At 43.1% G+C, this 144,179-nt stretch overlaps 1 protein-coding gene, 1 long non-coding RNA gene and 1 pseudogene across 4 annotated transcripts; 2 read left to right on the forward strand and 1 right to left on the reverse strand.

Moving 5' to 3' along the window:
- Positions 1–14,080: 14,080 nt before the first annotated feature.
- On the forward strand, positions 14,081–14,588 carry LOC101131627 (large ribosomal subunit protein eL21-like; annotated as a pseudogene).
- Positions 14,589–40,727: 26,139 nt separating this feature from the next.
- TMEM17 (transmembrane protein 17) lies at positions 40,728–98,632 on the forward strand. 3 transcript variants are annotated; one of them, XM_063696167.1, is made up of 5 exons: positions 40,728–41,240; positions 44,473–44,576; positions 44,722–44,835; positions 88,774–88,864; positions 94,650–98,632. In XM_063696167.1, exons 1-5 carry the CDS (start codon positions 41,141–41,143, stop codon positions 94,652–94,654), a joined length of 414 nt encoding a protein of 137 aa, XP_063552237.1. In that variant the 5' UTR covers positions 40,728–41,140; the 3' UTR covers positions 94,655–98,632. The 3 variants fall into 3 exon arrangements, 2 of the variants coding, with proteins under 2 accessions (XP_063552237.1, XP_030862334.1); XR_010130120.1 differs by lacking the exons at positions 88,774–88,864; positions 94,650–98,632 and adding exons at positions 45,781–46,566; positions 46,707–47,188 and having other exon boundaries at positions 40,734–41,240; XM_031006474.3 differs by lacking the exons at positions 88,774–88,864; positions 94,650–98,632 and adding an exon at positions 45,781–47,188 and having other exon boundaries at positions 40,734–41,240.
- Positions 95,698–117,338, reverse strand: LOC129531619 (uncharacterized). Its single transcript, XR_010130121.1, has 7 exons — positions 117,232–117,338; positions 108,168–108,311; positions 106,440–106,507; positions 105,599–106,028; positions 98,567–100,350; positions 98,225–98,376; positions 95,698–95,878 (listed from the first exon to the last, which is right to left on the reverse strand). It is a non-coding gene; the product is annotated as an uncharacterized lncRNA (long non-coding RNA).
- Between the last annotated feature and the right edge of the window lie 26,841 nt (positions 117,339–144,179).

Here is a 144,179-nt window from a genome sequence, read left to right on the forward strand (position 1 = left end):
CTTTGCATTTTAAGAAAAGATGAGTAGGGTTAGTAATCTACTGAAGAGAGAAAATAATCAGAATTATTCATTAAGTATATCCATAAGCAGACAATTTAACAGTCAACCACAAAAGTGAAATAGCTAAGTAAAGGAAGCAATATTATATAGACATCATTTTTTTTTGTTTTTATGATGTCACTTAAATTAGGACAAAAATTTCAAAAGAAAAGCCATTAAGGTAAATGCAAATGTATATAGTTCCTAAATGATGGAGATGTCATGGAACAGGGTCCCCCTAGACTTCTTCATTACCCTACATTTAATAAGCTCTTTATTTTACACAGAAATTCACTTTTAAAACAGATTATAGAACATTATAGTTTGGAATATAACACCTTGGATTGGTATTATAGATGGTGTTAGATGCTTTGGGTCCAAGCGGGCAGGATTTTCTAAATGAGTTCAGATTTCATATTGTGCATAACCAATATGACATGCTTTGACAAATTGAGCTACAAATATGGCCACATCTCTTGCCCAAAACTTCTCTCAACTTTCTCCTGGTTCATGAATCCATTATTAATTTAGAAACATTTATTATATTCCTCTAGGTACCACAGTTCCCTTCTGATCTCTCTAACTACTCATTCTGTGCCTTCTTTGCTAGCTCCACTTCCTCTACTTGTGTCTCTTATTTTAGAAAGAAGTTTTTATTAAATATTGAGTAGATATAAAACAACATTTCTAAGATACAGATAATGAATGAAGAATGCAAAAACATCCGAGTATCCACTGCTGCCCCTAGGGTGTGTGGGGCCACAAGTAAATATTTTTTTGTGAGGTCCCTGTCTACATGAACAATTTGATTTTAAAATTGCCCTACAAAATTTATGGGCCAATGTGAGGAATGGTGATTTATGCATGAAGATTTAAAGTAACTAATAGAAAAGACATTCTTTGTTTATTGTTCAATCAGCACAGATGAAGATTCTTCCTAGAGTCCAGGCACCATCTCTTCTTACTCAGATTCAGGAACAATCTCTTCAAGTTCCTTATTGAAAGAACTGTTCCTGGTTAATTTCATATCTTTCATATCAGAAAAAAAGTTGCACTGCTCTTAATTCTCACAATGTCATGGGTCTTTAAACCTGCTTGTATTTAAACAATGTAGATCTTCTTACCTCTGAAGTTCCCTGATTATAATTTATTTAATACCGATGATATCATTACTCATGACTCTGTCTCACGCATTATGCTGCAGGGCTGCCAAACACTCAAAGATTGTTCTGGGCTACAGTTCACATACAGGAAAATGTGAACTGTAATTTGTTTTCCAATCATGTTAAATTTACTGATAGGAAATGTATGGCGAAAACTTAGAAAATATCTTCCAATTTAATCTCTCATTTTCTGTGATTCCTGCATTCCTACAATGTGATCTCTTTCTATCTTGACCACACCTCTGCCTTCCAAACCCCACCACCAGCAGGGAGGATAAGTCAAGGGTCAGGGCAGAGACCGAAAATCGGTCCCATTTGTACAAAAAGATCAGACCCTTGTCCCGAAAGGCTTAAGATAGACCTGAGAGACCATGATGTTATTGATAGGAAAGGCCCATTGGCATTGAGGAGCAACAGCCTCTAAATCCCTCAAGGAGTCAGGCAAGGCGACCCACAGGGATGGTCTGACATGTGGCCTAGAGCCTGCGGACCATCCTGGGTGCCAGTGAGGGGTGGGGATGTGCATAGGGTACAGGATGCCCACTGCCATCCCTGCTGCCCTCGGGTGCTGTTTGCTGGAAGTGACACTGCAGTGGGAACACCGGTGAACATGGGTACTCCAAAGGCCTAACTTTGTCTTTAGTCCAGCACGAATGAGAATCACTCCAAATCAGCGTGTCTTCACCTTTCTGGTGGCTCAGCAATCCTGCAAAAGAAATATCTCACTGGCCAGTAGGAGTGACCTACTCACCAGGCCACCCTCCAGAACCCAGGAACCATCTCATAGGGGAGAGTCTCAAAGCTCCTCTGGGCATCTGGTTGACCTCGTGGTGGTGAAGAGGTGGGTTGGTAGAGAGTCGGAGAATGCCCCAAAGGAGAAATGTGCCCTGGGGAGAAATGGAGGTCCAGGACCATGAGTCCCGTTCTGAGTATTGGGTACATTGCCCAGATAGCACGCCCAGTCCACAATGGTCCTAGTCACTGGAGTACTCACCAACTTTTGAGAAAAGCGCTTCTGAGGACTGGGACCCAGGTGAGATCAGGTTTGGGCTCAGGTGCAGGACTGATCTGCACTCCCTAGCTGATCTCATGCACCGGAGAGAGACTTAGAACATTCCAAGGAAGGCACTCCAAAGCCTGGGGCCCAGGGCAGAGGCCCAGAATGTCCAGCACAAGAGGGGTATAGCAAGAACTATCTAGTTTAAGAAAATAAACATTTCTAAGTTCTCTGTAAGCCCTTTCCTGATCCGAGCCCTAGGCCTTCACACTCAGAGATAAATGGATTTATCTCTGAGACAAATAAAAGGAAATAAAAATGTTCCTTATTTTTCTTTTTTTACCACATATATTTGTGTCCTTTTTTAAAAAAATATTGCTGGGCATCGTGGGGCATGCCTATAATTCCAGCTATTGGGAGGTTGAGGCGGGAGAATCACCTGAACCCAGGAGTTTGAGTCCAGCCTGGGCAACATAGTGAGACCTTGTCTCATTAAAAAAATAAAATAAAATAAAATAAGACTTTTTTTGTTAACTTCATATAAGTAAAATTGTATATATGCTTGCTTCTTCATTAAATCCATGGATCAATTAGGAGAGAATCAAAATCTTTATGATTAATTGTACTATGGGTATGTAAAGTGTTAACAACAGGGGAAACTGGATGAATGATATATGTGAATGCTTGGTACTATTTATTGAACTTTTCTGTAAGATTAAAATTATTTCAAAGCAAACAATTTTTTTAAAATGAGGGTGGAGATTGAATAAAAAGGAAAGGCAAGTGCTGACAATCATTGAAGCCGAATGGTGGGTACATAGTTCATTTTACAATTTTCTCTACTTTTGTGCATGATTAAAATTTCTATAATTAAAAAAATTTTAAAGGAAAACAAAAAACTACCTGGTTTTGGTATTTACTTTGTGGGTCAATTTTAAACCAATTCATTTTCTTGACTATGTTTTGGAATATTATTTTCTATTTCCTCTTGAGGAAGTTTTAGTAAATTCTATTTTTTCTATGAACTTATCCATTTTCCTAAGTTCTCCAACTTATAGCCCTGCCGTACATTATCCTTCTAATTAACCATTTAATGTGTCCATCAACTGTAATTATAACCTCTCTTTTGTTCTAATATTTACCTATAAAAGGCTTTCCAAAGAAATAATTTTTGGCCTTGTGAATCCTTTATGTTGTATTTTTATTTTCCATATTATTAATTTCTACTATCTTTATTATTTCTACTCTCTTACTTATTTTTATTTCATTATTATTTTTCTAACTTCTTAACTTATTGTTAGTCTTTCATCTCTTCTAATAAAAGCATGTAAGGCTGTAATTTCTCACTAGATCTTACTTTATCTACATTAAATACATTTTTATTATAGAGTCTTTGTGTTCACACATTGTATTTTCTAATTTCCATCATAATTTCTTCTTTTGCCCACATGTTATTTAGAAGAGGATATCTTAATTTCTCAAATATGGACTTTCCTAGTTATCCCTTTGTTATTGATTTCTAACTTAATTGCATTAGGTTCAGAAACTGTGGTCTGTATGATTCCAATTTTAAATTGTTGAGATTTGTATTCTAACCTAGCAATGTGGTCAGTTTTCAAAAATACTCCATGTTGGTTGAAAAGAATCTATACTGTGTAGCTGTTAGGTGCGGTGTTCTATGTACTGTACTTAATTAGCACCAGCTTGTTAATTATGTTGTTCTAATCTTTCTCCTTACTGATTTGGTCAACTTGATCTAGGTATTTAACAGCTTAGAATTCTTACATCTTCTTGGAAGACCGAACCTTTTTTATTTTTTTATTTTTTTCTTATTATTTTTATTATTTTTTGAGACAAGGTCTCGCTCTGTCACCCAGGCTGGAGTGCAGGGGCGGAATCTCTGCTCACTGAACCTTCCACCTCCTGGGTTCAAGCAATCCTCCCACCTCAGCCTCTCGAGTAGCTGGGATTACAGTGGCACACCACCATGCCTGGCTATCTTTTGCATTTTTAGTAGAGACAGGGTTTCACCACGTTGGCCAGGCTGATCTCCAACTCCTGACCTCAGGTGATCCACCCACCTTGGCTTCCCAAAGTGCGGGGATTACAGGCATGAGCCACCACGCCCGGCCTGAACATTTTTTATTTATGAAACTCTTTATGAAATGTTCTCTTTATCTTTCGTGAAGGTTTTTGCCTTAAGGGTTATTTTGTCTGATACTAATATAGCAACACCAACATCCTCTTGGTTAGTGTCTGCATGATATAATTTTTTTTTACACTCTTATTCTTAACATTTTTGAATCCTTATGTTTTAAATGTGACTTAAGAGAATATACCTGCATTCTTTAAAACACAATATATACCACCTGTCAGTCTTTGCTTATAAATTGAGTAGTCTATTTTACTTATTGATACATTTGGATTTATTTTCGCCATCTTATATTGTGCTTTTTATGTATCTTGAACCTTCAATATTTTGTTTTTTCCTCTATTCTCATCTACTTTGTATTATTTTTCTCTTTCCACTTTTTCCCTTTATAGTTAAAAAGTTATACATTCTTGGTAGTTATGCTAGAAATTTTAACTTGGAAACTTAATATCTTTACCATCCTACCACACAATAAACACTTTAATTCTGATCCTCCCCTCCCAGTTACATGCTATTGACAGCTGTGTATTTCATTTCTATCTTGTTTTTTTAGCCCCTTAAGATATTATTTTTTAAAAAGATATTATTTTTTAAAAATTATTGATCTTTGTAGCCAATATTTATTTACAATTAAGCACATATTCAGCACTCTCCTTGCTCCTCATTCTTTTATTCATCTCTGACCTTCCTTGTTCCCTTTCTTCCTGCCTAAATAGCAGCCTTTAGAATTTCCTTTAGTGAGGGTCTATTGATGGCAAACTCTGTTTTTGTTTGTTTGAAGGTGTCTGATTTTGTCATTGTTTTTGAAAGATAATATTCAAATTCTGGTTGACAGTAATTTTCTTTCAACACATTGAAAATGTTAAACTTTTTCTGGCTTCTATAATTGTTAAGAAGTCTAATTGCCCTGTTGAAAGTACGCTAATCTGTCTTATCTTTCTTTGGCTGCTTTTCAATTTTTTTTCTTTGTTTATGGTATTCTGTAGTTCAACTACATGATGTCTAAGTGTGAATGTCCTTTTATTTATCCTTATTGGGATTGTTGGGCTTTTAAAAACTGTGGTTTGTCATTTCTAAAAAATCCTTAGCCATTACCTCTTCAGTTATTACCTTTGCCCCTCTCCTTCTCTCCTGTCTGTCTGGAACTCCAATTAGATAATTGTTATATTTTTCACAAGACTGTCTTCATGTTTTATAACCTTTCATTCATATTTTCTGTCTCTTAGGGCTACATTCTGGAAATTTTCTTGGATCTATCCATCTGAATCTATTCTCCAGTTGTGGTTATTCTGCTGTTAAACCTGTCTATTGTATTTTTAATTTGACATATTACCTGATAAACTTCTAGTAGTTCTTTTGGGTCTTCTTCAAATCTTCTGGTCATGTTTTATGCATATTTTCATTTTGTTCTCTTATTTCTTTTAATATATTTAATAGGCTTATTTTATGTTCTGTGTTTAGTAATTTCAATAGCTAAAGCTTTGCAGTCTGATTCTGTTATTCATGTTTATGCTGGCCTTTGCTCATGCTACATTATTGCTATGGTTTGGTTTGTCCCTGCCAAAACTCATGTTGAAATTTGATTCCCAATGTGGCAGTGTTGGGAGTGGGAGCCTAGTGGGAGGTGTTTGGGTCCTCATTAATAGATTATGGGGGTGGATTCTTCATTCATAGATTAATGCCCTCCTGCTGGGGTGAATTTTTGCTTTTGTGAGAATGAATTATTTCGGAGAGACCAGGTTGTTAATGTCTGGCTTCTTCTCTTGCCATGGGATCTCTTTGCAGGTATCCCCTCCCCTTCTGCTGTCTGCCATAGTGGAAACAGCCTGAGGCCCTTGCCAGATATAGATGTTCAAACCTGGACTTTCCAGCCACCAGAATTGTCAGCCAAATAAACTTCTTTTCTTTCTAAATCACCCAGTTTCAGGTATTCTGTTACAGCAATACAAAACTGACTAGAGCAATTATTTCCTTTTGCATTTTGTGATTTTGACCATGAGCTTGTATTTTTTTTAGAATTCATTGATGAGAAGCCATCGAGGCCTGTGTTGAAGATGGGTACTTCTAGAATAGATTTGCATTTGTTTTTGTCAGTTGCCTGGAAACTACAAATTAAGGTTTACTGTGAACTTAATTCTTGACTTGAATTTTTTGGACTCTAAAGAACAGCGTGAATTTGAGCTGCAAGACTGTGTGAGTGCTGGCTATGTTATGAGTTCTCAGCGGAGATGTTTTTTTCTCCCTCCATTTAGAATCAAGTCTCAAGGCAGGCAATTTTCCTTGCAATACTCTGGGGCTGGGGGAAAGGCAGTAAGTTAATTTGTAACCCATCCTTACACAAACAGTGTAATCTTTTGTGGACCCAGCTCTAAGCAGAGGTGGAAGGGACTACAATTAGACTCACTCTGTGTACACGTTGACCACTGTATTCGCTTATTCACTCATGTGAATTTGGCAGATACTCTCAAGGCAAAAACCTCTCCAGGTTTCTGCTTATACTCAGGAGTAAGGAATACTCAGAGGTCAAGTATTAGATGCAAGTGGAAACCCAAGAAACCTCTCCAAGTGGAAACTTCTCCTGTGGAAAGCTCTCCTATGGAAACCTCTCCTATGGAAACCTCTCCTGTGGAAACCTCTCCTGGGTTTCCACTTGCATCTAATACTTGACCTCTGAGTATTCCTTACTTCTGCCAGCATAAACATGCACTTCAAAAGATTAAAAAATACTTTGTTAATTATTTGTAGTTGTTTTCAGTGAGCTATCATTCAAGGTATGTAGTCTGTCATACTGCCAGACATGGAAGTCCCTCTGCTGCTGCCTGAGGCTTAAAAGTCAATTTCAAGGGTTTCTTCTTTGGTCCTCCCCTCTTCTCATTCTACAGGCCCTCTCCCTCTAGACAGTTTTATTCATTCCCGCTACTTTGGTGCTCCTTACCAATCAGTCCCTGACCTATACCTCTGTGTGTTTTCTATAGCTGCTGAAACAACTTTATCACAAATCTGGTGGTTAAAAAATACCATGTACTATCTTATAGTTCTAAAGGCCAGAAGTCTGAAGTCAGTTCCAACAGGCTAAAGTCAATGTATCAGCAGGGCTGGTTTCTCCTGGAGGCTCTAGAAGAGAATCCCTTCTCTGCCTCTTCCAGCTTCTGGGAGATTATTGCTTTCCTTGGATTGTGATTCTTTCTCACATCATTCCTTCCTCTTGCTTCCATTGTTACATCTACTACTCCCTCTTCTGTAGTCAAATCTCCCTGTCTCTCTTTTATGAGGACACTCGAGATTATATTTAGGGTCTACCTGGATCTCCAGGATCATCTCCCTATCTCAAGATGCCTTACTTGGCTGGGTGTGGTAGCTCATCCCTGTAATGCCAGCACCTTGGGAGGCCTAGGTGGGAGAACTGCTTGAGCTCAGGAGTTTGAGACCAGCCTGGACAACATAATGAGATCCTGTCTCTACAAAAAATAAAAAATTAGCCAGGCGTGGTGGTGCACGCCTGTAGTCCAAGCTACTCAGGAGGCTGAAGCAGAGGATTGCTTGAGCTCAGGAAGTTGAGGCTGCATTGAGCTGTGTTTGCACCACTGCACTCCCATCTCAAAAAAAAAAAAAATTCTCTAACTTAATCACATGTGTAAAGTTTCTTTTGCCATGTAAGGTAACATCCACAGGTCCCAGGGATTAGAATCTGGGTATGTTTGGGGGCCATTATTCAGCCTACTACAACCTCCAATCCTTAGCTGCAGACTCAAACTTTCAGTTTCTTTCTCAACTTTTCTCATTACCCAGGCGCTTTAAACTCACTTTTATCTAAAACTGAACTATATTCACCAGCTGTTAGTGACATCACCATCTTCCCAAGCATCCAAATGCAAAGTCAGTATATACTGCTTCTTTTTTCACCCTTTGTCTCCAACCAGTCACTGAGTCCTTACCTAATCTACCTCTAAAAGGTCTCAAATCCAGTCCTCTTCCTTATTCCCACTGCTACTGCTTTCCAGATCTTGTTATCTACTATAATTGTGACCTAACTGAATTTCTTACCTCTGTTTTTCTATGGCCATTAACCTGTTGCCTTATCTTTTTTTTTTTTTTTTTTTTTTTTGAGACAGGGTCTCACTTTGTCACCCAGGCTGGAGTGCAGTGGGGCAATCTCAGGTCACTGCAGCCTCGACTTCCTGGGCTCAAGCCATCCTCCCACCTCAGCCCACTGAGTAGCTGGGACTACAGGCATGCACCACCACACCCAGCTAAAGTTTTTTTTCTTATTTTTTGTAGTGACAAGGTTTTTCCATATTGCCCAGGCTGGTCTTGAACTCCTGAGCTCAAGTGATCTGCCTGCCTTGGCCTCCCAAAGTGCTCAGATTACAGGTATGAGCCACCACACCCAGCTATCTTTCTACAACCCAAATGACTAAGTACTGTCTTCTAAAACTTCCTCAATGGTTCTACCGCTGTCTACTCCATAAAATCCAAGATCATTCAAGGCCCTTTGCAATCTGGCCATAAAGTGAGAGACCAGTCTCATCTTTGCCATGCTCTACTGAGTACTGTGTGTTCTAGGCGACCAAACTTTATCATATCCTGAACAATCCAGCCTCAGCGCTTTTACATCTCTTCAAGATGCAGCTGAATGCTTAAGTTTTCTGAGATGTGTTGGGAGACCCTGCCACACAGTTAGAATTAATGCTCTATTAACACTCAAGATATTGATTCAATCATTTACTGAGGGTCAGCTATGTCTAGGACTCTATGGTAAGCATTGGGCATGAAATGCTGAACAGGATGCAGACAGATCTTTTCCTCACAGGGCTCTTAGTCTAGAGAGGGCTCCAGACAAGTGAACAGGCTGTTATAATATCATGCAAGTGTTCTGACAGGAAAGCGTAAGATGGTATAGGAAGAGACAGAGGGGCACCTAATCTAGATATGGACGATCATCAAGAAGTGGCAGCTAATCTGAAAACAGGTGGCAAATAAGAATTAAGGGAAAAGAGGGCTGGAGAGAGAATGTTCCAGGATGAGGGACAATGTGTGTAAAAACCTAGATATGAGAGAAAGCACAATGTACCCACAGAACTGAATGATCAGCAAGGCTGGAATGGAGACAGTGGGGTGGGGAATGTTGAGAGATGAGGATGGTGAGGTAAGCAGGGGGTAGAAGTGATACAGTATTTTTTGCTCCTTAGTTCAGCTAAAACCAGGTTCTTGTAACATGACCAGGAAATATCAGGAACGCAGATAAACTGAAAGGTGAGGAGAGGGAAATTTATTAAAAGAAAGCTCTCAGTGAAAAAAGAAGGGGGTATGCTAACTGTCTCCCACCTCACTGATTGAATACCAGGCCACCACACATGAGCTGAGGCGGCCAGGCTCCTCCCCACTGCACAAGGTACGAAATTCCTGTGGCTCCACCCCAGTCTCTCAGTGCACAGGTGGGTCACCAGTCTGTTGCGGGCATGCACAGACAAAACTCTGGACAGGTTCCCTTATCTGCACAAAAGCATCTGATGTAAACACTTGTGGGGTGGGTTGGAGATTGTCCGGGGACCACCTTCCCCCGCCAACTGACCAATCCCTACCCTTATCTGCCTCCTGCAACTATCAGAAGGCCACAGTCAGAAGCTGGCCATTCTAAGTACAAAGGAGGGCCACTGAAGGGTTTTGAGGGGACATGCCAGCCCTTGAGATAGGGTGACAAAAAGAGAACCAGATGCTGGGGAGCTGGTTCCGTTTTGGAATGTTGTATAGCAATGCACTTTGTGCCCTGCTTTCTACCCTGTTGGCTCACCTCTGATGCCAGTGCAGCTGTGGGGAACATGTCCCTGCACTCTGACACCATCACTTTTGCTTTTCTCCTCACAGCTTTCTCCAGAATTGGGAAATCCCTCAACCTGGCAAAAGTATAGTTCAAATGTGCCTCAGCTACCATTTCCTGGTGGCAATCCTCAACCAATGGGTGCTGGGAATTGATGAACAACGCCCCAGCCCCCCAGCCTCCAGAGAAACAATTCTGAGTGACATGGATGATGATAACCAGTCTGTGCCCACAGTGATTATCAGCTCAGCAATGTACCCTTTACTGGCTTTTCCTCCTTCAATATGTCACTATTCCTGCTCCCTCACTCCTGCTTCCTGGAATTACCTTCCCAGAAAAACTTCATTCAGGTAAGCCGTAGTCCTAGGCTCTACTTGAGGGTAGGGGAACCCAAACTAAAGTAAGTGTCTGTAGGACTTCAAAGTAAAGATCCAAGTTAGACTTTCAGGAGAAGAGATTTGGGGTAGAAGTATAAACTTATGTTTTCTTCCTAATGGGTGCTGACAACATAGAAGTAGATGAAATTTTCCAGTAATAGGAGAAAGGGGTCTATGAGGAAACATGAGGAACAACAACATTTCTGGCACAGGCAGAAGAAGAGTCAAGGAGACAGAAACGACAAGAGAGGTAGAATAACAAAGAAAGTTTGCAACATGGAAAGCCAGGGAGGAGGAAGTTTCAAGAAAGAGCGGGTGAATCTATCCCAGCAGCAGCCAGGGTGGGCCTCTGTCCTCGAGCAGCACTGGAGCCAGAGCCAGTTCCCGGATCTTGCAGCCGAGAAGCCTCTCAAGCATCCACAGCCCCCACCAGTGTGGGGACGGTGGATCCTGTGGTGGACATGCCCGGGGATGTGACTGCCTGATGGTGGCAGCAACAGCAGCAACATCTGAGACCACGGAGTGGGGGTCTTTGGCAGAGACCCCAGGGCAGCTGAGGCAGCTGGGATTCCTCCCAGCTCCATCAGCCTTTGGGTCCATGAGAATCCCTTATCCTTTACAGCCCTGCCCTGGCTCTGGGAAACTGGGGATGGCCTCTGTGACCCCCCTTTGAGAGGTGAAGCCAGCTGGACTTCTGGGTCGGGTGGGGACTTGGAGAACTTTTCTGTCTTACAAGAGGATTATAAAATGCACCAATCAGCACTCTGTAGCTAGGATTGTAAAATGCACCAGTCAGTGTTCTGTGGCTAGCTAGAGGTTTGTAAAATGGACCAATCAGTGCTCTGTAAAATGGACCAATCAGCACTCTGTAAAATGGACCAATCTGCACTCTGTAAAATGGACCAATCAGCAGGATGTGGGCGGGGACAAATAAAAGAATAAAACCTGGCCACCCCAGCCAGCAGCAGCAACCCACTTGGGTTCCCTTCCATGGTGTGGAAGTGTTGTTCTTTAGCTCTTCACAATAAATCTTGCTGGTGCTAACTCTCTGGGTCCGTGACATCTTTAAGAGCTGTAACACTCATCACAAAAGTCCGCAGCTCCATTCTTGAAGTCAGCGAGACCAAGAACCCACCAGAAGGAACCAACTCCAGACACACCCTGACGTGGGATACCCCATTTCCTGAGGCATGGAGAGGCATCACCCCAGTAAGTTGCCCATGCCCTGTGCTGGCAGCCTCCCTTTTACCCCCAACCATCCTTTGCTCTAGCTTCTGGCCCCAAATTTGTCCAAGGAGTCCCCCATTCAAATCCTTTCCCTGCTGCCACGTGGCCTTCCCCATCCCACAGCTTGCTCTGCAAGCCTCCAATGTCTGAACATCTTCCAGTGTCACTCATGGCCCCTTTAGTGTCAGCCCAGCCATAAACTTCAATGCAAAGGATAAGTCTAGATTGATTTCACAGTTCTTTTAACAAGTGGACTTAAAAGCTAGTGGCAATACATTCCTTCTCCTCAGAGTTGAAGGCAAGTTCTCCCTGAAGCCTGGGTGACACATGTCCTTTTCCTAAGACTGGGGAAGAGAAGTGGGAGTGGCAGCCAGTTCGGCAGGAAATTTGTTAGCAGGGGAAGAAACTCAGATGGGAGTGAGGAACTTCACAGGAAAAGTCTGGAGGAGCATCCAAGGATGATCAACATTTATTTTATGTGTGGGAAGCAATGCGACTTTACTGTTATTGACCCTTTACAATATCCCCTGTAAATGTATGTTTAGGGTTTTCTTCTGAAAAAGAAAGAAATTGTTACTCAGCCAGTAAATGATACTTAAAGAGAGAAAGAGGGGGAAAAAGGGAAGGAAGGGAGAGAGAAAGTGGGAGTAGATGAAAGTGAGGGAGAGAAAAAGCAAAAGAAAGGAATTGTTATTCAGCCAGTAAAAGATACTTAAAAAGAGAGAAAGAAGGGGGGAAAAGAGGGAGGGTGGGTGAGTGTTGCAGGAAGACAGGGACCCCAAATGGAGGGACCAGTTGAAGCCATGGCAGAAGAACGTAGATTGTGAAGATTTCATGGACATTTATTAGTTCCTCAAATTAATACTTTTATAATTTCTTATGCCTGTGTTTACTGCAATTTCTAAACATAAATTGTACAGATTTCATGGACACTTATGACTTCCCCAATCAATACCCTTGTGATTTCCTATGCCTGTCTTTACTTTAATCTCCTAATCCTGTCAGCTGAGGAGGATGTATGTCGCCTCAGGACCCTGTAATAATTGCATTAATGCACAAATTGTACAGCATGTATGTTTGAGCAATATGAAATCTGGGCACCTTGAAAAAAGAACAGGATAATAGCAATTGTTCAGGGAATAAGAGAGATAACCTTAAACTCTGACTGCCGGTGAGCCGGGTGGAACAGAGCCATATTTCTCTTCTTTCAAAGGCAAATGGGAGAAATATCACTGAATTATTTTTCTCAGCATGGAACATCCCTGGGAAAGAGAATACGCGCCTGGGGGTGGGTCTCTAAACTGGCTCCCCTGGGCGTGGCCGTCTTTTATGGTCGAGGCTGTAGGGGTGAAATAGACCCCAGTCTCCCATAGTGCTCCCAGGCTTATTAGGAAGAGGAAATTCCCGCCTAATAATTTTGGTCAGACCGGTTGCTCTCAAAATCCTGTTTCCTGATAAGATGTTATCAATGACAATGGTGCCCGAAACTTCATTAGCAATTTTAATTTCGCCCTGGTCCTGTGGTCCTGTAATCTCACCCTGCCTCCACTTGCCTTGTGATATTCTATTACCTTGTAAAGTACTTGATGTCTGTGACCCACATCTATTCGCACACTCCCTCCCCTTTTGAAAATCCCTAATAAAAACTTGCTGGTTTTGTGGCTTGGAGGGCATCACAGAACCTACCGACATGTGATGTCTCCCCAAGACACCCAGCTTTAAAATTTGTCTCTTTTGTACTCTTTCCCTTTATTTATCAAACCAGCCGATGCTTAAGGAAAATAGAAAAGAACCTGTGTGACTATCGGGGCAGGTTCCCCGATAGGTGAGAAGGAGGAAGGCAGGAAAAAAAGAGAAAGAAGCTGGGAATGGTTGCTCAAGCCTGTAATCCCAGCATTAAAGGCAGATTGCTTGAGTTCAGGAGTTCTAGACCAGCCTGGGCAACATCGTGAGACCCTGTCTCTATTAAAAATACAAAAGTTAGCCGTGCATGATGGTGCACACCTGTAGTCCCAGCTACTTGGGGACTGAGGCCGAGGTGGGAGGATCACTTGAGCCCAGGAAGCAGAGGTTGACATCGTACCACTGCACTCCAGCCTGGGTGACAGAGTGAGACCCCCTGTCTCAAAAAAAAAAAGAGAGAGAAAGAAAGGAAGGGAGGGAATGATTGATAGTGTCAAATGTTACTGAAAAGTAAAAGAAAGTGTAAAGAAGTAGGCATCAGATGTAGCAAATAAAGGTAGTTTATGACTTGGAGAAAAGGACTGTAAAAGAATGAAGTACCTTTCGGCCAGAACCGCCATCTTCCAGTAATTCGCCAAAATGACAAACACAAAGGGAAAGAGGAGAGGCACCCAATATATGTTCTCTAGGCCTTTTAGAAAACATGGAGTTGTTCTTTGGCCACGTATATGCGAATCTATAAGAAAGGTGATATTGTAGACATCAAGGGAATGGGTACTGTTCAAAAAGGAATGCCCCACAAGTGTTACCATGGCAAAACTGGAAGAGTCTACAATGTTACCCAGCATGCTGTTGGCATTGTTGTAAACAAACAAGTTAAGGGCAAGATTCTTGCCAAGAGAATTAATGTACGTATTGAGTATATTAAGCACTCTAAGAGCCGAGATAGCTTCCTGAAACGCATGAAGGAAAATGATCAGAAAAAGAAGCCAAAGAGAAAGGTACCTGGGTTCAACTAAAGCACCAGCCTGCTCCACCCAGAGAAGCACACTTTGTGAGAACCAATGGGAAGGAGCCTGAGCTGCTGGAACCTATTCCCTATGAATTCATGGCATAATAGGTGTTAAAAAGGAAAATAAAGGACCTCTGGGCTGTAAAAAAAAAAAAAAAAAATGAAGTAGCAAAAACTAGGTTACAGTGAGTTGAGTGTTTAGTGGGAAAAGAGATATAAAGAGAGTGAGTGACTATGGGAAACACTTTTAGGAAGCTTGGTTTTAAGAGGTAAAAGAAAGATAAAGAGATAGCTGGTTGAATGAGAGGTGTGTGTGTGTGTGTGTGTGTGTGTGTGTGTGTAAAAGTGGGAGAGGCTTGAGCCTGTTCTGACCATTTAGGCTCATAAACACCAGTAGACAGAGAAAGAGGTTGAAGGTAGGGGAGAGTGAGGAACAATAACGATTTCCTGGAAAAGGCAGGAAAGGATGGATTCCAGGTAGATTAGATTGAGTCTGAAGAAGGGACATGCCTTCCACTGAAACAATAAAGTGGTTACTTACTTATTTTCAAGATGAGTAGGTGGTTAATTCCAAAGCATTACTGTGATACATGAAAGGAAATGCTGGGAAAGGAAGTGTGGTCCCTTTAAATGATACGGAAGGGAGGAGTGCGTGATCCCTGGCTAGGGCTTTACCCCAGGGTCTGTGCCCATGGACCTAGGTGAGGACAGGCATTTTTGTTTTCCTGCCCAAATGTTGCATTTCCCAAGACCACCCTGGCCTGCCACGCTCCCATCCTGTGCCTATAAAAACCCCAGACCCTAGCAGGCAGACATCCAGGCAGCTGGACATCAAGAGGAGTGCATCAGCGGAAGAACACATGGGCAGCTGGACGTCGAGAGGAATGCACCGACAAGTACCAGCACGCCGGCAGGCCACCAACCACTGCAGCAGGCCACAGACCACCCCTGCAGAATGACATGGAGTTTGGCTGGGGCAGTCTGAGGAGAGCCCAGGCTGCTGAGCTCCAGGGGAAAACCATCTCCCTTCTGGCTCCCCCATCTGCTGAGAGCTACTTCAACGCAATAAAACCTTGCACTCGTTCTCTGAGCCTATGTGTGATCCGATTCTTCCGGTACACCAACCCAAGAACCCCAGGATACAGAAAGCCCTCTGCCCTTGTGATAAGGCAGGGGTTTAATTAAGCTAACACAAGCGGCCTATGGATGGCTAAACTAAAAGAGCACCGTGTAACACACGCCCACTGGGGCTTCAGGAGCTGTAAACATTCACCCCTAGACACTGCCATGGGGCTCCCTGCCCGTCTGCAGACTCCTCTACAGGCTTGTGCAGCGGGGCACTGAAGAAGCAAGTCACACCCTCATCTCATGCCCTGCGAGGGGGACAAGGGAACTTTTCCCGCTTCAACTGTATGCTTATACTTACCTTGCTCTAAATTGTCTTTATCTGTTAGAATTTAATGGTATTTAAACATTGGTAATAGTTGATAACAAGTATAATATGTTCATCAACTAATGTACTTGATGTTGCCAACATATGAAAATTGGAGTCCTTCAAATGTCATATGAGTATTTGCTTCGTGGTCTGAAAAACATGTTTCTCAGGTAGGGAGATAAAGGGAAACATTATTACATTTCAGCGTGGTAGTGTGGCATTACATGACCTCGTCTGCCTTTTTAAGGGAAGTCAGCAAATTGTTTTACTTCTTCGTGATCTGTTTCTCATTTATAAACTGGGGCTAATATGATGGGTACCTAAGCTCTAATTTATTCCTAGATATTGGTCACAAGCTAAGCTTCCATAAGTTAAACCTTTATTATCTCTAAGGTTAATAAGTGAAGATAGTATTCCTGGAGACCCGTTTTACACTATAAAATACCAAAATCAATCATGCAAAAACAAAGATATGCTTTTACAATGATTTTCTAAGTTTAAAAAGAAAAAGTCAACGTTGTACATGATCTTTTGGAAGATACTTCTTTATCAACTAACTGGCTGACGCTTTCAAAAACACAAATCCAAAGAAATTCCAACTAAAGATATTTTATTTTTCGGATAAATCTCCCCAGAGCAAGTAAATGCTTCAGTGCTCTAAGGACTTTCAAACTGTGATCAAAATTAGGGCCATCTGTCCAAAATTTCTATCCATAAATTCAGTGGGTAGACATTTCTTTGAATGTTCAAGTTGTCCATGTTGCTGTGTCCTCTTCCTTTTCTCCTTCTGTCACTACTACTCATCCTCTTCCCATCTCTGCACCCAATTTTATTATTACTGAATACTCATAGCATACAATAGCCTTCATCTTTAGCAGACTTTGTGGGCAAATTATTTGATGCCACTCTGTTGGTTCTTATGGCTTCTTCCCTGAACAGCTAATGTTTTGCCATCTTCCAGAAGTGCTCTAAAAAGCTTTTGCTTGCAGTAAAAATTTCCGCCTTTGATGTCTTGGGGCAGCTCTTTGAAAGATAGGATACAGATAGACAATGGCTTTGCAAGAGTGTTGCCTAATTCAAGTGCATATAGGTTTGCTTCATCTACAGCTGCATCCATAAAATCAAGTTTTTCCACTTTACTCCTAGAGCCAATCAACATAAGAGCAGCTTTATTTTTCCTATCACCTATAGTGAGAGTCATAAGCAAGCACCATGGTGAGATTTAGCCAAAACTGGGAGGATCATATTTGCAATAAAAAAGGTCATAAAAGTAGGGGTCTAAAATGGAGCCATTGTGAGTGAAGAGCCATCTGTACCCTCCTATCAGTGTTTATGGTAATGATTTGGAGCATGAAGTGCTTTAAAAACTGCAAAACATTATACAAAAGGGAGGAATCATTGTAATCCAAACCCATATAATACATACAAACCAAACAGCACTAATGCTTTCCTCATACAAATCTGTGTGGTTAAAATTGGAAGCACTTCTTTTCCCTAAAAATCATAGGCTTCTTGCTGAGTTAAAGAAGCATTTTGGTCATCACAGAAGAGTAACACAAAGTGAACAATCCACCCCATGACTAGGAATGAAGCCACTCTTTCTCCAGCCTCCTCTTTTGCCCCCTCCATCCTTATACATTATGTACTGCCGGCCTCCCCGGCATCTTGCAGGGATCACTGCCTGCCACTCGGGATGACATCTCTCGCCTTGGAGTTTTCAGACTGGAAAAATCCTGACAGCACTGTACCATTCAAACCTGAACCCGTCTCTCACCCCAGTGGCAGACTGTTAAATAAAAAACTCTGTCCTTCCCCAAAGCTTTTAAAGGATCAATGTTTCCTTTATTTAAGTACAAAACAAAGTAAGGAATACCCAACTAACTTGCTATAAGCAAAGAAATTTGAAATTCTAGTCACATCCTGAAAAAAGTTAAGAGATCTTTTTTCCACAGGAGCCTCCTACTAATGCCTTGTGTGACTTTCCAAAACGCTCAGGCAGAAGAATGCTTCAGAAATTCAATCTGGGATTTGCTGCCCCACCTACTCCTATAGGGCCAAAATGCCAAATAAGCTCTGAGAAATGAAGCCTCAGAACAATTGCCAAGCCATTTTTCATTCCGTTAAATTTCCAAAGATTAACATAAGATGGAAATGTTGGGTACATTTGCATGTGTTAACTAAATAATGTTTATTAAATGCCAACCACACCTACACAGGTTGTCCCCTTCTCCTCTTAGCTGACTACAATTTGCTTCTATTATAGTATTTCTTATAACAGTAGAAAAATGACTACAATAAAAACTACAGGAACTTTTACTACAATAACAGTAACCAGTAGCCTTCATAGTTCACCATGACAGCTAAAATAAGGATAAATAGAAAAGAGTTCAGTGAAATATTTCCATTGTGCTGTACCATGATTCATATCCATGCTTATTTCCATCATTAGCTACTTAAAAGATGGTTTATAGATCTTTTGAGTTTCCACCAAAGACAAAAAACTAGAGGAAATGGACCTTTGGACCTGACTTTGGTGTGATACTTTCTTCATAGCTTACAGAACATCTTTGTGTTCATAATTTCCTTTCATCTGCTCAGTAGGTATTATTTTCGATTGAGAAATTGAGTCTGAATTCAAGTAACTCAGCTAGGAAGTAGTGATGTTTAAAATCAGGCTGTCCAACTCTTTTCACTATCCCATGTTTGCCTAGGTAGATGAATATAAAGACAATATGACATAAGGAATGTTAATATGAGAAACATTCAAATATAAAGAATATAGAAAGATTAAAAAGGATTAGAATACATTAAAAGTCTTGATTTTTTAGAATACACACACACTCAAATATATATGTGTGTAATATACATCACTATAATTTTTCAAACTCATAATCTATAGATTTTTCTTCTATTTCTCTTCTAACAAGGCTGATAGTGTTCATAAATTAAAAACTAAACAAAACCCATTGAAACGAATGTGTGTGTCTGTTGATTCATTTATGGTGGTGTTGACACTGGAGCTGCTTGTCGGCTATCTTCTCACACATAATAATTATTATTTACTGATGGCAAAGCTCTGTGGATGTGACCAAAGTGCCAGTGACATAAAGAAAAGCCTGTTTAAATGATCTGCAAAGCAGGGCCACAGCTGTAACTTTGCCCTGGCAGAGCCTGTCAAGTAAATAGCATGATCTTTTCAAACACAGCCATATTATTTTCTTCCTGGCATTTGTAATTTGTTAAAACTCTCAGTGTGCATGCCTTTCTTCCTAATAACAATGGCAAATGGCCAATCTCTGTACTTATCTCTTGCACACACATTACTTCTATGTATATTTATCTAGTTTTTATATTTGAAGGAGTTGCATATGTATACAGAAGAATGCACCTAACTACAAATTTTAAATGACATTCTGTGACGGTGATGGTATGATATAATCTATAGCTCAGTGATAAAACATTCAAAAATGCCAAATAAAACAACTTTGTTTAGAGATGATATAAAAGTAGCCTAACATCAACTGCTGGCTTTAGAAGAAAAACCCAGTACCATGATGCTTCAAAACTGCTGATATTTGGTTTTGTAAGACATACTACATCTGGTATTTATAGGCTTAGTCTTATTGCCAGAGCCCCAAGAGCATCTACTGGGATCCCAGCCATTGTCTACCAACTTATTTGTGCCTTGGTAGACGTGTGAATATCCAATAGTTTTTTTTTTAATTTAGATTAATTGGATTTTCAGTAACTTTTATTTTATTCATAACTTAAAGCTTAGATACTAAAACAAGAACTGACATCACTGCCAACAAAATTTATCTTTAATGCAAACCCCTTTAGGCATGACTTTTTCCCCCATACAATTATACAGTCTCAGGGTTTAAAGAAAGCTTGAAGATTATTGAAACCAGCCACTCCTTCCAGACAATTTAGTGCACTAAATTCTGTTAAGAGTCAAAGCTCTGGAAACAGACTGCACGGGCCTGAACTCAGGTTTTCATACTTATCCGCGATGTTATACCAGACAACTCTTTTTGTCAAACATTCTGTTTCATTTGATCAATGGGATGAAATAATGTCCCTCATTGGATTGCCATGATTAAATGAGACAGTGCATGGTTCAGAAATATGAGCTCGTGGCTGGGCATGGTGGCTCACATCTGTAATCCTAATGCTTTGGGAGGAAGAGGTGGGAGGATTATTTGAGGCCAGGAGTTTGAAACCAGCCTGGACAACATAGCAAGACTCGTCTCTACAAAAAAAACTTAAAAAAAATAGCCAGGCATGGAGGTGCATGCCTGTAATCCTAGTTACACGAGGGTGAGGCAGGAAGATTGCTTGAGCCCAGAAGGTCAAGGCTGCAGTGAGCCATGATCACACCACTATACTCCAGCCTGGGTGACAGAGCAAGACCCTGTCTCAAAACAAACAAACAAAGAACAATGAGCTCTTTAGTTCCTAAAGCCTTAGAGGATTCTACAGCATTCCCACCACATGGTTACTTAGCCTTTAGCTGAAAACCTCTAGTGACAAAGAACTGTCCACCTCTTAAGGCACCCCATCACAGTTCTGAATTACTCTGACTCTTAAAGTTCTGCCAGAGTTTATATCTCTCTTCCTGTTGCCTGTCTGTTGACACTGGTTCCCGGGGACCTTGGGGTTGGCAGGTTGGGGTGGGGGTGGGGGGGGTGGGGGAGGGTGTAGATAATCCCTGTTTCAAATAACAATTCTTCTTTTAAATAGTTGAAGGCAAACTAATTCGACTCTTTTTTTCCCTCCTGTGAGTCTTTTTTCCCCAAGTGAAATATTCCCAAATCTTTTCTTCATGTACCATGGTTTTTAAAGTCCCCTCATTGCCACCACAGTTATTTTCCTGCAAATCTCTTTTAGTTATTTCCTCACAACATGTGGAATAAGTGTGATACATGTAGCTGTGAAACAGCCTAGGAAGCTACTGAAAAGTTAAAAGCACATGAAATTCAACTCTGGATAATGAGTTTTTATATCTTCATTTCCAATCTTTATACCTTTTATTTTTCTTTTCTTGCCTGGTTCAGTACTGAGTAAAAGAAAGGAGCAGTAGTAGACAGCCTTGTCTTCTTGATTTGCAGCGCACCAGCATGGCACATGTATACATATGTAACTAACCTGCACAATGTGCACATGTACCCTAAAACTTAAAGTATAATAATAAAAAAAAAAAAGAATGCTTCTAACATTGAATTTTGTGTCAGCAAGCTCTACTTTATGTCAAGCAAATTCTAGCTAAACTTGGACTATGTCCATTGGAAATGGAGGTGTGGTTTTAAGAAGCACAAAAGTTTCCTGAGAAATGTTTAACTTTAATGCCTGTGATATTTGTATCAGACAACCTCAAGCAAATTTAGGAGTCTAAATAAAAATGAACAGTTGAAGCTGTACTTTTTATCTGCCTTGATCACTATGAAAATTTGTCTCAGCCATATCTTGAGGATGAGGGAGTATTTTTATTACACAGACTCTCTGCCCAACAATTGTTCAAATATTAACCAATAAAATAAATAATCTCAAGCATATCTAAATCAAACATACTGTGAAGCCTGGTCCCTTTGACAGTAGTGTAGGACTGTAGCCTCTCTGGTTCTGGAACTTAACCTTTATTAATGTTGGCCAAAATCCCAGTAGTTTTTCAGCAGCCAAAGCACACTGAAGCTGGCAACCTCAAAACTCTTCCATCCAGAGGTTATCTAATTGGAGTATCCTGAACCTAAGAGCTGGTCTTTAATCTATTTGTATTAAATATTATATTATAGAAGATATAGAATTTGAGGATGTCTGAGTATGACATAAAAACAATTTTCTCAATTTTATCAATATTTGGCAATAAAAATATGTTATTTTTATAATCAAAATTGTTTTTTAAATGTGTTCTTGTTAGAAGTAGCCATTGTTCAGCTGGGCACGGTGGCTCACGCCTGTAATCCCAGCACTTTGGGAGGCCGAGGCAGGCGGATCACAAGGTCAGGAGATCAAGACCATCCTGGTTAACATGGTGAACCCCATCTCTACCAAAAATACAAAAAATTAGCCAGGCGAGGTGGCGGGTGCCTGTAGTTCCAGCTACTGGGGAGGCTGAGGCAGGAGAATTGCATGAACCCGGCAGGCGGAGCTTGCAGTGAGCCGAGATCTTGCCACTGCACTCCAGCCTGGGCCAAAGAGTGAGACTCCTTCTCAAAAAAAAAAAAAAAAAAAAAAAGAAGTAGCCATTGCTCCAGCTTGTAAGCGCCTGTTAAATAATATGCTTTCCATTAGTGAATTTGATAAGTGCCTGTTTTCAACAAAGGTGATAACAGTGTTTAATAGAACAGGGTCAAGGCAAGAACCTTATATTTAAAACAACAACAACAAAATCCTCCCTACAGGCTGAAGCAATTCATTAATTAGTATCCTTTGGGTATGTTCACTTAAGAAGTTTCTAATTAACTGATTTATTAAATATATTCACGTTTAATGAAAATGTTTGAATTTTGTCCATAAGATATTGCACGTCTTAGTGAAATACTTTGCTGAAGCCCAGATACACATTTTTTTTCACATTTCCTGGATAGATTAGTCCCTTCCGATTGCAAGGAAGAGAGGTTCATTCAGGTCACCTCAAGAAATGGGCTTTCTTCATAAGATTACACGTACTATACCTAGAATTAAATAGCTCCCAGGAGCCAAGGCGGTTCTGGACAAAATCTACTCTGCATCTCTGTTTTATTGCCTACATGGTACCTCCTTCAAGTATCTGCTTCTGTTTTAGGATCTTATTTTGTTATTTTGTTCTTTTTGTTACTGACTCACCAGTCCCTCCTACACTGCCCTATTCCAAATCACAGAGAGAGCTAATCTGACTGGCCACTGCTGTGCAGGGAATATCCCAACTCTACTTCCATGAACAGAGGGCTGTGGATGAGGCATTTTCATCCGGAAAGAAACACTGGGTATGATAGGCATTATCTGGTAATTCTAGCAAAGAAAAAAGTGAGGTTAGAATGATATAATTTGCTCGTAGTAAACACAGTCTGCCTAATAATGACCAATTTTGCTTCTAAATATACTCATGAATCAAAGCATGGGGAGAAAAAAGGAAATAGATTTTAAAGGCTGGGTGCAGTGGCTCACGCCTGTAATCCCAACACTTTGGGACGTCAAGGTGGGCAGATCTCTTTTGAGGCCAGCCAGGAGTTTGAGCCTGGGCAACATGGTGAAACACCATCTCTCCAAAAAAAAAAAACTTAGCCAGGTGTGGTACCATGTGCCTGTAGTCCCAGCTATTTGGGGGGCTGAGGTGGGAGGATGGCTTGAGCCCAGGAAGTGGAGGTTGCAGTGAGCCAAGATTGCACCACTACACTCCAACCTAGGCAACAGAGCCAGACTCTGTCTCAAAAAGGAAAAGAAAAAATACATTTTAAAACCATAAGAGACATACATAATACAAATGTAAAGAAGTCTACTTTTAGATGTAACTGGAGTTTCAGAAATGAAGAGAGAGAAAAAGAGAAAATGGGAGAAGAAGCAATATTTGAATAGACAATGGCCAAGATTTTCCAAAATTCCAAAATATATGAAGCCACAAGAAGTGCTATGTACCTCAAGAAATTTGCATTTAAAAAAAATTAAAATTCACATCTTAGGCATATCACAGTCAAACACTTTAAACCAAAGACAAAGTAAAATCTTCAAAGTAGCCAGAGGGAAGGACACATTACCTTCAAAGAAAAAAGAATAAGACTGACGACTGACTTTTCATATATGTCATCTTTAAAGAGGTGAAAGGAAATAATTGTCCTCCTAGGATTCGATACCCAGTGAAACAGCTTTCAAAAATAAACAGCTTTCAAAAACAAAAGCAAAATAAAGATATTTCAGACCAATAACAACAACAGTAAAACCCCAAACAAACCCAAGAGGGTCTATTGTTAGTAGACTGATACTGAAACAAAGAGATATAATCCCAGAGAGAAGCACAGAGGTGCAGGAAGGAATAAAGAACAACAGAAAGTATAAAGATCTGGATAAATCTAATGAATACTAACTATGTAAAACAATAATAATAACAACATACTGTGGGGTTTCAACTGCCTGCAGAATTAAAATATGTGACAACATTAACACTAACAGGCAGAACAGGGGCAAGCAGAGTCCTTACATTGTCTTGGAAGTAGTATAAGATTAGTCTGTATTAGATTCAAGGAGGCATTTTATCTCCAGAATACCTACAAAAAGAATACCACAATAATGCATAATTCACAAGCCAATAGAATGGGGTATAAGATAATTAAAAATAAATCCTAAGAAAGCAAGAAAGGGGAGCCAAGAAAGGAGAGCAAAGGGAATATAGAAAAAGTAGGACAGATAGAAAACTAGTAGCAAAATAATAGACTTAAACCCTGCAATTTCAATAATTATTAAAAATATAAATGGACTAAAATATCCAATTAAAAGACAAAGATTTTTCAGAATAATTGGAAAAAAAGCTATTTGACACTTATAAGATACACATCTTAAGAACACACAGAATTTGAAAGTAAAAAGATGGGAATATATATATACTATCAATATTTATTAAAAGAAAGCTAAAAATCAGAGCACACTTTAAAGTATTTCTAGAGATAAAGCAGTGTATTTCATAATTATAAAAGGGTCAATTCACTAGGAAGATATGACAATTCTAAATTTCCGAGCTCCTAATAACATAATTTCAAAATATCATAAAGAACTAAAACTAAAAAAAGAAATGAACAAATTAACAATCAGAATGGAAGATTTTAACACATCTCTGACATCTTTGACAACAAGTAGACAAAAAAAAAATCAGGCCATAGAAGATTTGAACAACATAACATGCATGGCCCATTGAACTTACATAGAAATTACACCCAAAAAATGAAGAAAACACATTCTTTTCAAGTGTACCTGGACATTTATCAAAATTGATCAAATGCTGGGCCAACAAAAAGTTTCAACAAATATCAAAGGATTGAAATAATGCAGAGTATGTTATCCAACCATAATGGAGTTAAGTTAGAAATCAATTACAAAAAAGATAACTAGAAATGTCCTAGTGTTTGGAAATAAAAACAATACATTTCCAAATAATCTGTGAGTCAAAGAAGATATCTCAATAGAAATTGAAACATATTTTAAACAAAATGATAATGAAAATACTACATATTAAAATGTATGGAGTGTAAGAACAAGGCAAACTTAAAGGAAAATTTATAATCTTTAATGCATATATTTAGAAAAGAAAATCTAAAAACTAATGATTCATAATATCTACCTAAAAAGCCATATCCAGCCAGGCACAGTGGCTCACTCCTGTAATCCCAGCACTTTGGGAGGCCAAAGCAGGCAGATCGCTTGAGCTCAGGAGTTTGAGATTAGCCTGGCTAACATGGTGAAACACTGTCTCTACAGGAAATAGAAAAATTAGGCAAGCATAGAAGCACATGGTTGTAGCCCCAGCTACTTAGGGGGCTGAGGCAGGAGGATCACTTGAACCTGGGAGATCAAGGTTGTGGTTAGCTGAGATTGAGCAACTGCACTCCAGCCCAGATGACAAAGTGAGACCCCGTCTCAAAAATAAAATAAAATAAAATATAAAAAGTCATATCCAAAGGTGGGGGGGGACAGAAAATTAAACCCACAGAAGGCAAGAATAAGGAAATAATAAAGATTAGAAAAGAAAATAGATGTTCCAAGATGGCTGAATAGGAACAGCTCCAGTCTATAGCTCCCAGAGTGAGCGATGCAGAAGATGGTGATTTCTGCATTTCCAACTGAGGTACCAGGTTCATCTCACTGGGGCTTATTGGACAATGGGTACAGCCCACGGAGTGTGAGCGGAAGCAGGGCAGGGCATCGCCTCACCCGGGAAGCACAAGGGGTCGCAGAATTCCCTTTCCTAGCGAAGGGAAGCCATGACAGACAGTACCTGGAAAATCGGGTAACTCCCACCATAATACTGCACTTTTCCAACGGTCTTAGCAAATGGCACACCAGGAGATTATATCCCATGCTTGGCTCCGAGGGTCCAATGCCCATGGAGCCTCACTCACTGCTAGCACAGCAGTCTGAAATCCAACCGAAGGTGGCAGCAAGGCTGAGGAGGGGCGTCCGCCATAGCTGAGGCTTGAGTAGGTAAACAAAGCAGCCAGGAAGCTCGAACTGGGTGGAGCCCACCACAGCTCAAGGAGGCCTGCCTGCCTCTGCAGACTCCACCTCTGGGGGCAGGGCATAGCTGAACAAAAGGCAGCAGAAACTTCTGCAGACTTAAACATCCCTGTCTGATGGCTTTGAAAAGAGTAGTGGTTCTCCCAGCACGGAGTTTGAAATCTTAGAACAGACAGATTGCCTCCTCAAATGGGTCCCTGACCCTCGAGTAGCCGAACTGGGAGACACCTCCCAGTAGGGGCTGACTGACACCTCATACAGCTGGGTGCCCCTCTGAGACAAAGCTTCCAGAGGAAGGATCAGGCAGCAACATTTGCCATTCTGCAATATTTGCTGTTCTGCAGCCTCCGCTGCTGATACCCAGGCAAACAGGGTCTGGAGTGGACCTCCAGCAAACTCCAACACACCTGCAGCTGAGGGTCCTGACTGTTAGAAGGAAAACTAACAAACAGAAAGGACATCCACACCAAAACCCCATCTGTACATCACCATCATCAAAGACCAAAGGTAGATAAAACCACAAAGATGGGGAGAAACCAGAGCAGAAAAGCTGAAAATTCTAAAAACCAGAGCACCTCTTCTCCTCCAAAGGAATGCAGCTCCTCACCAGCAATGGAACAAAGCTGGATGGCAAATAACTTTGACGAGTTGACAGAAGAAGGCTTCAGACGATCAGTAATAACAAACTTCTCCGAGCTAAAGGAGGATGTTCGAACCCATCACAAAGAAGCTAAAAACCTTAAAAAAGATTAGACGAATGGCTAACTAGAATAAACAGCCTAGAGAAGACCTTAAGTGACCTGATGGAGCTGAAAACCATGGCACAAGAACTACATGACGAATGCACAAGCTTCAGTAGCTGATTTCATCAAGTGGAAGAAAGGGTATCAGTGATTGAAGATCAAATGAATGAAATACAGAGAGAAGAGAAGTTTAGAGAAAAAAGAGTAAAAAGAAACAAACAAAGCCTTCAAGAAATATGGGACTATGTGAAAAGACCAAATCTACGTCTGATTGGTGTACCTGAAAGGGACGGGGAGAATGGAACCAAGTTGGAAAACATTCTGCAAGATATTATCCAGGAGAACTTCCCCAACCTAGCAAGGCAGGCCAACATTCAAATTCAGGAAATACATAGAATGCCACAAAGATACTCCTCGAGAAGAGCAACTCCAAGACACATAATTATCAGATTCACCAAAGTTGAAATGAAGGAAAAAATGTTAAGGGCAGCCAGAGAGAAAGGTCAGGTTACCCACAAAGGGAAGCCCATCAGACTAACAGCGGATCTCTCAGCACAAACTCTACAAGCCATAAGAGAGTGGGGGCCAATATTCAACATCCTTAAAGAAAAGAATGTTCAACCCAGAATTTCATATCCAGCCAAACTAAGCTTCATAAGTGAAGGAGAAATAAAATACTTTACAGACAAGCAAATGCTGAGAGATTTTTGTCACCACCAGGCCTGCCTTACAAGAGCTCCTGAAGGAAGCACTAAGCATGGAAAGGAACAACTGGTACCAGCTACTGCAAAAACATGCCAAATTGTAAAGACCATTGATGCTAGGAAGAAATTGCATCAACTAACAAGCAAAATAACCAGCTAACATCATAATGACAGGATCAAATTCACACATAACAATATTAACCTTAAGTGTAAATGGGCTAAATGCTCCAATTAAAAGACACAGACTGGCAAATTAGATAAAGAGTCAAGACTCATCAGTGTGCTGTATTCAGGAGACCCATCTCACTTTCAGACACACAGATAGGCTCAAAATAAAGGGATGGAGGAAGATCTACCAAGCAAATGGAAAACAAAAAAAAGCAGGGGTTGCAATCCTAGTCTCTGATAAAACAGACTTTAAACCAACAACGACCAAAAGAGTCAAAGAAGGCCATTACATAATGGTAAAGGCATCAATTCAACAAGAAGAGCTAACTATCCTAAATATATATGCACCCAATACAGGAGCACCCAGATTCATAAAACAAGTCCTTAGAGGCCTACAAAGAGACTGAGACTCCCACCCAATAATAATGGGAGACTTCAACACCCCACTGTCAACATTAGACAGATCAACAAGACAGAAAGTTAACAAGGATATCCAGGACCTGAACACAGCTCTACACCAAGTGAACCTAACAGACATCTACAGAACTCTCCACCCCAAATCAACAGAATATACATTCTTCTCAGCACCAATTGCACTTATTCCAAAACTGACCACATAGTTGGAAGTAAAGCACTACTCAGCAAATGCAAAAGAACAGAAATTATAACAAACTGTCTCTCAGACCACAGTGCAATCAAACTAGAACTCAGGATTAAGAAACTCACTCAAAACCGCTCAACTACATGGAAACTGGAACAACCTGCTCCTGAATGACTACTAGGTACATAATGAAATGAAGGCAGAGATAAAGATGTTCTATGAAACCGATGAGAACAAAGACACAACATACCAGAATCTCTGGGACACATTCAAAGCAGTGTGTAGAGGGAAATTTACAGCACTGAATGCCCACAAGAGAAAGCAGGAAAGATCTAAAATTGACACCCTAACATCACAATTAAAAGAACTAGAGAAGCAAGAGCAAACACATTCAAAAGCTAGCAGAAGGCAAGAAATAACAAAGATCAGAGCAGAACTGAAGGAGATAGAGACGCAAAAAACCCTTCAAAAAATCAGTAAATCCAGGAGCTGGTTTTTTGAAAAGATCAACAAAATTGATAGACTGCTAGCAAGACCAATAAAGAAGAAAAGAGAGAAGAATCAAATAGATGCAATAAAAAATGATAAAGGGGATATCACTACTGATCCCACAGAAATACAAACTACCATCACAGAATACTATAAACACCTCTACACAAATAAACTAGAAAATCCAGAAGAAATGGATGAATTCCTGGACACGTACACCATCCCAAGACTAAACCAGGAAGAAGTTGAATCCCTGAATAGACTAATAACAGGCTCTAAAATTGAGGCAATAATTCAGAGCCTACCAACCAAAAAAAGTCCAGGACTGGATGGATTCACAGCCAAATTCTACCGGAGGTACAAAGAGGAGCTGGCACCATTCCTTCTGAAACTATTCCAATCAATAGAAAAAGAGGGAATCTCTCCTAACTCATTTTATGAGGCCAGTATCATCCTGATACCAAAGCCTGGCAGAGACACAACAAAAAAAGAGAATTTTAGACCAATATCCCTGATGAACACTGATGCAAAAATCCTCAATAAAATACTGGCAAACCAAATCCAGCAGCACATCAAAAAGCTTATCCACCATGATCAAGTGGGCTTCATCCCTGGGATGCAAGGCTGGTTCAACATATGCAAATCAATAAACGTAATCCATCATATAAACAGAACCAAAGACAAAAACCACATGATTATCTCAATAGATGCAGAAAAGGCCTTCGACAAAATTCAACAGCACTTCATGTTAAAAACACTAAATAAACTAGGTATTGATGGGACGTATCTCAAAATAATAAGAGCTATTTATGACAAACCCACAGCTAATATCATACTAAATGGGCAAAAACTGGAAGCATTCCCTTTAAAAACTGGCACAAGACAGGGATGCCCTCTCTCACCACTCCTATTCAACATAGTGTTGGAAGTTCTGGCCAGGGCAATCAGGCAGGAGAAAGAAAGAAAGTGTATTCAATTAGGAAAAGAAGAAGTCAAGTTGTCCCTGTTTGCAGATGACATGATTGCATATTTAGAAAATCCCATCATCTCAGCCCAAAATCTCCTTAAGCTCATAAGCAACTTCAGCAAAATCTCAGGATACAAAATCAATGTGCAAAAATCACAAGCATTCCTATACACCAATAACAGACAAACAGAGAGCCAAAACATGAGTGAACTCCCATTCACAATTGCTTCAAAGAGAATAAAATACCTAGGAATCCAACTTACAAAGGATGTGAAGGACCTCTTCAAGGAGAACTAGAAACCACTGCTCAGTGAAATAAAAGAGGGCACAAACAAATGGAAGAACATTCCACGCTCATGGATAGGAAGAATGAATATCATGAAAATGGCCATACTGCCCAAGGTAATTTATAGATTCAATGCCATCCCCATCAAGCTACCAATGACTTTCTTCACAGAATTGGAAAAAACTACTTTAAAGTTCATATGGAACCAAAAAAGAGCCAGCATTGCCAAGACAACCCTAAGCCAAAAGAACAAAGATGGAGGCATCATGCTACCTGACTTCAAACTATACTACAAGGCTACAGTAACCAAAACAGCATGGTACTGATACCAAAACAGAGATACAGACCAATGGAACAGAACAGAGCCCTCAGAAATAATATCACACATCTACAACCATCTGATCTTTGACAAACCTGAGAAAAACAAGCAATGGGGAAAGGATTCCCTATTTAATAAATGGTGCTGGGGAAACTGACTAGCTATATGTAGAAAGCTCAAACTGGATCCCTTCCTTACACTTTATACAAAAATTAATTCAAGATGGATTAAAGACTTAAATGTTAGACCTAAAACCATAAAAACCCTAGAAGAAAACCTAAGCCATACCATTCAGGACATAGGCATGTGCAAGGACTTCATGACTAAAACACCAAAAGCAATGGCAACAAAGCCAAAATTGACAAATGGGATCTAATTAAACTAAAGAGCTTCTGCACAGCAAATGAAACTACCATCAGAGTGAACAGGCAACCTACAAAATGGGAGAAAACTTTTCAATCTACCCATCTGACAAAGGACTAATATCCAGAATCTACAAAGAACTTAAACAAATTTACAAGAAAAAAACAAACAACCCCATCAAAAAGTGGGCGAAGGATATGAACAGACACTTCTCAAAAGAAGACATTTATGCAGCCAACAGACACATGAAAAAATGCTCATTATCACTGGCCATCAGAGAAATGCAAATCAAAACCACAATGAGATACCATCTCACACCAGTTAGAATGGCAATCATTAAAAAGTCAGGAAACAACAGGTGCTGGAGAGGATGTGGAGAAATAGAAACACTTTTACACTGTTGGTGGGACTGTAAACTAGTTCAACCATTGTGGAAGACAGTGTGGCGATTCCTCAAGGATCTAGAACAAGAAATACCATTTGACCCAGCCATCCCATTACTGGGTATATACCCAAAGGATTATAAATCATGCTGCTATGAAGACACATGCACACGTATGTTTATTGTGGCACTATTCACAATAGCAAAGACTTGGAACCAACCCAAATGTCCATCAATGATAGACTGGATTAAGAAAATGTAGCACATACACACCATGGAATACTATGCAGCCATAAAAAAGGATGAGTTCATGTCCTTTCTGGGACCTGGATGAAGCTGGAAACCATCATTCTCAGCAAACTATTTCAAGGACAGAAAACCAAACACTGCATGTTCTCACTCACAGGTGGGAACTGAACAATGAGAACACTTGGACACAGGGTGGGGAACATCACACACCGGGGCCTGTCATGGGGTGGGGGCACGGGGGAGGGATAGCATTAGGAGATATACCTAATGTAAATGACGAGTTAATGGGTGCAGCACACCAACATGGCACATGCATACATATGTAACAAACCTACATATTGTGCACATGTACCCTAGAACTTAAAGTATAATTTTAAAAAAAGAAATTAATGAAATGGAAAGCAAATATACAATAGAGAAAACCAAGAAGCCTAATATTGGTTTTTTGAAAAAACTAATACAATTGATAAACTGTTGTCAACACTGACCAAGGGAAAAAAAAAAAAAGAGAGAGAAGGTACAAATAACCAATTTCAGGAAGGAAAGGGGAGCCCTCAATATAGAGCCTATCAGCATTAAGAATATAACAATAAGAAATTACAAGCAAGTGCATGCCAGTGAAATGAATAATTTTTTTTTTTTTTTTTTTTTTTGAGACACGGTCTCACTCTGTCACCCAGGCTGGAGTGCAATGGCACGATCTCAGCTCACTACAACCTCCACCTCCCGGATTCAAGCAATTCTCCTGCCTCAGCCTCCTGAGTAGCTGGGACTACAGGCACCTGCCACCACACCCAGCTAATTTTTGTATTTTAGTAGAAACGGGGTTTCACCATATTGGCCAGGCTGGTCTCATACTCCTGACCTCAAGTGATCTGCCCACCTTGGCCTCCCAAGGTGCTGGGATTACAGGCGTGAGCCACCACACCTGGCCGAAATGGATGAATTCTTAGAAACATACAACTTATCAGATTGGGGGAAAAAAGGTAAAAAAAATCTGAAGAGCTACATACCTATAAACAAAAATTAAATTCATAACCTTCCCACAAAGAAAGCTCCAGACACTGATGGCTTCTCTGGTGAATTCTTCCAGACACATTACAAAGAAAAACATCAACCTTACCACAAACTCTTCCAGAGAACAGAAAAAGAGGGATCATTTCCAACAATTTTATGAGATCAGTACAACCCTGATGCCCAAAGCTGGCAAGAATATCACAAGGAAGAAAAATTACAGGTCAATCTCTCTCATGAATGTAACCTGACAGTCCTAAGTAAAATATAAGCAAGCAAGTCCAGTAGCACTCTCTGCAGTAGCCCAAACTGGATACAATTTTTTTTCCATTACCATTTGTATAAATAAAATTCATGGTATATTCAAACAGAATATTGTGCTGCAATGGAACAAACAGGCTACTGCAACACATAACAGCATGGATGAATCTCACAAATGTAATGTTGAGTGAGAGAAACAAACGCGAAAGGCAAATAATGTAGGACTTCATTTACAGAAAAATAAAATCAGGCAAAATTAATCTACAGGTATAGAAATCAAGATAGTATGACTTTGGGAGTGTGAGAGGGCTGATGACTAAGAGGCAACATAAGCAGGGGGTTTGGAGGCGTTGGTAGTGTTCTATTTCCTGATCTGGGTGCTGGTTACACAGGTGGGTTCGCTTGAGCAAAATTCATGGACCTCTACAGTTCTGATCTGTGCACTTTTTTGTATGCATGTCTTACTTCAATTAAAGGAAAAAAAAGTTTTCTTAAAAAATAAAACCATTCTATTTCCTTGCTTGAATTGATATCCATCTCATCTGTCTGTTATTCAGAATTGATCATGCCATCCCCCTCTAAAAATCAGAACTCTGATGGATTATGTAACTATTTTCTTGAGGATTCTCAATTCATTGGGGGCATAAATATGAAATAGCTTTATTTTCTTAAAACCCACCCACCATGGGTCGGGTGCGGTGGCTCACGCCTGTAGTCCCAGCACTTTGGGAGACCGAGGCGGGCGGATCATGAGGTCAGGAGATGGAGACCATCCTGGCTAACACGGTGAAACCCTGTCTCTACCGAAAATACAAAAATTTAGCCGGGCGTGGTGGTGGGCACCTGTAGTCCCAGCTACTCCAGAGGCTGAGGCAGGAGAGCATGAACCCGGGAGGCAGAGCTTGCAGTGAGCCGAGATCGCGCCACTGCACTCCAGCCTGGGCAACAGAGTGAGACTCCATCTCAAAAAAAAAAAAAAAAAATCCACCCACTATATGCCACCCTCTTTTTTTTTTTTTTTCTGGGTGTCAACTCTTTTAATCACACCCTGGCTTGATTCCATTTATTAACCTCTTCAAGTTATTAGGATCATCTCATTCCAGCATGTAAAGCTCCGTTTTGTTCAAGTTAAGCTTCAAATAGGATTTAAAACTGTTTTTTCCTCCCTTCCTTTTCCTCCTTTACCTCCAGACTTGTCCAAAAGTCGACGTCTACTGCTAGTGGCTTGGAGTGCATGTGTGTGTGAAGGTGGAGTGGCAGGTGCTCTGCTCTTTATATCCTTCCCTCTCTTTCTTTCGGTTGCTTCCCTTCTGATATTAGGGCAAGAATAGGGAAGTAGATATTTCATACGGCTTCCTAGAAAGGTTGCAATTTCTTCTATGTAGGATGTTGCTGCTTCTTTAGTTAATCCTGTCAGACTTTCAATGTCTTCTATACTGGAGAGAATCCAAGTACTGGCTCCCTCATTGGCAAAGGTCATTGGGGGTCCTCTCCTCTGTCCAGTTCCTTGAGATATATACCTTGCACCTACTTGACCTCTCCCATGAGGGGACCAGCTAGCAGCCTCTCTTGGAGGTAGGAATATGGGCTATTGTGGTGCCTCCTCTCTTAGCTAGGCTGTCTCTCTCTGTCCCCTCTCCTTGCTCTGCAAGCACGGAGCAGTCAGCTGGTCCAGAAGAAGTCAGAGATGAGATGATCACCAATCTCCCACCTTGTAGAGGGGGGATGGTTGGGCATTTCTAAATGTTATAGGTAATTTTCCTGAGGGCTCCTTGCTAGACTTTGAGGGGAAAAAGTGCTTCCATCTTCTCCCTTACAGTGAGAATGGGGTGAAGGAAGCGAAGAGATTATCCTTATGAACATTGTACTTCACAAAAGGCTAACCTCCTCTCTACCCACCCTTTCCTTATACTTCCATGAATACAAACGGGGCAGTTTGGGAAACGTTTGTGGTAGGACTGTTTCCCTGTATCAACATTTCTTAGTAGGCTGGCCTAACTATAGGTGGTTTCTCAACTTAGAATATGTGAACTTACCCCATTCTGTGCACAGCTTTGAACCTTAGTCAGGGATCAGAGAACATCCCTGTTGACATCTTATTACACTTGTCTCCAATCACCTTGAACGTCTATTAATCTTCACACCATGTGTTGGAAAAAAAAATAAGAACAATTCTGTAGTAACTAAAAATGCAGTGGGAAAGGAAATGGGATACAAGAATAATGGCAATGATTTTCTGTTTTGCAAAGCAAACACCTTCAAGAAAATTCGGAGAATTTTATTATTCAGCTACCTAAATATAATAAATAATTCAAATGTATTTGAACTCTTTACCTGTGTGTACACCTTTCATTTTAGTACTAACTTGTCTATTTATAACATTTATACTCTTACAATCTTGATGTGATTGAGGATCAAAATTGAACATAGCTAAGCAATGCAAAGTATACTGTTGAAAACAAAGCATATTATTTGTTAAAAGCACAGAACCACAATTTAAAGTAAGCCAGAGGGAACAGTGAACAACATATCAATATTTAGTGTGGGGAGAGCAATATTTTATTACAGTCAATAACAGGTCAATTTTCTTCCAGAAAGGGGAACATAATTTATACTTTACACAGTGTAATATATAAAATATTTTTAGTTTAGTAAGACGTCACTACTAAAAATGGAACATGTTACTTATTCAGTAAAATGACCACCTGCTTCTAATCAGTATCATAATTCACTTGACAGATCTGAGGTTTCCTTAAGCGGGTTTTTGCTTTACTGATTTTCTTCCCTCGGCTTGACGTTCCCATCTCCCACATGGTTGACGCATGGAGCAGCTGCTTGATATAGCAGGTGAGCAGTGTGGTAGACCAACACAAAGAAATGCCACCGAACAAAAAAACTATTATATAAACAGTATTTTAAAGGGGAAAGAATTTTCTAATAAAAATTCTCAATGGAGATGTCTCTGAAGACAAAATATTAAAGTCAGCCTTGAAATATCACTTAATATAGTATAAAAATTCCTTTCATGAGATTTTGCTTTCTGTATAATTCACAGCCTGATTCTTTCTTATAAACCTTTGAGAAGTGCTGTGAATAGAATATATTGTACCAGGGACTTGTATCAAAAAATCTTTCATTATCCATTAACAATTTGAGGATTCTAAGATTACATTTCAGGTAATTTAGAGTAAGATTTTTTTTTAATGTGGATGCTGATGTGGAATCATATCATCATCATAAATATATATTATACCCAAATATATAATTTATCTTTTAAATTTATCTAGATACTGAGAAATGTCTCTCAGTTCATTTTAAAGCAACAAACTGAATGACATATTTACTTAAAAATATTTCTAAACTCTTTATTAGTATCAAGTGGAAAGAATTTTTTTTATGCCAAGGAGTAATTTAAATAACTGAGGTCAGGTGTGGTGGCTCATGCCTGTAATCCTGGCACTTTGGGAGGCCAAAGTGGGAGGATCATTTGAGCCCAGGAGTTGGAGACCAGCCTAGGCAACATAGGGAGACCTTGTCACTACAAAATAAAAAAAAGTTAGCTGGGTGCAGTGGTATACCCCGGTAGTCCCAGCTATTAGAGAGACTGAAGTGGATGGATCACTTGAGCCCAGGAGATTGAGGCTACAGTGAGCTATGATTGCATCACTACACTCCAGCCTGGGCAGCAGAGTGAGACCCTATCTCAAATAAATAAATAACTCCCCAAATCAGTTTCTTGTCATATAAGATAATACATTATTACCAGACAACATGGTCCCTTATCAAAGGGAAGCTAATCATTGCATCAGTCTCAAAATGTTTGTGAAAACAAATAAGCAAACAATAAATGTAATTAAACCCCAAGAAATACATTAAACAACTATTGTAGAAACAGCTATACTCTGAACATCAACACTGGTATAAGAACTAAGCAGTTTAAACTTTATGGGACTATTCATTAACCTAAAATGATTCCCGTGATTTTAAGTACAGAGATTCCGTACTTCTTTTTTTTTTTTCTTGAGACGGAGTCTCACTCTGTCGCCCAGGCTGGAGTACAGTGGCGCGATCTCAGCTCACTGCAACCTCTGCCTCCCAGGTTCAAGCAATTCTCCTGCCTCAGCCTCCCGAGTAGCTGGGACTGCAGGGGCCCGCCACCACACCCAGCTAATTTTTGTATTTTTAGTATACACGGGGTTTCACCATATTGGGCAGGTTGGTTTCGAACTCCTGACCTTGTGATCAGCCCGCCCTGGCCTCCCAAAGTGTTGGGATTACAGGTGTGAGCCACCGTGCCTGGCCCAGACTTCTTTCTTTAGATCCTAAGTAAGTAGTAGGTCTAGAAGATGGGAAACCCAAATCATACAATTCTTCATTTTTCATGAATGTGGATCCCCTCCTGTATAGGCAATCACATTAGTGAAACACTGAAGGATCTCCTTTAGTATTTCTAATGTAATTGCCTATAAATATTGGGAGTATCAACTAATAAGATAACATTTGGAAAGTTTTTTTGAGCCCCTTGGACCATTTATGATACATCAATAATGGCAGGACTCATTCCAAACCACATTTTTTTCCTCTCAAATTATCTTCTCTAATGTTTTTGCATCATCATTGCCTCTTCCTCTCAATTTATTTTTAACAAGATTTTTTTCTAACTAGAAAATGTACACTCATATAGGAAATTTGAATAACAAAATTAGAAGGAAAAATACCCATAATTCTATCACTTTTTTTCCTCCAGGATTTTGATAACATAATTACAATCTGAAGAAGGTATCTTGCATCTTTTTTCAATGCCGGGGGAAAATATCTTTAAAATAATTCACTTAGGTTTTTGATAAGAATTCACATAGGTTTTTGGTTAACATAATGGAGTGCTTTAATGCTTAACTGCCTCCACTGTCTTTATTAGGAAAGCAACAGAGGTATTACCTAGCAGGTCCAGTTGAATTTACAAAATTAAATACCAACATTATTTGACTCCACTCTAGGTGTTGTTTCTTCATAAACTTCATTTTAATTGATGTGTAAATGGTAGCTATCATGTATAGAGAGCCTTAATGATATAATATTCACATCAACCACAACAGTAAGATATCATTATTTTTACTTTACAAAACAAGTATCTGAAATCAGTCACACAGCTCTTAAGTGGTACATCGAGAATTTTAGGGTATCTGAACCCTGCCCTCTCAGCTTCCAAGGACATTCTTTCTACTGCAGCCCAACACCTTGCCATAAATATCGTAATCTGCTTAATGAGGCCCTGTGGTTGGGCACTTCAAATGCCCACTCCCCTCTTTTCTAAACAATTATCAATAATGTTGGAGAAGCATTTGGTGTATAAAACTTTGTTTCTATGATAATTTTCCTCAAATAGGGTCTTAAGATTTAAATTATTGTGTTAAAGGAGGCAGGAACTTTTTAAAGGCTATTTCTATACATTGCCGATTGCTTGTCTCAATGCGGTTGGCCAAATTATAATTCAACAGCTGAGCCTGAGGCCTCCTGCTTCACTGTTCCGTTTATAAAAAATCTCGGTTCATTTGATAAATGAAAAGTGATTCTCTGTTGCTAAGGTTTTTTAAATTGTTATGATTCACTATGTTTTAATACACCAATTCACCATTTTACAAAGTGAACCTTTTAAAGGGCTAGCTAAGTCCTTGAACTAGAAAGGGAAGACAAGAGAGTGGTCATTAGGCTTTTTCTTCCTTTTACTCACTCAATAGTCATCCAGCTCCTACTCTTGGCCAGGTACCACACTGTGCTAGTGTTGGGGATATAAAGATGAAAGTCCATTCTTGACCTCTAAGAACTTAAGGACTAGCAAGAGACACAGACACATAAACAGACAATTTTAGTATAGAGTGACCAGCACTGTGACCAAAGAAACAAGAGGAAGATGCTTTGGGAAACACAGAAGAGAGCACCTAAGCTATTTCAGGAAGGTCCTAGAAGCCTTTTTAGAATTCTCAGGTCTGAATTCCATCTTGAAATGAAGCAGAAATTAACCAGCTTTTCCCTGACATCCTCAACCCGAATTAATTGCTTCTTCATCAGTGGTCCTTTAATAGAGCACTTAATAATAACAGTGTTTGCAATTACTTGTTTCCATGTCTCTCACTCTTTCACTGAGCTGTGCTTCTTGATGAGGAGGGACCATATCCCTAATTAGCCTAGCACGATATCCAAAAAAGCAGTAGGAATGCAATAAACGTTTGTGTAATTATTTTAAAATTCTAGTCATGAACTTATTTCCACCCATATCTTCTTCTTGCATTTATATAAATGTGTAATTTTCCTTTTGATTGTAAAAATAATACTTTTACCACACACCCATCAGAAGGGCTAAAAGGAAAGGATAAGAAATAACAAGTGTTGGTGAAGTATATGGAGTAATGGAAATATTCACACATTGCTGGAGGCAGCAGAAATTGGTTTGATCACTTTCGAAAACTGTTGGCAGCCTCTACTAAAGCTGGGTCTTTCGTATCCTATGACATGGCAATTCCACTCTCGATATACACTCAACAAAAATGCATGCATATGTTCACCAAGAGGCATCTTTTCACCAAAGCAGCACTATACACAACAGCTCCAAACTAGAAAATACAGACACTCATCAACAGTAGAATGAGTAAGCTTATTGTGGTATGATCACAAAGAGCAAGGCAAAAGAACCTACACTCAATGATATGAAGGAATTTCATGAAAGTAATGTTGAAGACAAAGCCAGTTTTTTAAAAAAGTACTTACAGTATGATTGCTTTTATATAAATATGCAAAACTGAGAAGCAAGATGACAAAGGGAGTGTCATCATCTAGAAAGTGGTGCGATAAGATGCACAGCTAGTGCTGCCCTGTGACTCTAACTCCTTCAAAAGTTCGCCTGTGGCAAACGCGGCTACCCTCCCAAGCCAAGATAAAGTATAATTGGAGTGCCGAGGCTAAAAAACAATATACCAGTGGGACTGGTCGAATGAGGCACTTAAAAATTGTGTACAGCAGGTTAAGGCATGGATTTTGTGAAGGAACGCCACCTAAACCCAAGAGGACAGCTGCTGTGGCATCCAGTTCATCTTAAGAATTTCAGGCCACGTACGGTGGCTCACACCTGTAATCCCAGCACTTTGGGAGGCCGAGGCCGGTGGATCACTTGAGGTCAGGAGTTCGAGACCAGCCTGGCCAACATGGCGAAACCCTGTCTCTACTAAAAATACCATAATTAGCCGAGTGTGGTGGCGGGCGCCTGTAATCCCAGCCACTCGGTAGGCTGAGGCAGGAGAATCACTTGAACCCAGGAGGCGGAGGTTGCAGTGAGCCGAGATTGTGCCATTGCACTCCAGCCTGGGTGATAGAGCAAGATTCCGTCTAAAAAAAAAAAATTTAGATTAGTCACACAATAAATGTTCTGATTTAAAAAAAAAAGGCAAAACTCTCCTTTGCTGTTAGAATTCAGGAAAGGTCAGTTATGAGTGAGGAGGGGGTTTAGTGACTGAAAGGAAATAGGAAGGGGGAGTTTCTGGGAATATTGTAAAGTTTCTTGAACAGGGTGCTGATTACACATGCAGATTTCAGTCTATGTATATATATTACACTTATTTTTTAAGTAATATATATTACTTACAAAAGGTGTACAATTTTTCTGTATGTGTATTACACTTAGTTTTTTTTTAAGTAATATATCTTGAGAGAAAGCTAGAAAATAAGACGTTTAAAAATTTTTGAATCACCTACAATCCCACTATCCAGTGATAACGACTGTTAACATTTTGGACTTTTTTCCAGTTCTTTTTTTCAAGCCAGTGTGCACACGCTCTCTCCTCCCCTCCACTCATACACATAAATTTTGCTACATTAGGTTCATTCTCATTTAGTTTTATTTCTGCTGTATTTTTACATAAAGTTAAACTATACCATTCAATATTCTTTGCATTTTATAAGCAGCTGAAACATACTCCATTGAATGTATGTGCTCCAGTACATTTAATCAGTTGCCCATTGCTGTGTTTTCTTATTAAAAAATAATCAGTCACATGATCTCTCTCTCTCTCACACACACTCCTACACCTCTAGACATTCTTTAAGCTCTGCATTCGTTCTCTATTTCTCTCCAGAAAGGTTGTACCGATTTACAGTTCCACTGGCAAATGTGAGGGCTCCTTGTATCGCAGTACAACCCCAGCTCATTTCTTAGTATAGGTTTGTTTTTAGGATGGTCGAGCTCAAAGCAGAACTAAGGGATCTGCCGTTTTGTACACGGCCGAGGCGCGTGGTTCCCTGGGCCTGGAACGCGCTCTGAGCGCGCCGGTCCCTTCCAGGTTGCGCGGGCTCCGGACGAGACCCAGCCCAGCCGGGCAGCCCCGCGCGCTCCCGGGTCCCGCCGGCCTCGCGCCGCCCGGTTGCCGTGGGAACCACGGAGCCTCGGAGCGCCCGCAGAGTAGCCCGTGTCTGAAGGGGTGAGGGATACTGAGGCCCAGGCATGGAGCTGCCGGATCCGGTGCGCCAGCGGCTGGGAAACTTCAGCCGGGCCGTGTTCAGTGATTCCAATCGGACCGGTCCAGAGTCCAATGAGGGTCCGGGTGAGTGACCGAGGCCCGGTGCAGGGGGTGTGGCCTGCCGAGGGCTTGGCGTGTATTTTGGAGCGTCCAGAATTTGCCCGTACCTAAAATGGCGATGTCGCCTTCAGCTAGTTCTCCGCAGTGCCGGAGAGCGCCTTGGAGGAGGGGCCGGGCCGGGCAGGGAGCTGAGGCGCTGGCGGCCTCCGGCCCCGGGCCGGTCCTGGTCTGCGCGTGGTGCTGCCTGGCCAGCTTGTTGCAAGCGCGGCAGCTGACGTGGGGCCGATCTCTGTGCCGCGCAAGGCCCATCATTGCCCCGGAGAAACCCCAAAAATAAAAAGATAAAAGCCGCCCTTGCTGCACAGGCTGGTCCCCCGCGCGCCTCGAGAGCGAAGGCCCAAGTTGCATTTCCTCTGCGGCGCCCGCCCCGGCTTTTCTGTCCAGGATGGCGAGGAATAGCCCAAGCAATCCCACCTCCCCCGTCCCCACCCCCACCTCAGGGAACAAATTTGCCTTTTCCCTTTTCCTAGCAGAACAAGTGTGTTCCTAAGCAAGGCCATTTTCTCGTAGAAAAGATTTAAAAAAAAAAAGTTAATGAGTCCTTTCAAACCACCATCCACTCCCACTGGCATGTGCCATACTAGCCGGGCGTTCAACAAAACTCACCCCTTCCCTGCCTTCTCCTCCTCCCCTATATGTAATTCTTATCATAAGGTAACAAAATACCATGATGCTTCTGCGTCCTTTAACTTGATGTCAAGTGATAACACAGTTTCCTCCAGAACAGTTTCCTCCTCCTACATCATGATGGCAGACAACACACTGTCAACCAAACCCATGTGTTCATCATTCAACTCTGCTGGGAAATATCAATCTTTTCCTCTGCTTGGTTTTAGAGAATTTTTAAAAGGGACAGAGAAAAGTAAAGGCAGTTCCCAAAGCTGCATTTTGTCACCTTGATCACTTGCCTATTTCCCAAATGTAGGCCTTTATGATTTAGGATGTACAGAGAAAAATGTGAAAAAATTAGGTTTTCACGTTTCTGGTTCCAAGGATGAGGCTTAATGAGCACTAACGTCTGATAATACAAGGTAAAAAGACGTTTTCTGAAAAGGACCAGATAGTAAATATTTTAGACTTTGTAGGCCATATGGTCTCCACGGCAGCCATTGACAATAGTTACTGAATAGGCATGGCTGTGTTCCAATAAAACTTTATGGACACTGAAATTTGTATTTCATATGGATTTCACGTGTGGAAAAAATATTACTTTTTTAACCATTTAAACGTGAAAAAACATTTTTAGCTCATTGACTGTACAAAAACAGGCAGCTGGCCAGTTGTTTACCTATCCCTGATTTATATTGTATGTTTTAATTTAAATTCCATTTACAGAACTCAACTTGAACTTTTGCAAAATTTAGTAAGTTTATATCTTACGCTTTTAAGGTTCATTTACATATTAACTTGATTTTCATTTCCATGATTATAAGTTTGATCTGCTGAAATATGGACATAGCATAACCTTTAAGATGTTAACACACAATACTTCTAACATGAAAACCATTCTTTGCAAAATTTGACTACAGTTTCTTCTCAAAGGTACTGAAATGTTCAGCTTGCCCAATTTATTATTCTTTCCCAGATTTTCTTCTTTGTGGATCGGAAGTAGGTTTGATTATTTGTACTGTAATAACAAGTTTATGTCATTACCATGTCCGCAGTTTTGTACTGTTGCTATCGAAAAGATCCTAGGCTGGTGAGTTGTCTTCAGATTTAACAGATTTTAAGAATTCATTCCTTTATCACTGGTAATTTAATAAACAGTTGCAAGCAACAGTAGATCATAATAATCAGGCATATTCTTGGAGCTAAAAGAAACTATTTTGCTGTGAGAGACCATGACTATTTCTTATATTTTAAAATTATTAAGTGACAGATAAAAACACTCAGCTATGGAGAAAAGGAGAAAATAATGTTTTTAAGACATTTATTTTAGAGCCTTTAAAATCTTACGTGTACAGCAACTGATTTCAATATATGTGTCTGCTCTTAAGAATTTAGTCAAATTTAGGATGTATTTTGTAGAGCTCACTTTTAAAAATCAAATTCTTAATTTAGGACCCTGCTCTCTTACATAAAAGCAAAAAGTGTTATGGAATCAACCTTAGGTAAATGGAACTCATGTATCACAAATGGCTATGTTAGTAATGTCCTTATGACAGTATGCTTTCATTAATTCATTCTTATGTGTATTTGATATTCACTGCGTGGAAAGCAAGATGCTAGATTCTATGAGGGTCTCAAATTAGGGTAGGACATGGTGTGTGCTTGCAATGAGCCTGTAGATAAGTAGAAGAGAAGAAGGAAAGAGGACTAATATTTGTTGAGTGCCTACTAAGTGTGCCAGGCACAGTGCTAGGATGAAATAATTTATATTGGCTCTAATTCTCACAAGCAGCCTGTGAGGAAGTTTTAATTTCACTATTTTACAGATGAAGAAATAGAAGCTCAAAGAGTTTAAATAATTTATGTCAAGTCTGACATCCAGAGTCACAGAGGTTTGGGGAGCTCGGATTTGCTTGAACTCTGAAGCCCATGATCTGTTCAGTACACCAGACTGTTTTTTGGGGAGGGGAGTGTGGTTCTTTGCTAGCGCTTCTTATTGACAGTTTAGAGTGATAAGTACCTAAAGGGGAAAGGTATTTCTGCTGGGGTGGGGGAACTGATGAAGGAAGTATTGATGGAAAACACGACACTGAATTGGACTTTATAGAATGGCTAAGATTAGGGTATGCTGAAAAGAGAGATGTGTCTAATTATAACCTTGGTAATCCGTTTTTGTATAAGATTAGTTTATCTGTGACAGATTCATTTTTATTTATTTTATGCATTAATTTTATATGCTATTTACATAGAATTCTACAAAAGAGGCAATGATAATTATCTGTTGAATAGGATTTATATTGATATTCTACATTAAATCTATACCAGTAGTATATGCCAAAAAGTCAGAAGACTAATGGCAAAATGGTAAAATAATTGAAAAATATGAAACGTACCCCCAAATAGCCAATATTTGACCTAACTGATATTAGGATGAATATTCCTTTTACTGTCAATGATTATAAATTGGCTTAAAATTTGGTGTTTTACTGAGCCAATATTATAGTTGTTAATTCTAGGGAATAGGATATATATATATAGGGCATAAACCCAAGATTCATCATTTGTTCCTTTTCTGTTCCTTCTGTAGAAAATGAAATGGTCTCCAGTTTGGCATTGCAGATGTCACTTTATTTTAATACCTACTATTTCCCACTGTGGTGGGTGAGCAGCGTTATGATGCTTCACATGAAGGTAAATAAATCTAAGCTTTAATACTTTTGCTGCCCTGACATTGTTAGAGTGTCAATAAAATTAAAGTTCTTAATAATTTTTTTCTATCTTAAATCAATGTTACTATACATGAGATTTTACAAACATGTTTTGGCTTTTCTTTTAGTATTCAATCTTGCCTGACTACTACAAATTCATTGTGATCACTGTTATCATCCTAATAACCTTAATTGAAGCCATCCGGTTGTATCTGGGCTACGTGGGTAACCTACAGGAGAAGGTAAGCTCTTTTTTCCTTTCTCTCAGTGATAGATATAAATGAAATCAGTTTTCGTAACAAGTACAAGGCAGTGAGGTGTGGCAGAAAGAGCACAGGCCTGAATTTAAAGCCTGACTCCAGCTTTACCACTTCTGTCACTGTGGTCTGTTTACTTAATCTCTTGAGCCCTGGTTTCCTCATATATAAAATGAGGAAAATAATATTTACTTCACAGGTTTCTTGTGATTAAGTGAAATGATTTATGTAAAGTATATGAATGTAGTAAACACTTAAAATTGATATTTTCCCTGTTATCAGTCTTGAAAATACATGGTTACTTAAACATGTGTATTTGGATCCTAAATAAGAAAATCGGGGAAAATTATGAATTCATTTCCTATGCCAGGCCCATGTTTTCTGCATCATCATGCTGCCTAAGCATTTGTGGTTATCAGAGTATAGGGATAATGCCTAAAGATTCCTGTGGTTTTCTAGGCCCTTCATAATAAGGCCCCACCCAGCCTGTCTTACTGTAGGTTTTGCTGTTTTCTCACTCAGCCATCCATTCCAGGCTGATGTGCTGATTCCCAATCATGCTAATTTCACGTGTTTGCTTACTTACCTTTTTGCCTTTTCCTCCTTCTCCACAACTTAAAAAGCCTACCTCCTTGAGGTCTTTCTTTCACCTACCCTAATCACTCTCTTATTTCTTGTAGCATTTAGTCTGTACTTCTAAATATTGCACTTAATTGTTCACTGAAGTGTAGTATTCTAGGATTGTTTTACATAAATTAGTTTTCTCATCTAGACTGTAAGTTCTCTGAGGACAAGGACCATGTCATCCTCCTTCGGAATCACTCACAGAGCCCATAATGTAGGTTCACGGTAGTGATAAGTACTTGTTTATCTGTATAAACAGAAACTGTATTTTACTGATTTTATTACTCTTGATATGTGTCATTGCAGGTTCCTGAGTTGGCTGGCTTTTGGCTTTTGAGCCTTCTATTGCAGTTACCTTTAATTCTTTTCTTGCTCTTTAATGAAGGCCTAACAAATCTGCCCTTGGAAAAAGCGATACATATCATCTTCACTCTCTTCCTTGCTTTCCAAGTTGTTGCAGCATTTCTTACCTTAAGGAAAATGGTTAATCAGTTGGCAGTTCGTTTCCACTTCCAAGACTTTGACCGGCTCTCTGCAAACAGAGGAGACATGAGAAGGATGAGGTCATGTATAGAAGAGATCTGATCCAGTGTTGTTGAGTGAAAATCTGACAGATCATTCTAGAGACTGTAAGAGTTAGGAAAATATTAGAGCTCTGAGAAAAGGGACAAAGCAAGTGTTTTGAATTGTATATGCTCTCACTCTGAAATTCCAAGGTTGGGGGCAATGATGAAACTTTGTACGGTATATGAAACAGTATATTAACCCTAAAACCTAGATGTTGTCCACCTGATGCCAAATTTCTTAATTTTTTTTGATGCTGTTGTCTTTTTCAGGAGTGTAGAAATCTATGTATTGGTGGTTGTCATTTGCCAGGTCTCTTGTAGCATTTCTGGTTAGAATCTGTAACTAGAGATGTATACATTTCTTTAAAACTTGTTGGTTATCCATGTCTTGTCTGTACATATGACCATGTTTCTTGACATGGAAATGCCAGTCAGTGTTCCTATGTATTTGTCTATATTTATAAACCAAGAGACCGGCTGGGTGTGGTGGCTCACGCCTGTAATCCCAGCACTTTGGGAGGCCGAGGTGGGCAGATCATGAGGTCAGAAGATTGAGACCATCCTGGCTAACACGGTGAAACCCAGCCTCTACTAAAAATACAAAAAAAAAAAATTAGCTAGGCGTGGTTGCAGGCACCTGTAGTCCCAGCACTTTGGGAGGCCGAGGTGGGCAGATCATGAGGTCAGAAGATTGAGACCATCCTGGCTAACACGGTGAAACCCAGCCTCTACTAAAAATACAAAAAAAAAAAATTAGCTAGGCGTGGTTGCAGGCACCTGTAGTCCCAGCTACTTGGGAGGCTGAGGCAGGAGAATAGTGTGAACCCAGGAGGCAGAGCTTGCAGCAAGCCGAGATCAAGCCACTGTACTCCATCCTGGGTGACAGAGCAAGACTCCATCTCAAAAAAATAAATAAATAAAAAATAAAAGAAGAGACCAAATTTTCATGTCTGCTAGGGTTAAATTCTAACCCTAATATTAGCTGTTATACTGAGACGAAGAAGAAAACAGGTGGATTGCCTTGGTATTTAGGAAATATTTTTGTTATAAAATTATAACTTTGATAAAACCATATTCAGTATTTGTAATGGTGGTATACAAAATGCTTTTACAATAAATTATTAAATATTTAAGGTAACAGCAACTAATCATCCTTGTCTTGTGCAATTCTTTTGGGCTATAGATTTGTGTTTTTTATTACAGAGTTGCAAGAGAAGGAAGGAAAACAAATCCTAGAGAGCTTTCTATGTAGTGGGCACTGTAGTAGGCATTTTAAATTAGCACTTGTGATTGCATCTGCTAGGTTCTTGTTCACCAAAGAACTGCTTCATACCCATTAAATTCACGTGAGGCTTGATTTGGAAACCAGAGCGCCTCTTAATACATATGAGAGCTAGTTTTCAAAGGGAATGCTTCCAGTTTTTGCCCATTCAGTATGATATTGGCTATGGGTTTGTCATAGATAGCTCTTATTATTTTGAAATATGTCCCATCAATACCTAATTTATTGAGAGTTTTTAGCATGAAGGGTTGTTGAATTTTGTCGAAGGCCTTTTCTGCATCTATTGAGATAATCATGTGGTTTTTGTCTTTGGCTCTGTTTATATGCTGGATTACATTTATTGATTTGCGTATATTGAACCAGCCTTGCATCCCAGGGATGAAGCCCACTTGATCATGGTGGATAAGCTTTTTGATGTGCTGCTGGATTCGGTTTGCCAGTATTTTATTGAGGATTTTTACATCAATGTTCATCAAGGATATTGGTCTAAAATTCTCTTTTTTGGTTGTGTCTCTGCCCGGCTTTGCCCTCTCTCACCACTCCTATTCAACATAGTGTTGGAAGTTCTGGCCAGGGCAATTAGGCAGGAGAAGGAAATAAAGGGTATTCAATTAGGAAAAGAGGAAGTCAAATTGTCCCTGTTTGCAGATGACATGATTGTATATCTAGAAAACTCCATTGTCTCAGCCCAAAATCTCCTTAAGCTGATAAGCAACTTCAGCAAAGTCTCAGGATACAAAATCACTGTGCAAAAATCACAAGCATTCCTATACACCAACAACAGACAAACAGAGAGCCAAATCATGAGTGAACTCCCATTCACAATTGCTTCAAAGAGAATAAAATACCTAGGAATCCAACTTACAAGGGATGTGAAGGACCTCTTCAAGGAGAACTACAAACCACTGCTCAAGGAAATAAAAGAGGATACAAACAAATGGAAGAACATTCCATGCTCATGGGTAGGAAGAATCAGTATCGTGAAAATGGCCATACTCCCCAAGGTAATTTACAGATTCAATGCCATCCCCATCAAGCTACCAATGCCTTTCTTCACAGAATTGGAAAAAACTACTTTAAAGTTCATATGGAACCAAAAAATAGCCTGCATCGCCAAGTCAATCCTAAGCCAAAAGAACAAAGCTGGAGGCATCATACTACCTGACTTCAAACTATACTACAAGGCTACAGTAACCAAAACAGCATGGTACTGGTACCAAAACAGAGATATAGATCAATGGAACAGAACAGAGCCCTCAGAAATAATGCCGCATATCTACAACTATCTGATCTTTGACAAACCTGAGAAAAACAAGCAACGGGGAAAGGATTCCCTATTTAATAAATGGTGCTGGGAAAACTGGCTAGCCATATGTAGAAAGCTGAAACTGGATCCCTTCCTTACACCTTATACAAAAATCAATTCAAGATGGATTAAAGACTTAAACATTAGACGTAAAACCATAAAAACCCTAGAAGAAAACCTAGGCATTACCATTCAGGACATAGGCATGGGCAAGGACTTCATGTCTAAAACACCAAAAGCAATGGCAACAAAAGACAAAATTGACAAATGGGATCTAATTAAACTAAAGAGCTTCTGCACAGCAAAAGAAACTACCATCAGAGTGAACAGGCAACCTACAAAATGGGAGAAAATTTTCGCAACCTACTCATCTGACAAAGGGCTAATATCCAGAATCTACAATGAACTCAAACAAATTTACAAGAAAAAAACAAACAACCCCATCAAAAAGTGGGCGAAGGACATGAACAGACACTTCTCAAAAGAAGACATTTATGCAGCCAAAAACCACATGAAAAAATGCTCACCATCACTGGCCATCAGAGAAATGCAAATCAAAACCACAATGAGATACCATCTCACACCAGTTAGAATGGCAATCATTAAAAAGTCAGGAAACAACAGGTGCTGGAGAGGATGTGGAGAAATAGGAACACTTTTACACTGTTGGTGGGACTGTAAACTAGTTCCACCATTGTGGAAATCAGTGTGGCGATTCCTCAGGGATCTAGAACAACAAATACCATTTGACCCAGCCATCCCATTACTGGGTATATACCCAAAGGACTATAAATGATGCTGCTACAAAGACACATGCACATGTATGTTTATTGCGGCATTATTCACAATAGCAAAGACTTGGAACCAACCCAAATGTCCAACAATGATAGACTGGATTAAGAAAATGTGGCACATATATATACACCATGGGATACTATGCAGCCATAAAAAATGATGAGTTCATGTCCTTTGTAGGGACATGGATGAAATTGGAAATCATCATTCTCAGTAAACTATCGCAAGAACAAGAAACCAAACACCGCATATTCTCACTCATAGGTGGGAATTGAACAATGAGATCACATGGACACAGGAAGGGGAACATCACACTCTGGGGACTGTTGTGGGGTGGGGGGAGGGGGGAGGGATAGCATTAGGAGATATACCTAATGCTGGATGACGAGTTAGTGGGTGCAGCACACCAGCATGGCACATGTATACATACGTAACTAACCTGCACAATGTGCACATGTACCCTAAAACTTAAAGTATAATAATAAATAAATAAATAAATAAATAAAAAGTGAAAAAAAAATACATATGAGAGCTAAGATGGCCAAAGGGACTATACTCATGATCCTAAATGAGCATGCTCCCTTGCTAATAGAAGAAATCTATTTTAGGAGATTTGGTTAAGAACAAAGTTGCTTGGGTGTATCTGAACATTATATTTAAGTGACTGTTGGATTGTCTTAAAGGATATGATATGTTCATTACAGGTTTTCTTTTTTTCTATAGGGAAATGGGCCTTCATAATGTATTTTACTGAGGGACAGTTGTAGCTGCATTAAAAACTGCTCTTTTCAATTTTCTTTTTCTACAATTCATGCTTATCTTAGGATTCCCAGGTTTTGCCTTATTCATTGTTGTTTGGCTGAACTTCAAAAAATGTCTTTACTTCCCACTCATTCTTGATTCTTCCTGACCAAACTATGCTAATTTTATTATTTCTGCTCTTTATGATTATATATAAAGTTCAGCCAAATATTTCTCCCTCCATGCAGTGGCTGATTAATCTTTCTCATGCCAAAGTAGTCACTAGTTTTACTCTTAATAATTTGGCATTTAAAATAGAATTCTGTTTGAATAGTTGTCTAAAACATATTTGTTTGCATTTGTTTCCCAGATAGGACTAGGTAGGTGATTCTATAAGAAAATATAAAATAAAATTAAATCTACAAAGCAGATAAATTAGGGGATGATGGAGACTTTTCTATTTCAAGATTGTTTCCAGAGTTTTATTTTAAATAGCAGAACTTCTGGTACATTTAAACTTTAAAATTAAGAGATTAATAACAAAATGTCAGTCATAATCATAAAAAAATTTTTAAACTGTAAAAAGTTTGAGAAAATTGATTTATCAAAAATTTCAAGTAATTTTGCTGTAATAAACATATTGCTTAAAATGCAGATATAGTAACAGTGGGGGAAAAAAGATAGTAAATTGAGACCATGACCAAGTCATTTGTTTGTTTTTCATCTGAACAATAAAACCATGGTTTTTTGTGTTAGGCTGAACCAATATTTTCTATTGGAGTATACCTGGTTCCCTATATAAGTATATGAAAATCAAGGTAGAGAAGATATTTACATGTCAGCACATTTGGGGGTTAGGCAGTCTTTCATTTTATTTGAATATATTTATCCATCCTTAATTTATATTATATCCTTCTAAGGATTTACAACACTGTACTGAAAATTTTTTAATTAAAATGTTGAACTTCACAAACATTTTGTCCTTTACATATTTTTTCTATAAATCAAAATTATTTTATTTTTATTTATTTCTGTTTTTTTTTTTTTTATTTTTTCTTGAGACGGAGTTTTGCTCTGTTGCCCAGGCTGGAGTGCAGTGGCATGATCTCGGCTCACTGCAGCCTCTGCCTCCTGGGTTCAAGTGATTCTCCTGCGTCAGCCTCCAGAGTAGCTGGGATTACAGGCACCTGCCACCATTCCTGGCTAATTTTTTTGTATTTTTCGTAGAGGCAGGGTTTCACCATGTTGGCCAGGCTGGTTTTGAATTCCTGACCTGAAGTGATCCACCCGCCTCAGCCTCCCAAACTGCTGGGATTACAGGCGTGAGCCACCAAGTCTGACCTAAATCAAAATTATTTTAAAACATTGAAACTTATTACTTTAACATACACTTGAATGACTAGTATATGTAAGGAGTAGTCAAAGGTTCATAGACAAGACATGCTCCTAGTTCTCAGGGATATGATGTGGGAGGTAAAACATTTGTACAACCTTAAGACAAAGTAAAAAAGCGTAACTTTATGAGGGAAGTGTGTTGAATGAGTTTGAGTTTCTACCTGCTAAGTACCTGACAGGTAACAGGCCCTTGGCTTCCAGCGCATCTTCCCTCTTTGTTCCTAGCACTTAGTATCCCAGGATTAGCGCATTAACCCTACGTCAACACCATTTAGCATTCACCGTGCTCCACATTGTCTGAGGGGGGTAGGCGGTATTCAGGTTAAATGAATATGCTTCAATCCCACTTGCCTGTGCAAACAAGAAGTTCACTGTCTGGTAGAAAAGGCAGATAAGCAAATCAGTGATAGCAGTGTGGTGGGGCCCTGTAGGATTACAGAGAAGAGACATCTAAATGAATGACGAATCTGGAAAGCCTTCCCAAAGAAAGTGACACTTGAGATTTAAAGAATGAGTGGGTATTAAGTTCAGTGTTAAGAACAAAAAATAGTGACTGTGAGTTCTGTTTCAACTACTACAACTAGTTTGTTGAGGCTAGTGGAAAGGGTACATGAGAAGAAATGGTGCAGAATAAGGCAGAGAAGCTTGGAAGGTGCTAGCAAGCCTGGCTAAAGCTTTGAATATATTCTGTCTTTAATTTTTCACAACTCTATTCTGAATCCCTGAACCGTTTAAACAGTGGAGTATCACAATCAGAATTAGGTTTCAGAAAGGTCTCTTTGAAGACAATGTGAAAAATGGATTGAAAGGTTTGGACCAGAGGCAGAGATACCAGGAGGAATGTGATTAAGTAAGTTAGGCGAGAACAAGCTGGCCTGGATAAAGTCAGTGGCAATAAAATAAACTTGAATAGAACCTACTATAGTGTTTTAAAGATAATTTGTATTTTAAAACAGATATTAGGAGGGTCTTTTTTCTAATTCATCTTTTCAGAGATGACCTATAAGAGTAAACAAAATGAAATACTCACTATCTTTCTTATCTCCCCCACACCCACAGTTATTAGATTATTATTTTTTTGTTGTCTTTTAGAGACTGGGTCTTGCTCTGTCACAAAGGCTGGAGTGCAGTGGCACAATCATACGTCTTGAACTCCTAGCCTCAAGTGATCATTCTGCCTCAGCCTCCTAAGGTGCTGGGATTACAGGCGTGAGCCACCACACCCAGCCATTAGATTATTAGACTTAAATAGAGCTCTATCTGAAATAATCTAAGTTTTATTTGACATAACTTACCTAATGATTCTTTACTTGAATTAAGATTATAGTTTTTAAAAACTCTAAAGGAATGGGATCACAAGATTTGAGAGTAAAGAAAAATCTACAATTCCACCATCTTAAAATAACAACTATTAGCAAATGTCACGTTTCTTTGATGTTTTTACTTTGCAAATAGTTTTTTAAAAACACAGTTGTGATCATAAGCACTTATAATTGTGCGCCCTGCTTTTCTGAAAACATTAAAAGTATTTACCTATGTTTCTACATAGTTACACAATCATCATCTTAAATGATTGTGTGTTATTTCATCCAGTAGATGGGCCATAATTTATTTAACTTCTCTCCTATCATTAGATATTTGTGTTATTTCCTTTTTCTTTTATACATAACATTGTAATGAACATCTCATGCATATAGCTTTTTCCATATCTTAGATGATTCCTTTTAATTAATAAGCCAGATTCCTGGAAGTGAAATTGCTGGGTCCTAGAGTATGGACATTTTTAAGGGCATACTGCCAAATTATAACATCCACTTTCTACTATTCACCACGCACAATTCTAAAAATAGTAAAATGAATATTTTGACAAGGACAGATTTGTGGACTTTAGTTACCCATTTGTCTTTGTATTTCTGAGTAGTTACCACAGGAATACTGAGTCTCAAGAGAAAGAAAAAAAGTCTAAAAGCTGTGAAAGGAGAACTGGAAAGAATAAAAAAAAGATTTTTGAATTAAGGGAAAACTGATAAGGGACGGGAAAAGGATTAGGCAAGCTGGTCGCAGTCAGCAACAGACAGTGAGATGTGACACAATAAAAACTGGGTCATTGAGTTGGGACAGCCCTAGGACATAAAAAGACTGAAATGAAGTAAAGCTCTGGATTACTTTGTTCTTGAATATTGAATTTTTTCAGAAGCATGGAGCATGAAATATTATAGTGATAAGCCAAGATTGGAAACATAGCCAAGAAAAAGAGGTCTTTAAGGGATTGCTTAAAATGTGCTGAAGGAATAATTTGGTTTGGTCTTAAACGGCTCAAAAAGTAAATTGACATAAAGCTTTTGCATAGCAAAGTAGGCATGGAGGCAGAAAACAAAGCGGCAAACAGAAGAGTTTACCATGTAAATTGGTTAGCATGTAATATGTTAGATTTTGGTCATAGAAAAAATTTATCAGCAGACTGAACTACTGTATTTTATAAGTGTAATTAACACTAACTTGTTATGTGTATATATCTTTATTCTAGTTTTAAGAGACTGTTAATTTGGGGGTTTTAAATCAAAAAGCAAAACTAAATAGTTATGAGGCCATTCTAAGAATCATTCTAAAAATCTTTTTTCCCCAGTGTTTACGCACTTAAAAATATTCAAGCCCTAGAAAAATGTGTTTAAATATAAGTTTAACCTCAACATTTAAATGTATTCTGACAGATTTACATCTTTCTGAAAGTGAGGCTAGGCATCAGTGTGTCATCATCTTAACCCAAGTCAAGACAGGCTGGAACTCCTGAAAACAAGATACAAATCGTAGGACAGCATGGAACATATATTCTATGAAAAGCCAAACACATTTGGAAATTTATCTTATCAACATGCATTATCTAAACATATTCCACAGCTGAACATTCTTGTCTGAAAAGAGCTTTTTAATCTAGTAAGGTGTACAATCACAATGTATATATTGTTCCACAGACCTAAGTGTTTAGCACTCAGCTACATTAAAAATGTAGACTTTTTTTTTTTTTTTTTGAGACGGAGTCTCGCTCTGTCACCCAGGCTGGAGTGCAGTGGCGCGATCTCGGCTCACTGCAAGCTCTGCCCCCCAGGTTCACACCATTCTCTTGCCTCAGCCTCCCGGTAGCTGGAACTACAGGTGCCCGCCACCATGCCCGGTTAATTTTTCTTTTTGTGTGTGTGTGTGTTTAGTAGAGACGGGGTTTCACTGTGTTAGCCAGGATGGTCTCGATCTCCTGACCTCGTGATCTGCCTGCCTCGGCCTCCCAAAGTGCTGGGATTACAGGCATGAGCCACTGCGCCCGGCCAAAAATGTAGACTTTTAAAAACAATAATCAACCAAGAATGGCTTTGTCTTTAATTTTTCAGAACTCTAATAGCATTATATTTGGCTGGCAGAAAAGTATTATTGATTCATTTTTAAAGGTTTTTAGTTCCTGATCTTGAGTTATTTATATTCTAATTCAAAGCACATTAGAGACACTGCTCAATATTATAGCCTAAAAGAGAAGAATATTTGATATTAAAGTTATATGCACATTTAAAAATTATTTTTAAATGCTAGATTCATTAATACCTAGAAATACTAAAATGACCACTCGAGAAAGTAGAAGTTTTAGGACTTTGCTTCAATAGTTTTCCTAAAAAGAATGAGAGCTTATTAAGAGTCAAAATTTTTGCTATCCTAAAAACTATTGCTCCCAGTGGTCAATAAGCCCTTGCTAAAGAAGGCTGGAGATTTAACCATTGATTGTTCAGTACTTTACAAAGCAGAGCAGCAGAAGATACGCTCTGTATTTTTAGTACGCTATGATTTTGTTCTGCAAAGTCAACAATTTAATTAGCTACAACAATATGTCATCCACTATGCTTTGACACTCCAGGATGAAAAAGATAAATAAGATTAAGTCCTTGCCCTTCCAGCCATCTAGCAGAGGAGACAAATTTAAGGTAACCGCAATTCCTTATGATAATACTGTAATACAGCTATGTAAAAGATGAAAATAGGTGATGAATCCTGCCTAGAGGGTAGGATAGGCTTTCAACAGATGGAACAGCATAGGTAAAGACATAGACATTTAAAAATATAAGGCCTGAACAGAACCAAAAGTAGTTTTGTGTCATTAAAATATAAGGTGTGTAGAGGAGAAGGGGTTGAGATGAGCTGAAAAGACTGGCGTCGAAGTTATCAGTCTTTTAAATAATAGATTATTATAAAGAGTTTGAACTTCATGCTGTAGGCGATGAATGGTCTATCTATATTTAAACAGCATTATAAGTCATTGTTGCCACATTTGAAAATGATAGAAAGCTGAGAGGGAGAGCTAATTTGATTGATGATACAATCACATTTCAAAAGAATCTCCTAACAAGCTGAAATGCCAGATCCAAATACATTTTACACACGCGCACACACACTCTTCTCCAACATGTACTTTTCAAAAAGTTCACTAGTATATAATTCTGTGCTATTTTTCAAGGAAAAACATCTGGGTGGTCCTAGGAGACAATAAGCACATATTAATAGAAATGTAATGACCAGATCAAGTAGGATAGCAATCTCACTGTGAGCTTTCTTGTTGTAGTAATGTCTCCTCAACTTTACCATACCAGCCCTATGATTGTATTTATCAGGAAATCTAAAACCAAATCTGATCATGACACTACTCTCCTTAAAATTTGTTAAGACTCTCATTTCCAGGCTGGGCATCGTGGCTCATGCCTGTAATCTTAGCCCTTTGCAAGGCCAAGGCAGGAGGATTGCTTGAGCCCAGGAGTTTGAGACCAGCCTGGGCAACATAGTGATGCCCTGTCTCTACAAAAAATAGAAAAAAATAGCTAGGCATGGTTTGTGCCCCTAGTCCCAGCCACTCAGGAGGCCGAGGTGGAAGGATTGCTTGAGCCCAGGAAGTTGAGACTACAGTGAGCTGTGATCACACCACTGCACTCCAGCCTGGGCAAGAGTAAGACCCTGTATCAAAAACAAAACAAACAAACGAAGGACTCTCATTTCCTGCAGGATAACACCCAAACTCCCTAGCCTGACATATAAGGCCTCTTTCCACCTGCCTGACTTCATCTTGCTCTTCCCCACTCCTTCAAGCTGCAGTTCTTCCCGTGCACCATTCTGGGTTTTACCTGCAGACTTTCCCTCCAAACTGCTCTGTCTGCCTGAAGTAGTAATCTTATCTATGTGGTGAAACTCTACTTATTTTTTAGTGCCTGGCTCAACTATCACATCTTCTATGGAATTCTGAATATTTGTTCCTCCCACAGTCCTACAGTCACTGAGCATGTTGGGGACAGGGACCACTCTTATTCATGATATCTCCAGTGCATATGACAGTGCTTATGCACTTAGTAATGTTGACTGAATGCACAGATGAAGGAATAAGCAAGTTGTTAGAACTCAGAGCTCCTGCCTCCTGTTCTTAATACATAGCAGCTTTTTTCATAAACTTTCTACAAAATAGAAATGCCACATTTACTCATATTTGAATCTTTGTGGCGTAAAAAAGAATCCTAATCTTAAAACCAATAACCACTTTTATGTTAAGATAAATGCTCAAATTTTGCTGGATCCCCAAAACTCATGCAAATAACAACCACCATTTAATTGGATGCCTGCAATGTGCCAGGCGGTGTGCTGGGACTTTATCAATATCTCATTCAATTCTCATGACAACTCTGTAAGGCAGATCTTATTCCCATTTTACAGAAGCTAAAACTAAAACTCAGGAGAAATTAAGGAACTTGCTCAGGGTCACACAGCAAGTAAACAGAAGACAGGATTTAGACCTAACCTTGTCTGGTTCCAAAGATCATGCTTTTTCACTCTGCAGTGCTCCCTCTCTCTAAACATATGCTCCAAAGATATATTAAGGTTGATTTAGACCTGTCCGATCTAGAAGCCAAAGCAGGAACATTGCTCAGCCTTGGACCCTCCGACTTCTAGGGGCCAAGGAAAGTGGCAAAAAAGGGTCCAGAAGCTACTCTCATTGTTTTTTAAAAATCTAATAATACGTTTACCTATAGAAAGGCTTAGCAAGCAAACTAAAAAGTCTGTTTTTTGTTTTTTGGGGTTTTTTTTTTTTTTTGGTTTTTTGCCTTTGGTTGGAATTTCACTAACTCAGAGCATTATCCTCAGTCATTTCATGTTGGTCAAAGCTGACTGAAAGTTAAAGAGATGTATATTTGATTAATTTTTTTAAATGGGAAAACCCTTTGGTAGAGTAATTTAAAAGATTGTCATTTGCTGAAGTAGGTCCTTGTGAAATGCTACGTGCTTTCATGTGCTATCTTATTTACTCCTCTAAGGTATTATAACACTTGTATATTATATTAACTTTATAATTATAATACCATTTCCCATTTTGAAAATGAGAAAAACAGAGTATTCTAATAAGTTAACCAAGATCACCTAGCTGGTAATTGGCAGAACTGGGATTCAAATTGAGGCATGTCTAATTCCAAAGCTTTCCTACACAGCTCAGTTCTACAAATTAATTGAGGGTTTTTTGTTGTTGTTGTTTGTTTGTTTGTTTTTTAAATAGAGACAGGGTCTCGCTATGTTGCCCGGGCTGGAGTGCATGCAGTGTGATCCCACTGCTGATCAGCATGGGAGTTTTTGACCTGCTCCATTTCCAACCTGGGCTGGTTCACCTCTCCTTAGGCAACCTGGTGGTCTCCCTCTCCCAGGTCAACATATTGATGCCGAACTTAGTGTGGACACCAGATTAGCATAGTGCACTACAGCCCCAGAACTCCCGGGCTCAAGTGATCCTCCTGCCTCAGCCTCCTGAGTGGCTGGGACTACAGGCACACTCCAGCACGCCCAGCTAATTGAGGTTCTACTGCGTGGCAGGCACAGGATTCTATGATGAGTAAGATACTGTTCCTGCACTGAAGAGGCTTTTTTTTTTTTTTTTTTTGAGATGGAGTCTGGCTCTGTTGCCCAGGCTGGAGTGCAGTGGTGCCATCTCAGCTCGCTGCAACCTCCGCCTCCTGGGTACAAGCAATTCTCCTGCCTCAGCCTCCCTAGTAGCTGGTATTATAGGTGCACACCACTGTGCCCAGCTAATTTTTTTGCATTTTTAGTAGAGACAGGGTCTCACCATGTGGGTCAGGCTGGTCTCAAACGCCTGGCCTCAGATGATCCGCCCATCTTGGCCTCCCAAAGTGCCAGGATTACAGGCGCGAGCCACCACGCCATTTGAATCTCTGCTCGCTCTATACCGGTTAAGGTACCCACATACTTTTCTGTTTCTCTAGTAAGGGGCCTGTTTATTAAAATTAAAAAGTAAGAAAACCATTGCCACAAACTCGTAACTTCTTGACTCCTTCACAGCCCTCTGAATCTATGATCCAAAGTGTTTTAAAATTTTAAGCTTCAAAATATGAGAAATTACCATATTTATACTTCAGTATTTATAATAAGGCTTTAAAAGATATCAGACTTGTTGCTCATGCCTGTAATCCCAGCACTTTGGGAGGCCAAAGTTAAAGGATCTCCTGACTTCAGGAGTTAGAGACCAGCCTGGCAACATAGTGAGACCCTGTGTCTACAAAAAATAAAAATATTAACCAGTCATGGTGGCTCATGCTGGTAGTTCTAGCTATTTGGGAGATTTAGGTGGGAGGATCTCTTGAGCCTGGGTGGTTGAGGCTGCGGTCAGCCAGGATTGTGCCACTGCACTCCAGCCTGGGTGACAAAACGAGACCTTGCAAAATAATCATAATAATAACACACACATGCATCAGACTTTAATTTTCTGAAATCAATTTTTGGTCCTACAGAAATAATAAGGAACTCATTGATTATTTTTCTTTCTTTTGAGACAGAATCTCGCTCTGTCACCCAGGCTGGAGTGCAGTGGCGCCATCTCAGCTCACTGCAACCTCTGCCTCCCAGGTTCAAGTGATTCTTGTGCCTTAGCCTCCTGAGTAGCTGAGATTACAGGCAAGTACTACCACACCCAGCTAATTTTTTGTATTTTTACTAGAGACAGGGTTTCACTGTGTTGGCTAGGCTAGTCTTGAACTTCTAACCTCAAGTGATCCACCCACCTTGACCTCCCAAAGTGCTGAGATTACAGGCCTGAGCCACCACGCCCAGCTGACTGATTCTTGATTTAATATGTGTAAAGACTGTGGAGCTCAAATGTACAGGCTTACATATTAACACTTGGATGCAAGGTTTTTGTTTTATTTTTGACTTTTAAAAAATTTTTTAACAGAGTTCAAAGTGGGGCACAAGTGCACTCCTTATCTCACAACATTTTAGTAACGCCTAAGGCTTGCCAAATTTATTTTGAAAACTTCAGTCTGCTAGGTCATGAAAACAGCGCCCTATGTTATAAAAACAGCTCCCAAGCCCCCAGTAAGCTCTTGCCTTTATTGCATAAAATGGAATGAACCAAATATTTCTTCCTTTTGCAAGCAAGCCCAAATAAGCATATGGATTGAAGAGTGAAAAAGACACAACAAAAATACAAGAATAATTAAGCCCCTTACTAAAATGCCTACTCCAATCGCAGGATACAGGCAGTCATGAGTCAACATGTGATCCTAACTAAAGACAAAAACAATTCACTCACAGCAAACCCAGCTGCAACTAACAACATGAGCAATACCAACAGCATATCTGAATGCACACATGCCAATAAAGAGACTTTTATGATTTCAGTAGAAAGAACTCCACCTTCGACTCCATTCAGGGCCAAGAGCAGTCAGGCAAATGGAAAAATGTGCTGGAAACAGCGTTGGGACTCTCCAACGAAAACATTCCTTCCCTTGTCATTTTGACTATTTGAGACAGCAGTGCTTTGGAGTTAGAAGATGAAGAGTCAAAGTCATCACTCATCCTCAGGAAAAACACATCCTAGGAATATTTTATTATAATTGCTTTCTGAGATGCTGGGCCACTCCAGGATACATTTACCATTTTCATACCTGAGGGGATATATGTGATGTGTTCTGCCAACCTTGAGTCACCTGGTAAGGGTGTCTATGGAAGGCACCATTGTTTTCAAGTTTAATTCCTGGCTTAAAAGCCTACGTCCCTGTGTTATTGACTAAAATAAAAGTCAATCAAGTACCCCAATAGGGTGTTCCTGTGTGTGTCTTGTTTTGCTTTTTTTTAAAATCTGACCCCTAAGCAGAGAAGTTGTGCTAAGGTTGGAGAAGTTTTTAATTCTACTCCAAAAAAAAAAAAATAGAATAAAACAGAGAGGAAGTGCTAGCAAACAGCAGCTCAGTGTAAACCTTTTAAATCCAGCCTCTTTGTAGGTTGGAGATTTTTGTTTCTTTATTCCTTTATTTCCGTAGATTCAAGATCCAATTCCTAAGCTTCCTAGTCGAGTTGCAGAGGGAATTAAGCTTATTGGGAGAACCACATAGTTGGGTCCTATATGTTTGGATGGCAGTCATAATGGCTGTCAGAATTCCTCTTTATTAGTTGCTTTTAGGATTGTCCTAAGTATCATAGGTTCTCTAAGTTTTTTTTTTTTCAAAACTCATCCTTTATTTTAAAAAAAAGTTTGTCCCTATATTGCTTGCTTGTTACAAATTGTCTACTCCTCCTTCATGGAAAATTCAACAATGTCAGTATCAGGGCCATGGTTTTTATTCTCCATTCAGCATCTTTCTATGACATTCATTTTAATAAATATAAGTAACTTTGCATTTGGGTCATACCTATCTACAGTAGCTATCTGTGTTAAAATTATCATATTGATCACTTTCAAAGCCACCCAGGAAGGCAAAAACAAGGACTCACAGACTCAAGAAGAGGAAATGACAAAGCTTGAGAGGAATTCCAAAGGTAGATCAAGTTTGTGTGAACGTACAATCTGAATCCAGGTCTGACAGCTGGCCATACAAAGTCATATTTTCCCCACATCCCTCCTCTTTGATAGGCATTGTCATCTAGAGCAATAGCCTCGAAATAGACTGAACACCGTGGCCCATAGCTTAACTCCGTTCCACCCTCTATTTCAAAGTAAACTTGGGCTAGGAATGGTGGCTCACACCTGTAATCCCAGCACTTTGGGAGGCCGAGGCAGGCAGATCACCTCAGGTCAGGAGTTCGAGACCAGCCTGGCCAACATGGTGAAACCTCCGTCTCTACTAAAAATACAAAAATTAGCCAGGCATGGTGGCATGAGCCTGTAATCTCAGCTACTCAGAGGCTGAGGCAGAAGGATTGCTTGAACCTGGGAGGTGGAGGTTGCAGTGAGCCGAGATTGCACCACTGCACTCCAGCCTGGGCGACAGAGCGAGACTTCGTCTCAAACGAACAAACAAAGTAAACTTGGAGTGGGGCCTGTGCAAGTTTTATTTTTTTATTTTAATTTTTTTGACTCATACTTTAGCTTCTTTATCCATTAAAGGGGATAATCCCACCCATTCATCTGTTTCACAGGCATTTTCAGGGTCAAATGAGGTCTTTAAAAGGGCTTTTAAAAAAGTGAGGGCTTATTATCATGGTGGGCAGAATAATGATCCCCCAGAGATGTCTACATCCTAATCCCTAGAAACTGTGAATAGGTTACATGCAAAAGGGAATCCAGTTTGCAGATGGAACTGAGCTTGCCATTCAGCTGACTTTAAAATAAGGAGAGTATCTTGGATTATCCGATGCAATCACAAGAGAACTGAAATGAGGAAGAGGGAGGCAGAAGAGTGAATGTCAGAGTGATGTGATGTGAGAAAGGCCCGACCAGCTATGACTGGCTTTGAAGAAGGAACAGGCCATGAAACAAGGAATGTGGTGGCAAAAGGTAAGAAAATGGATTCTCCTTGAGCCTCCAGAAAGATGCACAGCCCTGCTGACACCTTGATTTTAGACCAGTGAGATCCATTTTGTTCTTCTGACCTCCAGGACTGTAAGATAATAAATATGCATGGTTTTAAGCCACTAAGTTTGTGGTAATGTGTTACATAGCCATTGGAAACTAACACAATTATTAAGATGATTGAACTTCCAAGGACTGAAACAAGTTCTAGATGGATTCTGAGAGCTGAGTGAAATACACTGAGCAGCTCCCCTACCCCACATCACCCCCTTTACCCCCCAGTGTCTGCCTTGTAGGTCAGCAAAGCGCATCCACAAGAGAAAGACAGCAGGTCTGGCAGGAGCACAGCAGCCAACCTGAGAGTGATGTAGCTGGGATTGGAGCTGTCCCTGGGATACCTGAGTAAGGGCCCATGCTAAAAATGACAGGAAGCTCATATCTGTCCCATATATTCGATGGGAACACCACCACTGTTACCAAAGTAGGCAGATGATCCTTGCATCCTGTCCCTTCCACTAGAACAGCATCCACTTTGTCTCTTTTCATTCCCTCTATTTTCAGTCTCCTCCAGGCTTCTCCAAACTAATTTCCCTGTTAGCAGGAGTTGGAGCTAGCCAAGAGTCTACCAAATCCCCTAGGGCCAAATGCCCAGGAACACCTCTGTGAGTCAGGTTCCGGATTCACAAACAGGGAAAAGTAACTGAGCAACTTCATTCTTATTCTATTCTTGCTGGAAGATCATTCCTACTTCACATACATCTCATCAGAGGGCCTCCAGGGACAGAGGCAGAGCAAATGCCAGATTTTAAAATTATTTTCCTCTGGCTGTGCATTAACATTCTATTTCAGTCTTGACCCAAAGCCTGCTCAAGATATAAAGCTTGAGGGGAATTCCAAAGGTGGATCAGAGCCAAACTGATTTTTGTCCACATCTTCAGGCCCCAGTTCTCCCTCACCTCCAGCAGCCTTATCATTAGAATGAAAATCCTGCCCTGGAGGGTCCCCTATTCCTGCAGATTTACAGGCACCCAGCACCCCAGCCAGGCCTGAACCATTCTTTTCTGGTCAATTCAGCTTCCACAGGAGCGTCCACTCTGACCCACATTCCTGGAACGATTTCTTTTGCAAATCAGCAGGTTTTAAGCAAACAAGGGCACATTTCAGGACATTGAACTATGCAATTAGCTGAGGGTAAATTTGGCAAAGCATCTGGTCTGCTTACTAAAATGGAAATGGGGGGAAAAAAGCACAGCTTTTAAAATTAAACATTCACTTTGTAAGGTCAATTCTGTGCAAATCTTCTTGAAATGACACAGGCACTGGCTCTGTACAAGAGGGTGGAGGGACTAGGATTCTTGGGGCTGCTCAGGAGCACCGTTCACTGATTGGGGCAGACACTGAACATGAGACAAGCATAATTCAGCGGTGCCAAAGAATGACAGCAAATAACCAGTTGTCTTCTGTTGGTGTCTCCAAAATCAACTTTCAGTACGTTTTCACATTTTACTAAGTTTGAGCAGTAAAACTGCTAAAAGGATACGTTGTGTTAATCAGATTAAAGGTATACTTCCTGATCTCTTGGGTCTTAGAACCTGTATCTTATATTAAAAGCTGCATCCCACTCTTCTGTTGTATAAAGCAAGGTCAAAAGTACAGGCCAATAAGACTATAAAAGGGCAAAGTCGTGGTGGAAAATATACTCATTATTAGACCTTTTGAGCTACTTCCATTTCATGAATATTTTTGTTAAAGTTTTATCATCTCCTCTGAGAATTAGAAAGGCCAGTTTGAGATAATATTTCCAAAGACTAGAGTAAGATAATACATATACAAGCAGGACAATCAGGGAAGTAGGTTTTCGGGAGAAAGAAGTGGGGGAAGAAATAAGGGAATGTAGAAGTCTAATCAGTGTTATCATTTCCCCACTTTTACAGCAGTGGCATCCTCTGATGCAATAGACATTATGAATCAAGCCGGGCGTAGTAGCTTATGCCTATAATCCTAGCACTTTGGGAGGCCAAGGCAGGAGGATCACTTGAGCCAGGAGTTCAAGACCAGCCTGCGCAACATGGTGAAACCCCATCTCTACAAAAAATACCAAAAAAATTAGCCGGGCGTGGTGGCACACACCTGTAGTCCCAGCTACTCAGGTGGCTAGGGTGGGAGGATTGCTTGAGCCTGGGAGGCAGAGGTTGCAGTAAGCTGAGATCATGCCATTGCACTCCAGCCTGGGTGACAGGTGAAACCCTGTCTCAAAAAACAAAAAAATTATGAATTAGTTGGGAAAGCCATGACTGCTCTTCATTTATATCTCATTCTGCTTGTCTGAGGAATTTTTACGTAATTCTCCACCAGCTCACTCTATAGTATGACCATCCATTTTGGTCAAAGCTGAACTATTCCAAACAATATGGAAAACAGGAGTAAAAACAGGATTTCAGTAGTGACAAATACAGACTTGAAGCCATGAGAACATATCAAAACCCTCAAATAGAAGCTGGAAACCATGAAGAGTTTACATAACGTAAAGGGTCTTAGTGGGCCACAAACTGAACGAAAGTCAGCAGGTCTTAGAAGAGCAAGGATAATCCTTGGGAGGCTAGAAACAAGACCAGAACATGGGTGCACTGCATGTAATTGGGGAAGTTAGCTGCTAGCTCCATGTGACCATTTTTAATTTAAAAATTAATTAAATGTAAATAAAAGTTTAAATTCAGTTCCTTGGTCACACACACCACATTTCAAATGCTCAGCAGTCTCCTGTGGCTGATAGTGGCTGATAAGAGAAAGACAGCAAGACAGTAAGTCCAGCAGGAACATGGCAGCCAACCAGAGTGTGGCATAGCTGGAATCGGAGCTGCTCCCAGGAACCCTGAGAAGGGGCCCATGCTAAAAATGACAGGAGGTTCATATGCATCCCAACTGTTCAATGGGAACATCCCCTAACCCCTGGAACAGGAAAGCACAGATATAGGTTCCCACCATTGCAGAAAGTTCTAATGGATGGGGCTGCTCTAGAGAAAGAGGGCCCTGCAGATGGTCTGGAAAGACACCAACCAAATCATTGGGAAATGAAACTTTGAAAAATGCAATAAAAGTGAAATTAACTTTCTTAAGCTTTGAAGGGAAAATGGTGAAGAGTGGCTTTAGGCTTTAAAATGGTGATAACTGTTGAGTGAAGACCAGATGTTTTCCACTTGTTTGAAGAGCTAAGGCAGGAAATTTTAACTTAGTCATAGAGAAACTCTCCTTTCCTTGTGAGGTGACTGGATGCTGGAATGGGAAGGAACACTTTCAAATCTGTATTGTAGGCCAGGTGTGGTGGCTCACACCTGTCATCCCAGTGCTTTGGGAGGCCGAGGCAGGTGGATCATCTGAGGTCAGGAGATCAAGACCAGCCTGGCCAACATGGTGAAACCCCTGTCTCTCCTAAAAATACAAAAATTAGCTGGGCGCGGTGGCACGTGCCTGTAATCCCAGCTACTGGGGAGGCTGAGGCAGGAAAATTACTTGAACCCAGAAGGCGGAGGTTGTAGTGAGCTGAGATCCTGCCATTGCATTCCAGCCTGGGTGACAAGAGTGAACTTGTCTCAAAAAAAAAAAAAAAAAAAAAAAAAAAAAAGTATCCTGGGAAATACATAAAAATAAGGTAGCAACTTAACATCTAGGGTTTAGGATTTGGGGGACTGACTAGAATGAACTTCACCTTAATCATCCATTTGCTTTGTCTGTTCAAGTCCTCTATACGGAGGATGCAAATGACAGGCACAAATAAGGAAGGACCGCTGCATGAATCCCAGAGGTTTTTGCTTTGCTTGCCTTTTCCTACGGAGCCTGTAATCCCAAAACAAAGCCTTCGCTCTTGACCTCAAAATCTAGCCACTTTTGCTTCACCCCACAATTTCCTTTGTTTCCAAAGGGAATTAGAAAAGCTCCCCTCAAACTTTCCTTCAAGCAGCTTTTTCCATCTTTATTGAGAAGCTCCAGAGACAGAGCCTGCTGTAAGCCCAGATGTGCTGACTAAATTAGCATGGTTATGGCATGATGCAGTGGTTAAGAGCCTACACTTTGGAATCAGACAGCCCTGGATTTGAGTTCCAGTACTTCTTCTTAACTAGCTGGGTAACCTTGGGCAAGTCACTTAACCTTCATATTAGACATAACTCTCTTGATTTCAAGTTACATTTTCTTCAGAAGAATTGAAAGTTGATTGGTTTATGTACTTGGAAAACCCAAGGGGTCTGCTACCCATGCATAAGGAATCTACATTTTGGGATCCCTTACAATACTCCTCTTCTGATACCAATTTGTTTATTAGTCTCTTTTTAGCAACTGACGAAACTCCAACCCAAACTAGCTTCAGCAAATATAAAGCTTATAGGCTTATGCAACCTGGGTGATTCAAGAGCACAGAAAACTTCAGGCATGGCTGCATCGAGGGGCCCAAATGATCTTTTTCTTCTACTCTTCAGATAAGCGTGCTCGACATGTTGAGAATGGTGACCACCAGAAGCCCCAGACTTACCTCACAACTTTCAGGAGACAAGGATCACATCTTCCCTGGTAGAAAAGCTCTAGGGAAGTTTCTGTTTGACCCAGCCTGGGTCAAGGCCTATCTATGGACCATTCATTGTGACCAATAGGATAAGATGTTCTGACTGACCAAGCCTGGATACATGTTCATCCCTCTGACTAAGGGTAGACTGAATAATTTAAACTGCACTGGATGAGTTCCCCACAGGAAAGGGGTTTTGGGTTCCAGATGGTGCATAACAACATGCTCACTACAACTTCTCAGTCTCCATTTCCTCACCTGTCAAACAGGGATAGAATACTTTTCTCACAGGATGAGGATGAGATTAAATAACTTATATAAAGGCATCTGGAACACTGCTCAAATGATGGTAGCTAATATTTTGCCGAACAATAATTTACTATTATTTTGTTCAGGACATGTCGTGGCTTTGTAATATGTCAACTTGGCTAGGCTGAACTACATTTCACAGAATTCCCTTTCCTGTTTCTGGTTAGGCTGTGCCAATAGAGAAACTCGTGTGTGAGATTTGGAAGTTAAGCAGCAGCCATTTTGTCACTCACAAAGGTTATCCTTTATCCACTGGTTCACTTCGTTGGTAAGGAGTAGTGGTCAAGTCTACAGCAGTTCTACCTTCCCCTGGATCCTTCTTCAGCTTCTCCAACTTCCAGGCTAAATGTATGTTTAGTTCCATGACAGAGGATGCCAGCTTTTCTGAAGGACACACAAACCATCCAGTCAGCAGTGGTGGAACTGACACTGATTTCTATCCTTCCTCATAGGTTCCACTTTATGCCTGTAGGTTCCAGCTTGTCTTTTTTCTCACCTGCACTTGCCAACTATCTTTTCCAAGGACTTCAAACTCCATCACTAGACACAAAGACGATAGCCTCGCAGACTCTTTAACCAGCTCCCATAATTGTAGAAGGTTAAATTGCTCCCCCCTTACACATACACACACACACACACACACACACACACACACACACCCCTTTAAGGGGTTCTGTTTTTCTCATTAGACTCTGACTAATAAAACCAGACCCATCCCTTCATGACAGAAACTCTCAGTAAATTATGTATAGAGGGAAAGTGCCTCAACACAATAAAGGCCATGTGTGACAAACCCACAGCTAACATTATATTGAACCAGGAATAGCGGCAAGCGTTTTTGCTAAGAACTAGAACAAGACAAGGATGCCTACTCTCACCACTCTTATTCAGCATAGTACTGGAAGTCCTAGCTGAGCAATTAGTCAAGAGAAAAAAAATAATAAAGGGCATCCAAATTAGAGAGGGGGAAGTCAGTTGCAGACAACGTGATCTTACATATAGAAAAACCTGTAGACTCTGCCAAAAACCTCTCAGAACTGATGAAATAATTCAGTAAAGTTGCAGGGTACAAAATAAATATACAAAAATCAGTAATGTTTCTATATGCAATGAACAAGCTGAAAAAGAAATCAGGAAAGCAATCCATTTACAATAGTTACAAAACAAAAAACAACAACAAAAAAACACAAAACCTGGGAATAAAGTTAACCAAGGAGGCAAAAGACTTCTACAGGGAAAACTACAAAACTGATGAAATAAATTAAAGAGAATACAAAAAATAAAAAATCAAAAGACATCTCATGATCATGGTTTAGAAGAATATTGGAATTAATATTGTTAAAATGACCATACTACTCCAAGCAACCTATAGATTCAATGCAATCCCTATCAAAATACCAATGACATACTCCACAGAAATGGAAAAAAAAAATCTTACAATTTGTATGGAGCCACAAAAAACCCTGAATAGCCTCCTCAGGGAAAAGTAATCCTCAACAAAAAGAACAAAGCTGGAAGCATAATACTACCAGTCCTGCAAATATTCGAAGCTGTAGTAACCAAAACAGAATGGTATTGGCATAAAAACAGACACATAGATCCATGGCACAGAATAGAGAACCTAGAAATGAGTCCATGTATCTATACTCAGTAGATTTTTTTATGAAGGGGCCAAGAACACTTACTGGGGAAAGGACAGTCTTTTCAATAAAAGGTGCTGGTAAAACCAGATATCCATATGCAGAAGAATGAAACTAGACCCCTACATCTCACCCTTAATCAAAAAGTGGATCTGAGACCTAAATCTAAAACCTGAAACTATAAAACTACTAGAAGAAAACATAGAGGAAACAACTTAGAACACTGATCTGGGCAAAGATTTCTTAAGTAAAATCTCAAAAAGAACAGATAACCAAAGCAAAAAGTAACAAATGGGATCACATCAAGTTGAAAAGGCTTCTGTACAGCAAAGAAAACGACAGACTGAAAGGACAATCTAAAGAATGGGAGAAAATATTTCCAAACTATTCACAATGGAGGAGAAGTAATATCCAGAATACACAAGAAACTCAAATATCTCAACGGCAAAAAAAAAAAAAAAAAAATTTTTTTGATTAAAAAATGGGCAAATGATCTGAGTAGACATTTCTCAAAAGAAGACTTACAAATAGCCAACAAAGAAAGACATGAAAAAAATGTTCAACATCATTAATCATCAGGGAAATAAAAATCAAAACCACAATGAGATATCATCTCACTCCGGTTAGAGTGGCTATTATCAAAAAGACAAAAAATAGCAAATGCTGGCAAAGATGCAGAGAAAAGAGAACCCTTATACACTGTCAGTGGGTAAACTAATAAAACCACTATGCAGAATGGTATGGAGATTCCTCAAAAAACTACAAATAAAACTATCATATGATCCAGCAATCCCATCCCATTACTGGAAATTTATCTTTTTTTTTTTTTGAGACAGGGTCTCACTCTGTCACTAACTCACGGTGGAGTGCAGTGGCATGACCTCAGCTCACTGCAGTCTCAACAGCCTGTACTCAAGCGATACTCCTACCTCAGCTTCCCAAGTAGCTGGGATTATAGGCATGTGCCACCACACATGGCTAATTATTTTTATTTTTTGTAGAGATGGGGTTTTGCCATGTTGCCCAGGCTGGTCTCGAACTCCTGGGCTCAAGCAATCTGCCGGCCTCAGCCTCCCAAACTGCAGGGATTACAGACATGAGCCACTGTGCCCGGCCCCACTACTGGGAATTTATACAAAGGAAAGGAAATCAGTATATCAGAGATATCCGCACCCCCATGTTTATTGCAGCACTATTCACAATAGCCAAGATATGAAGATATGGAATCAACCTAGGTGTCCAACAATGGATGAATGGGTAAAGAAAATGTGGTATATATACATCAGGAATACTAGTTAGCTATAAAAAAAAGAATGAAATTCTGTCATTCACAGCAACATGGATGGAACCGGAGGACATTGCGTTTAGTGAATAAGCCAGGCACAGAAAGTTAAACACTCTCCCTGCATGTCCTCCTTCATATTGGAAGCTAAGAAAAAGTTGATCTCATAGAAGTAAAAAGTGGAAGGAAGGATACCAGAGGCTGAGAAGGGTAGGGGAAAGACAGTGATAAGCAGAGATTTGTTAAAGGATACAAAATTACAGCTAGATAGGAGGACTAAGTTCTAGTGTTCTCTGCCAGTGCAGAATGACTATAGTTAACAATAATATATAGTTTCAAACAGCTAGAAGGAGAATAGTGAATGTTCCCAACACAAAGAAATGATACATGTTTGAGATGACGCATATGCTAATTACCCTGATCACTATACATTATATGTATCAAAACATCACTATGTACCCCATAAATATGTATAATCATTATATGTCAATTTTTTAAAAGCCCAGAATCTAAGTTTTCTAAACTCCCCCCAATCTCCCTTTTGGGAAAGAAGACCCTTTGGAAATTGTTTCAAAGGAAGCATAAATTAGGATAGAACTAGAGCTAATAGTTACGGTAAACTTCAAAATAATAATTTTTTAAAACTTATCTTTTAATTATTTTTTTAAAATAAAGAAAGCTAGAAAAATAAAAATACCACAGCACTAACCACAACCTACCAGAAGCATAGTACATGAAATAAATGGGACCAGCATCTTCTGTTATTCATCCAGCATTGGCTCAGACTTACCCAAGGTCAGTGGCAAAGCCAGTGCAAGAAGCAACAAGATGCTTGAGCCAAAAGGAAGAGTTCAATTGTTTAAATCAAGCAAGAGCCCTTTTCAGTCTAGTTGCCTCAAAATTTAAGGAGTGAGGGTGTCCATCACATCCACGTGTGCAGGGTGGGAATTTCTTGCCGTGTGCCTTTCTGCATGCAGAGCTTGGGCTGGGTCTCCTGTGGCAGCTGCTCAGGACAGTGTTCTCTGAACTTCCTCATTCTTGCCTTCTCTATACAGGAAGCAACAAAGCAGTACATGTTGCTCCCTTCCCTGAGCTGCAGTGGCAGCTCAGGGAACTCGTTACAAGCAACACTGGCTAAGAAAGGAAGCATTTCCATCCTGTCACATGAACTGAGATGGATTCAGGAAAACATGAGTTCATGTTGTGGCTCCGTCAAGGCATCTCTCAGGATAGGGAGACTCATTGGCTCTTTGACCCTTTTCCCAACTCTGTCTACAAATCTGTCTTCCTTGGACCTGCCTACATGAAATGCTACCACTAGAGTCATTTATTTTAGGCCCAAATTACAACCATGTGAGATAGTTTAATCATCTTTTTGCCTTGAAACAGTAAGTAGAGATCCTCCCAGTAAAGATTGGGAGGTTTAATGGCAATTGGTGGGACTACTGGGGAGCTGTAGGATCCAGGCAGTAGGGCAGGGGAGCCCCACAGAAAGGCAGTGAAGCAGTGGGAGTTCCAGGAGCTGCCACTACATGAGTGCCTTAAAGTCTACAGGTCAGGGGGCCCCTCAAGGTAGGAGACAGCACATAAAGGAATGTAGAGATGCTCTGAAGTTTTCTCTGCCACAGCTTGGCCTAAGGCCACGTACCCTTCCTGTGTTTGTATCTCAGTCATTCCGAGGGTCAAGTCAGGAAGGGGCCTGGCCCACATTCTGTGTGATAATAGATCAGATACCTCTGGTGTTCTGCCTCCCATCTCAGCCTCACCCCTGATTGTAACTGCAGTCTATGCTGGCCTCATCCTGACAGCCTCTTGCCTTAAGAGCCAGCCCATGTCTTTTGCTTTCTCTATTTTGGGATTTCTACAATGCTGTGGACACTAATGGGAGCCCACTTAGCACTCGCATATGTACAGCTCTGACTGTGAGGGAGTTAATGGCTCCAGTGTAACCCTCAAATAGGGGCCAGTGGGAGCGGCAGATGAATGCCTCTTCTGGTTGACCATCAGATAGACAACCCTGAGAGATTTTTTTGTTTGTTTGTTTTGAGACGGAGTCTCGCTCTGTCGCCCAGGCTGGAGTACAGTGGTGCGATCCTGGCTCACTGCAACCTCCGCCTCCTGGGTTCAAGCAATTCTCCTGCCTCAGCCTCTCAGGTAGCTGGGATTACAGGTGCCTGCCACTACGCCAGGCTAATTTTTGTATTTTTAGTAGAGATGGGGTTTCACTATGTTGGCCAGGCTGGTCTCAAACTCCCGACCTCAGGTGATCTTCCCGCCTCAGCCTCCCAAAGTCCTGGGATTACAGGCGTGAGCCACTGCTCCCGGCTGTGAGAGAAGGTCCTGGGAGGGATTAAGCTGCAGTTGCTCAGCAATGGCCTCAATAACACACCTTATGTTGACTATCCCTCCTTCCCTCTCTCTCCCCAGTCCCTCACTTCTGCCCCCTAGGATCACCTCCCAAAGAACTTCCAAATAAACCACCTGCACACCATCCCTTATCTGAGGCTCAACTCTCCAGGGAGGACACAGGATAGGAAAGATAACATTCTTCTGTAACCCCAATAAATGCCAGGGCCTTGTGGGGCTCAGTCTCAGCAGGAAGTCCAATACACAGCTCAGCAAGCAATAAAGCTTTTATAAAAAGGAATTTCAGTCTTTAACATTCATAGAGATATGTCAAAAAGCATCCAACAATTTCTAAATTCCCCTTGTCCAGGCCCCAAACCATCTCACAGCTATTCCAGACCCCTTTGGATACCATTCTTGCTCTTCTTCTTTTCCATCTCTTTTAATATATGAATGCATTTCACTTCCCTAGCTTAAATACATACAGATAGTCCCTGATTTATGATGGTGCAACTTAGGATTTTTCAACTTTACAATGGATTTATCAGGGTATCAGATGCATTTTTTACTTCAATATTTTTTTACTTACAATGGGTTTACCAGGGTGTAGCTCCATCATAAGCTGAAGAGTGCCTGTATCCACATAGCCTCCCGCTCCTGTCTTTCTGCAGAAGCTGTTGTGAATCTGCATCACTGAAGAGCAGCCATCTTCTTACCTGGTGGTAGTGGAAGGCTGAGGGACTGCTGCCTCCCACCAATGCCCTCCCTGTCTGGTTTTTGGGTAAGAGTCAGGCTGCAAGCTTCCAGAGCATCACAGTAGATGCTGCATAGTGCCTAGAGTGAAGCCCACAGCAAACCTGCAGGGAGCCAGCCTTTTTCTGCAACAACATACATAGAAAATGGGCATTTTTGTGCCCTATATTCAAGAAAATGGATACAACTGCCATCCCAAGAGCTGAGGGGCTCCCTATCTTATTTGACAAAGCATGAGCCCCTTGCAGCACATCAGTGGGCTGACCGCCCCCAGTGGGAAGGCTGCTTGCTGGGCACGCAGGCAGTGACCAGAGCTCTGACACCGTGGTAGGTCCTGGGAACACATTGAGCTGGCTCTCTCTCCCTCAGCTTCTAATGAACACGAGCATTTGCTTGACATTTTCCTGCACATTCTTACATTTGCCAACTGCCTCCCCGCCCCCATCCACACATTCCACAACATGGCAATTAATTGTTCTCTGCTGTTCGGCAGCATTGGTCTGCACAGCCGCAAGTGCAGTCATGTTTTGTTCCTGATTTAATCAGTGGCTATCCCTGACTGTCCCTCAAAAAACAGACAAAACCAGCCAGCTGCAGACCCAGCTGTCAGCAAGCCCGACACTGGCATTCAAGTGGCCGCAAGAGAACCCATACAGTGCCCAGAGAGAGCCCATTCTTTTCTTTTCTCCTCTTCACAATTGACAGGCTCTGAGAAAGGAAACGTGAGCTCTGGGCTTGGCAGCAGGGCAGGAGGCTCTTGTTAACAGCTTGCCTTCCTGTTTATATGGGGTCTGGCAAAACTGTTAATTTCTCTCACGGAGGTGACAAATGGGAAACCCAGAACCGCCAGGGAGCAGCAGCCTAGAAAACAGCCCAGGCGTGACTTGTTGAAGCAAGGCCAGGGGGCTGGAAATGGGTGGGCAGGGACTCTCGTAGGTTCCCGGGCCCACTGGAGAGGACAGCCGCACTCAGCGGTCCCTCTCGAAGAGGCGCTGAGCCCGGCTGCGTGGGCATGCCTCTGCCGCTGTGCCCCAAGACAGGACAGACACAGTGGAGTGCCTGTGGTGCGGCTCAGAGGCTGCTTCCCAAATTAGCATCTGTGTTAGGACCTGCCGGGTCTGTCCTCACCATCCTTGAGCGGCCCTGGTCTGGCTCAGAAGCTGAAAACACCCCAGGAAATACACCAGGGTTGGGCAGCCCCCTTCCTGCTGCTTCTCCTGCTGCTTCTCCTGCAGCTTCTCCTGCTGCTTCTCCTGCAGCTTCTCCTGCAGCTTCTCCTGCAGCTTCTCCTGCAGCATCCTAAACCCTAGGCAGTGTTTCTCCTGCTGCTTGCACATGGAAAGCACCTGGAGAACATCAGGTTTAATTGTTCTAGGATAGGACCTGGGTGCTGATCTTTTTTAAAAGCTTCCCAGGTGATTCCAATAGGCAGCCGGGGTGGTGAACCATCATCAAGGGTAGATTGCTGTTGCTGTTTTTAGTTTCATTATCAATCATTATTATTATCTGAAGTTAAATGCTGGCTTATTTCAAAAGCCTGTTTGCAGAGGTGGGATAGAGGCAAGGAACGAGATGAGGAAACAGATTCCAACAGTCAGAGACCCTCGGAAGGTGAATAGTAGCCCCAGTTTAACTGGGACTGGGGATATAGGTTTAGGGTAGTTTTCCTGGGATGTGGAATTTTCAGAGCCAAAGCTAGAAAAGTCTATCATGCTACCAGCCCCCAGGGCACCCTGGGCTATGTCTCCCATGGGTTCACCGGCCCTCTGAGCCTCTTCAAGGGGTAAGGTCTTATTCATGTTTGTATTCCCCAGTAGCTGCCATACGGTAGGTGTTCATTATCTAGTCCTGAATTTGCTGCCTCCTGTTTAATTCAACAAAGGCCCCTTAGCTGCTGCTATTTTATGTAGGAATGTTACCGTGCTTTCATGGCCTGGAGAAAGACGCAGCTTCAGCGTGGGTTGAAGAGCAGGTTGTGGGCTGAGTTTTGGGAGATTTGCAAGCCTGTGGACATGGAATGCTGTGGCTGCAAACATTTCAGGGAAATGGAGCTATTCTCACCACAGATATAGATCTCATTTAAATATCCCTCTCCACACAATTTTCCTATCAAAGCAACTGGACTGCAAAAATGAACTATTTTGGAAGTTTTGTCTCTTATAAAAGGAAAATCAGGATTCTCTCTCCTTTTTTGCTTCAGTTTTATTCAAAACAAGTAAAATAAGAGTTTGTGGAGAACACAGCAGCTCCCTTCTTAGGCTCTTTGAGGACTCCCAAAGCCTGACAAGCAGGCCCTCCTGAAGCTCACAGTGAAGGCCTCTCCACCCCACCACTCTGGCCCCTCCCCATCCTCAGTGTGGCCTCCCTGGGTCCCTGCATGGATGGTCCTGTGGCTGTGCAGGGTCCTTCTCGTCTCTGTTCAGGAGGCTAACACCCAGCCCCTCTTACTTCCACTCTTTCTGCAATGATCAGTTCAAGCTTGGGATCCTCCAAGAAGACCTACTTCCTCCTTTCTCTTCTGAAAGTTTCCAAAGCAAGCAGAGTTTCTGCCACATTGTCCAGCATCCCTCTGTGATCCCTTGTGGAAATTACCAGGTCATTAGTTCCACCAACATGTCCTTTGCTGATACAGTCTCTGCCTACCAGCCCCAGTCCTGGTATTCCTGAGGCTGTCTGAAAATCTGCATGGCTGTGGTCTGCCCACCTGCTCACCATGATGTGTAAACAGTAGGAAAGTGTGTAGATGAGATATTTCATCAGCAAGAAGCCTGGGGAAGCTGCAATCCTCTGCTGCTTCCCTCACTCCCAGCGGCTGAAGCAGGGAGTGGGGAGGAGGGGTACAGCTGGTTCTGCAGCCAAGAGCCCTTGGGTGGGAGTTCTTTGATGTGGCTACTTTCCCAGGAAAGGACATCTCTGCATCCCTCCAGAACTTCCAAGGGGCCATCTCTGCTTCAGGCTACCATCTCTGCTGCAGTCTCTACTATGTTCTCACCTCCTAAGTTCTGGCCAGATCCTCAGCTTGGCCCACAGGGAGCAGCTGAGCCTGGGATCAGGAACCTTACTCTGGATTCTGGGTTCTGGCAGTGTGGTTGGGTCCTCCCAGTACCTTAGTTTTCTTATCCAGAAATAGGGGTTAATAATAGTACCTACTTCACTGGTATTCAGAGGATCAATTGACCTACTTCTGTTAAAGCAATTAGAACAGGTGCCTGATGCATAATAAATGTTGGCTATTATTTAACATTCTCTTAATGGAGGAGAGGGAGGGGATAGCAAATCATCTCTAGGTGAGAAGCCACCTGATTTTTGTGATTCCTGCATCCTGAAGTTTTCCCATCTCTGAGTTTGGTTCTTATTGCTAGAGGCAGTTCTGGCCTCCTGAAGAATCTCTCAGCCCAGACACTCCTGAGTTTCTTTCTGTGTGTGTTGTGTCTCCAAAATAGGCCAGCCATGGCTGAGCTCTAAGAAAGTTGCCTTTAATTGCCAACTTGACACAGTCTACTTCTAATTGTTTTGCATGTGTTGATCTTGATATCTTAAACCTCCATGTGCTTCCTGAGGCAAGCAATTCTGTCTTGTGCATTTTCTTTATCTCCCAACTATGCCTAACATAGTTCTAGGCATTGGTTGAGAGACACATTAAAACCTGGGAGAACCCAAAAGCAATCTACCACCCCATTGCCCAGTGTCCGTGAGACCAGAAATAATACTGAGGAGACCCCCTTGACCTTGAGCATCTGAGTCTGGATCAGAAAGGTTGGAAAATACATCTGTTTTGGATTTTGGGTAGTTGGGAGAGTGGAATGACAGCCAGCAAAACTTCCATCCCCAGCAGACTAGCCTCTGTCCACTCCCTAAGGTTTGGAGTGAGCCCAAATAGCTTCATTTGGGAGACAGACAGGGGAGACGCCAGCCAGAGCCAATAAATAAATATCCTTCTCTCCCTCAATTTTACTTCCTCAGTGGTGCATGGAAAGCCTAGAGTCTGCAGTAATCAAATAGACATGGACCATGAAGGGCTTCTCATTCCAGGCTGCAGGGAAAGCCCCAAGACTCTGCTATGGTTCTTCATGCCCACCCTTCTTTTGCTGGAAAGGGAGCTGTTTGTGACATTTCTTGTGTCCCTCTCACATTTCAGAGCTTTTGTTGGAAAATGCTTTTAGATTAGCATTAAGTCTGCGTTATCCTTTAAAAGACCGGATGAGTAATAAATGAGCTAACCTATCCTATTTTCCAAAAAGAACTCGAAATTCCTCCCACTTCCCTGAACAAAATATCTGTATTCCCACCCACACTCTCAGCAACCTGCTGCCGAGGCTGAAACCCCGCCAAGGTTGGCTTCAGCACTACTGCTCCTGGGGCTTTGGGCTGCTCCCCATTCCAGCCAGGGTCCTTGACTCCGCATCTGAGTTCTTGCTCTGTTCCAATATACATAAAGGCACGTTAATGGGGCCAAGAGTCCCTCTGCCAGATAGGCTGAAATACCATAGACGACTATAGTCAGCAGCCCGTGGAGAAGAGTTCAGACATTAAATGCTTTGCTGTGCAGAAGTTGTCAACAAACAGCAAGGCACACCAGCCCACAGCCACTATGCATGCCATGTTTCTACCCTGGCTTCCAGCCTCAGCCTTGCCCCCTGCCCAAAAGGCCCTCCCTTCTCCTAGGCACCGGACAAATTCTAATCTTTCAAGATTCAGACCAAGCTCCTCCCCCTCTCCAGCACTCCTTCAGGATAGGTGCATTTATTGAGCACCTGCTGAATTCCAGGAGTGGACTAGGGATTGAGATACAAAGATTAAACTCCCCAGCCCTACCTGCAAGGAGTTCCCAATCTAGGAAGCAATCTCTGACCATTTTAGCCCACAAGTGCTACCCTTCTTCGAACTCCTTTGAACAAGAAGTTTGAAGTACAGTGTAGATCTCACAGAGTCATCAGTCTTAGAAACAGAAGGAAGCTCAAAAAATTCACCTGATTGGTCCAGCCTTGGCTTGGCTATTGTTAATATTATCCCCAACTTACAGACGAGTTAATGGAGCCTCTGAGAGGTTAAGAGCATTGCCCAGAGTCACAGAGTGAGCTAGTGGCCCTTATGTACTCTAACTGCTCTCTGTGTTGGTCTTACTTCCCCAATTGGTTCTAAGCTTCCCAAGAGGGGCCAGGACATTTTAGCTTCCATACCTACAGCTTTTCTGCCAACCCTCCACACGCATTAAGTGCCTAATAAATACTAGTGACTTGCTGATTGCTCATGGGCCTCTCTCAGCTCCTCAGGTCACGGGGCCCAAGGGCACTACCTGGAACCCGCAATCCAGACCCTGCATCTGGAAAGAGGCTGAGCTTCCTCTCCATTGCTCACATTCCCTTGGTGTGGCCTCTTGTTGAGAAGCAGCAGGCTGTAGCCCCCAGGAGAGGACCTACATCTCACTGTTTGCAAACAGGCTTTGCTTGCTCCAAAGGTTCTGTTCTCAAGACAGGCTCAAGTAAGCAGCCCTTGGAACTGGAGTGGTTAAGTTAAATAAGAGTGTTGGTGTGCAGTCTTCCTCCTCAGAGAAAATGAAGTTGACCTGATCTCTTTCCCATGAGCCATTTGGAGAACAGGAGATAATAAAGACAGCTGAATTTTCCCCTGGACCGTTCTTTGGGAGCTCTTTGTGAGGGGCTGTGGTCTTGCTGGGAGAATGTAAGAAGGTGAAGAGAAGCTGGTGGGATTGTGCAGGCTGCTTCAAGGTGGACCCCACCCCCAGTGGTGGGCCAGCCACAGTGAGTGACTGAGGACCCTGTGTGCCTGGGCCTCTGGCCAAGGAGGTGAGGGCTGGTTGTCATCCAGCTGAAGGCAGCTGTGCTTGTGAAAATGTTCATCTATCGACACTGCACTCACCTGAAATACTACAGGCCGTGGCATGAGCCCAAATCTGCTCATGAATGTTTATCCCTCTGAGGGCAGCCACACCAGGCAGGGGAATTGAGGAAGCAGGAATTGAGAACTCTGCATGGGAACATGTAGATTTCGGGATTCAGATCAGAACCTTACAGTAGATTTGTCTTGAGTGAAATGTCCCATTTAACTCTCTCCAGAGCCAGCCCCAGGATCCTGTGATTTGCAGAGGAACTTTAGGACCTAGGAATTATACCCTAGGGGTGGAGAGATTGAAAGAGAAGTGCTCATAATACAGAGGAAAGGTGCCCCCAGCCAAGGATTAATCAGTGTAGTGGAGGAAGCGACTAATCAAGATGTAATTATGCCAAAGGGAAACAAACCAACTAATGGGTGTCTTCCTAGAGCTCCAAGACCTGAAGGAAGGAGCAGCTTGCTGGCTCAGGGGTGAACTTTTCTTTAGGGGCCAGGAAAATGAGAGGACATGCTGGACATGTGGATTCAAGGCCCGGGGAACATGGGGATACAAAGGCAGAGGCCCTGGGACTGGAGTGGGGATGGACTCTCTCAGGGACTGTGGAAAGGAAAGAGATCAGACAACCTGAGACAAACTTGCAGCCAGCCAGCAGGACCCAGGCTGCCCAGGCAGCCGATGGCCAGGAGACAGCCTGCTTCTAGAGCACCAGACACTGCCTCTTCTCAAAGACTGCAAAGTGTCAGCCAACAGAAAAGCCACCTGGGCCTCCTTGCACACTTTCCTATGTTCAGGAGCCAAGAATGTGCCTCCTTCTGTCCTTCTATCTTCCTGACCTCAGCAACTATACTCAGAAGAATAGCCAGATCGTCTTCAAACTGCTGTTTGCCTCCCAACACCTGGCAACAGGCAACAGGCAGACTGATGAACCAACAACTTTAAATGTTTGTTTTCTTTAAATAAAATTCCTTGGAAAGAGCTCTGAAAGTGAGGAGAAGAAATCCTAATTTGGCAACACCATTGAATGTTTGCATTTTCTAGGGCAATTCAATCTCTGGATTTTTAATTAAAGAAAAAAGAAAAGAATTAGCTGAAAAGATCTTGGCAAGAAGCTAAATGAGCCCATGCAGTTTGAAAATGAAGGTAAAAAGGCTCAGCAAAGTTTGTACTTCCCCAAGATCACACATGTGACGGGGTCAGGTGACCTCCCAGCCTTGCATAACATGTCCCATCCCATCCTGATCCCATCCTGGGTCCTCTTTGAGGGAAGAGGTTAGCAATCTCCACAAGCCCAACCAGTTCTATTTGGCCTGAACCTGAGGTTGGAATATGCCACTAGCCAATTTAGGTATGTACCTTCTTCTGTACTAAGGGTTGCCTGTATAGTATACACATTTATGCTAACTAAAAATTAAATGTGTACCTGAAATATCATAAAATGCATTTGTACATTTCCTGGAACAGTAAAGGTATTGTTTGGCTTGGCCATCTGGGGATGCAATGACAGAGGGTAAAAGAGGTGGGTGGCTGCCATTGCTGGGCCTGACATGACATAGACCCTAATTGACCCCATGGTCTGCATTCAGAAATGGGGTATGTGGGCTTCTAGGTTACCTTTGGTTCTTGTTCCAAGGACAACACTTGGCTCTGTCAAACTCTGCTAGCTCTAGCTATCATGCCTCTAGCTAGTCCCCTCCCGCCTCTGAGCCATCCCCCAGTTCTCTGACAGCCACACTTGATGGGCTTCAGCTGCCTGAATTGGCCTTGCTGGCAAACACAAATACAAGCATCCTTGGTTTCTTGCACTTATATGGGACTGTCTGCTTATCAGCTGAACCATAAGGGTCTTGCAGTCTGGGACTTTACTCTTTGGTTCTCCCCTGTGTCTCCAAGTTCTCTCTGTGGTGAACACTCAGTCCACTGTGACAACCCTCTCCCCCAACACCCACATGCACCCACATACACACAGTTCTATCTAGCAATCTAGAGGTTAAACGTAGATGTGACAAAAACATCAACAGCTCAAGTCAGGACCCCAACTGTAATTCCACTGGAAGTCACTGATATTTTAAGGGGCCAAACATGACTGTCCCTTGGACTTCAGGCTAAATGTCAAACGAAGATGTGGGGTCCCAATCTTCTAATTTTTAGGGTCTTTTCCATGCTTTGAAAACCTGACAGGGTGTAGGCTAGTCCAGGGATGTGCTGGCATACCCTGCCCCCAGCCCTCCTGAGGCTAGAGCACACATGGCCTTCTCTCTTTGCTCAGCCCTGGGCCAAACCACAGCCTCTTTAAGAGCCAGCCAGTAAGGCTGCTGGCTGCCTCTGTAGAGTCACGTGGAAGAGCACCAGGACAGGGCTCACCCAGCAGGGGTGAAGTGGAAAGGGTCTTTCCTAAAGGAGGGAAAGGGAATCACTCCAGCCCCCTGCACATTTGCCAAAGCCACATCAAACTCTGGGGCTACTGTTATACCACTAACAACTCCTCAACCCCAAGCCTTCCTAACCAGACCCAGCAGAGGTCATGCTGAGTACCCCGAGGATTTGCTTCCTCTGAAAGACGTCCTGAGTCCTGAGTCAACAAACACTTGGTTTCACAATTTGCATCTGTTGTCTGATTAGAAAAAAAAAAAAGGAGAGATGGCATGCCCACATGCTCCTGCAGGGAAGCTCACCCACCACCCCAGGCCCTGCCACCTGGCCTTTGCAGACTGTGTGAACCTCTGAGACTACTTGGCCTCCATGTCTCTGGAGCTTAGAGGAGCTCCTTAGGCCAGAAACCCTGACTTTCCCAGCCCTGAATCATCACAGCTCCACCTGGCCCTGCAGCCAGAAAACAGAGCCGCTGACTTTCAACCAAAGGGACACGCAGTTTGGGAGGATTCAAACAGGGTCATTACTGCTCAGTCTTTCAATGAGACTAAGCAGAACAAAGCAGGACTGAACCAGAAGAGACAAGCGCTCAGTTGGCACCTGAGGCAGAGCCCACTCTATCTCTATGAGGCCTTGGCTCCTGGGTGAACTTTCCCAGAAGTGTTTTGACAAAGACACTTCAGAAGTCTCTATAGTGCTTCCAAGTTCACATGTTCATCGAATGTTAAAGTAGGAAGGGACTTTTTGTGGGACTTTCGCAAGTCCTTTCTCCTTTCTGGGCTGCAGTTTGCTTATCTACACAATGAAGGGATTGGACTAGATCCGTGGGTCTCAATCCTGTCTGCACAAGAGAACCACCTGGGGATCCTGCAATCATGGGCAGGGAATGTCTGTGATAGCTTCAAAGTAAACAAGGGGCAGGTGCGGGGTTGGGGAGGTGTGGGCGGGGGGACATGCTGCCACAGGACCGGCTAAGTGTTGAAATTGTTTAAATGGGGTAACACGTAAATGGGGGGTAAGAGGGTGGGGTCATTCCATTCCCTGTTTTTCAGAATAAAAAGTTTAAAAAAAAGAAAAACCAAACCACTGATTCCTGGGTCTCACCTGGAACCTATTAAAATGGAACGTCTGGCAGGGCGCAGTGGCTCACGCCTGTAATCCCAGCACTTTGGGAGGCTGAGGCGGGCAGATCATGAGGTCAGGAGATTGAGACCATCCTGGCTAACACGGTGAAACCCCGTCTCTACTAAAAATACAAAAATTAGCCGGGCGTGGTGGCGGGCGCCTGTTTAGTCCCAGCTATTTGGGAGGCTGAGGCAGGAAAACGGCGTGAACCCAGGAGGCGGAGCTTGCAGTGAGCCGAGATCGCGTCACTGCACTCCAGCCTGGGCAACAGAGAGAGACTCCATCTCAAAAAAATAAATAAATAAAATAAAATGGAATGTCTAAGGGCTCGGGGCCATGGAATTGGTGTTTCGAAAAAGGAGTCCCAAGACTATACTTTCAGGGATCACTTCTATAGTTTGTGAAAAAGGAGTCCCCAGGTGATGCCAATATGCAGCCAGGATTGAGAATGTTGGACGAAACACTCTCCATGGCCCCGCATGCAGCTGAGCAGTTGAGCCACCCACACCTTCCACCAAACATAGCAAGTCAAATTCAGGTCCCACTTGCTTTGACCTTCAACTGCTGTAGCTCCTCCTCTCAGAGGGGAGATGATGGGCGGGGTCAGCGCAAAGCCCTGCCAGGCTGCAGTCCCAGGTCCTCCAGTTGGTCTATTCTGCCTGGAAAGGTGGAACCCTCAAATAGGCTGCTTCCTAAGGCTTCCAGGGCCAAGTGTGCCAGCTCAGGGAGGGTGGCATCTGCACCTCCAGAAAGTTCCAGACAGGACCAGTCCCTCTCCCCCATACGGTGAGCTTGAACTTAGCCTCATTTTCTGTCTCCTCATGTGGCCAAGTAGGCCTCCCACCTCTCTGAACACAGCAAGTCACACTCACATCGCATTTGGTTTAACTTCCCAGCCGACGCTGAATGTTCCTGGACTGTTTCCCAACATCCATTTTCTCCCTTTTGCGCTTCAGCGTCTGGGACCAGCAGGCAGGAAGCAGGCTGAGCTTGGATTTCCACCAAGGATGCTCAGCTTCCAGGGGCCCCTGCAGGAAGGTTCCGCTTTCACTGCCTCCCACCCCAGAGCACCAGCCACAGACCCCCTCCCCCACCACTACCACCCTGCAGAATCAAACCCTACTGGCTGGAGTTTATCCTTCACTCATTGGTGAAGAACTTTACATTCCAAACTCCTAGAAAACTTTTCAGAAGGTTTCCTCTCTCTCAGATCCTTTGTCCTTTATCAATGACAAGGGAGCTCTGCAGGGTAGTGGGAACCCCTCCTCATTTGGGCCTTTCTGAAAGGCAGGAACTTCTTGAGTTCTGTTGTCCCTTTTGAACAAAAGTACTTCCTACTGCCTTTCTCCAACTAAAACTGGCTCTCCAGTTTGGCATTTGAGGCCTTTCCTGCCTCATGTCCCATTATTTCCCTATTTTAAAAAAATTAAAAGACTTCTGCTTTTGCCTGTCTGGTCAACTTACACCCCCTACCCACCTAAACGTACCAGGTACCTTTCCACATCTAAGTATCTGCTGTTGCTAGTCCTCCTGTTTTTGAATGGATTGCCCTTGACTTTACCTGCCACCCTTAGTATTTTTCAAGTCAAATAACAAAAATAATAGAGGGTCAAACTTCTTGAGCATTTATGGGGCTTTAAAACAAACTTCTTGAGCACTTACTGTGTCAGTGCCAAGCACCTTATTTATATGTGTCATCTCTTTTACTCCTCACAAAATGCTGAGTCTATTTTTTTTTTCAATATAGACAAGGTCTCACTATGCTGCCCATCCTGAGCTCAAGCGATCCTCCTGTCTCAGCCTCCCAAAGTGCTAGGATTACAGGCCTGAGCTACTGTACCCCGTTGCTGAGTCGCTTTTTAAGAAACTTTTCATTTTGAAGTTTTAGACTTACAGAAAAGTTGGAAAAATAGTACAGAATTCTGTGTACCATTCCCCCAATGTTAACATCTTACACAAATATAGCACAATTATCAACACCAGGAAATTAATATTGGTACAATACTATTAACTCATACCTCCACAAATTTCTGATGTTTTTCTCATGATTATGAAACTGCCATTGCAAAATTATAACTGAGGCAGTGAAAGAGATCTGACCTAACCAACTCCATCTTGCTTCTCACTTCCAAGCTGTCCTTGTTCATTCCTAATTGTAGGCCTCACGGACTTTGGGAGGAACTTAGTTTATAGTTTAACTCTGAAACAAAGACCCATAACAGCCCTTTCCCAAAACAAATCCCCTCCCTGCCTGGGGACTAGACTGCCCTTGTAGGACTAACAAATTAGCCAAAAGATTAGAAATTATGGTTTAAGAGTCATTCAGCTGGAGGCTACAAGATTCTGACCCTCCCCAAATTGTTCATAGGGATAACATCTCTATTGTAAAACCTAAGATCAGTGCTTGAGATATTTTGCAGACCATGCCCTTGATGGATCAGCTGGCACCACCCAGATCAATAAACTGGCTCACTTGATCTACCCCACTCAGGAACTGACTCAGCACAAGAAGATAGCTTCAACTCCATATGATTTCATCTCTGGCCCAACCAATTAACACTCCTGACTCACTGACCCCTGTCCACCAAATTATCCTTAAAAACTCCGATCCCTGAATGCTCCGGGAGACTGATTTGAATAATAATAAAACTCCAGTCTCCCACACAGCCGGCTGTACGTGAATTACACTTTCTCTGTTGCAATTTCCCTGTCTTAATAAATCGGCTCTGTCTAGGCAGCAGGCAAGGTGAACCCACTGGGCGGTTACAGTTAGATGGAGGTTATGCACTTTTGGCAATACCACAGAAGTGAAGTTTTGTCCTTCTCAGTATGTCATACTGATGAAGCAGGATACTTCCCTGACCCCTTTGTGGGACTCATGACAGGGGTGCCTCGTTTACTCAGCCCGCTGCGCTCAACTCCTCACAGGAGGTAGCACACAAGTGAATGAGGTGGGAACTGGAGTGCATGAGTGCTGGAACTGCCGGCTGCTTTGGTGCCAGGAGGGCCCTGCAGCAGCATCCAGATGGGGGCTGTGACCCCCAAAGCCCCACAGGGCATGTTACAGTGCTCTTTTAGCTCTGCTGTCCACGGACAGCTTAAGTTTTAACAGCTCAGTGGGCCCTTTACCTCGTCGCATGGGGCAGCTGCCCTCCACCAGTGAGGGCAAAGGGCCAGTGTGGCAGCCTTTCATATCCACACCTGTGGCCCCTGAGCTCTTGTCCGGTGTCCAGGAATAATGAAGTCACATGAACAAATTGAAAGGTGGTAAATGTGGAGGATTTTATTGCCAATAAAAGTGGCTCTCAGTGGGAAGGGAAGCTGAAAAGGGGATGGGGGGGTAGGTCATCTTCTTCTGAAGTCTGGCCGTCTCCAGTCAGATTCTTCTCCTAAGTTACACCGTCAAGCTGCACCTCTGAAGTTAAGCTGCTTCTCTCTGACGTCCAGCCATAGTCCTGATGTCCCGCTGCTTCTCCTCTCTGCCAGCTGAGTCTGGAGTTTTTATAGGCACAGGATGGGGTGGGGCAGGGCCATGGGTGATTTAGGAAAACGTAACATTTGAGTGGGAAAATAGGAATAGAAATTCTCACTTTGGGCCATGGTTTCAGGCTTTTCAGCTTGAGGGTGGGGTTTTCGCTGGGACCCGCTCTTTTCTGCCTAGAATTTCTCTGCCTCCTGTCCCTATCACTAGCAGGTACCTCATGCTGATTTATTTGTCTTACGACAGGTTGTGTCAACCTTGATCACTTGATTAAGGTGGTATCTGGTAGGATTCTCCATAGTAAAATTATTGTTTTTCTTTTCATAACTGGTAAGCACCCTGAGAGAGATACTTTGAGACTATGAATAGCCTATTTCTTCTCTAACTCCTGTCCACTGAATTTAGATCCACCAGCAGATCTTGCCTGCAGTAGTTATTACTATAATGTTGGTCTAATGGTGATTTTGTATTTTACGAGGGTCCCTGTTTTCCCCACTTTATAGACAAGATACTACAGCTCAGATCTGTAACTTACCTGAGGTCCCAATGCTAATAATTGGCAGAGTCAGAACTCAGGCACCAAAGCCTCTGACCCTAAGCCCTTTACTCTTGCGGTGGGGAAGTGAACTATATACTGTCTCATGGCACCTCTTGTCACCACTTGATTTTCCTGTGTGTGATCTTCTCCCCCAGACACACAGTTTCTGGAGGGCAGAGACTGGCTCCTATTTGATTCCCCAAGGCTGCTCCAGGCAAGGTCTGGTGTCCCATAAGTGCTTGTGGACTGACTGGTAGCTGGAAGGATTGAAAAGGCCACCTGTGTTGAGAGGAGGAGGTAGAAACTAAAGAATATCCAGCTTCTTTCCTTTTTCCCAGCCCACAAGGTCACAAGGAAAGAGGTGGGGACATACCCAAGTCTGGACAGGGAAAAATGTGGGCAGGGCCTCCGCAGAGGGGCAGAGGGCTCAGGAGGGCAGATACCAGCTGGATAACGAGTGGGAATGGGTGGGAGAAAGTTTCAGAGAAAAGGTAGAGAAAGGAGGAGGGACCATCTTATCTAGTTTATCATTTTACAGGTGAGGAGGCCAAGACCACGTTTTAGGGCTTTATTGATTATAATCAGACCCTCAAGTGCAAAGTAGGGTTTATTGAAAGTATTCAGGGAAGGAGTTCACTGCAACTCACTGGTAGGAAATGTAGCCTTGAGGGGCCTTTTCAGCTCAAGTGCTTCCCCTGATTACCAGTGTTTCTGTGTCTCTAAATTCACATTTATCTATAATTCAAATACTGAGTACCTTCCATGGGGTAGCACTGTACTGGGAATGAAATTGTAAGCAAAAGCAGAGGTCACCTTAGCCCAGTGGGGAGGGGTGGATTTTTCTTCTCATCTGTCTTCCCTGCGGCCTATGGGTGGGGTAGACCAAGCCAGAATGAGAAGCCAAAGGGACAAGTGCACAGTCCAGAGAGGGTCAGTGACTTGTTCAAAGTCACACAAGGCTGGAACTTGGGTCCTGCAGTGCTGGTTTCAGGGCTCTTCCTGTGCTCAAACATGTTCCTCATTCATCTTTACTTACTTTTTGATGCAGGGAGTGGAGGGTGGGGTGGCCTGAGACCCCTATGGCGGCAAAGGGAGGTCAGAGAGTGTGATGTGGGTGTTTATGGAGATGCACTTGAGTGCAGGGCTGGGGCGCGGGCTGGGACCAGGGCTAAGGGTGACAGCTAGGCCTACCGGAGGGGTACTGGATGTAGGAGAGAATTGTTCACAAGGAAGCCACAGGCTGAAAACACTGAGAAACAGCCTCCAGGGGCCAGCTGCAGACTTCAGTTTCCAATTCCTGAATTCACCTCTTCTACAGTAATGCCAGCCCACTGGCCTGACTGCCAGGGCCGAATGCCCAGGACCTAGACTTTGGTCTGCACAGTCAGAGGAAAGAGAGCAGGGCAGCAGTGCTGAGTGGAGTGACTAACTCTGGATTGGCAGTGGTCCTGGGCTCTCAGCCTAGCTCGGCCATTACAGGCAGTATCTTCACCTGTCAGGCTCTGGTTTACTCACTGGATGCAAAATGAAGGTGTGGGGCTGCTTCCGAGGTTTTCAGTCTGAATCACCGGGACAGCTAATGAGATGGTAAATTCCAGGCCCACCTGAGATCAGGTTCAGGGGGTCTGGAATGAGGCTCAGGGACATGCCTTGTTAACAGATGCCCCCAGAGGGTTCTGGGCCATCCTCAATCCTGGGCCACATTTTAACCAACAGGAACTTGGCCATCTCCGGGGTCTCGTAAGTTTCCCTGCAAAAAACCAGGTTCCTTGGGCCAAGGAGAGGAAGACAGCTATTTTCCCAGTACCCCCTGCCAGTCAGTGTGGGATGGGCCAGTGGGAGAAGAGGCTGGGCATCCTCCACTGACCAGGCAGGAATGGCCAAGCAGGACACTAGCAGGGAACCAGAAAACCAGCCCTGGCAGTCAAGACTGGGGGGACTGAACTGGAGGTGCAGAGCCTGCGGCGGAGGGCAAGCTGCACTATCTGTTTAGGTCTCTGAGGTCCCACTCATCTCCAACCCCCGTTCCTCGGCCTGGCCTGTTTACCTTAAATCCCAACCAAGCCAAAGCTCATTTGAACATATTGGTAATCAGGGAGCAGAGTTCAGGACCTGAACCCTAAAAGCACTTTGTGTTTTCTCAAATTCCAGAAGATGGACAAGTTGAAGAAACTTCACAGGAGCCCAAGAGGCTGGCCAGAGAGCCCGGGACTTGGTTCCTCTGTGGGAAGGCACACGTTCTGTAAGTTATAGCTCTGGGTCCCAGTCTGTCTCACTGGGTATGGGCCTTCCAAATCCCCATCTTTCAAGGGTTCCTTCCTCCAAAATCTGTCCTCATCTCCCCAGCCACAATCACCTGCTTTTTCCTCTACAACCTTGTTAGCCAGCCATTTGAATGTCCATCTCCTGCACTAGACAGAAGTAGGGGCTGTTCCACCTTTGTTCTTCGGAGTGCCTGGCACACAGCAGGTGTTCATCAAATCGAAAATAGCATTGAATGAGGCAAGGGTTCCAGTTCAAAAGGTTTTGTCTGGAGACAAAAGTGCTAAGGAGGGGACATGTGCAGCCCATATTAAAAGGACTTTATCTCAGAGTTTATTTCACTATTTATAAAAATAATGACTGGGAAAAAATGCGACCTTCAGGACTAAAATGCCTGTTCTTAAGTTTATCTGATAGCCTCTGAGCAACCTTTTATGCATACAGTGGATAAAAATTTTTTTAAAAATACAAATATGGTCTGCTATTCAGGTGGATGCCCAGCTCTGATAACTGGCTTCCAGGAGAGGGAACATAATGGTGAAATGTTGAATTTTAAAAAGGGAGTAAAAGGTTTGTGGGTGAGAGTAACTAATGGCCCTGAGACATTTATGACAAAAATGTGGGAGCACCGTGGCAGAAAGAAAACTAGAAGCTCAATGACTGAGACAAAGACCCAGCAGCCATGCTTGGGTGGGCATGGCGCTCCATGGCTCCCTATGATGGCTCATCTCAGCTACTCAACTGCTGCAAAGGGAGGAGGGAAAACTGATCAACTCATGGAGCCTCAATTCCATCATCTGTAAAATGTGTGCAGCTGTCATTCCTACCCATTGGTTTGTTGTGAGGATTAAATAAGGTCACAGCAGGGCTGGTAGATGCTTTTCCTGAGACCAGAGTACACAGTACCTTGGCCTGATTAATTATATGTAACTATCTACAGGCTGATGTAGAAGACAGAGGCACTATTCAGTTACTCACAGTAACAGGCATGAGCCCCACTCTCCCCTATTTTCATTATGTTCTGGTTTTATGAAACGTTTACCTTACTTTGCTTGCATAAGGAAAACCATTTCATCAGGACCTGAGAAAAATCTAGTATTCAAAAATGATTATAAGTGGGGCACGGTGGTGCCCACCTGCAGTCCCAGCTACTTGGAGGCCAAGGTGGGAGGATCAGCTGAGTCCAGGAGTTAGAGGCTACGGTGTGCTATGATCACACCTGTGAATAGCAACCATACTCCAGCCTGGGCAACATAGCAAGTCCCCATCTCTATTTTTACAGAATAAATATAAATTCATTTAAAATGATTATAGCAAAATAATATTTCAAAACAATATACAATGGCATTTGGGTTGATTGTATGCATTCTCTTTTTCTCTCAGGTTAGGAGCTTATGCAGACTACATGAAAATTAAGTATTACAGTTTGTTTTGTAAAATAAGTTAGTGTGTAAAATAAGTTAGTTTGTAGTGATTAAAAGCATTAGCCCTGGTTAAGCTTCTTATAAAATCCCTTGTTGTGACAGCTGGGAAAGTGAGTTAATGAAAATTCTGATGCTCTATCAAATCAGTTGGTCAAGAAACTTGGTCAGGAGGTCAGAAACATGGGCCCTGCCTGAGCAGCAAGCCACCATGACCCAGGCCAACCTGAGGACAAAGGCCTCAACTATTCCTTGAACCATGCTGATAATCAGGACATTCCAAAGAAACAAGTGATGTGGATTTCAGTGACGTAAGTAAGGGGCCCCGGAGGGTCACAACAAGGCCTGCCACTTTGCAGCTGCAGCTGCTGCCCTCAAGAGCTGAGTCAAGGTGGAAGGCAGACCCCTCAACTACAGAAATGCTGCCTGATATTCACAAAAACCACCTCTGACTCCCAATACCTGTGGCATTCTCCCTGTCATATCTGAAATGTCTCCCTCCAGGGAACAATTATCCAACTATCTTACAATTTTCAGTCAGAAATTCTACAAGCAAGGAAACCACATGACCCAAAAATTATACTCCTGGATATTTATCCAAGAGAAGTGAAAACATATGTCCATATGAAGTCGTACACAAATGTTCCTAGCAGCTTTATTCATAATAGATTGTGAATCTGCCTTAAAGACTGAGGCCAAGTTTACTTCAAAACCAGAATTTAGTTTCTCCTCAAACTGTCTGCAGAGTTCCATCTTGGCATCACGAGGGACTCTTTTGATTAGAGAGGACAAACACATCCAAGACAGCTTTGGACCAGCTGTCACGCTCACAGATGTCTGGGAACCCCAGAGCATTGCCTCGCCCTGAGTTGCTACAGAGACGGGCACGCTGTCCAGGAGTAGCAAGAACCTCGCCAGAAGGCCCAACTTATCCTGGGTTCTCTCCTTTAAACATTTTCCACCTTACTATCAAAATCCAAGCATTCACGGTCTGAATCGCCAGAGCCAGGTTGCAGAGTGCAATGAGTCCCATTCAGCAGCACCCCATGCGTTACCACAATGCTTTGAGATGGGTCACGCTCTGCCCATTTTGCAGATGGGGAAATCAATCCCTACAGAGGTGAAGTGACTTTCCTAATGCCTCATGGCTGGTGGATCTTGGGCTGACATTGAACCCACGTGGTCTGGCTCCTACAGTAACTGAGGGCGTGCACTTACACATGGAATGAACTGCTGAGAATGATCTCGGAGCTGGAGCCAAGGGGAGCAGGAGGGTCTGGTCCTGTGAGGACATGCGCTGTAGACAGGTCTGTCAGCTGGGCCAGGCTGCATTTCCTGTCGTGCTCCATCAAGAGCAGGCTCGCCTCACGGCCACACCTATGCCCATCAGCTGGACTTGACACCTTCCTGGGATCCAACCAGACTAAGAGATGGGATTTTAAAAGGCTTGAGTTCTAACCTTGGCCCTTTACAAGAATTTGCTGAGTGATTCCTCACAACACCCTCTGCAGTAAGTGCCGTTAGCTTCCCCATCTGCAGTAAGTGTCATTAGCCTCCCCATTTAACAAGGGGAGGAAACAGGTAGAAAGGAGCAAAGTGTTCCCCTATCTTCTGCCACCCAGCTAGTAGCAAAGTCAGATCTAACACCCAGGTCTTTTTCTGACCCCAGATCTGGGCTCTAATCTCTGATTTCTCTGAGGCTAGAGAAATAAGCCATGAGGAAAACGTTGGTGCAACAAATGAAGGTCTTAGCTCCCTTGCAGTGGAATAGCTGTTCCTGGGTTCAGCGGCAAAGCAGTGAGGGTAGCTGAGGCTGCTGGAGGCAACCGCTCAGGCCAGGCCACAGATAAAAGTGAGAGCGCACCCAATTAAACTAAGGCCTTAATTACAGGCTTCGTTCAGAGCCTAGCAGCAAAAGCTTGCTGCAGCCCCACAGGTGCTGGACGCTGAGGAGTTCCCACCAGCCTGGCTCAGCCCTCTGCACCCAGGCAGCCCACCCCACCCCCACCTTCCGAAGGTAGAACCACGAGGACTTCCGAATCAGATGCACTTTGGAATCTGAGATGCTCGGTAAGAAGCTCATTCCAAATCTAGAAGTTCACTGGTATCGGGATGTCCTTCTCAGAGCTTTAGGTGCACAAAGAAACGGACATCTCTGCCCCTGAGGCCGCTATTCCTCACCACGCTACCAACCCAGGCTCAGCTCTCCCTCCGGGGCCTTCCCGCCGCACCCAGCCCTTCCCCCTGGCCCGCGATGGGGAGGAAACCCGGCCAGCATCCCAGCCCGCAACCGTCCACTCCTGGCTGCCACACCCAAGGCAGTCTCTGCCTTCTCTAGAGCGAGAGCGCAGCGGGCCAGGGGAGAAGTGGAAAGACACAAAAAGCTGCGGGGCTGGGACGGCGAAGCAGCAGCCCGCACGGCAGGGGGCTTGGCAGCGGCGCCCGGGGTCGCCGATCCCCGGCTCTCGGCCAGCCCAGCCCAGCGACCCTTTCCGCGGGGGATGCTGGCCCCTGCTGGCCGCGCGAGAGATCGCAGGGTGGCTATCGCCTCGGGAGAGCAGAGAGGCCCAGTACCGGGAAGCGATGCCCGCCCCGGGAAGGGGCTGAGCTCTCAGGGCAGCAGCAGCCCCCGGCCCCCGCGTGGAGGTGGTTAGCCTGGAGGGGAGCTGGGAGAAGGCAAGGACGAGGGGAGCTGGGAGAAGGCAAGGACGGGAGGACCTGAGCGCGAGGCCCCAAGTTCTGGTCCTGTCCCCGCCGCCACCCTGGTAACAGTGCTAGCTGCCTCAGCACCTCCAGGCTCACACGTGCTATCAAACGCCTCATATCAGTTTCTAGAAAGGAGATGAGTCAGAAGAAAGAGGTGAGAGGTCTCTAGCATGACTGGCTCTGGTCTCCCTCCAGGGCCTACCTCCAGAAGACTTCCTTCAGCCTGATGTCTTCCTCAAGACCAGCCAACCCCGAACCATGAGCTGATGGGGCCGCGTGCATTTCACAGGTTACTGACTGGGTGGGCTGAATGATGGCGCCCAAAGACAGCCAGGTCCTAACCCCTGGAACCTGTGAATATTACCCTACATGGCAAAACGGACTTTGCTGGTGTGACTAAAAGCCCTTGAATGGGGAGATTATCCTGGATTATTCAGATGGATCTTAAATGTAGTCACAAGGGTCCTTCTAAAAGAGAGGCAGAGGAAGATTTTACTACAGAAGACAAACAAAGCCATATTACAAAGGAAGCAGAGAGAGAGAGATTTGGAAATGCTATGCTGCTGGCTTTGAAGATGGGTAAGAGGCCAAGAGCCAAAGAATGCAAACACTGCAGCTCTGGAAGCTCGAAAGGGCAAGGAAATGTAGAGCCCCTGCAGGCTCTGCTGACCCCTTAATTTTGGCCCAGTGAAACTGATTTCAGACTTCTGATCTGCAGAACTGAAAGAGAATAAATGTGTGTTGCTTTCAGCCACCAAGTTTGTGGCAATTTGTTACAGCAGCCACAGGACGCTAATACATGACCCTCTACTCTCTGACTCTTGTACTCAGCACTTGGGATCAAACAGTGAACCCGATAAACCTCTACACCTCCCAGGGAAATTGACCATCTCTCTGTCTCTGGATTTTAAAAAGGAACAGCCACATAGACATTTTATCAAAGATATATGAATGGTCAATAAACACACGAAAAGAAAATGCACAACATCATTAGCATTAGCATTAGGGCAATGAAAATTAAAACCACAATGAGATACCACTTCATACTCACTAGGATGGCTATAATAAAAGACAATAACAAATGTCAAAAGTGTGGAAGAACTATAATTTTCATATATTGCTGATGGGATTGTAACATGGTACAACTAACTTGGAAAATAGTTTGGTAGTTTGTTTGGTTTTTTGAGACGGAGTTTTGCTCTGTCGGCCAGGCTGGCGTGCAGTGGTGCAATTTCGGCTCACTGCAACCTCTGCCTTTCAGGTTCAAGCAATTCTCCTGCCTCAGCCTCCCGAGTAGCTGGGATTACAGGCACCCACCACCATACCCAGCTAATTTTTGTATTTTTAGTAAAGACAGGGTTTTTACTCTATTCTCTCATGGCATGTGAATTCCCCCACCCTTTAGCTCAGTCCAATAAAAGCAAGCAAACCGTGGGTGAGAACCATATTTAAGACCTCTAGCATCCTCTCCAATGGTCTCCCCTGCAAAATGACAAGTGTAGGCCTAAAACAGAGGAATGGGAATAGCCCCACTTTTAAGAGTAAAGGAGTCAAACATTGCTGGTAGATTTTAAAAAGATCTACAGAGGTTTTTGTTTATTTTTTTAAACTACACATAAAAGGTTTTCTTTTATTTAGGGTGAAGCTGTCAGGCTCTAATAGCAGCCTGGCATAGACAGTGGCCAAAACAGGAACAGAAGACAGGATCTTGTAATACAAAATAAATACAAATTTGTAATCCAATAAAATACAACTGAGGGTGAAGGAAAAAGGAGGAGGACGTCTCACCCCGCACCCAGCCTAAAAGGAGAAGAAAGTGCTGAGGCCAAGTAAGTTTTCTAAAACATGTTAACAGTTCCTTGTGTGTCCATCACTAAACTCATTCATTAACTTTCCAAGTTGGTGCCGTGTGCCTCCTGCTCCCCTGGACACCTCCTGCAGACCACACTCATCACTGGAGTATCTGAGTCACCAGAGGTCTACCTCAGCCCATTGTTGGTACTACAAGCTGGGTCTTGATGCAGAACATACAGCATACAGGCCTTCTCCCAGGGAAAGAGTCAGGAGCCCAGCATAATTTACATCACAGACAACAAAGATGATGCACAGGATGGGACTCAAGCTGCTTCTTCCTAAGTTCGCAGAGAATCTATGTGACTTGATGGCACCTCCAACAGGAGACAAGGTGGTCCTCTCTCCCACCCTGCTTTATAGACAGGCATCAGGGAGGCAGCAGGCCTCTGATTGCTCCCTCCACACCTGTGGTTCCCAGCTCTGATGAACCTTCTTGCCCTGAGCACCATCTGGAACCTTGGCATGCAGCTTAGGTTGGCAGGAGATGAAGGGAGGGAGCTTACAGAAGTTCCTCAAGTCAGCCGGGCATACTGACTCATGCCTGGAATCCCAGCACTTTGGGAGGCCCAGGCAGGTGGATCACCTGACGTCAGGGGTTCCAGACCAGCCTGGCCAATATGGCGAAACCCCATCTCTACTAAAAATACAAAAAAAATTAGCCAGGTGTGGTGGTGCGCACCTGTAGTCCCAGCTACTAAGAAGGCTGAGGCAGGAGAATGGCGTGAACCCAGGAGGCGGAGGTTGCAGTGAGCTGAGGTCTTGCCACTGCACTCCAGCCTGGGCAACAGAGCGAGACGCTGTCTCAGAGAGAGAAAAAAAAGAAATTCCTCAGGTCAAAAGTAGGTGCTGTAGGTGGGCACTCCAGTGATGCTGTGTTCTGACCCAGAGAATTTGCCTTCCTCACGTACGTTCTAGTTACGAGTCACACAAGACCAATACTAACATATGCGAGATTGCAGTAAGCACAGCAACTCCAATCAGCAGGCCCAGGTAGTTAAAGGATAATCCAACTCCTGAAACACAAAGGAATTTTTTTTTAAAGGGAACTAAGTAACACGCCCCTTCCTAATGGGCTCTCAAAAGCACCTTCAGAGATTTATGCTCTTATACCTATCCCTAGCATATTGTCAGGCACATCATAGGTAAGTATTTTTTGAGAAAATAAACAAATGCTAACATTTGATTAAAAGCCAAAGCCAGACTTGGAACAAATGAACCTGGTAATATAAGGGCTCGCCACCTATTTTTGCTCTATAGCTCCCTCAAGAACCCTATGCATGCACACAGAGTTAACTTTGGAAAACGCCTAACATCCGTTTGTGATGCTGAATCTAAATTGCCTGAGAGCTGATAATTATTTTTCATTTTATGCATATCAAAAATTGTTTATTTTTAAAAAGATTCTGTTACATTTGAGACCATGTACCCAGAGAAGCACAAGGCCAGTCGTATTTCAGAATGTATTCTACCATCAGATAGCTTATGTGGATGCAAAGAACTAGAAACTATCTTTAAAGCAAAATCCACAGAAGCTAGATGACTGCAACCTCCAGATGACTGCCTCACAGACCCTGTTCCAACTTAACTCTTGTCAAGTGTCTTATCTGGACACTTGGGAGGGCAGGGGAAGAAAAAAAACATGGAAATATTTTAAATAGTCAGTTACATGTAGATTTCTAGCCATAAGAAATTGAATTACTATATACTGAGCTTCTATTTTATGCCAAACTCAATCTTCTCTTGACATATACGAACTAAGAAACCCCCACCTCAAGAAAAAAACTTGCAAATAGCATGGCAAGATTACCTACCTGCCCTTAGAGTTCAGTGGAAAAAGATTGTGCTAAATGGCATCTTTGCTGGGATTTCAGCATCTAACATTCAAAGATCTAAACAAAGCCTTCGACATCTAGTCTAATCCTTTGTTTCACAGGGATATGCAAGACCTGAGCACCAAGGTCACACAGCAAGTTAGCAAGATGGGAAATAAAAATCATGTCTATTGATCTGCCTGTGGCAGCACAGGCAGGTTACATTATTTCAGAGGTAACTGTACCAAATGAATTACCATCACCAGCAGTAAGTCCTTAAAAAGGCTAAGGGCATCTGTTAATTCATTACCAACTGCTCTATGCTGGACCCGCTCACAAGGAGCTCACATCGATTTTCCAGTGCAAGTCCCTGCCCAATATAATCTTTGATAAGAAGAAAAAAAGCAAGACAAAAGCAAGGGTCACGAAGGAGCCTTGGGGAAACAACTGGATGTTCAAGTTAATTCCTACTCACGTCTACTTTGATCAGAGTCAGGAATAGCATCCTATGGAAGTATTCCAAAGGCAAAGTTGCAAAAGAAAAATCAGTACAATGAACATCCTCATAGTAAATGACCTCATAACATGTTCCAAGTTCTAGAACAGTTCCTGGACTTTGTCCGTATCCTTCGGAAAATGTTTTCTTTGGTATTTGTGGCCAAAGGCATCAGAATAAGAGCTCCACCCTGACCTGCTCAGGGTACAGGGTTTCCAGGAGATCCCAGCAGCTGATAAACACAGCCAGTGGCAGAGTGCCTGGGCAACCGATACCTGGGCAGGGAGCATGCACATACAGCATGCCAGGCTGCGTGGGGGCATGGACTTCAGTCCTCTTGGCAGCGAGGATCACCACAGAGCTTTAGGCCTGTCTCACACTCATTCACATCTAAAGACAGAAGAAATAGGCTGTTCTGGACAGTCACCCAGGGTGTCCCAAAGGCTCCTCTGCGGCTCTTCCCCTCTGTTGCTGACCTCCACCTGTTCCTTGAACATACCACACACAACCCTGCTGCAGGGCCTCAGCACCATCCAGAAGCCTGTTCCCTCGAGGGCTACATGGCTGTCCCTCATCATCTTCTCAAGGAGGCCTTCCTTCACCACCTTTTGAAGCCTTATCACATACATGTGCATATACAAAACCCTATTTATCCCCTTTATCTGATTGTTATTCATAGAGCATATCAACTCAGATACTCTGTAGTTTATCCAGTCTATCTCCTGATTAGACTGTGAAGTACACGAGGGAAGGGATTTGCCTTTTAGGTTTGCTATTGAATCCCCAGTGTCCCAAACAACGCCTAACCCATAGTAAAATGCAATACAATATATTGCATACATAGATGAATTAATAGCCAATTCTTCCTCGGGTTGGGGGACAAGCATAACATTCCCATGATGCAGACTGAGAAAGGGTCTGCTCTCCATGGGAAATGACATGGCCTAGCATCGGGAGACTTTGCCTAGTTCAACTTGATCCTGGCTGAATCATGCCTAATCCAAGTGTGGCACGTGCCATTGGTCACCAGCAGCCAAGAGACCTATCCATACCTTCAAGGAAGGGGCACCTCTTCTTCACCTTGTGGGTTCCTAGAGCATCCTCAGTGAGGGCCCTTATCTGGTAAGACAGGGGATCAGGCACATCCATTCCTTGAGAACTTGAGTGTAGCCAGGAAGCATACGTGACATTCACAGCGTCTTTTCTAGGAATGTTTAGGAAGGGAGGAGAAAAAAACAAGCATCTTTTCTAGGAATGTTTTGAAAGCGAGGAGAAGAAAACAATCTAAACACCACTTGGTAGAGAAATGTTACATTGTTTTTAAAGATTCTGAGATTAGACAGTAAAGTTAGGAAACTATATTGTGGACTATTGCGTTCATTAATTTAGCTTACTTAAATTCAGGATTCTTTTCCATCAAGTAATTTCTTAGTTCATCTCTGTAGAAAAAAAGCTGACTTTTCACATGCAGGTTTAGCACAGGGAGTGTTTTTGTTTGTTTTTTAAGAGACAGTGTCTCTCTCTGTCATCCAGGCTGGAGTGCAGTGGCACAATCATAGCTCACTGCAGCCTTGAACTTCTGGGCTCAAGTGATCCTCTCCTGCCTCAGCCTCCTGAGTAACTGAGACTAAAGGCATGCGCCACCATGCTTGGCTAACTTTTTTGTATTTTTTGTAGAGACAGTCTATGTTGCCCAGGCTGGTCTTGAACTCCTGTTCTCAGAAGATCCTCCTGTCTCAGCCTCCCAAAGTGCTGGGATTACAGGTGTGAGCCACTGTGCCCAGACATGTATTTCTTTATAGCAACACAAGAACAGCCTTATGCACTTGGGTAACCTTTCCACATTCATGCTTAACAGAATGCCAGCTCCTTGTGTCCAGGCCTTCCCACTGGCCATTGCCCATACCTGAGGTTGAGACCTGAGGTTGAGATGAATGGTCGTGATCTTCAGTGCCCCAGTAGAGAGATGAAGCACCGTGGATTTATGTCTCATGTCCTGGTGTTCCTGGAGCTCTGGTGCTGGGACAAGGGTATGGTCTCCAACAGTACCTGCTGAGGGATTATCTGTGGCCCAGTGGGTCGGCTCCAAAGCCAGAGAGCAGCCCAGTGCTCAGCACTCTCACTCTTCAAACCCAAGAGTTTGGCCTAGCTGCTGCCAGGAGGTGGAGGGTTCTGGGCAGTCTGGTGCTCAGTCCTGCCTTCCTGAGCACTTTCCAAATCCAGGGGCTCCTCTTGGAGAGAACTGATGTCCCACGGGGCAGGTGAGGAGTCCAGGCTTTCTCTTTTGGTCACCCCTTCCCGTGTCTGAGCCACTTTTCCATCCCTCTCTTCAAGGGCAACTCTGGACCCCAGCAGTCTCTCCTGTTTATGTGTAAAGAGCAGAGAGGACATGGAGGGCCATTCTGAAGGGGCTGGCAGCAGATGGTTCACCAAGCCATCCTGCGTGGGTTTAGCCTTCAGTCTGGGGAAAGTAGTAGCGAGCAGGGTTTTTGTTAGACCTTGTACTCCCATCCCATGTCTTGCTTAGCTGCAGCCTTGGGGCTACTAAGGTTTCATCCATTAACAAAGGATCTTCTTTTACAGTGGGTAGAAGGAAGAGAGGGATCATATGCTGGGGCCTCCCCTCTATCCTCTGAGGCTTCCTCATTTCCCATTTGAGAGGGCCCCCCAGCCTCTGCCCTTCTGTTTCCCACATGGACGACACTTGGATCTGAGATGGTTCCTAATGGAAACTGTGGGGCAAGAGCAGAGAGAAGCTGCTTATACCAAAGCTCATGGGGGATTCTCTCTTGGGCTCAGCAAAGGCATAGTACTGGCCTTAGAATGCAGCGCTGGTGGGTCTTGGGGTCAATCTCCTGGAAAGCAGCACCACGTTGCCAGCCAGTGGCCCTGCAGCAAACACCTGATTCCCAAGTGTCCACATGCATGTGAGACCTTCCTCTCCACAGTCGGGGAAACCCCATGGCAGATGAGCTCTTGGTACAGTCCTTATGGCCACCAAACCCTTGGATATAAATGACAATATGTTTCTCGGCCCATCTCAGATGACCCAGTTGTACCATATGTTTGGCAGGTGGCTGGATAGATTCTGTGGCAGCAAGAGCTCCTCTAATGGATCCTTCAAAACCACACGGCACCTTCTGATTGGAATATACACTACCCTGAGGTTTTGTCTCACCTGTGTGGGTGAAGGATGGAACAGACAGGAGAAAGATGAAGGAACCAGGTTAGTACAAGACTCAGCTGAGTCATAGAAGGGCATTATAAATGCCACCTATTCAACCCCAAGTTAGCATAAGACTCGCCTTAAGTTACACTTATGGAACAGAGCTACTGGCTTCTCAGAAGGCTCTCAGCTCATGTCACCAGCCCTAGAAGCTTCTCTTCTACTTCCCCATAATTCCTCCCTTCTCTGATTGCCCTCAGTACCCTGCAAATACTTGTATGCTGACTGTTGTCACACATGGCATTAGTCATGCTACATTTGGCTGTCATTGATTTGTCTCTAACCCTCCACTTCTTGATGGCAGGGACCGGCTCTTGTCTCCCACTTGCCAACAAGCACTTTCAAGTGCCTGCTGGATGGGAAGTGATCTTACAGCATCTCCAGACTCTGCTCTAGAACACAGGGGCAGACATCTTGGGGCCAAGATCTCATTTCCTTCACTGACCCAGACCTGGGAAGGTGATAAGAGGAGCAGGCTAATCCAACTCATGGCTTGTCAGCAAGCAGGAAAATGAATGACACTTGGAACACATGGCAGGGTCCCCAACAGGCTCTTAAGGGGCCTTCTGCCATCCTGATGCAGAGCTCTCAGAGGGTGGCGTGTGGGTCAATAGAGACCCCCTCATCCATCTATCATTTGCCATCCTTCTTAACCCTTCCCCATCTGAGTTCTCTGAAGCCTCTCACCTTGGCTTTCAGTGCTACTAATCCTGGCATCGGCAGCTTGGAGAGAACAGGCAAGGCCCACATCTAGGCTCTGTATGATCTCATCTCTGCCCTCCAGTGATTACAGATCTCAACACTCCATGAAGGAATCCCCAGACATCAGATACAGTGCTGAATTGGAACACCATGAAGAAAGCTGCCCACAGCTTTAACTTCCTAAAGAGACTGAAAGTTTTATTCAATTCCCCTGTAGAAGTCATAATTGCCAAGTTTAACCAGAGGTGAGAAGGAAAATAACGTAAGAGAGAACATTTACCTCTGGTACCCAAAATGTTTTATTTGCAAATAAGAGGTCTCTATGGACCCTCTCCCCACCTTACCCTCCAGAGAAAACCAGGATGGGATTAGAACAGCAAAAACTTGCTAACAGCCCCATTGCCCTGAGGATACTTGCAGACACTAAGCCCTGGGACAGCAGGAAAATTAGGACACAAGTCTGGGACTCTTGCCCTGAGGAGAGCCCTGGAGGGCTGGTATGCTTCTAGGTTGGTGCTCACCAAGCCACAAGCAAAAACAAGTCCTCTGCAAAGGAAAGCATGACAGTTTATGCCTAGAGCTGGGATCTGCAAACTACATCTCATGAAACAAATCCAGCTGCTGCCTGTTTTTTGGAACTACAGTTTTATTTAAATATAGTCATGCTGTGTATATAAATGATGGAAGTTACTCTAATCTGCCCTGCTCAATGCAGTAGCCACTAGACACATGTGGCTACTGAGAACATGATATGTGGCTAGTGCAACTGAGAAACTGAATTTCTAACTTTACTTCTATTCTCGTTTAAATAGCTAGTAGACAGTATAAGGACTAACAATAATGATGCCATTTTACAACCTTGACGACTGTGTTCTCAGAAACCACTAAGTTGCCTCCTCTCTCTCACTCTCTTCCTTTATATCTCCCAAACACACAGTGCTGTATAGATTAAGATCAAAAGCAAAGCATTTTTAGCAAAAAACAAAAAACAATTTATATCCAAGAACTTACCAGAATTTTAAGATAAAGAAGATGGTTATGTGGTAAATGTTTAAAGAAATAAAGAATATAATCAAAATAAAAAACACTACTAGGAATAGGCAGATTAGAAAATAAATGAACTTCTAGAAATGCAAAATTGAAATAAAGCCCAATGGATACTGATGTCAGCAATTTACTTGAAATACATCAAAAATAAGATGAATATATAGATACGAAGTATAGTAAAATATTAATGGTAGAATGTAGGTAGTAGATATTGGTGGTTCATTGTAAAGGTCTTTCAACTTAGCCATACGTTTGAAATTTTGTGGTAAAATGTCAGAGAAAAGAAAAACTCATGAACCAACAAACTCACCCATAATTTAACACAAAGACAAGGAGATAAAAACATGAAAGAAGAGATTTGAAGGCTCAAATCAGAAAGTCTTAGATATCTAACTGAAGTCCCAGAGAGAAAAAGCAGAAAAATGGAAGAAAGAACAACATCTGATGGCTACAAGTTTTCCAGAACTGACGAACAACATGAATTCACAGGTCCAGGATGTACAATGTAGTAATTAAAGATGGCCATAAAAATTTCCCTATACCACCCCTTGCGGGGTAGTGTCTAATCCTCCCCTTGTATCTGGGATGGCCTCAGCAACTTGCTTAATAAATAGGACCTAAAAGTCACGCTATAAGACTCCCAAAGCTAAGTCAGAACCAGCCTTAGTTTCCATCTTTGTCTCGTTTCTTACAAAGCCAGAGGCCTTGTAAGAAATCTGAATGGACAAATCTCAAGACTGTGTAAAAGGAAGAGGGACACATCTGAGTCCAGCCTCCCAGCTGTCCCCACTGATGTTCATGTTGTAAACGCATGTGAGCAAAGCTATTTTGGACCTTCCAGACCAGCCCATATTTCAGCTAAACACCACAAAGATACTGCGGCCAATCTCGTGTGGGGTGGAAGAATTGCCCAGCTGATACTTGCTTAAATTTCTGAGCCACAAAAGAGGTAATAAAATGGTTATTTCTTTAAGCCACTAAGTTTTGGGGCAGTTTGCTATCCAACAAATACCTAGAACTTAGTATACTCAAGCAAAATTTAAAATAAAAAAGGAATTGACACAGACATAATGAAATTGCAAAACTTTAAAGACAAAAAGATCTTAAAGTCAGAGACAGGATTGATCACCTTGAAGAAATGTCAGTTAGATTCCATAGCCACAATAGAAACAAGAGACAGTGGAATAATTTCTGGCAGATGTTGACAGAAAAAGTTTTCAACTTAGAATCATGTACCCAATACAGTTATAATGAGGCTAGGTGCGGTGGTTCATGCCTGTAATCCCAACACTTTGGGAGGCCAAGGCAGTTGGATCACCTGAGGTCAGGAGTTCAAGATCAGCCTGGTCAACATGGCGAAACCCTGTCTCTACTAAAAATACAAAAATTAGCCGGCGTGATGGCAGGTACCTGTAATTCTATTTACTCGGGAAGCTGAGGCAGGAGAATTGCTTGAACCTGGGAGGTGGAGGTTGCAGTAAGCCGAAATGGTGCCACTGCACTCCGGCCTGGGTGACAGAGTGAGACTGTCTCAAAAAAACAAAACGAAACAAATTATCATGAAAGAGGGTGAAAGATACTAGATAAATAAAATCGGAGTCTGCCTTCAAGAAACTGTAATGAAACTTCTAAAGTTCATTTAGAGAAGGATGGTTTGAAATACAGAGAAGGATGTGGACAAATAAAATACTAAAGCTTTTTTTACAGATAAGAAAAAAAGCAGTACCCACCAGTGTAGTTCTGGGGTGTCACAGTCTCCAGAGAGGATTCACTCTCTTCCCAGGGGACAGGTGGGTGGAATAGCAGGAGTCCCCACACCCTGGGTCCTTTTGCCAGGGGGGGTTTACTGGAAAGCTAGGAAGGGAACCTGGCAGATCCCAGGTGAAGTCTCTCCATACCTGTTCCAGGGAGTGGGTGGATTTCCAGATCTTAGCTTCTTTTAGAGCAACCCCTTTGGAGGGTGAATGGCCACGTCAGTATGCTCTTCAAGGGACTCTCCAGAGGAGGTCACTGCCCAGCCAGTTTACAGCTCCAAGACCAATGCAGCAGCCACATGCGGTCGCACATGTCTTTGGCTCTGAAGGCCCTGGTCGCACATCCAGGGGAGGGTGCCAGAGTGTGAGAAAGCCAGAACCCAGGAACTAGCCCAGGAGCAAAGGGATGCAGTGCATCACCCAATCTTCCTCCTTCAAGGAGGCTGCTCCTTCTGTGCTGCCTCTGCTGTATGAAGTAGCTGGGAACAGTTTCCCACTTGACCTCAAGTAGTGAGGACCAGCTATTGTCCCACTAGGAACAGCTTCCTTGGGCCCAGGGCAGGAAGTACTCACTAGACTTCTAGATGCCAGCTCCGTTTCACCCTGGCTTCGGGAATGAGCCAGAGAAGCCACTGAGCTCTGCAGAAGGCACTCCATGTCAGTCTGCAGAAAGCTTGGATCGCAGCTCCCAAGGAGTTCAGCAGAGAAGCTGCCAGCAGCCTCTGTCTCTCCTTGACTGAACAAGCCCTGGGGCATGGCTGGACTTAAAGAGCTGAGGGAGTGATCTACCTCCCCTCTAGTCTCAGATAGGACATCCGAAAGCAACTGTGAACCTGACAGCAACCACGAAGCTATTGTAGACATTCCCATGGTCCCCTCTAGTGTTCCGGGTTCTCTGTGGTAGGCAGAGGGTGGGAACACCAGTGTAGGTTGGGAAACATATTGCGGGGCAGTTGTGGCTACAGGAGCTTGTTGAGGGGCCATTGTCAGCATCACCCTGGCCAGGTTCTCCAGCAATTCTGTGGCCAGCCCATTTGGACTCCAAGAAGTGTGTATTGAGTCTCTTCTTGTAAAATTCCCATGGTGCTTTGAGGAGACACCCTCTGAGATCACACCACGGGGCAGGCTAGCTGTCTGTCCTGGCTCAGGGAAGGCTGAGGATAAGGCCATCCAAGGGAGAAGATATGACTTCACCTCAGAGGTAGCCACTCAAAGGCCATGGGAGAGAGCAAGAGGTATTAACACTTTACCACCCAGAGATGCATCTGCCAAGGTGACTCTTGCCTCACTGCAGATGAGCTTGGCTCTTGAGCAAGCAAGCCCCTTGATGGTAGAATTTGGGATGTCTGTAGGAATTCACCAAAGCCAAGTCAGTCAGAAAGCACTCAGCTGGGAACACAGGAAGAGCAGAACTGGAGATAGGAGAAGGCTGTGTGGTAACAGAAATAGGATCTGGCCTGCCTTCCAGAGACAATCAGGCCTCAGTGGCCAAGCCTGCCCCAGGCTCTCCCCATGGGAAACATGGCGTGTCACCAGGCAAGACACTCGTCTGTACAGGAAGCTGCTTGTACCCTCTGGGAAGCATTCCACTTCCTGAGAGGGGCTGAGAGAAAGCAGCTCCCTTTCCCAAGATGTCATTCTTTCCCATAAGCCCAAATCTGAGTGGTTAATTGAATTAGAATTAGAATTATAGGTACCTGCCATCACGCCTGGTGAGTCCACAGAGGCTGGCCCATCTTCTGAAGTGTTCTCCTGCCTTCTCCATCCTACAAGTGAGGACCAAGCTGCCAGTTTGGTGGTCACCATGGAACTTGTTATGGAACTTGCAATGCTGGAAGGGACCTCTCTGCTGAGGCTCAGGCAGAAGTACTCTTTTCTGAGTTTTCTGACCACCTTGTATCAAAGACTGATGTTTCTACAGAGGTTGAAGAAAAGGCTATTTTCAAAAGATCCTTCTCACTTGTTTCTGGCAACTTGGTGGCCAGGATGCTCTCTGCTGCGTGCTTGCTGAATAACATGAGAGACTGGCTGAACCACGTGGGGCACCGAAGTTCCTGAGATCCCAAGTCTCTTCTCCATTTCAGTTTTTGGACCAGTGATGCTTTTAACAGGTTTGGAGGAGGTTCTCTGAAATGGAACGGGAGACTTCGTAATACAGGACTTCATGATCTTTTCCCTTGAATCTGCTCTAGGATCCCAGAAGACATGATACTTCCCCTGCAGTGCTTTATCTCCGGTGTCAAGCATAGTTCTCAGCTAGCAAGACCACATGCACAGCCAGAGCCTGGGTGGCAGAAACGTGTACTCTCTTGTTCCAACAGGCATGGAAAGAACATGGGGTCATGTTCTTTCTATCACAGGGGAGACACCCTGAAACATGATCTTGTCAGGGTTTGCCTCATAATCATTGATTCCTGTGGCCCTAAGGCCACGGGCATAAATAACAACGTGGCTTTGGGGGCCGGCCCAGATGGTCCCCTTGTACCAGATGTTCAGAGGAAAACAACTTCACATCATCAGGTTAGAGAACTCACCCACCTTGTCTCTCAGGACGACATGGCAGCATTTCACGGGGACGAAGATTTCTGTCCAAGAGAGTCTGAGTCCTGTAGGAAGGAAAGAACTAGGTGGAGGCACTGGGAAGAAAATCTGTTTATATGAGTGCTGTCAACAGCAAAGCTTCTGTTTTGCCCTTTGCATACATTTCCTATGCCTGGGCCAGAAAACAAGCACATTCAAGTTGTTGAGGGGAAGGTATGAAGAAAGAGGCTTAAAGAATAAGAGCAAAAAGACATAACAAGTGATTCATAGGATATGGTATTCCCTTCAGCTGACATCTAGGACCGGCTCCCTCAAAAGAGTGGGGGGAATGGGGTAGGACCTTGTAGGGGAAGAAAAATAATCCTTTCTACCCTTCGTAATTCTTAACCAGGACTCCCTGTAACAAAGGTTAACAAGCAAAAACACAAACAGAAGTTTGATAATGTGTGTATCTCCTGTATATATGGGAGATAACCCAGAGAAATGAGATTTCAAAGAAAAAGTTTAAATCTGAGGTTTAAATACCATCAGTTCTCTGAAATAAAGAAAGAAGAGTATAGGGAAAGACCCTGTTAAGACCAGAAGACCAGGAAAAGCACCTTAGACAAAGGTAAGGTTGTTCTGCAGGTTTAAGTCATGCCTCCTCCATTAAGTGTCTGGTGATTTAGCCATCCTTCTCCTCCTGGGACAGAGAGGGAGACACTCTTATAGGCGGAGACTTCCTTTATTAATATAACTTTCTCTTAAAATTGTAACTTTTCAGTCATATTTTTGTGGTGGCATATTTTAGTGTCCAACCACCTGAAGTCACTCACAGAGGGAAGTCATCTTCGTGGAAGCCATTGAAAAGGTAGCTCTGGCACCTGCTGAGAATAGTATGGAGAGGGAGAGCTTTCCCTCTGTCCTCTGAGGCTTTGATGGCTGAGTCTATGAAACAAACTGGCAGTAGACAGATTCACAGTAAAAATAAGAATACAAATTTATTACATGCATGGGGACATCACATGAAAGAAAAGTGTATATCCCCCAAAACCTGGTGAGATCCAGCAGCATATTTACTGTCTTCACAGGGGAGGCTGGAGGGTGATGTGAGCAACTTAGGGAGCTGTAAATGAGTTTTGGTGTGAATAGACCCCCTCTCGCCAAGGGAACCAAAAAACAAACCTGAGTTCCAGGCCATGATGGGCTGGGAGGTTAGATAGGCCTTGTCATCTACCCCTTCCTTCACCCAACCCCCATTAGGCCTTCTTCCCTAAGGGTTAAACAGAAACCAGCTTTCGACAGACTCGCTTCACCAATTTCAACCAATCACCTAATGCCGTCCCTCCCTTTTGCTGTTTTGACACAGCAACAGACCAGCATTCTTTCCTAATAGAGACCACCAATCATGAAGTGATTCTGGTCAGTCTACAGAGGCTGTGCACTGAGGGCCTTCCTGTCCTTTACTTCACTTTTTGTTGTAGAGTCTAACTGAATGTTAAGTCTTTACCCCAAAGCGAACATGGAATGCACATTACGTACATGTTAGCCTACTACACATGCACTCACTCCCCTTCATTAATATTTATAGCTCCTCCCATAACCTGTTGAATATGTGTATTTAGCCCTTCAGCATAAATTCCCATGTCATCCTTCTTTCCCTCAGAGCACTTGCTTTTCAGTTTCAACTAGTAGCTCCACGTCCTGCCTGCAGGTCGTGGTACCCTCCTTTCCAAATGTACGAACCTCATGATTCTTCATTTGATGCTGGGAAAGATGAGTGGGCCCTCAGAAGAAAAGGTGACAGCCTATGACGAAGTCTGTCTGGGCACGGAGTCAAACCTCAGTCTCCTCTCCTGTGTTATGAGTTGGTCTTGGTTGACGAGGTTCCTGGGGAAGTCATGACAGTTGAGTTCCTTTTGGAGGATTGTCTTTAGGCAGATAAGGTGAGCTCAAAGCTAGCCTCTGCCTTCATCCACTGTCTCTCAAAATGCCCTCAGTTCAAAGCAATCAGCACACCAAAGCATATTTTGGGGTGGCATTTTCTGAACTCCTTCAGCAGACAGATCACAATGAGGCATCATTTGCTCAGCAGCAACATAAATTGAGAAGCTGCTGGTGTAACACCCAGATCAGCCATTTGCCACCCAAATTCCCAGCACAATGTTGGGCAGGCAGGAAGTTGTCTCAAATGGTCGCTACTATCAGGAAAGTACCTTTACTCCCCGAGTCTGTTTCCTCATCTCTAAGGCTGTCATCACTACCTGAAAGGGTTTTAGCCCAGGTTTAGTCCATAGCATGCTTTCCTATGTTCTCACAACTGTTTTTATTCTATTGGGAGTGGGTAGGGGTGGAGGATTCAGAAAAGCCTAAGATATGGCCCTTGAGGACATGGTCCAGTTATGGACAAAATCATGTTTGTGGAGAAGTACACAAGCCAGCCTATGATGGCCAATGGAGGCACTCAGAGGATGGGAGAGATCCTGTGAATCCCTCCATGTTGTTCCTATCCTCTCTATTGACGTGGGGCTTTGGGGAAGACTTTAGACTACAAAAAAAAAAAAAAAAAAAAGGCTCCAGTCAGTTGCTTAACTCTTCTCCACCCCAGACTAATCCATGAGCATGTCCTGTTGACTCCTCCTCCAAAATATCTAGAATCTAACTAGTTTTCACCCTTACCTCCATACTGCCATGTCTCACACTTGGCATCTCCCTAACTCATCTCCCTGCTTATACTCGTGGAATGGTCCATTATATAGAGTGATTTTTGTTCAAAGATAGATACCACCTTGCTCATATCAATACCTTTTAGTAGCTGGCCCATCATTCAAAATGAAATACACTCTTACATGTCATAATGACATCTTGGTCAACGATGAACCGCATACACAATGGTGGTCCCATAAAATTATAATGGAGCTAAAAGATTCCCATCACCTAGTGAAGTCTTGATGAACTAGCCTCGTGTAGGCCTAGACAAATATGTTTGTGTCCACATTTCCAACAAAAAAAGTTTACAAAGTAAAAAAAAAAAAAAATTAATAGAAAAAGGCTTATAGAAGAATATAAGGAAAACATTGGCTGGGTGTGGGGGCTTATGCCTGTAATCCCAACACTTTATGAGGCCAAGGCAAGAGGATTGCTTGGGCCCCATCTCTACCAAAAAGAAAAAAAAAAAATAGGCATAGTGGCACACACCCGTTGTCCTACTCAGGAGGCTGAGGCATGAGGATCACCTGAGCCCAGGATGTCAAGGCTGCAGTGAGACTAGATTGCACCACTGCACTCTAGCCTGAGTGACAAAGCAAGACCTGTCTCTAAAAAACACGCTATTTTGGTACAGCTGTATGTACTTGTTTTAAACTAAGTATTATTACAAAAAATCAAAAAGAAAACTAAAAAATTTATAAAGTAAAAAAGTTCTAGTAAGCTAAAGTTAGTAATTGAAGAAAACAAAATTTTAAATGTAGTGTAGCCTAAGTGTACAGTGTTTATAAAGCCTACAGTAGTGTACAGTAATGTCCTAGGGCTTCAAATTCACTCACCACTCACTGCCTCACCCAGAACAACTTCTAGTCCTACAAGATTCATTCATGGTAAGTGCACTATACAAGTGTACCATTTTAATCTTTTATACTATATTTTTACTGTACCTCTTCTATGTTTAGGTATGCTTAGATACATAAGTACTGAACAATGTGTTACAGTTGCCTACAGCATTCAGCACAGTAACATGCTATACAAGTTTGTAGCCTAGGAACAAGAGGCTGTACCATACAGCTGAGGTGCCTAGTAGTCTGTACCATCTAGGTTTATGTAGGTCTATGATATGCACACAAGAAAGAAATCACGTCATGCATTTCTCAGAACATATTCCTGTCATAAAGTGACATAAAACCATACTGACACCTGAGGGGTACCAGAATATGCCACCCCCAAATGTGCACCATTGGCATATAAATTATTTTCAGCTAAACGTCATTGAGAACGAGCAGATTCAGAAAAAGCTCTAAAAACAAGTTTTTATATCATAAAGAAAATTTATATTTATAAACGAAATTTCCCATCGTAGAGGTGTTTCCCCCTCCAGGAAAGGAAGGATTCTTAACTCTTCTCAATGGAGAAGGCATCAATCTGTGTAACAAACCTTGATACACAACCCTTGCTTACGGTACTTTTCAGGATCGTCTTCCCATAACCTGCCTTCTCTAAGAGCCTAAAACCCTGTTGTTGTTGTTGTTGTTGTTGTTGTTGTTGTTGTTGTTGTTGTTGTTATGAGAAATAAAACTAAAATCCTAAGCCTCCCAACTGACTGGATGGACCCACTCTTTGCCAAGCATACCCCAGAGGAAACTTAAAAACTGAGTTCCCCACCATGACCAGATGGGAGGTCAGACAGACCCCATTATATCCTTCCCTCCCTAATTGCCATTAGGCTTAGTTTCCTAAGGGCTAAACAGAAACTAGCTCTTTTTTAAGTAGAGACAAGGTCTCACAATGTTGCCCAGACTGGTCTTGAACTGCTGGCCTCAAGTGATCCTCCTCCCTTAGCCTCCCAAAGTGCTGGGATTACAGGCATGGGCTACCAACCTTGACCAAAGCCATCCCTTTCAAAAGACTTGCTCCACCACTGATTTTAGCAGGACTCCTCTCCCCTTTTGCAGTTTGATACAAATACTAGCCAGTATTCCCTCCTGATAGCGGGCCACCAGCCAGGAACTAGTGGTGGCTGGTTTACAGAGGCTGCGCACAGGATGCCTCTGTGACCTCTGTTTCACCCTTTGATAGAGAGCCTGATTCTAATGCATTTAAGTGTTCAGTCTCCACCCCCAGAGTGAACATGGGATGTATGTAACATGCATGTTTGCTTAGTATGCATGTATACATCCCCCTTCTGAATATTCATAGCTCCTCCGATAACCTGTTGAATACGTATACTTAGCTAACCCTTCAGCATAAATTCTCATTTAACCTTTCCTCCTTTGAAGTACGCCCCAGCCTGAGGGTGGCCAGCCTGCAGGCTGCAACCCTTTATAAGACATAAAGCTCTCTTTTCCAAATGTATGGACCTCATGATTCTTGAGTTGACAGGTATTTAAACCCAAGTTCTAACTACCCCTTTGGGTTACTTATCACTGAGTGCTCTTATATGTGCATGTGTGATGCACATGTTAGGAAACTATTTTTCTTCTGTTAATGTCTCTCTGGCCAGTCTCATTTACAGGACCCCAGCTGGAGAACCTGAAAGGGTAGAAAAAAAAAATTATCTTCCCCTACACACCTATGCAGGACCTCTAAGGCTTCTCTTGATCTGGCCACTGCCTCCTGGACCTTACTTCCTGCATCTCTCCTCCTTGCTCGTTCCCTTCTGGCTATACTAACTTCCTTTCTGTTCTTAAGAATACGTGAAACTCATTCCTACCTTAGGATGTGACACTACTGTTCCCACTTCCCAGGATACGCTCCCTTCATTTGGCTTTCTCATTTCAACCAGCTTTCTACTCAAACATCACCTCAAAGAAGCCTCCTCTAACCACTATCAAAAATAGCCTCCCAACCTTATGTTTTTCTTCCTATCACCTAAACATAAAAATATGGTAGTTCTATCAATGGACTATCTCCCCCACTAGAACATACGCTGCATGGAAGAACATACTTTGATTTTGTTCATTGCTACATTCCCAGGGCTTAGTATAGTACCTAGCAAATGAGAGCTGCTCAGTAAATGTTGGCTGAACATATAAGAGCCTGTCAACTATTTGACACTGTGTCACTTGGATGGACGTAAATAATCATAAGTCCAGTAATAAGGCCACAGGACCAGTGGGGGTAGTTAGAGGGAGAGGTTTCAACCCAATACAAGTTAAATGTAACTGAGAACAAACATGTCTCTTGTTCCTAATAACTAGAGTCTACTTAGCAGACGTGGATGCAAAGCAGGACAGTGGTTCTCATACTTGAGTGAGCATCAGAACCACAGAGAGGACTTGTCAAAAATAGAAACTGCTGGGCTCAGAATTTCTGATTCCTTAGGTCTAGGTGGGGCCTATGCATGTCTAACAAGTTCCCAGGGATGGGGCGATATTGGTCTGAGGACCTCACTTGGAGAGCCATTTGTTATAGAAGTTTGGACTATATAATCACCTTTCCATCGACAGAAACCCAGGGAGTAGACTCAGAAGGAGTATGGGCATGTTGGCCTTCAAATATCACATGGATCTAATAGCTGAGCTTTACTATTGTTATCCTCATGTCACTAACCTTCAGGGAAAAACCCTCTTACCTAAATTCTTCCAAAAATCAAGTATTTCCTCCCTTATGGAGCATTCCCTGCCTGCACTAGTCCATGATGCCTGTAATCCCAACACTTTGGGAGTCCAAGGAAGAAGGATCACTTGACCCCAGGAGTTTGACACCAGCTAGGGCGACATAGACTCCATCTCCACAAAAAAATTTAAACATTAGTTTGGTGTGGTGACGTGCACCTGTGGTCCCAGCTACTCAGGAGCCTGAGGTGGGAAGATCACTTGAGCCTGGGAGGGCAAGGCTGCAGTGAGCTGTGATTGCACCACCATGCTCCAGCCTGAGTGACAGAGCAAGACTTTCTCTCTTTCTTTCTCTCTCTCTCTCTCTGTCACACACACACACACACACACACACACACACACACACACACACCAGATACAGGTGGATACAGGAGGAAACAATAGTAGAAAATTCATTCAATTCATTCTTCACCTCCAAAGCATCTAAATCCAGGCCTGACAGAAATACACCATTCAGAAACACACCAGGAGGAGACTTCTCCTTCGTCCCTTCTCCTCTGGCCAATACAACAGATGTCAAAAGCACAGCCTGCTCTAGAATCCTGCACAGACAGGGTTCAGCCCCACATGGAGACGCCAGGTGCCCACGCAGGTGTTACTGTGGTGGTATTCAGCACCGGCTGCATATTGGAACTGGCTGGGAAGCTTGTAAACATCCAGACGGCCGGGTTCCACTCAAAACCAATTAAGTCAGACTCTCTAGGGGTGGGACTCAGGCCTCACAATTTTAAAAGATCTTCAGTTAATTCTCATGTTCAGCCAAAATTGAGAAAAGCTGCTTTGTTGTTTTTCTAACAGGCCCTCAGAAATGCCAGTGTAGACTTGGCAGTGTTGTCCACCTTAGTGGATCATTTATTCTGGCCCTTAGGATGATCCTGGTTCTTGGCTGTTGCATATCACTCAGCTCTGAGACATAACCTCATACAGGGACAAGAAACACTTGAACAGAATCAAATGCCAGAGCAAAGCCTTCTCCATAGGCCCAACCTCAAGGTTACATCTCTCCACTTAATAGTGTCGTCAGTTTTGAGTTCCTACAAAGGCCAAAGGCGGTGCCTCTCAGCCATAACCCTGGTCTCATTGTTTGGATGGAGGCAACATTGTGGGAGGCTGGCAAGAGCCCCTCTCGGGACAGAGCAATCAGCTTTAGTGCCTGCAGCACTCTGACTTCTATTTCCTCTCGATTTTCCGGAGTTTTGGAGTAAACATAGAAGATGACACCAGATGGCTGGGCACAGTGGCTCACGCCTATAATCCCAGCACTTTGGGAGGCTAAGGCGGGCGGATTGCCTGAGCTCAGTAGTTCGAGACCAGCCTGGGTAACAAGGTGAAACCCCATCTCTACTAAAATACAAAAAATTAGCCGAGCGTGGTGGCAGGCACCTGTAGTCGCAGCTACTCGAGAGGCTGAGGCAGAATTGCTTGAATGAACCCAGGAGGCGGAGCTTGCAGTGAGCCGAGATTGCACCACTGTACTCCAGCCTGGGCAACACAGCAAGACTCCATTTCCAAAAAAAAAGAAGAAGAAGAAGAAGAAGGAGACGCCAGAATAGAATTAGTAGTCCTGGTCTTAGAGGTGTCACAATTTGATGACCCCCTCCTCACTCATTTCCTCAAAGGCCAAAGTCCCAAAATGTTGATAATAATGTAGATTTTTTACCCGTTTTACAAACATGAGTACCTGACTTGTCTGTGTCCCTACAATGTCATCCACCTCTTCAAGAGGTCCTCTGCCTGGGTCACTGGGTTTCTGGGCCTGAGGTGTTTGCCTGGCATCCCCCAAGATGACGGATTTCCCGAGGTCAGGAGCTAAGCTTTATGGGTCTCTATCTCCTGTGGTTGCCCCCATGCAGGGGTTCCAAAAGCATTGATTGGTTGGTAGAAAATATAGGAGGCCACATTTGTAGAAGAGGAAGCTGTTCTTCCCCCTGGGCAGGCTCTCTTGAGAATTAAATGTGATTAAGGGCACAGTGGGCAGCAGGTAGCTAGAGCTCACCTTGGGGGAGTTGTCAAGAACTTCACTCATCACTACCCCAGGGCCTGATATCCCAACGTCCACCTGATGTCTGGCAAAAAACGTGCTTCCTTCTAGGAATAGGAGGTGCCTGTTGTGCACAGAAGCCTTTTCTCAACTCCCGCCCATCTAATTTATCTAGCAAATGGCCCCAGGAGCTACCACTCTACATCTCCCCCTTGCCTGAGGGCATCCAAAGGGGCTCGAATAATATGCTGATATGCAATTTGGGGGCCTGAGGACAGGTCACTTCCCACATGGGCACAGCCATGCACCACCCACTCCTGGAAGGTCCCCTCAACCCAGGGCTCCCCAAGAGCAACGGGGTGGCAGGCCAGGCACTCTCTGCATGGAGCCTGGGCAGCTCCTGAATACTCACCTCTTTGGCTCAGGGCCTGAGAGCCAAGCCAGGCTTGGGGCTAGGCCTGCAACCTAGTCACGGAGGTGGGCCTGGGCCTGGCCCTCAGGGAGCTTCCATTCCAGCCATCAGGCAAGAGAAGGACACCAGGAGGAAGAAAAGCCTCGTGGAGAGCAGGGGCCCCATTCTGACCACAGCTCCCTTCCCTCTTCCAGCAGCAGTGGTCTGAGGTGGGACAAAGCTTCCACTGCCTCCTCCTTTTGGGCAGCTCTGAGGCCTGAGGATGTAATTAACTAATGATGCACCTGTTCTTCATTAACCAGTGAAGCAGGGATTCCCAACCACAGCTGGGATGGAACCAATACTGGGGGAATTAAAGATCAAAAAACACCAAAGGCCAAGACAAAGCTGATGGAGTGGCTTCTTCCCACTCACCCACCAGCCCTCACCAGAGGCTGAAAGAGATTACTCCTCACTTATTTCTCAGGGGATCTTGCTGAAGCAGGAAATTTCCCTGACCCTTTGTGGGTGGGAACTGGAGTGTGGGTGTTTGAACTAGCTACTTCAGTGCTAGCAGGGGCAAACCCCACTCACTGGAATCCACCACACTCAACCCCTCCAGGGATGGAGCATTCAGGTGAGCGGGTGCAGGAGCCAGAGAGAGCGCTTTTGGGTGCCAGCAGGAACAAACTCTACTGGCCCTGCAGCAGTGTCTAGGGGGGTGCCCACAACCCCTAAAGCCCCAGAAGGAGTGTTTCAGTCAATGCTGTTTTAGCTTTGCCATCTGCAGATGGCTTAAGTGTTAACAGCTCAGTGGAGGGTCAGTGTGACAGCCCTTTGCACCCACACTCAAATTCTTATCTGAGGTCTAGGAGGAATGAGGTCACACAAACAAATCGGAGATGATAAATGCAGGGGATTTTATTGCTGATGGAAGTGGCTCTCAGTGAGAAGGGGAGCTGAGAAGGGGAGGGAGTGGGTAGGTAATCTTCCCCTGGAGTCTGGCCATCCCTGGCCAGACTCCTCTCCAAAGCTATGCCATCAAGCTGTCCCTCTGAAGTCAAGTCCCTTCTCTCCGACATTCAACCATAGTCTCTGACATCCAGCTGCTTCTTCTCTTCTCTCTCTGCTAGCGGAGCCTGGGGCTTTCTTGGGCACAGGTTAGGAGTGGGGCGGGCCATGGGTGGTTTTGGAAAAGGCAACAGTCAAGCAGGAAAACAGGAATGTTCTCACTTTGGGCCATAGTTTTAGGCTTGAGGGTGAGGCCCTTGCTGGAGACCCGCCCACTTCTGCCCAGAATTTCCCTTCTCCTGTCCCTATCATTGCCACCCAAACCTGGGCAAAGGTAAGGCTGAAATTCCCTTGGAATGAAAACAAGATGGACATGAAGAACTGCTAGACCAGGAGTCACTCCAGCCACCGGCCTCCCCTTTTCTGAGCACTTCCTCCCTTCCTGGTGCTTCCTCATCACTCAGCTTTCCTCGGAGTGCACCCTCAAGTCTACGGAACCTGCTTCCAGAAACCTACTGGCATTAGTCATTTGCACCATTGTGTGATTTCAGTCCTTATGTCATCTCTCCCACCATAATCCCTGGTCCTCTGAGTGGAACATCAAGGTCTTGTAGCCACTTTTCCTGGGTTGAAGAACTCCAGGCATGGCAAGGCCCTGGAAGAGATATGGGGTGGAGGAGGGATGCAGAGGAATTCTGGGTCCTGAAATTATACCATTTAAGTGAATCTTGCCATCTCAGGCCCCGCCACTCCAAAAGTGTTGGCACTTCTCAGAGTTATGTCCTTGGCCAAGGTCCCTCCACACTTCTCTCGGGTCCTCTCTGCAGCACACAGGACTTCCACCACCACCCATTCCCGATGCCCTCAAATCCTTACCTCTACCCGGTGTCTCTGAGTGCCCTGCCTTGGGATCAGGCTGGCTACTGAATGCTCAGTTTCTACCTGAACATGTGGTGTCCCCTTCCCCAGATGCCATCTGCTCCTTCTTCCATAGCTTCATCAGTGGTACCATTCTACTTGGGTGGCACCTGCTGCATAAGCCCCTCTCCTCTCCATCCATCATTCCACTGCCTTGGTTAGAGCCCTAGAACCCTCACTTACCTATGAGAACAGTCTATCTTTATTGTGAGTTTGAGGAGTCCTTGTAGGTGGTTTTTCTGCATGGAAAAGATTAAAGATAACTTTGGTTTTTTAAAAAAAAACAATATAAGTTTTTGGCATGATCAATTTAAAAAATCTTCCTTTAGCTTTTTTTCCAACAGTAATAATTTACTATAAAGAATTAACTAGGCATACATTTGTTGACTGTATCACCAATAATTATAATTATACTTTACTGGGCAACATTTTCAGTAAGTAGAGCTTTTAAAGTTCTAAGGATTGAGCACTTTCAGGTGTCATTTCTCTGTCTCTCTCTCTCCCTCGATATACATATTTATATATATATATATTTTTTTTTTTTACCATCTTAACCATTTTTAAGTGGCACATTGTTCAGTGACATTAAGTATATTCATGTTGTTGTTCTACCACTGCTAACATCCATCCACAGAATTCTTTTCATCTGCGAAACTGAAACTCGGTACACATTAAACACTAACTCCCCATTCTCCTTCCCCTGCCCCAGCCCCTGGCACCACCATCCTGCTTCTGTCTTTATGAATTTGACTATTCTAACCTTACATAGGTAAAATCATATTGTATTTGTTATTTCATGACTGGCTTATTTCACTTAGCATAGTGTCCTCCAGGTTCATCCATGTTGAAGCATGTGACAGAATTTTCTTCCTTTTTAAGGATGCATAATATTCCACTGTATGGCTATACCACATTTTGTTTATCCATTCATCTGTAAAAAACCTTCCTTTAGATTTTAAGTTCTTTGAAAGATTTTCCCCCCATTTATAACTGTAGCAAATTATAGCAAACATCTTTAGAATGTTGTTGGTTAATATTTGGTCCTATTTATAAGCTTATGTATATACATTCAAACATTTTAAACTACTTTTATAAATTTAATATATGCAATTTCTTTTTAAATACCTCAATTATTTGACTTAAACAAAATCTTAATAACTTTTTGAAAATGTAAATATAATAAACTGATAAATATAGCAATACTTAAATTATTCTAAGTCTTCCAACACAGAAATTTATTAAACTTTCAACTTAAAATCACAAGTCTAACTTCTTCAATTACACTTTTAAATTCAAATTATAGGCCTGGCACAGTGGCTCACGCCTGTAATCCCAGCACTTTGGGAGGCCGAGGTAGGCAGATCATTTGAGTCCCGGAATTTGAAACCAGCCTGGGCAACATGGAGAAACCCCATTTCTACAAAAAACACAAAAAGATTAACCAGGTGTAGTGATGCATGCCTGTACCTACCCAGGAGGCTGAGGTAGGAGAATTGTTTGAACCTGGGGGGCTGCACTCCAGCCTGAGTGGCAGAGCAAGACCCTATCTCAAAAAAAAAAAAATTCAAATTATAAGCCTCAGCTGTTCCTCTCATAGACCAAATTCTCTTAAACATCATAAGTACTTAAAACACCAACTATGTGTACAGTATTCCTAAAACAAAAGAATTAATACTGGCCAGGCGCGGTGGCTCACACCTGTAATCTCAGCACTTTGGGAGGCCAAGGTGGGCAGATCACAAAGTCAGGAGTTCGAGACCAGCCTGGCCAATATGCCAAAACCCCGCCTCTACTAAAAATACAAAAATTAGCTGGGCATGGTAACACACACCTGTAGTCCCAGCTACTCGGGAGGCTGAGGCAGAAGAATTGCTTGAACCTGGGAGGTAGAGGTTGCAGTGAGCCGAGATCGCACCACTGCACTCCAGACTGGGTGACAGAGCAAGACTCCATCTCAAAAAAAAAAAAAAAAAAGAATTAATACTATCCAATGTATTTGAAATAATTTCTATACTGTACTTAATCTTTAATTTTCATGGGCCTAAAGATGTTTTCCCAGAGAGGAGAGTTTTCCAGGCTTACCAGAAAATAAGAACCACCTGGGCATTTGTCAAATACACAGATTCCTAGGCCATACATTCCCTGAATCTGCATTTCCAGGAAAAAGACCAGGTAATCTGCATGATTATAACAGCCCCAGATTTTTTTGTTGTTGTTGTTGTTTTGTTTTTTTTTTTTTTTTTGAGAAGGAGTCTTGCTCTGTTGCCCAGACTGGAGTGTAGTGGCGCCATCTCGGCTCACTACAAGCTCCACCTCCCAGGTTCACACCATTCTCCTGCCTCCGTCTCCCCAGTAGCTGGGACTACAGGCGCCCACCACCATGCCCAGCTAATTTTTTTTGTATTTTTAGTAGAGATGGGGTTTCACCATGTTAATCAGGATGGTCTCGATCTCCTGACCTCGTGATCCGCCCACCTCGGCCTCCCAAAGTGCTGGGATTACAGGCGTGAGCCACCACGCCTGGCCTAACAGCCCCAGTTTTATCTTATCACTGTGGAAGTTTGGAAACACTTTACTTAGGGGAAAATTGCTTCTCAGTCATCTATGGACCAGATTTTGGCCAGGCTCTGAATAGATTCTCGTGGGTAACTCTGAAAGGATCCCCTACCCCTTTTTTATCTTTCATTTCAGGGTTGTTGTAAGTTAAAGGAGGTGGCTCACCTTCTTTTGATGTGTATCACATCATTATTCGGTTTTCAAATCAGAGTACAGCCTGGGGCCTCATCACTCTCTGGCTGTATAGATAATGTCAATATCTTCTCTTTCTATCTCTGAAGAACTTTAAAAAAATTCTTGTCTCTTCAGGCTCTCAGGACCACATATCTTTAGAGACTGACAGGCTCCTAAGAAGCACCCTGATTCTGGCCCTGCCCCCTCCACAGGGCTCCTATGTGATCTTCCCAAGATGCAAGAAAAGGGCACACCCTACTAAACCCTCCCCTGGCTGCCACTGCCAAGGTCCTATTGACCTAGAGGAAGAAGGCATGAAACACCATTTTAAAGAGTTTACTTGATTTTTAAATTTTTATGTATTTTTTGTTGTTGTTGCAGAGACAGTTTCTTGCAATGTTGCCCAGAGCTGGTCTTGAACTCCTGACCTCAAGCAGTCCTCCTGCCTTGGCCTACCCAAAGTGTTGGGATTACAAGGATGAGCCACTATGCCTGGCCTTAAAGAGTTTATTTGAGCCAAAGTGAGGGCAGCTGCCCAGGACATACTTCCAAGTTGCCCTGGGGAGTGTTCCATTCCACCTTTGTTACAAGCAAGTTTTCAAAGGCAAAAGGGAACAAGGAGTGGGATGATATGAAGTTCTTTGACAGTTCTCATTGGTTTTCAGAAATAACACTGATTAGTGATTGGCTATACATTGTTGACCATTGTTAAACTATAGGGTATGAGTTATGGTGTCCAGAGTGTGGCATTTTATGGCTACTGTCAGTTAGTCTAGAGCCCACATGGCAAGTGGCTTCAAGAGGGAATTATTGATCTCATGCGGGGAGTGAGACATGACTACAGCCACATTTTAAATGTCTCTCTGGGCCTGGTATTTTAAAGGGGCTGACGTTCCTCAGATTGACAAGTTTCTTTTCTTTCTCACTCCCTAGCCTGGCATGAAAAGCCTGGCTCAGGGCCCACCGCCCTTTTCCCAGGTCTGTGTCTCAGGCCCCCTCCACCGGGTCCCAGCTGCACTGAACTCCCCACAGTTCTCCAAAGAGCCCACTCCATGCCACACCTGAGCCCAGGCACCTTAACGTGCATTCTAGGAGAATTCTCAGAAGCAATGTTTGCGACCCACTGAATCCCATCTCCAGGCCTTTGTCCTTGATGTTTTCTCTGCCTGGAGTGCCCTCTCCTAACTTTCTGATTCCCACCACGCCTTTAGGGCCCGGCGTAACCATCTCTTCCTCTGTGGAGCATTCCTTCACTACTAAAATCAAGTTCATCTCTCCTCTTTGTGTCCCCACTGACCTAGCAGATACTTCAGTTTGTAAACATCTGTGATGATCACTGACCTAGACAAAGCTCAGTGAGGCCAGGGACCCCGTCTCTTGTTCATCACTGAGGTGCCAGCACCATGTAGAGCCAGGCTCGCTCACTGAATGATGCCCCCATGTCTCCCCCAGCCCCATCGACCACGGATGAACAGATGTCCCAGGCTCCCCTGTACCACCCAGTGCCTCTCCACTGCCCTTGGCTCAAAATGTTTGTTTTTCATTCCATTAGGCTGAAAAACAATGGTTTAGCTGCTTCCCTGGGTATCGCTGCCAACATGCCCCAGTGGCCCCAGTGACTGGTGACCCCAGTGTGACCACTAAGATCTTTGTCCCACAGGAGCAGTGCAGACAGGTGCCCACGTCAATAGATCCTGCTAAAGATGTCTAGTGCTAATTCTTCTCCCCAGCCAAACCAAGTTGGCCAGCCTGCAAAATGCCTGAGGAAGGCCTGCCGCCAGAGCGGGCCTACTCACATCTGAGGGCTCCCAGGTGCCTGTGGGCCAGGCTCTGTGCCTCCAGCAGTTGCTGCTACTGCTATGGCTCCCCCAGTCATGAGCCAGCCCCGTGGACTGCTGGCATCAGCCTGGGGGCTTAGCCATTTCATGCACCTGCAGCAAGCATCCGCTCCTTCTCCGAGCTCTGTGTGTGGAAAGGTAGCAAGCTCCACTCCACTCAACCGTGGACAGAGTGGCCAAGTTTTAGAGCACCAGGTCTGAAGGCTGCCTGACCTTTCTCTCCAGGGGTACAGTCATTGCCAGGACTTCAAGCCTCAGTGAAGATTTATTTTTACTCAGCCTTAGTGTTGAAAGCTCAGGGGACAGGCTTTCATTTAATGTCTGGCCAAGAGACATGCTTGGAGATTGACCACATTTCAGGTCAGGTGCCTCTTGTTCTGGCCCAGGCAGAGGCCGGTGTCTGCTAAAAGAGTGGCCGGAGGACGGTCTGCATCAGAATCGCTGGATGGAAAAGGGTATATCCGTTAAAATGCATATTCCTGGGCCCCACCCCACATCTTCTGTTTCTGAGCCTCTGGGGAAGGGGGTCCCAAGATCTGCCTAATTAACAAGCCCTCAGCCCCAGACCCAGGAATTCTGGTGCTCACTAAAGTTTGCAAAACATTGCCTGCCCAGTCCAGTTGCAGTAAGTCAACGTGCTTCACTCTGCTAAAGCAGGAAGAGAAAACTCATTTCTGTCCCAGGGTCCAGATTTCAGCAAAGTAAAAGATTTGCAATCCTCAACGTCCATATGAACTCCATGGTTTTATATTTGTCTCCAGAAACCCTGCGCATGTGCATGTGTGTGGTGAGGGAGGGATAGTCTAGCACTTGAAGGAGGTTATAGTGGAAGATGCAAAGGAGACAAGAGGGGAATAATAAGAAAGAGGCAAAGAAAGAAAGGCGATCTCCTGCGGGACTGTTGTACAAAGATGAGCCGAAAGCCCAGGACCCTCCAACCCACAGGATCATGGGAAAGAGGAAGACTAAGGAGGTGCCTGACTGAAGTATAAAATCACAAACCACATTCCCCTATAGCATGGCTGGATCTCAAACACATACGACTGAGTAGGAGGGAAAAACGCATCACAAAGAATAATATAGTAGAATCCATTTATATAAGTTTTTTAAATTAGCAAAAGCAAATCGCATATGCTATAGGAGGTAGGCTGTAAAGGAAGGCAAAGGAATGATGCGCCTGAAATTCAGGACAGGCCCCCCTTCTACTTCTGGGAGAGAAAAGACTGCAGGGAATTTCAAAAGTAGTGATAAATTTCCATGTCTTACACCAGACGGTAGGTGCTCAGACATGGTAACATGTACATAATGCATATCATTTTATGTGTAGGATACACTAAGATTTTTAAACATATATATGAAATAATGAGCAGCATGAATAAAATAAACATGACTGTTTATCAATTTCTGAAATACAAGGAAAAGGCGGCAACCTCTGGAATTTGTGTAAGTACAGCTTGAGCAAATAAAAGGAAACCTCATGTACCAAGGGGATTATGAACGTTCAGGACTCGTTACTGTCTGTTCTTGCCTCCAGGACAGGGATGGGCAGGAGGTGCCATCACCAGCTGGTGAAGTCACCAGGACCTGCCCGGGAGAGGAAGTACAGTGTGGCACGCCCAAGGCTTCAGGCAGAGGGCTGAGGGCCAGCCAGTGGGGGCAGTGTCCCGTGGGGTGTGTGGGCCCATGCTGGAGCTGGTAAATCCAAAAGTGGCCAAATGGGAAGGGGAACCAAGACTGGCAGCCAGGCAAGTGGTGTGATGGGTGGGGCATCTGACAGGGACGTCTGTAGAATTCTCTGAGGTGGGGTATCTGACGGGGACAGCCTGTAGAATTATCTGAACCAGATTTGGACCTTGTCTGGGCTAAGTGGGACCTGGCCTGTGGCAAGATGCTGGAAGTAGCCAATGGACTCACCTGAAATGGACATCACCTCTAGAGGTGACAACAGCAGACAGAGCCCCAGAGGCCAAGAGCAGCCACCTGGAAGTACAGCCTGAGATGGCCCCATTAGCCACACACTCTCAGAGACATAAGGAGCCCCAGAAGGCACCAGTCCACTCTCAGGCTCAATGTAGAAATCCCTTCTCCAACTTGTCACACAGGTCCCCAAGCTCTGTTTGAGTATTCCAGTGGTGCAGGACGTCTGCACCTCTTTTTATAAGGTGAAATAAGTGAAAATATAAGTGAAAATAAGTTCACTGTAGCTGTGTGGATTTGTTCCTGGGTTGTCTATTCTGTTCCATTGTTCTAAGTGTCTGTTTTTATGCCAGTACCATGCTGTTTTGGTTGCTATCGCTCTGTCCCATTGTAAAGAGACATTTATGATTAAGCCTTTTGTTCTGAGCTGAGGTTGGCCTCCTTGGCGCATTTCCCTGATGGTCACATGTCTGCTCTCAGGGGCAGTGCAAAATGAGCCAAGTCCCTCTTGCACACACCACATTAGCAGGTCTGTGGGTCCAAGCCAGCAAGTGGGACAAGGTCCACTAGGGGGATAGTGTGGTAGACACAGAGATATGCCAACTCAGCTGCCCCTCAAAGAAGGACTTGCCACAGCCAGTGGACAACCTCCAGCTCCCTCAGGGTTGGCTGAGAGCTGCCTCACCAAGACCATGTCCACATCCAGTGACTGATCATGGGAAGGGCATCTAAATGCCTGGACACTTCTGCTCACCCATAAACAACACCAATGGGCCATACATGCCTATGGGATGGGCTTTATCCAGCTTGAATCACAGTGTGACCCCTCTCTCTGCCCAGTCCTACTGCGGCTGCCTGACCTTCATAGGTGTTTACCCCTAATTAATACCATCCACACCAAACTCCATCTCAGCACCTGCTTCCAGAGAGCCCTGGATCCTGTGGAAGGGGAGTCTTACAACAGATTAAACCAAACAGGAGGTAGTTTAGACCCACTAGCTGGTTCCATTGCAGATAACTTGTTCACTGCAGCCAATGCTAAGGGTCTAAGGTTTCCCTAAGAGTTCCTTCAAAACAAATAAAAAAGAATTGTGACAGAATCTCCTGCAACTTTCCACCCTGAACATGTTGTTTTAACGAGCAATCCGGAAAGGTAAAGACTCCAAACATGCTCAGCTCCATGCCCCTGTGTGGGGTTGGAAAGTTCCCCACAGGTGTGCTTGTCACCCTTCTTCTACTTGTTGATGCCAGAACAAGATTCGCCAGCACAAACCAGTAGGACGACCTGGTAATTTCCACTCACTTGAAAAGGGTTCTTGTCCTTGCCTAGTCCCAGAACTCTCAAAAGCAGCCAGTCTCCTTGTTCTCCCTTTTCTGGTCACATAGCGCTGGTTGCTTTCACCCCATTAACTGTGCCTGGCTTTAGGACAGTTCTCAGCTGTGGGCCATTCTGGTTATTTACTTGTATATTTTTTAATCCATTCCCTTGAGCATTTATCCTTTCAGTTACAAACAATCCAATACACTCTTTTAAGTTATTTTTAAAGGTGTAATTAAGTTATTATTGATTATAGTCATAATGTTCTGCCATTAAATAGTGGGTCTTATTCTTTCTAATTTTGTACCCATTAGCCATTCCCCCAACCCCCCACTACTCTTCCCAGCCTCTGATAACCATCTTTCTACCCTCTATGTCCATGTGTTCAATTGTTTTGATTTTTAGATCCCACAAATTAGTGAGAACATGTGATGTTTGTCTTTCTGTGCCTGGCGTATTTCACTTCACATAATGATCTCCAGTTCCATCCATGTTGTTGCAAATGACTAAACCTCATTCTTTTTATGGCTGAATACCACTCTATTGTGTATAGGTACCATATTTTCTTTATCCAGTCATCTGTTAATGGACAGTTAGGTTGCTTCCAAATTTTAGCTATTGTAAACAGTGCTGCAACAAACATAGGAGTGCGGATATCCTATGATTTCCTTTCTTTAGGGTGTATACCTACCAGTAGAATTGCTGAATCATAGGGTAGCTCAATTTTTAGTTTTTTGAGGAACCTCCAAACTATTCTCCATAGTGGTTGTCCTAATTTACATTCCCACCAACAGTGTACAAAGGTTCCCTTTTCTCTACGTCCTGGCCAGCATTTGTTATTGTTTGTCTTTTGGATAAAAGCCATTTTAACTGGGGTGAGATGATATCTCATTGTACTTTTGATTTGCATTTCTCTGATGATTGATAATGTTAAGTACCATTTAATATGCCTGTGTGCCATAGGTCTTCTTTTGAGAAATGTCAATTCAAATCTTGCTCATTTTTTGATTGGATTATTTTATTTTTTCCCTATATAGTTGTTTCAGCTCCTCATATATTCTGGTGATTAATCCCTTGTCAGATGGGTAGTTTGCAAATATTTTCTCCCATTCTGTGGGTTGTCTCTTCACTTTGTTGACCGTATCCTTTGCTGTGCAGCAGCCTTTTAACTTGATATGATTCCATTTGTTCATTTTTGCTTAGGTTGCCTGTGCTTGTGGGGTACTGCTCATGAAATTTTTGTCCAGACCAATGTCCTGGAGATTTTCCCCAATGTTCTCTTGTAGTAGTTTCATAGTTTGAGGTCTTAGACTTACATCTTTAATCCATTTTTATTTGAATTTTGTATATGATGAGAGGTAGCAGCCTAGCTTCATTCTTTTGCATATGAATATCCAGTTTTCCCAGCAGCATTTATTGAAGACTGTCTTTTCCCCACTGTATGTTCTTGGCACCTTTGTCAAAAATAAGTTCACTGGAGCTGTGTGGATTTTTTTCTGGGTTCTCTATTCTGTTCCATTGGTCTATGTGTCTGTTTTTATGCCAGTACTATGCTGTTTTGGTTGCTATAGCTCTGTAATATAATTCGAAGTCAGGTAATGTGGATTCCTCCAGTTTTGTTCTTTTTGCTGAGGATAGCTTTGGCAATTGGGCCTTTTGTAGTTTCATATAAATTTTGGGGTAGTTTTTTCTATTTCTGTGAAGAATGTCATTGGTATTTTGGTAAGGATTGCACTGAATCTGTAGATTGCTTTGAGTAGTATGGATATGTTATCAATATTAATTCTTCCAATTCATAAACACAAAATATTTTTCAATTTTTGGTGTCCTCTTCAATCTTTCATCTTTCATCTTCAATCTTTCATCAGTGTTTTATAGTGTTCATTATACAAATATTTCACTTCTTTGGTTAAGCTAATTCCTAGGTATTTTTGTGTGGCTATTATAAATGGGATTACTTGCTAAATTTCTTTTTCACATTGTTCACTGTTGGCATATAGAAATGCTACTGATTTTTGTATGCTGACTTGGTATCCTGCAAATTTGCTGAATTTGTTTATCAGTTCTAACAGTTTTCTGGCGGAGTCATTAGGTTTTTCCAAATATAAGATCACGTCATCTGCAAACAAAGATAATTTGACTTCTTTCTTTCCAATTTGGATGCCCTTTATATCTTTCTCTTGTCTGATTGCTCTAGCTAGGACTTCCAGTACTATGTTGAATAACAGTGGTGACACTGGGCATCCTTGTCCAGATCTTAGAGGAGAGGCTTTTAGTTTTTCCCCATTCAGTATGATACTGGTTGTGGGTCTGTTGTATATGGCTTTTATTATGTTGAGGTATGTTCCCTCTATCCCCAGTTTTTTTAGGGATTTTATCATGAAAAGATGTTGAATTTTATCAAATGCTTTTTCAGCATCAATTGAAATGATTATATGGTTTTTATCCTTCATTCTGTTGATACGATGTATCACATTGATTGATTTATGTATGTTAAACTATCCTTGCATCCCAGAGATAAATCCCACTTGGTCATGATGAATGGTCTTTCTAATGTATTACTGAATTCAGTTTGCTAGTATTTTGTTGTTGATTTTTGCTTCAATCAGAGATATTGGCCTGTAGTTTTCTTTTTCGGATGTGTCTTTGGTTTTGGTATCAGGGTAATACTGGCCTTGTAGAATGAGTTTGGAAGTATTCCCTCTTCCTTTACTTTTTGGAATAGTTTGACTAGGATTGGTATTAGTTCTTCTTTAAATGTTTGGTAGAATTTAGCAGTGAAGTCATAGGGTCCCAGGGTTTTCTTTAGTGGAAGGCTTTTTATTACAGCTTTAATCTCATTACTTGTTATTGGTCTGTCCAAGTTTTGGATTTCATCATGGTTCAATCTTGGTAGGTTGTATGTGTCTAGGAATTTGTCCATTTCTTCTAGATTTTCCAATTTATTGGCATATAATTGCTTATAGTAGCTACTAATGATTCTTTGCATTTCTTCAGTATCAGTTGTAATATCTCCTTTTTCATTTCTGATTTTATTTATTTGGATCTTCTCTCTTTTTTTCTTAGTCTGGCTAAAGGTTTGTCAATTTTGTTTAACTTTTCAAAACACTAACTTTTTGTCTTGTTGATCTTTTATATAATTTTTTTCATTTCAATGTCATTTATTTTTTCTCTGATCTTTATTTTTTTTCTTCTACTAATTTTGGTTTTGGTTTGCTCTTGCTTTTCTAGTTCTTTAAGACGCATCATTAGATTATTTGAAGTTTTTCCTCTTTTTTGTTGTAGGCACTTAAAGCTATAAATGTCCCTCTGAGTACTGCTTTTGCTGTATTCCATGGGTTTTGGCATGTTGTGTTTCCGTTGTCATTCACGTCAAGAAATTTTTCAAATTCCCTCTCAATTTCTTCATTAACTCATTGGTCATTCAGGAACATATTAATTTCCATGTATTTGTATAGTTCCCAAAATTTCTCTTGTTATTAATTTCTAGTTTTATTCCATTGTGGTCAGAGAAGATGCTGGATATTATTTTGATTTTTTTGGATGTTTTAAGACCTGTTTTGTGACCTAACATGGTCTATCCTTGAGAACGAGCCATGTGCTGAGGAAAGGAATGTGTATTCTGCAGCCATTGGATGAAATGTTCTGTAAATACCGATTAGATCCATTTGGCCTATAGTGCAGATTAATCTGATGTTTCTTTGTTGATTTTCTGTCTGGAAGATCTGTCCAATGCCAAAGGTGCGGTGTTGAAGTCTCCAGCTGTTATTGCACTGGGGCCTATCTCTCTCCTTATCTCTAATTAATATTTGCTTTATATATCTGGGTATTCCAGTGTTGGGTACATATATATTTAACATTGTTATATCCTTTTGCTGAATTGACCCCTTTGTCATTATATAGTGATCTTCTTTGTCTCGTCTTATAGGTTTTTGTTTTGAAATATATTTTGTCTGATATAAGCATAGCTACTCCTGCTCTTTTTTGGTTTCTGTTGGCATGGAATATCTTTTTCCATCCCTTTATTTTCAGTGTATATGTGTCTTTATAGGTGAAGTGTGTTTCTTGTCGGCAACAGATCAATAGGTCTTATTTTTTCATCCATTCAGCCAGTCATTCTATGTCTTTTGATTGGAGAATTTAGTCCATTTACATTCAATGTTATTATTGATAAGTAAGGACTTACTCCTGCCATTTTGTTATTTATTTTCTGGTCTTTTTTGTCTCCTTCCTGTTTCCCTTTAGTGAAAATGGATTTCTCTGGTGATATGATTTAGTTTCTTGCTTTTTATTTTTTGTGTATTAATTGTATGAGGTTACCATGAGGCTTGCAAATGCTATCTTATAGCCCTTTTTTTTTTGAGACAGAGTCTCGCTCTGTCCCCCAGGATGGAGTGCAGTGGCACGATCTCGGCTCACTGCAAGCTCCGCCTCCTGGGTTCATGCCATTCTCCTGGTTCAGCCTCCTGAGTAGCTGGGACTACGGGCTCTTGCCACCACACCTGGCTAATTTTTTGTATATTTAGTAGAGACGGAGTTTCACTGTGTTAGCCAAGATGGTCTCCATCTCCTGACCTCGTGATCTGCGTGCCTTGGCCTCCCAAAGTGCTGGGATTACAGGCGTGAGCCACCGCACCTGGCCATAACACATTATTTTAACCTGATAACAACTTAACACTCTGCATAAACAAACAAGCAAAAAGAAAACTAATAAAATCTCTATGGCTTAACTTCATCCCCCAGCTTTTCAAATTTTTGTTGTTTCTATTTATATATCTTTTTTTTTTTTTTTTTTTTTTGAGACAGAGTCTCGCTCTATCACCTAGGCTGGAGTACAGTGGCATGATCTTAAAGCAATTCTCCTGCCTTGCCTCCTGAGTAGCTGGGATTACAGGAATGCACCACCACACCCAGCTAATTTTTGTATTTTTACTAGAGACAGGTTTTCACCATGTTGGCCAGGCTGGTCTTGAACTCCTGACCTCAAGTGATCCACCCGCCTCAGCCTCCCAAAGTGCTGGGGTTACATGTGTGTGCCACTGCACCTGGCCTATTTTTATCTTATTTTACTGACTATGTCTTGAAAGGTTGTTGTAGTTATTATTTTTGACTGGTTCATCATTTATTCTTTCTACTTAGGATAAAAGTAGTTTACAAACTACAGTTACAGTGTTATCATATTCTGTGTTTTTCTGTGTACTTACTATTGGCAGTGAGCTTTGTACCTTCAGATAATTTCTTATTGCTCATTAATGTCCTTTTCTTTCCAATTGAAGTCTCCCTTTAGCATTTCTGGTAGGATAGGTCTGGAGTTGATTAAATCCTTCAGCTTTTGTTTGTCTGGGAAAGTCTTTATTTCTTCTTCATGTTTGAAGGATATTTCACCGGCTATACTATTCCAGGGTAGAAGTTTTGTTTCCTTCAGTATTTTTAATATGTCATGCCACTCTTTCTTGGCCTGTAAAGTTTCTACTGAAAAGCCTGCTGCCAGATATATTTGGGCTCCATTGCATGTTATTTGTTTCTTTTCTCTTGGGGCTTTTAGAGTCTTTTTTTTATCCTTGACTTTTGGGAGTTTGATTATTAAATGCCTTAAGGTAGTCTTCTTTGGGTTAAATCTGCTTGGGGTTCTTGATTATTTACTTATTGACAATATTATTGTTTTCTGCTAATAACAAAACAACAGCCAGCTAGTTCTAGAAGCTCCTCATGCAGATTATAGGCCTCCTCCCTGGATGGCTGTTGGGTTAGATTACAAAGAATGATTTCTAATCCTCTATTTTTTTATTATTATTATTATTATTTTGAGACAAGATACTGCTCTATCACACAGGTTGGAGTGCAGTGATGCCATTACAGCTCACTGTAGCCTCAAACTCCTGGGCTCAGGCAATCCTCCTGCCTCAGCTTCCCAAGTAGCTGAGACTACAGGTGCACTCCACCATGCCTGGCTAATTTTTTCATTTTTTTGTAGAGACAGGGCCTTGCTATGTTGCCCAGACTGGCCTCAAACTTCTGACCTCAAGTGATCCATCTGCCTCGGCCTCCCGAAGTGCTGGGATTACAGACATGAGCCACCGAGCCCAGCCCAATCCTCTCTTTAAAAATGACTTTTCTTATTATCTTTTTTTTCTGACTAAAAAGGAAATTTCTTGTGTTAGTTTCCTATTGCTGCTATAACAAATTATCATACACTTAGCGGCTTAAAACAGCACAGATTTATTATCTCATAGTTCTGGAGGTCAGAAGTCCAAAATGGCTCTCTCTGGGCTAAAATCAAGGTGCAACAGGACTGTATTCCTTTTGGAATCCATTCACCTTTTGCACCTCCTAGAGGCTTCCACATGCCTTGGCTCATGGCCCCTTCTTCAAAGCCAGCCATGGCTGGTCAAGCCTTCCTCACATCATACCACATCACTCTGACATTCACTCTTCTGCCTCCCTCTTCCCCATTTTATTTATTTATGTATTTATTTTGAGACAGAGTCTTGCTCTGTCACCCAGGCTGGAGTGCAGTGGCGTGATCTCAGCTCACTGCAAGCTCCACCTCCCGGATTCACGCCATTCTCCTGCCTTATCCTCCTGAGTAGCTGGGACCACAAGCGCCCACCAACACATCCAGCTAATTTTTTTTTTTTTTTGTATTTTTAGTAGAGATGGGGTCTCATCGTGTTAGCCAGGATTGTCTCGATCTCATGACCTCGTGATCTGCCCGCCTCGGCCTCCCAAAGTACTGGGATTATAGGCGTGAGCCACCGTGCCAGGCCCCTCTTCCCTGTTTTAAGGACCTTTGTCATTGCATTGGACTCCACTGGATGATCCAGGATACACTCCCCTTCTCAAAGGCAGCTGATCAGCAACCTTCATTCTATCTGTAAAAATCCATAGTAATTAATAAATAACAATAAGCCAGGACTGTTCTGGGCATGACACACATTGCCAGACTGGCATCCTGAAATGTTTACACTCCCACGGGCAGCTACCAAATGTCCTTGCTCTAAGCCCTTGCCAATGCTGCCAGTCCTATACCCCTACCCCCTCTTACTCTCTAGATCCCATCTTCCAAAAAACAACAACCACACACACTGCAAATACCATGAGAGCCCTCACTGGAGATGTGACAGTGATTGGCAGAGCTGTTTCTCATGGCAGGGAGAGGACAAGTAAGTCTTTGCCCTGGTTAACAATGATTTGACATTTGGTGAGTTCATTTTGTCTTCTGATCCAGGTACATCCACTGGATTAGTTTCAAGGCAGCAATGACCTGCCTTCCTTACCTGCACACAGGCCCAGGTACAGGCTCAGCCAGAAGAGGAATCTCCCAGGAGAGCCTCTCCCCAGGCCCAGGCAGGGAAGCACTGCCATGGATAGCATCTGCCAGGACAAGCTGACCTGCACAAGAGACAGTCCACCGTGAAGAGCCGAGCATGAGTTGGCAGCTGCTGTCAGCTCAAATTGTCCAGTACGCAAACTTGGTCTTCAGAGGACTGACTTCCTCTTGGATAGAAGAACCCTCTGAAACCATGACTGTCAAGAACACACCCAAATAAAGCAGCTGCCGAAACCGCAAAAACAGAAAGACTAGATTCATTGTGAAGATGTTTTCTAACATTCAAATGGGCTTTTGTTAGTTTTGTTTTTGATTTTGGTGGAGGTCATTTGAGTCTTGTTATCAAGGTTACAAAGTGCTCTCTGGGAAAAGATCCGGGCCCATTTACCAGGCTGCCTTGCCTGGCTTTGCTTCTCGGGTATGAAATGAACATTGAGAATGCAGACACTGAAGAAAAGACCTCAGGTATCTTTGACTTTTTTTTTTTTTTTCTTTTTTGAGACAGGGTCTCAATCTGTCACCCAAGCTGTAGTGCAATGGCACGATCTAGGCTCACTGCAACCTCTGCCTCCCAGGTTCAAGCAATTCTCCCACATCAGCCTCCTGAGTAGCTGGGATTACAGGGGCGTGCCACCACACCCAGCTAATTTTTGTATTTCTAGTAGAGATGGGGTTTCACCATGTTGGCCAGGCTGGCCTTGAACTCCTGACCTCAAGTGATCCATCCACCCTGACTTCCCAAAGTGCTGGGATTACAGGCATGAGCCACCATGCCCAGCCTATTTTTGACTTTCTGAGTCAAGTAACCAGATGAAACCAGTCCCCTTGTCCACCCAGAGTCCACTCAGGCTATACTTGATTCATACTTTTTTTTTAATTTTTAAATTTTTTTTAGAGACAGGGTCTCATTCTGTCACCCAGGCTGGAGTACAGTGGCACAATCACGGTTCACTGCAACCTCAAACTACTGGGCTCAAGCAATCCTCCTGCCTCCGCCTCCCAATTAGCTAGGACTACAGGCACGTGCCACCATGCCTGGGTAATTTTTTAATTTTTTGTAGCAATGGAGTCTCACTATGTTGACCAGGCTGATCTCAAACCCCTGGTCTCAAGCAACCGTCTCCCTTTAGCCTCCCTAAGCACTAGGATTACCGGTGTGAGCCACCACACCTGGCCTGATTCATATGTTGACTCATATGCTAGAAAAGCCAACCCCAAATGGGCCCTGATAGAGCAATCTTGTTGGGGACAGTTTTACTTGTAAGTAACTGGCTCCCTGACCTACAGAATATAAGCCTTCAGAAAAAGCTTCAGAAAAAGCTCAGCACCCTGCCTCTCTCCTCCAAATAATGTTCCAGGTGATATTCTGCAAGCACACCTGGAAACTTTGCTCTGTTTGTTAACCTAGAAAATTAAATGAGCAAGGGACAGAGCAGGCTGGCCTGGAACAGGGACTGGCTACAAACCAGATCTCCAAAACTTGGGCTTATTCTCTGAAAGAAATGCTCTTTTTAATTTCAAATCTGATGTCTTGGTGGAGACATTCAGCTGGAGATCTGGAGTCTTTGATATAAGCAAAGGCAAGCTTGTGGGATCACCACTGGCTACAGAAAGAAGCCCAGCTATTTGGCAAAGAAAATCCCGGGCTCAGAGAGTGAAGAGTGTGTCAGATTTCTCATGTCAAAAGTCAGCTTTTGTATTCAAAATGGAGCCAGAAGGTCCTGAATCCAGAATGGCCTAGAGCCTCCCCACATGCTGTCCTAGCGGGGGCTTTAGCAGGTGGGTTTTGATAAAGATAGCTTTGGATGCTAAGCATAGAAAAAAAGAGAAATGTTGGCTCTAGGCTGGGTATGGTGGCTCACACCTGCAATCCCAGCACTTTGGGAGGCCAAGGTGGGTGAATCACTTGAGTCCAGGAGTTCAAGACCAGGCTGGACAACATGGCAAAATCTCATCTCTACAAAAAATACAAAAATTAGTCGGGCATGGGGTCACCCACCTGTAGTCCCAGCTACGAGGGAGGCTGAGGTGGGAGGATCAATTGAGTCCGTGAGATCAAGGCTGCAGTGAGCTGTGTTTGCGCCACTGCATTCCAGCCTGGGTAACAGAGAAAGACCTTGTCTCAAAAAAGGAAAAAGAAAAAAGTTGGCTTTAGCACCTCGAACCCTAGATGACTTCCTGAGTGTCATATTCTTTGGCTGCTACTCTGGAGTCACATCTCAGAGAACATCCAGACAGACGGCTTTGGTCTTTGTGTTTGTAGGTCCTTTTTCCCTCAGATACTCACCTGCCCTACTCCCTCACCTCATCTATGCCTTTGCACAGATATTAGCAGATATCTGTGCTGATAACAGTTGCGACTGCACCAGGCACAGTGGCTCACACCTGTAATCCCAGCAGTTTGGAAGGCTGAGGCAGGAGGATTGCTTAAGGCTAGGTGTTCAAGACCAGCCTGGGCAACACAGCAAGACCTTATCTCTGAAAAAAAAAAAAAAAAAAAGTTGTAGCTCATCAATTACCCTATCTGAAATAGCCCTGAATCCCCTGCCTTATTTTCCTTTATTGCACTTGTTACTACATCCCATTATATTTTACATGTATGTGTTTAATATCTGCCTCCCTAGTTAAAATGTAAAGTGCATGAAAGGAGACATTTTTATTTATAGTCAGGTCCGCAGATCTTAGGACAGTGCCTGGCACATAATAAAAGCACAATAAATATTTGTTGAATGAGTCTTAGAGTTGAGTCAAACATCAGATAGCAGATACTTCTACTGGGCAAATGTGGACTCACCCCAGAGGTGTGTGGAAGAGGGTGCAGTCTGGAGTAGTTTGGGGTGTAGGTGTCGGGGGAGAGGCAATTGTCTCAGGTGGAAACAAAATCCATGGCTTGTGCCCCTGCAGTTGCAAACACCATGAGTAGACGACAGAGAGAGAGAGAGAGGGAGGGAGAGAGAGAGAGAGAGAGAGGGAGGGAGGGAGGGAGGGAGGGAGGGAGAGAGAGAGAGAGAGAGAGAGAGAGAGAGAGAGAGAGAGAGAGAGAGAGAGAGAGAGAGAGAGAGAGAGAGAGAGAAACTAATTGTAATTCCTACTTATAGCCACAAGATGGCACTATTGCTCAGAGTCTTTACTCTGAAAAGCCGAATCTAGCAGAATCTAGCAGTCTAGTTTGGGATTCCTTGCCTCTCTCCGTCTCCTCCCGTTTCTCTCTCCGCTTTCCTCTCTTTTGTCTTCCTCTCCCTTCGTTTTTAAACACTGCTTTTATGGTGGACTTGAGCAATAGTATAGGAGAAGCCATTGGTGCTCAGAGAGAGATCCCCGAGATGGATATTTGGTCACACTAGGCACAATGGTTTGCTCATTGAGCGCGGCCGGAAGGCCTGGGTTCACCAGCTTCCTCTTCTCTCTGGCCAGAACCCATAGCCTTGCTGTTCTGGACCTGGCCCGTGGCTTGGGAAGCCTCCAGGGACAATCTTGCTTCTTCCTCCCTTACTCCATCCTCCTCACCCCATAACATGCTTATCTGGGAAGCACCTGCCCTCAGATCTGGTTCCAGGGGTCCTTGCTTTCCACTTTAGAAACTGTAAACATGCACAGAATGTCTCCTGGTGGGGGTTCTGAGGCCTTTTCCTCCCTGGTATTTTAGCCTAAGGAAAAAGCATTCAGTGGTGTGGGGATGGTGGGTGGAGCTTGCGGTATTTTTCTAAGACTTTTGCAGTTGGGGAACAAATCTCCAGGGAAGGGGCAGGGCCTCGGGCTAATTCCAGTACAGTAGGATCAGGGCCATGAAAACATCAAAGGAAACAAAGGAAACTTCAAAGCTCTTCCCCAGTCTGAATGGGCAGGGCCTGCTGAGAGGTCAGATGTTAACTTGATCCAAATGCCCTCTTGCTTTCAGGTGCCCCTCGCAGGCCTGCACACCCCTAGGGGATCCACCCTCTCCCAGGTCAGAATTCCACAGGGCCCTGAAGCTTCCTTACGCAGTGCTCCCCATCCCTGTGCTTGAAGCAAAGCCAGGGAGGGCAGAGCCCAGAAGTTGGGATCTGGTTCTGACTGTTCTCTGGCCTTAGGAGTAGAGGCCAATTTCATCTCTGCAAAGTGAGGCTGGGGCTGAGGAATGAAATTACACCTTCATCCCGCTCAGTCCTGCCTCATCCCCAAACCTTGTCAAACCCTGACACAGCTACTTTGCAGGGAGTGGCGAGAATTAGGAATGCTGCAAGGTCACTTAGGGTGATCATTAGGACAGTCATTAATTTCTGAGGCCTAAGAGTGACTAATTTATCTCTGATAGACACAGGGATCAAAGGAGAGTATTTATGGCTTAGAAACAAACCTCCCATTCTTTCCCCCGCTATAATAAATAATAAAAAGCTCCCAGGCCTCCCTCCCTTGTCCATCTCTTCCCTGCCCCTTCCTCTCTGTCTTAACTGTCCCTGCACAAAAATTAACCCTACTCTTGCTTCTCTGTACTCTTCCCCTTCCTTCTGTAAGAACCAGAGAGGGGAAGAGAATTAGCTGGCCCTGAGAGCTTCAGCTGCATCTGTGCTGTGGAGTGAGGGGTGCTGATCCCAGGGGAAGACATAAGCCGGGCCAAGAGTGGGCTCTCCCTGGGCATTTACCATGTTTACTTTCCTAAGTATGTATATCAGGGCCTGGTTAGGCTAGACAGCAGACTGTCACCAGGTTTATTAGCTGTGTGACCTTGAGCAAGCTACTTTTTTAAAGCCTCAGTTTCCCAATCTATAAAAGAAGGATAATAATAGCATCACAGACTGGCTTATGAGAATGACATAAGATAAAATATATAAAGTGCTCAGCACAGAGCCTGATGCAAAATAATGGCCACCACATTTACCAGGACCTCAACATCCTTATTTTATTTCCAAGAACTTGAGGCTGCAGTACAAACTGAGTCCTTCACTTTCTGTTGTAGCCTCTGGGAGACGCCAAAGTGAGGATGGGTGTGGCCCTCCCAGGACGCTGGACCCCTGCTGTAACAAGAAACAGATCACACGGGAGGGGTTTTCAGCCTTAAGGATGCCGTGAGGTGGGCCTAGATCATGGCTTCTCACCGCGGCACTACTGACAGACCATTCTTTGTGGTGAGGCTTTGTTCTGTGCATTGTAGGCTGTTTCGCAGCATCTCTGGCCTCTGTTCACTAGATGCCAGTAGCAGCCTTCTAGTCATGACTATCAAAAATGCCTTTAGACATTGTCAGATGTCTTCTGGGGGACAAAACTGCCCTTAGTTGAGAGGCACTGGTCCAGGAAGGTGGGAAACATAGGGGCAAACCTGGCAGGGGTGAGGAGGCAGGTATGAGCCTGCGCACAAGAGCCCCTCCTACCCTGGGCAGGGCTCGGGCAGACCCTCAGCTGACTGTGGAGATTGGCCCTGGAAGACGAAGTTCTCTCTAGTAAGGCCATGGCCTTGCTTCCTCAAGAGCTGATGCCCTGCTTGGACATGGACCCCTGGATTCCCCCCAGCCCAAACCAACATACACAACCCTGTCCAGCCCCAGGAGTGCTGGCCAAGAAACAGTGCCCTAGTGGCACAGAATGCTCACTAAATGGACCCTGGGTCCATTCTCATCTCAGGGCAGAGCTTGGAGCCAGGCTGGCCCTGCCGCTCATGCACTGTGTGGCCTTGGGCAAATTGTTTCACCTCTCTGTGCCCCAGGATCCTTATCTGTAAAAATACCTTCCTAGGCAGGTTGTTGTGAGGATTAAATGACTTCATATTTCTAAAATACTTAGAAGACAGCCTGACTCATAGCAAGCACTAAGTGTTTGTTAAAGAAGCCAAAACCCAAAAAGAAGCTGCTGCAGACCAGGCGATGATGCAGCGTCCTGTATGTCAGAGGGTGCCTCAGCTATGACCTAAAGTCCAGGAGTTGTGTTTCCAAGGGCCTCTGGCCATTTGTATCTGGGTGTGGTGGGTGTATCTGGGGTCCCTGCAGCATCTCCCCTATTGGAGGTGGTTGTTCTTAGGAAAGTTCATTTTGACCAGAGAGAATACTCAGTGCAGTGGGCTCCAGAACTTCTCACTTGACAGCCCCTGGGAATTTCTTTGACTTGAGGGTGCTGGGAGAAAAGTCTTTTCCTCTACCAACTTAGGTTTGAGGAGGGGGTTTGTGAAATGACTCACAATAGACATACGAACGGGAAAAAAGACAAGGTCTATTCATATGTGGGAGCACTCGGTAATAAGTACCTTGCTGTACAGCCAGAGGTAAAGGTTTAAATACCAACTTAGCAAAAGGGAGGCAATGACAGCTTCGGAGGCTGAAAGGGTCTGATGGGGCTTGTTTACATAGTGTTTGGGAATGTCCCAGTGCCCAAGGCCAGTCACCTCCCTGACTGGAGACCTCTGGGGATGGAGAGGAGGAGAAAACTCTGTTTTAGCCAGGTAGGGGTTCAGTGGTGATTTCTTTTTTTTTTTCTTTCTTTTCCTTTTCCTTCTTTTATTCTCAGACTTCACAGGGATGGATCTTTTTCTTCCCTTTTTTCTTATTTTTCTTTTCTCATCCTCCCCCAATTCAGATTTCTTTTTGCATCTATTGTTGAAGCATCTGTTGTTGGATTTTGGTTGCTTAAAGGGAAGTACCTTCAATTTGCTGGGAAGAGAGAAGGAGTGAGGGAAGGAGCTGTTGAGTGAGTTGCTGTGATCTTTTGGGAACCCTAATATTTCCTGTCTGGCAGAGGAGGCAAAACCCCAGTCCAGAAGCCTCCCCAAACACGCAGTGGGAAAAACCACTTAGAGTTGCCAAGTGCTTTGCATGAGTTATCTATTGCTATGTAACAAATTGCCCTAAAACAGCAGCCTCAACAGCAAAACATGTGTCATCTCTAATGGTAACTTAGAGTCAGGAATTTGGACGCGACTAAGGTGAGTTGTTCTGGTTCAGGGTCTCTCATGAGGTTGCGGTCCAGATATTAAACAGAGCTGCTGTCACGTGAGGGCTTGATGTGAGGCGGGAGGATTCACGTCCAAGATGGGTCCTCACATGGCTGTTGGCAGGAGGCGTCAGTTCCTCACCTCTGGGACCTCTGAGAGGGCTGCATGAATATCCTTACAACACAACAGCTGGCTTCCATAGTGAGCAGCCCAAGGCAGAAACTAATGCAGGCTAATCACAGTGTCTTTCTTAAGCTAGCCTTGAAGGCATATGCCATCACTTCTGCTGTACTTGTGGGTCATGCAGACCGACCCTGATACAATGTGGCAGGAGACCATTCAAGGGCCTGAAAACCAGGAGATCAGGATCACTGAGAAACTGGCTACAACAGGCTTTCAGTTCCCCTCCCAGAAGAATGTTCACCTGCCTACTGGCCCAGGTGTCAGCCAGGCTCAGGCACACACTGGAGAAGCCCCTCAGACTGAAAACCCAATGGGCTGGGGTGGGATTCAGTGCTGCTACCAACTGCCTCAGCCTGCCTCCTCGGTGAACACTGTACCCACTCAGAATCGGGCAAGACATCCCCATGGTGGAATAAGAGCTCTGAGCACTGGGTGGGAGAAGCATTGGCCTCTTGGGACCCTCTCTAAGACTGGGAAAGGAAGACTTCACACCAAAAAAATTCATAAGAGAGAGAACAGAAGGGAAACAAGCGACTGTCAGTAGGTGGAGCTGGGGGGCGGTGGGGGCTGGAACTTGATGGGGTGGGGCACCTACTGCAGGCTTCAGGGAGAAGATAGGGCCTGAGTTCAGTCCTGAGCACCAAATCCAGACATGATGAACTACAGTCAGCCTCCCAGTGATTCACGCTGTTTCATGCTCCCAGCCAGTGCCCACGCTGTCCTCTCCAGCAGGAATACCTCTCCCAGTTCCTCCCATTCTTCTTGACTCCATTATGTTCCTCCAGACTCAGCTCAAGGTGCTCCACCTCCAAGCTGTCTCTGACACCTTCCCATCAGATGCAGCTGTCTGCCTCCGTGTCTCAAAGCATCCTTACGCTTCCATCATGCTTGATATCATTGCTTCCTCCCCACTAGATTTTAACCTCCTTGAGGGCAGGTGATAATGTCAGACTCAAATCACATGGTGCCTAGCACAGTGCCTGTTGTGTACTCAGCAGTAAATATATGTTTGAGAAGGAAAGGAGGGAGAAGAGGAAGGAAGAGAAGGATGGATTCAGGAGACAGAAAATAACTCATCATCTATCTCTCTCCCCTTCATTCCCCAAGAGTGGGACTTCAAGCATTACCAGAGCTGTTAGCTAGAACCACTTCCCCCGTCCCCGCCATGTGAAAAATAAGCTGCACAGTCCTAGTCTGAGTTCTATAACATGCCGTTTGAGAAACAGCTTTTGGTTACTGAAAGCAGGCAACAAAAGTGGACGGGAGGAGTCTGTGTTCCCAGGATATGCTGACTTTGCTGGAGAAGCCTGAGGTTAATAACAGATGGAAAGCACCCCATGGTAACAATCTTTGTGGGAAAATCTTGTGACCATCAAGTTCCCTGAAAGCAGTCAGCAGTGCCTCAGGAAGACTGAATTTCTGTGAGTAAAGTGACTCAAGGCCATGACATGGGGTCACCCCAGAATGAGATCAGTCTTTTAGAAGTAATCACCAGGGACTGAAGGTTCCGGGTCACCTGATTTCCCCTGGAGTTGCCTGAGGCCACCCTCTGCCCTCACTATCCAAACCTCACAGTGACCAACCTCTGCCACCTCTGGGTGCATATTAGACCTTTGGGTAGCCACAGCCACTCCCTTGAGTTCTGTTTCCACTTCTGTTAAACATTAACTGATGTATTGTTTTGGTTTAGTTTTTTCTGTTTGCGAAGACTTCATGTGCCCAAAATGAATTAGCCATACTTCTTGGTTCAAGGCATGGCGTCTTTGTTGGTATATGCTGGACTCTATTGTATTTTACTTAGCCTGATTTTTTGGTCCCCTTCAGCCCATCCCCAATCTCGTTTTTCTCCTCTTACCACAGGGCCCATTCCTGTGATTTCTGTGTGTCTTCCCTCCCAATCTGCAGTTTGATTTGCACGCAGGTCTGAGATTGGTGTTATTTTGTGCATATTTTAAAAATATGTGGGCCGGGCACCGTGGCTCATGCCTGTAATCCCAGCACTTTGGGAGGCCAAAGCAGGCAGATCACGAGGTCAGGAGATCGAGACCATCCTGGCTAAAATGGTGAAACCCCGTCCCTACTAAAAATACAAAAAATTAGCCAGGCGTGGTGACACACGTCTGTAATCCCAGCTACTCGGGAGGCTGAGGCAGGAGAATCGCTTGAACCTGGGAGGCAGAGGTTGCAGTGAGCCAAGATCGCACCACTGCACTCCAGCCTGGGCGACAGAGCGAGACTCCGTCTCAAAAAAAGTAAAATAAAATAAATAAAATAAATAAAAATATGTGTAAGTGGTCTTTGGTATACATCTCATTCTGCTTCTCACCCTTTTCCAGTCAAAGTTATGTTTTTGAGATTGATCCAAGTTGATATAAGTGGATGTGACCAGAGCATTCCTTTTATCTGCTGAATTATTATCATCATTTGCATATAACACATTTTATCTATTTTCCTATTAGTACATTTCTAGGTATTTTCAAATCGTCCCTATTACAAACAATTCTGCAATGGACATCCTCTTACATGTTTTGTAAGAGTTTCTCTGGGCTCAGCATCTAGGAGTGGATGGAACTGCTGGGTAGGAAGATCTGTCTGTATTTAGTTTCTCTTACTATTTCTAAACTTCTTCCCAGAAAGGTTATACTGGATGACATTCCCAGAGGGTTTCTGTTTTCCTTCACCTTCGGCAGTACTTGATATTATCCAAGTTTTTAATATTTGCCAATCTGATAGGTATAAGCTCTACAGCTACATCTTAACCACATTCTCCTGTTTTTCCTTCCCATCTCTGCCTGTTTCCCCAAAGTGTCAGCCTGTTCTGTTCTCACTCCCTCAGGGAAGGGACATAATGGCAGAAAGCAGGAGGCAGGAGAGAGAACTGTTTCTTTCTGGCTTTTGAGTTTTAAAACCCTAGATTCTTGGGGGACCAAAAAGGATCCATGGCACAGAAAAAAAGATCTGGGAAAAAACATGAAAAATTGAGGAAGAGCAGGCAACCCTCCTTGTGCCAGCCCCACTTGAACAACAGGGCTTGGGCTGGGTTTAGGAGAGTGCTAGGAGGAATGTGAGGCAGTCCATATCAGGATTGGGACCCCAACACTTAAAGGCTGAGGTGGGTAGTGTAGACACAGGAGTGGGCCAGGTGGAAGTGCCCCCGGGAGTGGACTGGATTGTGGCTGCATCAGGCCTTCCTCGTGATCCTTTTCAACTCTGGCTGGATGTTGCACTGTGGAAGCTGGCCTAGTGTTACCACATCTTTCCATTTTTTTCAAGAGAATCTAAAATCAGAATTTTTTTGAGAAAGTTCCCCTTAAAAAATAAGTTATTATTAGCTGCTAAAGTCTTACAAAAAACAAAATTAATGAAAACTTCAAACATATTTAGAAATAAGCAAAAGAATATAATGAATCCCCGTGTATCCACCACCAAGTTTCAACAATTGTCAACTATGGCCGATTTTGTTTCATCCACAACCCCACCTACTTCCCTTCATTCAGAATTATGTTGAAGTAAATCCAATTCATCATTTTCTTGTAAAGATAAGAACTCATATTTCTTTTCTTTTTTTTTTTTTGAGATGGAGTCTCTCTCTCTGTTGCCAGGCTGGAGTGCAATGGTGCGGTCTCAGCTCACTGCAACCTCCGCCTCCCGGGTTCACGTGATTCTCCTGCCTCAGCCTCCTGAGTAGCTGGTATTACAGGCACGCACCACCACGCCCAGCTAATTTTTGCATTTTTAGTAGAGATGGAGTTTCACCATGTTGGCCAGGATGGTCTCAATCTCCTGACCTCATGATCTGCCCACCTTGGCCTCCCAAAATGCTGGGTTTACAGACGTGAGCCACAAGCCACCATGCCCAGCTAAAGAACTCTTCCTTCTTTTCTTTTCTTTCTTTTTCTTTATCTTTTTTTTTTTTTTGAGATGGAGTCTTGCTCTGTCTTCCAGGCATGAGTGTGGTAGCACAATCTCAGCTCACTGCAACCTCTGACTCCTGGGTTCAAGCAATTCTCCTACCTCAGCCTCCTGAGTAGCTGGGATTACAGGCACCCACCATCACACCCATCTAATTTTTGTATTTTTAGTAGAGATGGGGTTTCACCACATTGGCCAGGCTGGTCTCAAACTCCTGACCTCAGGTGATCCACCTGCCTCAGCCTCCCAAAGTGCTGGGATTACAGGCGTGAGCCACCACGCCCAGCACAGAACTCTTATTTCTAACCATGACACATATAATAACTAAATAAAATTTCAATAATTTCTTACCATCAAATAGCCTGTAGTGTTAAAATTTATAATTTTCTCAAAAAATGTTTATTTAATATTATTTTACTTTGTATAGTGTGTCTGAAACAGGATCTAAACCCAGCCCACACCTTGAGAGTGACCGGTATATTTTTAAGTCTTCTTTAATCTGTAGGTCTGTGCTCCCACCATTTTTTCCCTTGCAGTGTATTTGTTAAAGAAGCTAGGCCTTTTGTCCTACAGAGTTTTCCACGGTCTGGATTTTGCTGGTGTCATTTAACATGCTCTCCTGTCTTCTGTATTTCCTGTATATTCATATTTGGATCTAAAAAGCTAAAGCCAGCCTGGGCAAATCATAGTGAGACTCCATTTCTACAGAATAAAAATAAAACAATTAGCTGGGTGAGTGGCATACACCTGTAGGCCTAGTTACTTAGGAGGCTGAGGTGGGAGGATTGTTTCAGCCCAGGAGGTGGAGGCTGCAGTGAGTCATGATGATACCAGTACACTCCAGCCTGGACAACAGAGCAAGACCCTGCCTCAAAAAAATAAATAAATAGGCCAGGTGTGGTGGCTCATGCCTGTAATCCCAGCACTTTGGGAGGCTGAGGTAGGTGGATTGCTTAAGTCCAGAAGTTTGAGACCAGCCTGGGCAACATGGCAAAACTCCATCTC

This window comes from Gorilla gorilla, chromosome 12 (assembly GCF_029281585.2).
Source record: "Gorilla gorilla gorilla isolate KB3781 chromosome 12, NHGRI_mGorGor1-v2.1_pri, whole genome shotgun sequence".
Taxonomy (NCBI): domain Eukaryota; kingdom Metazoa; phylum Chordata; class Mammalia; order Primates; family Hominidae; genus Gorilla; species Gorilla gorilla.

Coding starts and splice junctions, on each gene's coding strand:
- TMEM17 (XM_031006474.3), top strand. CDS start 41,141: ATGGAGCTGCCGGATCCGGTGCGCCAGCGGCTGGGAAACTTCAGCCGG. Junction 41,241..44,472: donor AGAGTCCAATGAGGGTCCGG/GTGAGTGACCGA, acceptor TTCCTTCTGTAG/AAAATGAAATGGTCTCCAGT. Junction 44,577..44,721: donor TTATGATGCTTCACATGAAG/GTAAATAAATCT, acceptor CTTTTCTTTTAG/TATTCAATCTTGCCTGACTA.